The 144,179-nt window shown below is 46.5% G+C and overlaps 1 protein-coding gene across 1 annotated transcript; it reads right to left on the bottom strand.

Moving 5' to 3' along the window:
• Positions 1-71,562: 71,562 nt before the first annotated feature.
• ATP6AP1 (ATPase H+ transporting accessory protein 1) lies at positions 71,563-139,731 on the bottom strand. The gene is made up of 10 exons (XM_086940290.1): positions 139,521-139,731; positions 129,532-129,658; positions 116,698-116,772; positions 112,162-112,355; positions 104,992-105,032; positions 100,602-100,687; positions 98,230-98,462; positions 98,048-98,095; positions 97,242-97,482; positions 71,563-74,225 (listed from the first exon to the last, which is right to left on the bottom strand). Exons 1-10 carry the CDS (start codon positions 139,619-139,621, stop codon positions 74,016-74,018), a joined length of 1,356 nt encoding a protein of 451 aa, XP_086796416.1. The 5' UTR covers positions 139,622-139,731; the 3' UTR covers positions 71,563-74,015.
• Positions 139,732-144,179: the final 4,448 nt, after the last annotated feature.

The raw sequence follows: 144,179 nt of genomic DNA, 5'->3' as shown, positions 1-144,179 counted from the left end.
GGTCGGCGCCGCACCCCAGGGTGCAGCTGTGTGGAGGGACTTGCACTGCAGGGAAGGGTTGTGACCAGGGGTATGTATTGCAAGGATGGGTCGGCGCCGCACCCCAGAGTGCAGCTGTGTGGAACGATATGCACTGCAGAGAGGCGTGATGAGGGGTATTGTAGGAGGCTGGACCTCACTTATGTAAGTGGAGCACCGTGCACTAATCCAGCCTCCTACATTGGTGTGCAGCGGTTGGGATTCAAGCTTGCATTGTTTTACCAGCCAATATAGCTGTGGAATAATTGAAAAACCATCACCAGCATTAGGCACATATAATATTTAAATAGACTAAGTAAGTTCTACTGAACCTTCAGATTGGTTGTTAAGGGTCTTTAACAACCCTTTCTCCAATCGTAGGAAGTTTAGTTTACACTGGGGTGGGTAGGTGCAACACACACTACGCCTAGTGACCTTGTCTTTAGTTAGGGATGCTAGTGTACCCCAGTCTACTAAGTACAGTGGTCTAAAGTTCCAGAAACTAAGGGCCCTGTGCAGCCGTAGAAGGATAAAGGCTGGTAACAACTCCACTGCTGAGCTGCTCTTGGAGCTACTTCATCAGGATGACAAGAATCCTGGAGGGCAGAAGAACAGGACACTGTGGGTGGGGATGCTCCTGAAGAGAGGGCACCAGGGGATCCCCCTAGTGACCACAATTCAGAGTATGGCCAAGAGGAGTCTGGTGACTCCACACTGGCAAATTCTGATCCCCCAGGGAGTAGTGCAGATGGCACAGAGGGTGTCCCCTTTATTGCTCCTGGGAGGGTTCAGAGCAGGCAGAGGAGGTCTAGGCCCCCTCTGTCGAATCCACTGCTTCTGATAATTCCATAGGGACCTCCATATCTTGCACGAAGGAGGACTCCTTGGAGAGGGAATACAACCTGATCAAACTTGAGAGAGTAAGACTCAGCCAAGATCAGTTGGCCCTTGACAAAGAGACCCTGGAGACCTAGGAAGAAACTGGGACTAGAGTCCCATGGTGGCAGCAATAGTGTCCCTAGAATCGGGGAAACATGCTTTGACACTAGGAACCACAGCAGGATTGTCCCTCTTTACCAGGAGGGGACTGATATCCATACACTGCTTTGTAGAGGGCCTGTAAAGTTCAGAAAGTCCCCCAAGGGCAGTGGGCAGCTATACAGTGGCTCTTCTTTGCTAACAAAGGTAGAGATGAGCTCCTCACTGTTAGAGAAGAGGATGCTGACAATTATTCAGTTCTGAAGAGTGACCTCATAGATGGGTTTGGCTTAACCACTGAGCAATACAGGATTAACTTCAGATACACCCAGAAGGCCACACCCAGGAGTGGGTAGATTTCATTGACAGAGCTATTACGGCTCTGGAATGCTGGCTTCATGGAAGCAAGGTACAGGACTATGAAGGATTGTACAATTTGATAACGAGGTATCACATCCTTAATAACTGTCAGAATCAACTACTGCACCAGTACCTGGTGGACTCTGATCTGACCTCTCCCCAAGAATTGGGAATGAAGGCAGACAAATGGGTCTGATCCAGTGTTAAGCAGAAAAACCATGGTGGTGGAGGTGACCAGAAGAAGCAAGATTCTTCTAAACCCCAGGAGAAGGGAGGGGAGAAGTGCAAAGATAAAAAGGAGTCTTCTCAAGGTCCTCAAAAACCTGCATCTCAAAAGCTCAGACAGCAAGCAGCTGTGGAGGAAGCAGCTGCTGAGGTCCCGTGGGATCTATTGGGGAGATGAGCTCCTGTATTCTGAAGGTAGAGACACCAAGACTGGTTCTACCAGTACGTTGGTAATACCCCAGAAGGTCAGAGGTTTTCTTCTCTCCCTGGCACATGACATTCCCCTTGTAGGACACCTTGGGCAAAGTAGGATTTGGGACAGGATTGTTCCTCACTTTCACTGGCCTCATGTGTCAGAAGACACCAAGGAGTTTTGCCGCACCTGTGTCACTTGCCAAGCAATGGCAAGTCAGGTGGCACTGCAAAGGCCCCCTTAATTCACTCCCAGTTGTTGGGGTTCCCTTTGAGAGAGTAGGGATTGACATTGTTGGCCTCTTGAACCTTCCAACTGCATCTGGATACAGTTACATCCTAGTGGTGGTGGACCATGCCACTAGGTATCCAGGGGCAATTCCCCTTAGACTCACTACAGCTCCTGTAGTGGCCAGGGCCCTCCTGGGATTCTTTTCCAGAGTGGACTTCCCTAAGGACGTCTTAACAGAGAGAGATACCAACTTCATGTCTAGTTATATCACTACAATGTGGAAAGAGTGTGGAGTAAACTATAAGTTTACAACACCCTACCATCCACAGTGCAATGGGCTTGTTGAACGGTTCAATAAGATCCTAAAGGGTATGATCATGGGACTCCCAGAAAAGCTCAGGCGAAAATTGGATGTCTTACTATCATGCCATCTCTTTTCCTACAGAGAGGTTCCTCAGAAGGGGGTTGGTTACAGCCCATTTTAAACTCTGTTTGGACATCCAGTTAGGGGTCCCTTGTGTCTAGTTAAAGAAGGCTGGGATCAACCTCTCAAACTTCCTAATAGGATATTGTGACCTATGTACTAGGCCTGGGTTCAAGTATAGCTGAGTGTATGAAGAAGGCAAGTAAAAACCTTGAGGCCAGCCAGGAGCTTCAGAAAGCCTGGCATGACCAAAAGGCTATCCCGACTGTTAACCACCCAGGCCATAAAGTATAGATATTGGAGCCTGTGGCCCCAGCACCTCTCCAAGACAAGTGGAGTGACCCTCACACAATCCTTGAAAAGAAAGGTGAGGTCATCTACTTGGTGGACCTAGGCACTCCAAGAAGTCCCCACAGGGTACTTCGTGTGAACCGCCTAAAACCTTTTGTAGACAGGATTGACATGAGCTTGCTCAAAGCCACTGATGAGGGACAGGAGGAAGAGTGTGACCCTCTCCCTGATCTCCTCTCTCAGAACCATATCAGTTGAAGGAGTAGCCTTGGCAGGCAGCCTCACTGACCAGCTGCAAGCTGATTGCAGGAAGGTCCTCAATCAGTAAAAAGACATGTTTTCTCTGACACCTAGTCAAACCACCTGGTGTTCCATGAAGTGGACACAGGTGACAGTCTGCCAGTAAAGAACAACATTTACAGACAGCCTGACCTTGTCAGACCCTGCATCTGGACAGAGGTCCAAATAATGCTGACATTAGGGGTATATGAGCCTTCGGATAGCCCTTGGGTTAGTCCAATAGTCCTTGTGCTAAAACTTCACACCAAGGGTGGAAAAAAGATGAGATTTTGTGTGGACTACAGAGGCCTCAATGCAGTCACTAGGCCTGATGCCCATCCTATTCCCAGGGCAGATGAGCTCATAGATACATTGGCCTCAGCCAAATATCTAAGTACATTTGACCTAACTGCTGGCTACTGGCAAATCAGACTAGCTGAGGATGCCAAGCCTAAGACATAAATATCAAACCCTAATGGGCATTATCAATTTATCATGATGCCCTTCGGTTTGAAAAATGCAATTGCTACATTTCAGAGGTTGGTGAATAATGTTCTAACAGGTCGGGAAGTCTATAATGCGGCATATCCAGTTGATATTGCTGTCTTTAGCTCCACCTGGGAGGATCAACTGGCCCACCTCAAGAACGTTCTGGAGGCACTGCAAAAGGCAGGCCTCAATATCAAGGCGACCAAGTGCCAGATAGGGCAGAGCAAGCTTATATACTTGGGGGTCACCTGGTAGGTGGAGGCCAAGTTCAGCCATGGGAGAGCAAAATCCAGACCATCATAGACTGGGTTTCTCCCACTACCCAGGCCCAGGTCAGAGCTTTCTTGGGGCTGACTGGGTACTACAGGAGGTTTGTTAAAGACGATGGGTCCAATGTGACTCCCCTTAATGATTTCACCTAGAGAATGACTAAGAAAGTTCAGTGTACAGTTAACTGTCAAAAGGCATTTGATGACCTGAAGCAGGTTATGTGCACTGCTCCCATTCTGCAAAGTCCTGAATATTCCAAAACCTTAATTGTCCAGACTGATGCATCTGAGATAGGAGTAGGAGCTGTTTTGTCATGCCTGAATGCAGAGGACCAGGACCAACAGTAGTTTTTATAAGCAGATGGTTGACCCCCAGGGAGAAATGTTGGTCAGCTATAGAGAGGGAGGCCTTTGGTGTGGTCTGGGCCCTGTGCATCGTGTTGACTTGCCATTGCCAAGGCTTGTTGGCTTTCCCCTCCAGAGATCTTCGGGCTCCAAGAATCTTCAATGTCAAGCATCTCCTGCAGCCAAGATCTTCGCCTGCACCGTGGGCCTTCATCCTTTGGTGAGCTGCTCGAGGTCCTCTTTCGACTCCTGTGCCTCCGGCCTGTGGGTCATCTTGAGGGTCTTCTTTGGATCCAGTGGGCTCCCCTGCTTGCTCGGGCCTGCTCTGACTTACCTGCTCGTGGTGAGTCATTTGGACCTTTCTGGTCCCGACGCTGCGCCTTTTCAATGACTACGTTGGTTGCCGTTGCCAAGGCTTGTTGGTGTCCCTGCCAGACACTGGCCCCCTGGTTCTTGACATCTGATGTAGGACAGCCCGTGAATGGCTCTTGGTCTTCAAAATCGGGCTTGGTCAGCACAGCTGCAACTTCAAGGGTACCGCCAACTTCCCTGCATCTCAAACATCAGTGGGCATTCGTCTTCTGTGCCTCCTGGTCACTCCTGAGTGGCATAGACTCTGTCCCCTCTGCTTGCAGGTACCGCTCATCCTGAATCCATCCTTGGGTTCCACCAGACTCTTTCACCTTCCTCGCCAGTGGCATTTTTTTTAAGTCCTCCGTTGTGGTTTACGGCGGTTTCCGACGTCACTTCGCACCTATGCACCCGGCTCTTCCCTGGTGCAGGTATCCACGGGTGGGGTGACTGTCCAACCTTCCATCTTCCACAGGGTTTCATCAGGGTCCGCTAGAAAGGGTCCTTCTTCTTTTAAACTGCAACAGCGACTTACCCATTTACTTGCATTGAGTATTTGGCCGTTTTTCTCCCACTACACACGTCCTCCGTTGGGTTCCTAGATACTCACCTTTGGTGGTTCCTTGGTTCCCCGACTCTTCTCCATCTTCTGGGACCAGTCTTGATTTAAGTTGTGGTACACATTCCACTATTTTAGTATATGGTTTGGTCTCACCTTAAGACCACTGCATATTTGTGCTACTTACGTGTTCTAATGCCAAAGTATTTGTGTGTATTGTGTTTATATCTCCAGGGAGGAGATATTACAATGAGATAGTGAGTGTTTATAATAAATACATATTTTTATAACTACCCTGTGTGGTGTTTTTTCACTTAACCTGCACCGTAAGATTACGTTCTGGTAAAACAAGCTGCTTCTCACTCCTTCTGGACTAAGCCTGAAGGCTGCTCTCCACAGCTACCACTGTGAGAGCTTTTTATGGTTGTCTAAGACCACTAAAGTCATCATAAGAGTCATCTGCATTAGTGCAGGGTGCTACACTTACATCCGTAAGCACCATATACTAAGCCAGCCTCCTACAGGTATGTATTGCAAGGACGGGTCAGAGCCCGGGTCAGGCGGCGGCGGGTCAGGACGGGTCAGAGCCGCGCCCCAGAGTTGAGCTGTGCAGTGGGGCACACACTGCAGGGAGGAGTTGTGGTGAAGGGTGTGCCTTGACGGGAAGAGTTTGGACAGATGTGTTGCAAAGGTTGTTGTGCAAGGCAGGGGCACGTTGATTGGGTAAGGGTCAGGAAGTGCAGTCTACACTGCCACGTGTTCACCGTGACCACACTGGCCCTGCTCCTGTCTGCAGTGTGCAGCAAGGCACTGAATTACTGCATTGTATGGAGGGGGAGTGGCCAGATGCCGGCCTCTGCCCCGCCCTTTCAGCTGGGGGAGGGCCCAGACCCCAGTGATGAGGCCCGCAGGGATCCTTGCGCGGGGGCATCGCCTTTTCTGTGCCAGACGCCCAGCAGCAGAGGCTGCGACCCCAGGTGCAGGGGGCAGACACCGGCCAAGAAAAGCCCCAGGGGAGGGTCGTCACCGTCAAGGGAGGCATTCAGGAAAGGGAGGGGCGTTACCGTCCAGGAAATGCAGGAGGAGGGAGGTGGGACTCGAGTCATTCATTCAGCAAAGAGAACTGGCCGATCTAGTGCACTCCTATAGCGCATGCACGCCCACAAAGCGCCTTTAGGCGCTAGAGTGTGTAGTGCTTCAAGAGGGTGAAAAGTGTGGGAGAGGGGTCCTATAAACGGCTGTGTGGCCACATAAACATATCTACGAATAATTAACTAGAGGCAAAGGATAGTCTACAACGTCAACTACAGCCCTGTGCTTTGCACTGATTTTTATTTAAATATCAGATGAACGAGTAAAAAAATACCATGTTCCATCCACGTCCCTTTCCTGGAATCTGTGCGTTAGGCCCTGATGCCATTTTCTCCACACCACTCTCTTCCTGGAGTGCCTTCACCTGCAGGCATCAGGCATCTTTCTCTCCGTGGCTGTCTTTTCACACTTTCCCGCATGTACTACCTTCGTCTCCGCCACGTCATCATCTCCTTTCACCAACACACACTGCATTCATTTATTTTCCCTTGGCCACTGTCAATATTTCACAGCTGTGCACCTCCTTCCCGTACTTAAAAATAGTAATTACAACTTTCAGATTAATCAGCACTGACGTGTGTGCAGAGAGGCCAATCACTGAATGAGCATGTAGCCTGAATACCTTTATGAGCAACAGAAAGGCACTTGAGAAACTCACACAGCCTCCAGTGTCTACTCCAGAGCTCTCAAAGTTACCCCAACATTATGATCCAGGCACAACCTGAAATCACCAAGGCGCCTAGAGGCAGTTCAGTTTGCTTTATGTGCTATACAAGATTCAAATTCAGAATGAATAACAAAACTACAGAAAAAATACGGGAAAAGGACTTCTGTTAGGAAATAAAGATGCATGTAACATGCATTTAAATAATGAAACGTAACAGGGGCAGCCTCGCTGCCTTAGTTTACTTTCGTGGCGTTTGCACAATTATAAAAGATTGGTATTTTTTAATGAAGTTAAAAACATAAACATAGGGCCCAGGAGGGATGTGTTTCCATGTTTTTTCTACAAGATCTTTATTCGGTTTAAAAAAAACATTAAAAACACCATACAATTCATTGTAACAATTTCATTAAGATCGCAATAAAAATTTCCAAACGTTAAAATCTCCATGACAAGTCATCTTAAATAACAATCCTATGTAGAAACAACTTACCATTAAGCCATGTGCAAATATCCCCTTAAAAAAACAGCGGCAGCTGCCGTTATCCTATGGTTGTAGAAAGATATCTCCATAATAGATGTACAGAATTTACAAGAGCAGCTAACACAATCCGAAAAAACAGTCTCATTTCGTAACATAATGTATATTCTGTGCATAATGCAACTCCCAATATGTACTGCCTTTAATATGTTTGTTTTTAATTTCTGCTGGCCATGAGCTCTGGCAGGACCCGCCCCACTTAAGGCCATGAGGGGGGAGGGGGGGGGGGTACTTCATTCTTCAGGGTATGCTCTGAGGCATACAGGAGCCCTCATCTTCTGAAGATGGGAGACAGGGCAGTGATGGGGGGGTCTTCAAGCTCTGGGGGGCATGAGTGCGGGAGGGGTGGCCATCTGCAGCTTCACAGTGCGGCGGCGTCTTCCTCATCCACATGTAATAAGTACATTATATGACATGTCTGAGGAAGCTTGACTATGGGGGGCGGTGGCAATTGATGGATCCTACCGCTGGTAGAGGGGACTTTTGGTCAATTCAGTCTTCAGGTCGGATAAGGGGCCTCAGGTTTCTCCTGGGTGGTAACAGGTTGTCCTCAGAATGCCACAAATTTTGCAACCAGACCTCAAAAGGGCTTGTTCCTGGTTCTCTTTTCTTTTACTTTGGACATTTCTAGGCTCCACCATGACTTACTTGTGGTACTTGTCTTCGCTCCAGGGAATTCTGACCTCTCGGGCGAGCCCGTGGAGATCTTTCTTGACGCGGGCGATATATTCTGATTTCTTCACAGGTTGGACAAAAATACAACGATTTAAGGACTGGCCCTGAGAGGAGCGTGCACTGATTTAGGGAGGCCTGAAGGCATTGTTTGGCCACCATCACGGTGTGTGAGGACCAAGGCCTGCTCAGTGGTACTAAAGTCTTCAGATCTGTTGGAAAGTTTATGTTTTCTGAGAAGCTGGACCTGGAAAGAGGGGATTTTCAATCACTGGAGGTATTAAGGTCAGTAGTGAATCTGAGTCCCTATGTAGTGTCATCCTGCGAGCATTGGTCCGAGCGGTTCCCTGTAAAGGGGGACCAGAAGAGGGGAGACGGTAGATCCCTGTGGTACACCGCAGCAGAGAGGATAGGGATGTGATGTAAAGAAATCCATTTTTCAAAACTTGAGAACTAGATGTGATGGGAGAGGAAAATCATTTTGGAACTAGGCCATCTGCTGTGAGGGGAATGTCTCCTGCATGGTTCTCAGAACTCCACTCCTGAGGCGGAAAGCCGGGAGTTAGCATTTTAACTCTGTTATATTGTGATTTTAACCGCTAATTTCCCTGTTTGTACCTCCATCGAGCAGCACACCGCCAAGCCGATTCAGGGCTGACGCGGCACACTGCTGCCAGGGCAACGCCGCCTTCCCAACCGGCGGACACGCCCACACGCGCTGACCACGCCCCCTTCCACTACTTAGAGCGAGCGTTCTCAGAACTCCACTCCTGAGGCTTATAGCCGGGAGTTAGCATTTGAACTCTGTTATATTGTGATTTTAACCGCTAATTTCCCTGTTTGTACCTCCATCGAGCAGCACACCGCCAAGCCGATTCAGGGCTGACGCGGCACACTGCTGCCAGGGCAACGCCGCCTTCCCAACCGGCGGACACGCCCACACGCGCTGACCACACCCCCTCCCTATGCAATTAGCAGCCCAATAAATCATGTGCTGCTACCGGAAGCGCAGCGGACGAGCGCAGCAGGCGCGACGATTGCGCGCCGAAGGCGCGCATAAGGCAAGCTCGTCTGCGCTCGTCCGCACCGAGGACGGGCCAACGGCCACCCCCCCTGTGACACCAGCATCACGACCACCCATTGAAACGGTGAGACGGACCTATTCCACTGCCGAACTACTACAGCTCAGGCACTTTGCCGTCCAACCCCATGCACCCCCTCATCTAGGCTATTCTAATCACATCCTAGGCCCATTCTCATGTCCTACTTGTAACAAATTTACTGCCAAACCTTCTACAAATGACCCTCCATTGATCCAAGCAGCGTTAATAAACGCCAGATCTCTTCCCAAACATAAAATAGAAATCGCAGATTTAATCGACGCACACAAACTGGATCTCTTGTTCATTACCGAGACTTGGGGCGATGATGCCTCAGGACCTGACTTTACAGAAGCCACTCCCATCAACTACAATGTTTGTAGATTAGATAGGCCAATAAAAAGAGGTGGCGGCATTGCCATAATTTACAAAAACCTCTTCAAACTCACGACGAAATCTTTCACCTGCCCAGAATACGAGTCTCTTATCTTTACTCTAGGCCTCTCAGCCAAATCATCTTTCAAGGGCATGCTGATTTATCGCCCTCCAGGGTCGAGAGCAAAGTTTCTAGCTAACATAGGCAGTATAATTGAAGTAGCTGCAGACGCCCCTCACTTCACGCTACTAGGTGACTTTAATTTTCACCTAGAGACTCTGAACAACCACGATACTATCCAGCTTCTTACGGACCTTTCAGCGGCAGGCCTAATGCAACTAATAAACTCCCACACGCACCAGGCAGGCCACACATTAGATGGTATCTTTACCAATAGTCCTCTTGTAAATGTCACCCAAATAATTCCACTCATTTGGACAGACCATTCAGCCATCTGCTTCACAGTGCAAACAAACCCCAACAAACCGAGCTTCAATGTACCAGCTCGTTCAACCTACAGAGACTGGAAAAATATCAATCTAACTCAACTAGCAGAGATGATGCAGGATAATCATATCCCTAATGAGCATGACCCTACTAAAGCATCCTCTAACTACCTGACAAACTTATACATGGCCTGTAATAAGCTAGCTCCAATCAAATCCGCACATCGGAACAGGAAAATACCTTCAGCCCCATGGTTCACTGAAGCCCTACGCATGCAAAAACAATACTGCAGGAACCTTGAAAGACAGTGGCGTCGCAACTATAATCCTGCAGACAAAATGAACTATAAAAATGCCCTTTCCATCTATAAAAGATTGATAACCACGGAGAAAAGCGACTACTTCACCACTCAAATCAATCAGGCTAAAAACTCGGCAGTAGAACTATTCCGGGTAGTTACTAATCTATCCAACCCCCCCATGCGGCCCCTAGAAGGCTCTCAGTCACTGGCAGATGCCTTGGCCAGTTTCTTCGAGGAAAAAGTCAGCTCCATTTTCCATACTTTCTCTCACTCTGCCCCCCTTCCCTCTCCGATGGCACTCCGTACGGGCACTCAGCCCACCTTACTATCTTTCAACCCTGTTGATCAGGATCACATTCAACGCCTGGTAGCCAGCATTAAATCCGGATCCCCCCTTGATCCATGCCCCCCTTCTATTCTGAACCTCATCCCTGAAGCAATCTCCCCCTCGTTGTCTACCATCTGCAACGCTATGTTCTCAACAGGTATATACCCCTCAGTCTGGAAAAAGGCTATCATTAAGCCACTACTGAAAAAACCAACGCTAGACCCTCTCCTCCCTGCAAGCTACAGACCCATCGCCTGTCTCCCATTCCCAGCAAAGATTTTCGAAAAGTCCATGAACATTCAACTTTCGAAATTCATTAACGACAACAATTTGCTTGATGACACCCAGTTTGGTTTTAGACAAGGACATGGGACAGAAACAGCACTCCTGAAAGCTGCAGACGAAATCAGAACAACCATGGACAAGGGAGGGGCGGCTGTTCTGATACTCCTAGATCTCTCCGCTGCATTTGACACGGTCAATCATGTCACTCTGATCGACCGTGTCTCAGCTCTGGGAATAGGAGGCACAGCTAAAGATCTGATTGCCTCATTCCTCGCCAATCGTCCCCAGACTGTCAAAATGGGCAATTTCACCTCCCAGACCTTCTCACTCCCCTGCGGTGTTCCTCAGGGCTCCTCGCTAAGTCCGACGCTATTTAATATCTATGTATCGGACTTAGCGAGGGTGATAAAATCCTATGGAATTGCCCTTACCACGTACGCCGATGACACGCAATTAGTACTATCGGTGTACAATAACGGAGCAAGCGTTGCAGCCAATTTCCAGGAGGGAATGAAGGCGATAAGCTCCTGGATGTCATCAAATTGCCTCAAACTTAACTCCGACAAAACGGAGGTGATGACGTTTGGGAGCTTACGGCCAGCATGGTCCCCACAATGGTGGCCACCTGAGTTGGGCTCTCCCCCCCAACCAGTGGTAAAGGTCCGCAACCTAGGAGTCACCTTTGATAATAAGCTGACTTTCCACCATCACGCCAATGCCATCGTATCATCCGCCTTTTACACCCTCAAAAAAATCAAGAAACTCCTTCCTTACCTACCACAGTCAGCCGGCAAAACACTCATCAGCACCTTAGTCTTTTCAAGAACGGACTACTGCAACTCACTTCTTCTGAATGCTCAGGAAGGGGTTCTAAACAAACTACAGACCGTACAAAACGTGGCGGCCAGAACCTTACTTTCCATTCCTAAATTCACATCCACCTCCCAGTACAACAAAAATCTCCATTGGCTCCCTATCAGGAGTCGAATCAAATTTAAGGCTCTGTGTATAGCCTATAAGACCCCGAATAGCTCAGGACCAAAGTTCCTAAAAGAAGCTCTTCGACCAGTGGAGCAACGCAGGACTCTACGATCCTCCGCAGCCCTCTTGCTGAACGTCCCTCGGACAAAAAAGGCCACCTGGGGAGATAGGTGCTTCACTACAGCCACAGCTAAATTGTGGAACACCCTCCCACTCCATATCAAATCCGCTCCCACGCTTCTTAAATTCAGAAAAAGCCTCAAAACATGGCTCTTCTCTTCTTCCTAACTCCCCCCGCCATACTTTAGTGAGCTCTGAGATCACCAGCGCCGAGACACCCGTACGGGTATTTGTGCGCTTTAAAAATTGCAAAAATAAAATAAATAAATAATAAATAAATAAATGGTAGGTTCCCCTGTTCTGAAAGCCAGATTGCCTGTATATCTGGTATCCTGCCTTTTATTTGGGTCCTGGTAGCGTGCCAATCTAAGTGAATGCACAGCCATCTAGGTCTGTCCCAGGCTGTGTTAAGTGCTGGACCTGACCTGTGGACTGAAGGGGAAACAACAAGCGTGCCCTCATAGTGGAGAGATGATGGCCCAGGATTTCCAGCCGAAACATGTCGACCCTATCACTAGGTGTTGTGAACCAGTTACTTATCCACTGAACACCGCCCCTTTATTTTACCCATATCCCTATCCTGATTCTTTCTAACAAAAACATTTGTCTGCATAGAATAGGAAATCATTTTACCTTCTAACTACTGTCAACATCCAGACAGTCTCCCACCTGGTGAAGGACAGCGGGTCACTTGGAGAACGGAACACTCAAGTGACAGGCCCAATGATGACACTATCCACCAAACCATACATGTGGAGAAGATATACACAGCAAACTAGGAATGTGCGGTTGAGTTGTGGTCCGGGACAACTTTCCTTGAAACTCTGGAATATTGACCATGTGGTTCATTCCCCCCACCTCCTTTTCTGATTAACAAACTATTGTCTTCCGGAAGCTGAATGACCGTCTGCTTCTTTCTCTCCGAATCTCATCTGAATTATCCAGGAAACAGTTCATAAAGCTTTAGTGGCAGCGTACCATGTTTTGGGGGTTGACATTGTGACCAGAGTGTTTTACCCGCATCACACTGTGTCGTCTACAGACCCCTCTAATATATGGTTAAGCGGGGATCCGGAAGGCTGGAGACAGGGCTTCCTTCAGAAGTTCCATGAGAACTTTAGTTACTAAGGGGAAGCTGATTAGTTCACCTTGAGCGCTGCCGTTTGGAGGATGGTAGGTGGCAAGGGTGGGATGCAATTTCGGTTGTGCAAGGTGAAGAAGTTTCTATGCCAGGCCTTCTGTTTTGTCTATACCTAATTTCTACTTCAAAGTGGCCAATGGCAGCCCAGTGCAGAAACCTCACACTTCACTGTGCTTGTGTTCTGGGTGCTTCATGTTGTTGGCAAACTCAGTGCTACCAGCTGTGAGATGACTGTGTCTGGAGAGCAGCATGAGAAAGACATTAGAGAAGAGAACCACCCCAGAAGCCTGCCTGCTGGAAGACGTCTGTCTGGATGGGCAGGAGGAGAATCCGAGGACGTCCCCAGGACTGAGGAACATTCAGAGGAAGCCGACTATCAGAGAGAGAGGTAGGAGCAACCTGTGGTGCACAGGGCTGTCCTGGTCTCTCAAAACTGATTTCTGGCAGAATCCCCTTCGCGCATTGTACCTCTATAAGGCCATTCGGACCTGCAACCGACTGTACTGACCTAGTCGAGGCTGGACCTTCCAATGTTAGTTCAATTGAAGCCGCATCTACCATAGAGACTGGTATGGGCCCTTTCGTGTCCCGGAGCTGCTTCCACTAGTTGGCCCAATTGGGGACGACCCCATCCCATGGCCACACAGAGGCCGCAGCAGCCAGGCCCACACCTGCGCTCTCAAGCCAAGGCCGCTGACAACAAAGGTAAGCTGGCCTTGCCTGGCCTACTCAACAGCCCATGAGACTGCGTTTGCTTACCATGAGCCCCCTCTTGTGGGATGAACTAGGAGGCCTCCAGATCCAAGGGAGGGGGGAGTATCAAGGACTATTAAATTACCCACTATACACCAGGGGTAAAAACATAAGAAAACATGAACTTTGTGCCCATTTGTCCGATGGGGATGTTTGAGGCTGCACTGAATCCAGATTCATGTTTCTGCCCTAACTACTGGGGTGGACCAGCCATCAAGGGTGGGGGTCACCTGGGGTGGGATTAATAAGAGGGACCAATGCGGGTGTACCGCCACAAGGGATAATCTAAGCATGGGCGGAAAATCCGTTACGCTCGCGGATTTTGCGGATTTTCGGGAAATCCGCAATCCGCGAGATTTGCGGATTTCCCGCAAAATCCGCAAATTCGCACGCAGCGGATTTTTTTGGCGGCGCGCGGCGTTGGTGATACAATTTTTGCGGCGCGCGGCGTTTATCATCGTTTGCCGAGTTGTTTTTTTCGATAGTTTGCGAGTGCTGCGCCATTTTGGATCTTGCTGTGTGATCCCGCGGGAATTGGCGAGCGCGATAACGTCATCGCGGCTTGCCAGCGATAGTTTGTCAACGCGAGTACGGCGAGATCACGTCTCGCGGTACTTCGCAATTGCGAGATTTGAGATGCGGCGAGCGAAAATATAAATTTGCAATTCTGCACAAGAAATCCACCAGCAAGCAGCATAAACCTTCTAGAAATGATGATTTTTATGTGAATAACTCCTTAGTTTGACATTTGCCTGCACTTTTTTAGCGAGGAGTCCATTTTGGGGAGGGGGGCAGGGGGGTGGGAGGAAGGAAGTGCCCCATAGTCTTCAACTTCCTGTTCCTGTTCAGCAGGCTCCTCCCAGTGCTTTGTCCATCTCCTGGTCACTTTTCATTTGGATGTGGACCTGGAAGGATTACTTTTTGTGGATGCTGCTGGATCTTTGGATTTGAGGCCTTTTTGACTTTCTTTGGATCACTGTTGGATTAGAAATTTTACAAGTAAGTTTGTTTGGGGCATTACAGTTGCTGCAACTAAAATTTTGGAATTTTCGATTTTTGGGCTGTTTTGGGGCCTTTTGCCCAGGGGTACTCAGTGGTGGGTGGACTGATTCTTTCTGTGGGTTGTCTTGAACTTAAACATCATGGAGGCCATAGATGAATTGGGATTGTGCTGATTTTTCTGTGTTTTTCGATTTTTTTTTTGTTGTAAAATTTTGTGTTTTTCGATTTTTGACCTGTTGTTGGGGCCTTGACCAGGGGTAGTGAGTGGTGCATGGGCCTAGTCTTTCTGTGGGCTGTCTTGAATTTAAACATCATGGAGGGCATGGATGGAATGGGATTGTGCAGATTTTTCAGTGATTTTCGTTTTTTGGGCCTGTACTTGTGGCCTTTTCACCAGGGGTATTTGAGTCTAGCATGGGCCTAGTCTTTCTGTGGGCTGTCTTGAATTTAAACATCATGGAGGGCATGGATGGAATGGGATTGTGCTGATTTTGCAGTGTTTTTCGATTTTTGGGGGTGTTCATGGGGAGGGACATGCCATGTGGCTGGTGGCCATTTTGAGTGCAGCTACAGGCACTGGCCATGTGCTGGCAGGCAAGTGGCCATTTTGAATGCAGGCTTTGTTGTTAGGCCTCCAACCATTTTGCCTACTTTTCAACCTTTATTTATGCCCAGGGGTAGTGAGTCTTGCATGGGCCTAGTCTTTCTGTGGGTTGTCTTGAATTTAAACATCATGGAGGCCATGGATGGAATGGGATTGTGCAGATTTTTCAGTGATTTTCGTTTTTTGGGCCTGTACTTGTGGCCTTTTCACCAGGGGTATTTGAGTCTAGCATGGGCCTAGTCTTTCTGTGGGCTGTCTTGAATTTAAACATCATGGAGGCCATGGATGGAATGGGATTGTGCTGATTTTGCAGTGTTTTTCGATTTTTGGGGGTGTTCATGGGGAGGGACATGCCATGTGGCTGGTGGCCATTTTGAGTGCAGCTACAGGCACTGGCCATGTGCTGGCAGGCAAGTGGCCATTTTGAATGCAGGCTTTGTTGTTAGGCCTCCAACCATTTTGCCTACTTTTCAACCTTTATTTATGCCCAGGGGTAGTGAGTCTTGCATGGGCCTAGTCTTTCTGTGGGTTGTCTTGAATTTAAACATCATGGAGGCCATGGATTGAATGGGATTGTGCTGATTTTGCAGTGTTTTTCGATTTTTGGGGGTGTTCATGGGGAGGGACATGCCATGTGGCTGGTGGCCATTTTGAGTGCAGCTACAGGCACTGGCCATGTGCTGGCTGGCAAGTGGCCATTTTGAATGCAGGCTTTGTTGTTAGGCCTCCAACCATTTTGCCTACTTTTCAACCTTTATTTATGCCCAGGGGTAGTGAGTCTTGCATGGGCCTAGTCTTTCTGTGGGTTGTCTTGAATTTATACATCATGGAGGCCATGGATTGAATGGGATTGTGCTGATTTTGCAGTGTTTTTCGATTTTTGGGCCTGTACTTGTGGCCTTTTCACCAGGGGTATTTGAGTCTAGCATGGGCCTAGTCTTTCTGTGGGCTGTCTTGAATTTAAACATCATGGAGGCCATGGATGGAATGGGATTGTGCTGATTTTGCAGTGTTTTTCGATTTTTGGGGGTGTTCATGGGGAGGGACATGCCATGTGGCTGGTGGCCATTTTGAGTGCAGCTACAGGCACTGGCCATGTGCTGGCAGGCAAGTGGCCATTTTGAATGCAGGCTTTGTTGTTAGGCCTCCAACCATTTTGCCTACTTTTCAACCTTTATTTATGCCCAGGGGTAGTGAGTCTTGCATGGGCCTAGTCTTTCTGTGGGTTGTCTTGAATTTAAACATCATGGAGGCCATGGATGGAATGGGATTGTGCAGATTTTTCAGTGATTTTCGATTTTTGGGGGTGTTCATGGGGAGGGACATGCCATGTGGCTGGTGGCCATTTTGAGTGCAGCTACAGGCACTGGCCATGTGCTGGCAGGCAAGTGGCCATTTTAAATGCAGGCTTTGTTGTTAGGCCTCCAACCATTTTGCCTACTTTTCAACCTTTATTTATGCCCAGGGGTAGTGAGTCTTGCATGGGCCTAGTCTTTCTGTGGGTTGTCTTGAATTTAAACATCATGGAGGCCATGGATGGAATGGGATTGTGCAGATTTTTCAGTGATTTTCGTTTTTTGGGCCTGTACTTGTGGCCTTTTCACCAGGGGTATTTGAGTCTAGCATGGGCCTAGTCTTTCTGTGGGCTGTCTTGAATTTAAACATCATGGAGGCCATGGATGGAATGGGATTGTGCTGATTTTGCAGTGTTTTTCGATTTTTGGGGGTGTTCATGGGGAGGGACATGCCATGTGGCTGGTGGCCATTTTGAGTGCAGCTACAGGCACTGGCCATGTGCTGGCAGGCAAGTGGCCATTTTGAATGCAGGCTTTGTTGTTAGGCCTCCAACCATTTTGCCTACTTTTCAACCTTTATTTATGCCCAGGGGTAGTGAGTCTTGCATGGGCCTAGTATTTCTGTGGGTTGTCTTGAATTTAAACATCATGGAGGCCATGGATTGAATGGGATTGTGCTGATTTTGCAGTGTTTTTCGATTTTTGGGGGTGTTCATGGGGAGGGACATGCCATGTGGCTGGTGGCCATTTTGAGTGCAGCTACAGGCACTGGCCATGTGCTGGCAGGCAAGTGGCCATTTTAAATGCAGGCTTTGTTGTTAGGCCTCCAACCATTTTGCCTACTTTTCAACCTTTAGTTATGCCCAGGGGTAGTGAGTCTTGCATGGGCCTAGTCTTTCTGTGGGTTGTCTTGAATTTAAACATTATGGAGGGCATGGATGGATTGGGATTGTGCTTATTTTGCAGTGTTTTTCGATTTTTTGGTGCTCTATAACTGAACTGATGTTCCTCTGTCTTCCATTTTTTTTAGGTGCACAAGACTCAAGAGAACCACCAGTGCCTGGAAGAAGTCCTGCAGCGGTGTGTGTGTGCAGCATAACGTCACGCGACGTCACGTCTGGCCTCAGACAACTCTACAATTCGTGCAACTGCGGCCTGCTGTCTGACCTGCTCTGAAGAAGATGGCCCCGCCCCCAAAGAAAGTTCTCCGTAGCTCCTCTAGCAAGAAAGTTGCTAGTAAGGAGCAGAAGAAGCAAGTTACCAAGGAGGCTGGTGTGCCACCCGCCACTTTTTTTGGGAGCAAAAAAAAAAGTACGCCTGCAGCAGCAGGATCTGCTGGGGACCAAGCTGGGAGCAGCACCCCTGCTCCATTGGGTTCAGTGCCTCCACCACCACGCCAACTTAAGTCAAAGCCCTTGAGTGCTTCAGAGGCAGTCAGTGTACTTCTCCAATCACCATCGACCAGTGATGTTGGCTCATCGCAAGAAAGTAGCAGCAATGTCCCTGAATCAACACAGGTTGTTGTAACTCATCTGACAAGTGTTGAACAACCACAGCCGCAACAACAACACCATGTGCAAGTACACACCCAAGTACATGTGGAAGGAGAGGCAGCAAAAGGAGATGCGCAAGCAAAGGTGCATGGAGGTTCACAAGTGCCCACAATAGTTGTTCCTCCCGAAGTAGGGGCACATCAGGAAATCGACAATGAAGCCGAGGTATCATTGGAAGCCACTCCTCCTGATGATCATTCATTGTCTTCCACATCCCTAGCAAGGAAAAGATCAAGGGGGGTGTCTACATCTTCTTCAAGCCCACCTCGTTCTGATGCAAGTGATCTGTCTTGGGAACCACAACTGCGGTCTGACAGTGAGGCACACCATGATCTGACACCGGTACCTAAGCGTAAAAGGAAGGTCGTCCAAAAACTCAAACCTATGGAGTGTGATGAGGCTCAACAAGAAGTGACAGATACTGCTGGTGATGAAGCCTCTCACGATGACGACGAGCCAGTCATCACAAAGGTCACTGCAGCCCCACCGGGCATGCAGCAAAGAGACATTTTGACCCTATCCCGAGAAGCTGCTGAGCGTGATGATGATGTCGGCGAGGAGGCAATGGAAATGGAATCATTAGATTTGGAGTTAAGTAGTACATCAAAACCTACCGCTTCCATATTTCTTCGCAAGAAGGTACCCACCTCGTCCTCGACCTCAATTCGTGGTGGTGAAAGTGCAAAACGTACTGAAGTTCGGCAATCCACATCCTCCACTTCATCTGGCATTAGCAGCAGGACCACCACCACCAGTATCGCCGCCTCCTCCGGCCCCCGAAGACATTTCAAGTCTCCAGTTTGGGACTTCTTTAGTGTTTGCCCAAAAAAGGAAAACGTAGCCATTTGTAGCCTTTGTAAGCTTCGATTTAGTCGTGGTAAGCTTGGTTCTAACTATGGTACCGGAGGCCAGAGAGGTCATCTTGAGAGAGCGCACCCTGTCCAATGGTTTCCGCACCTAGAGGCGGTCAAGAAAGCCGGAATTGCACGTAATGAAAACGTTGATTTTTCATCTGCTGATGACGAGGAGGTAGAAGACGATTCAAACACTTCACTTACACCCAGTTCCCATGTCAGCAGCACACCCCATGGGAGCCACACTAAGAGTGTGGGAGAGAGTGAGACATCAATGCGGAAAAGTTCATCAGCGAGCGTAACTGGGTCGAAGAGATCATCATCATCCCGTAAATCCTTGGTCCAGGGCAACATTAAAAAGATGTTGTTTACAGAAGCGCAATATGAACGCAACCACCCAATGACCCATCTGTATAACACTAAGCTGGCTAAAATGCTAGCTCTGGACCTTCTCCCTTTTTCTTTTGTAGAAGGGGTTGGTTTTCTAGAATTAGTGACAGCGCTCTGCCCTAAATGGAAGGTTCCTAGCCGGTTCTATTTTGCCCGAGTTGCGGTTCCAGCACTACATGAAGATGTTCTGAAGGTGATTGGGGCAGCTTTGCAGAAGAGTGCTGTTCACACTATACATCTGACAACAGACATGTGGACCAGTGGCGCAGGCGCTGATTACATGTGCATCACTGCACACTGGGTCTCTTTTTCAGGGGCTAAAGCAAAGCTAAACTCAGGTGTTGACACTAACATTGTTTTTAAAGGTGCTCGGAAACATGCAACACTAGCCATGTTTGGTTTGGAGAAACGTCACACAGCAGAAAACATTTTGGATGTCTTTAACACAAAGGTCCTTAACTGTCTGTCCCCACTAAAACGCAAGGTTGGTTATGTTTCCACGGACAATGGCGCCAATATAGTTAAGGCCATGAGGGACGGTTACTATTTCAGAGTGCCGTGTTTGGCGCACTGTATAAACCTGGTTGTCCAAAAATTCTTGGGTAATAAACGCAGTGCAGCGTACAGTGTATTGGAGACCTGCCGAAAAATTTGCAAGCATTTCAGTCATTCTTTTAAGGCCCGGAAGCAGCTGAGGAGCCTGCTATATCAATGTCAAATGCCAGTGAAAGCACTCATCCAGGAGGTGGTAACACGTTGGAACTCAACCTTCTACATGCTTGAGCGTCTGTATGAGCAGTATACGGAACTCGATCAATATTTCTTGAAAGAGGGTATAGAGGAGCTGAGGATGGGTGGGCCGCAATGGAACATAGTTGAAAGCCTGACACGCATGCTTCGTCCTTTTGAGGTCTTCACGCGTGCAGTCAGCAAGGAGGACTCTAATTTGGGAAAAGCTATCCCATTGTTGTACATGCTGGAGGACCAACTGAAGGAGGTGTGTTCTGTGTTTGGAAAAGATGACAAAAAGCAAGACTCTTTGCTTCTGGCTGAGCAATTATTAGAGCTCCTACAAGGTGATGAACGTCTTAAAAAGATCCACTCAGAACAGCATTACATTTGTGCTACTATTCTGGATCCACGCTACAAAAAGGCGCTGGCAGGCCAAGCATTCTTTCCTTTTGATGATGAACATGTTCCAAAGTACAAACGTTGGCTAGCCTTGTCAGCCAAGAAGTTTGAAACAGAACGGCTGGAAATTGAAGGAAATGGCAGTACATCAGCAGGCCATCCCCAGTCAAAACAATCCACTTCTGCACCTGTGGCTGTGGCACAAGTGACCTCTCAGCCGTTAAAGACACCGGCAACCGGATCATCTGCACGAAAGACAACAGAAACATTGGAGGCTGAAGAGGATTGGCTAGCTCTGCGTGGGTTTGGTTCTCAAAAGGTCAGAGGCACAGCAAGAGCTAAGCAAAGTGGAGGTACCTTGGATGAGGACCTTGAGTCGATGGTGAAGGACTATCTGAATGACTCAACAGAGGTCTATGTTAATTCTGACCCATTGGCGTATTGGCATGGGAAAAAAGAATTGTGGCCACAGCTCACCAACCTGGCTTTAAACTACTTGTCTTGCCCACTCGCAAGTGTGTCTTCTGAACGGGTTTTCAGTGCGGCTGGTGGGATTGTAACTCCCAAACGGAGCCGCCTCTCGCCCAAAAATGTGGAGAGGTTAACAATGATCAAGATGAATCAGCACCTCATACCACCAGATTTCAGAGTACGAGAGAGCGTGCCGGATGAAGAGGAGGTGGCCAGCAACATAGATGAGGGAATTTCTACTCTGTCAGGTGACACTGACCTCACCCTGCCTGAATTCGCAGAGTATGATGACGAAGCCTTATTCTTATTCCTGGACCGTGATAGCGACTTCGAGCCCTGAAAATGAGACAACGAATCAATAACTTTCTTTTTCATCCTTATTCACTTTTATTCCTGTGTGTCTGTCTTTCTTTGTTGTGCACAGTTAATATAATTCAAACTTTAATCAGACAATCACAAAAACAAGCCCATCAGCAGAACTGTCTTCACTTGTTTGCTAATTTATTTGAAGGTGCCGCAGTCTGCATTCCTCAGGTTCACAAGTTCAGAAGAACATGCTCCTCTATCCTCCTCCTCCAGACTCCTATTTCCATCAAAGCAGAGGGCTGGTTTACGCCCAATGAAGAAAGACTCAGCACTTGTGGGGGTGTTGTTCTACCTCTTTGCAGGTGAGTTGACGGGTCTGGGGCCATTGCTGGGAAGCACTAAAAGTGGTTTGGACCAAATCCGAGGCGGAATTTATTTTGTATTTTTGATGACTTGCTTGCCTTTGAGGTGCTCTTAGGGGGGGTTCCGTCTGTTTGTGGGTGAGTTTCGTGGTCTGGGAGCATTGCTGGGACACTCTAATCTTGATTGCATTTGCTTTTCTGGAAATCCGTCGTGCCAACCCCGACTTATGGCCTAGCTACGCAGCGCGTTTGGACCGAAGGCCCAGAAATATTGCAAGTATGAGATTTTGCTTTTGGCCTGTTTGGGGGTGTTATGCTTCTTGGCGGGTGGGTTGCCGGGTCTTGGGGCATTCCTGGGAAGGTCTAATACCGGGTAGAAGTGGTTGGGACAAAATCCAGGCCGATTTTTTTTTTGGCTATTTCTGACATTTTGCTCTATGTAGCGTTTTCGGGGGCCTGTTTGGGGGGCTTCCTGGTGTTTGTGGGTGAGTTTCGTGGTCTGGGAGCACTGCTGGGACACTCTAATCTTGATTGCATTTGCTTTTCAGGAAATCCGTCGTGCCAACCCCGACTTATGGCCTAGCTACGCAGCGCGTTTGGACCGAAGGCCCAGAAATATTGCAAGTATGAGATTTTGCTTTTGGCCTGTTTGGGGGTGTTATGCTTCTTGGCGGGTGGGTTGCCGGGTCTTGGGGCATTCCTGGGAAGGTCTAATACCGGGTAGAAGTGGTTGGGACAAAATCCAGGCCGACTTTTTTTTTTGGCTATTTCTGACATTTTGCTCTATGTAGCGTTTTCGGGGGCCTGTTTGGGGGGCTTCCTGGTGTTTGTGGGTGAGTTTCGTGGTCTGGGAGCACTGCTGGGACACTCTAATCTTGATTGCATTTGCTTTTCAGGAAATCCGTCGTGCCAACCCCGACTTATGGCCTAGCTACGCAGCGCGTTTGGACCGAAGGCCCAGAAATATTGCAAGTATGAGATTTTGCTTTTGGCCTGTTTGGGGGTGTTATGCTTCTTGGCGGGTGGGTTGCCGGGTCTTGGGGCATTCCTGGGAAGGTCTAATACCGGGTAGAAGTGGTTGGGACAAAATCCAGGCAGATTTTTTTTTTGGCTATTTCTGACATTTTGCTCTATGTAGCGTTTTCGGGGGCCTGTTTGGGGGGCTTCCTGGTGTTTGTGGGTGAATTTCGTGGTCTGGGAGCACTGCTGGCTATATATACTTTACTTTGCAAGAGGTTTGAAGCAAATCCATGGTGGCAGAGGGGACTTAGGGCCTAGCTGCAGAGCGCGCGCGGAGTGATTTGGGAAATTTGTGAAAAATTGACTAAGTCCCCATTTTTGTACTTTTGCTCTTTGGCTGTTTGGGGGTCTTCTACTCGTTTTCTCCTGGGTTGACGGCTCTGGGGCCATTGCTGGGAAGCTCTAATACCGGATAAAAGTGTTTTGGACCAAATCCCAGGCGGAATTTTTTTTGTGTTTTTGATGACTTGCTTGCCTTTGAGGTGCTCTTAGGGGGGGTTCCGTCTGTTTGTGGGTGAGTTTCGTGGTCTGGGAGCATTGCTGGGACACTCTAATCTTGATTGCATTTGCTTTTCAGGAAATCCGTCGTGCCAACCCCGACTTATGGCCTAGCTACGCAGCGCGTTTGGACCGAAGGCCCAGAAATATTGCAAGTATGAGATTTTGCTTTTGGCCTGTTTGGGGGTGTTATGCTTCTTGGCGGGTGGGTTGCCGGGTCTTGGGGCATTCCTGGGAAGGTCTAATACCGGGTAGAAGTGGTTGGGACAAAATCCAGGCCGATTTTTTTTTTGGCTATTTCTGACATTTTGCTCTATGTAGTGTTTTCGGGGGCCTGTTTGGGGGGCTTCCTGGTGTTTGTGGGTGAGTTTCGTGGTCTGGGAGCATTGCTGGGACACTCTAATCTTGATTGCATTTGCTTTTCAGGAAATCCGTCGTGCCAACCCCGACTTATGGCCTAGCTACGCAGCGCGTTTGGACCGAAGGCCCAGAAATATTGCAAGTATGAGATTTTGCTTTTGGCCTGTTTGGGGGTGTTATGCTTCTTGGCGGGTGGGTTGCCGGGTCTTGGGGCATTCCTGGGAAGGTCTAATACCGGGTAGAAGTGGTTGGGACAAAATCCGCGCGGAAAAGCCTTTAGTTTTGGCACTTTTTGTAACTTAGGGTTCGTTAGGGTTAGCCCTAGCAGCAGGATTGCATGTGTTTCGGGGTGTTCTAGATTTTTCCAACTGAGTTCTGGGGTCTTAGAGCACTCGTGAGAATGTGTAATTTTGGTTGCAAGTCATTTGAAGAAAATCCATGGTGGGAAAGGGGGGATTTGGCATAGTTAAAGAAAGCCTTTGCCACTATTCTTAACTTAGGGTTTGTTAGGGTTAGCAGTATTTCTATTGCATGTGTTTGAGTGGGGGGGATTTCGAGTCTTGGAGCGATGCTGGCTATGGCTACTTTTGCTTGGTTGCTTGCAAGTGGTTTGAATGCAATCCACGGTGGGTAATGGGTAATTAGGAAGGGGGTACTTCGGCCTACTTTTACTTTCAAAGTAAGTTTTGTCACCAGTTTTCTGCTAGGCCTCGTTTTTTGAGATTTGATTGGGGGTCTTCTACATTTTTGCGACTGGCTTTAGTAAGGATCTGGGTGGGAGCACTGCTAGGAAGATCTAATTTTGTTCTAAAACACAGTTTACAGTACACCTAGCTTGAGGGGCAAGATCCGCTACATTAATTTGCCCATACTTATTTATCCTTCAAAAGGTGACTCAGAGTACGCACTTTCAAAAATATTGTACTGTCTACTAGGAAAATCAAATTGTGACTTTTTGCACTCCACAGCCTACATACCTTATATTTATTTATCAGTGGTGTTGTAATATTATATCACTTCCTGTTTTTCGTTGAATAATTACAGGCCGGGTTTCAGTCTCTGCAATGGGGAAAAAAGGATGGAGTCAGGCTTCACAGTAGCGAGCCACAATTCAGCATCAGGCAGGCAGTGGACAGGGTGTCTTCTGGTGACCAACATCGATGGACGAGGCGTCGGCTGCAATGGAGGAGTGCCGCTAATAGGAGGATTTTTTTTCTGCAGGCAACTTACTTACCACTTCCAACAGGACCACTACAACCACATAGATACAGTATCCCTTGCCTTTTTCTCTGACTGTGACTGCATTTCTTGGCTCTCTCTCGGCTTCTACATTGATCCCTTAACACATCACTTAGTCCACTCCACTATCACATCTGCACCACACATAGTCATTTGTAAGTGCTCCTACGTAATTCGCAAATCGCAGCACGCCCCAGGCCGTAGAGGACTGGGATGGCCCCAATGATGAAGCATGTCACCAAGGGGCAACCCTGGTGAGTGAGGGGACACCTAGAAAAAAAGCAATTTCTCCTTTTCTATCTACTATACCTTCCAGACCAACCCCACTGAGTGTTGTTGTGAATGGATTTATAGTGACCAGCAAGGCTCTCGGGTATCTGGCTACAGAGACCTTATGTTGAATATCGTTATCAATAATTTACACATAGGCCCTTTACTGCTGCATTCTTTCTTCCACAGTTGTCGAATGTACTACTTACTTTTCACTGACATGCATGCAGTAGTGCATGCACTTTCAAAGATTGATGGATAGGTTTGTACCAAAGAATTGTTTATGTTCAATTGTTTGTCTATGCTGTGCTTTTTTTTACAGGGTGTCTTCTGGTGACCAACATCGATGGACGAAGCGTCGGCTGCAATGGAGGAGTGCCGCTAATAGGAGGATTTTTTTTCTGCAGGCAACTTACTTACCACTTCCAACAGGACCACTACAACCACATAGATACAGTATCCCTTGCCTTTTTCTCTGACTGTGACTGCATTTCTTGGCTCTCTCTAGGCTTCTAAATTGATCCCTTAACACATCACTTAGTCCACTCCACTATCACATCTGCACCACACATAGTCATTTGTAAGTGCTCCTACGTAATTCGCAAGTCGCAGCACGCCCCAGGCCGTAGAGGACTGGGATGGCCCCAATGATGAAGCATGTCACCAAGGGGCAACCCTGGTGAGTGAGGGGACACCTAGAAAAAGAGCAATTTCTCCTTTTCTATCTACTATACCTTCTGTCAGGTTACGCAGCCCCTAAGCGCCTACCGTACTATGAAACTACATTTCCCATGAGTAGGCGGGAGACTTGCAGGAAGTTTATCTGGGGAACAGACGCGCTTCCTGTTGCGCGTTATTCTGGTTTCTGTTCTGCACCGGCATGAGAGCGGACGCTCTGCATGCTTTTCTATCGTGTCTCCTGTGGACTATCACCTTCCCCCCCCCCTGAGGCTCAGTGGGGAGCGCTTCCGTGTTCTGTCCTTGGCGGTAGACGGACTTCACGCGTCTTCAGGTAAAGCCGCTCTAAACTCTTCGGCCGCCCGTGCGGTCAGCTGATTACTGCCTGAACGGATTGTTAAGGGAGGTTCTGTGACTGTTTTCTAACTGAATTCTAGCTTTGATGAATTCCTGTTTGGTTGAATTGTGTGTGGCGGAGCACAGTGGCGGTCTATACCACGTGTTAGCGTTCACATCGGGGATCGTTTTTGTACTATTAAAACGGAGCGCGGTAGTAAGGACAACTACGCGTCTCCGTTGTATAACTGTGTATTTCAAAGGACCTCCATAACTGGGCATGTAGTGAGGTAACTACAGGCTACCCCAGTTCTCTTTGTGTAGTGCACCGTGGGGTGTGTTGTTGGCAGAATTCAGTGGTGGTCGCAACAGCAACTACGTTTTTCTGTTTGACCTTCACCAAAGATTCTCTACTGGGTCATTACTTAGAGAGCGCAGTGTTGTAGTTCTTGCTTCCTACACACTACCGTTTCCCTCTTCCTTTTTGTTGGACCATACATCTTTGCTTTGACTATTTGGAACCCCCTTTGTACATTGAGTCCTCTACCATGTTTGTGGTATGTTGTGAGTAGTGGGTTTGATGTCTTAGTATAACGCGAGTGTGTTTGGTGCGACAGGAGTGTGTTCGTTAACTATATGTTTATGTGTTTCTTAGGCCTTCCTCACAGATTGTGGCAGAAGGGCTATAGTATTTCCTATCCAAGGTCATGTTTTCTTGGTGCTCAGGTACTTGTCTACTTCCTTGGTTATTTAGTGAGACTATATGAGAGTACCCTTGTATGTTAGGACAGCACTTCACTGATGCCTGTCTTGTCTTCTGTTACAGGTATCCTTTCCCTGCTGACCCTACCTTTACCCATCCCACATTTTTTATTTTAGTTTGTTATTTTTCTCCCCCGCCTAATGGCTCGAACACCCTGTGTTTACACTTCTGGGTATTGGTGACATTTGGAGGTGGAACCATATTTGCATCGACTGGATCACGGGGAGTAAACCTGACACCTTCCAGACCAACCCCATTGAGTGTTGTTGTGAATGGATTTATAGTGACCAGCAAGGCTCTCGGGTATCTGGCTACAGAGACCTTATGTTGAATATCGTTATCAATAATTCCACACAGGCCCTGTACTGTCGCATTCTTTCTTTCCACAGTTGTCGAATGTACTACTTACTTTTCACTGACATGCATGCAGTAGTGCATGCACTTTCAAAGATTGATGGATAGGTTTGTACCCAAAGATTTGTTTATGTTCACAATAGTTTGTCTATGCTGTGCTATTTTTTCTTGTCTCCCAAAACCTTTCCCAAAAACCCCCGTACCCATCCATTTTTCAAACCCTAACCCTCTTCCCCCGGGCTGTGTGGTTTTGATTGATGTGTGACTAAATTATTATTACAGCAATAAATCCACACACTTGCTGGGTGGCGAGGATAAGGTGATAGCAACAGGCTGGTGAAGAAATCCGAGGATATATTCTTACTCTGCTTGACAAAGAACCATTGCTAATGTGAAAGAACTTCAACAGAATTAGTAGTTATACTTTACCATTTGTTAGGCTACAATGTGGCACTGCTCTACTGTACTTCTGTCACCTGCTATATTCTCAGTTGTACCGTTGAATTGCTCAGGAGGACAAACCAGATTTCATTATCTTTTTTTTCATAGGCATGCAACTGCCACTGTGTCACACCACTAGTACCACCGCTATGAGGAAATTTTATCCAACCAAGATTGCCAACGTTATTCGGTGTTTCCCGTGGAGCCAGCCCTGGGTCTAGCCCTACTTTCAAACACAAATTACAGGTAAGATAAGCGTTTGGTGGTTTGGGGGTATAATGGAGTATTAGTACGAGAGACGAGAGACTGAAGGTAGTACTACTAAAGTCCTAGGACTCTTGGATTCACTTCACTTAGTCTGTGAGAGGCACTTAGTGTTGAAAACATTTGGGCATTTACACTTAAAGGAAGAAAATGGAACTAAACTTTCAGGAAAACAGTCAACGTTAAACCCCCACCCACCAGGCAAGCAGTAAAAAACAGGTATGCTCAGATAAAGTTTGAAAAAGTATATTTATATCCCTAACAAAATAATCTCCCGCAAGACCCTCCCTAACCCCAACGATTGTCCTTCAAAAGTCCCCAAAAACCCAACTCCCAATTCCCACCCCCCAAAAGTCTCTAAAAAAGGGGCAAGGGACACTATGGGTGGATGCTGTTAACTTTTTGGGCCAGGGCATCATGCTCCTCGCGGAGCAAGGCGAGCTCCTGCTGAAGGCGGGACACCATCAGGGTAGTGCGGCGCAGGCGTGCCTTTACTGCCTTGCAGGTGCAATGCCTGTGAGAGGCAGCTGTTGGCCTTGCTGCTCGGCGGTGGCGTTTGCCTTTGGCAGCCCGGCTCAGTCTGGGTGGACCACTGTGCTGGGTGGCAGCCCGTGGGGCCACGGAGGCCGATGCAGACGACGTTGTTGTAGTTGTCGACTGCACACTTTCCACGTCCTCCAGGGCCACCAGCCGCCGATATTCCGCAACAGTGGCCTCGATCCTCCGTTGCCGGGCCGCTCTAGCCAGCTCCTTCCTCCTTGTTCGTTTGGAAGGAGAACCTATATGAAGAAAGAAAGACATAGTCTGTAACCAATGCTCTTTAAGATTAACTCAATCATTCAGCAGAAATTTGTGTTGCAGTACAACTAGCAACTTGCAAGCGCATTACATAACTATTGAGGCCAGTATCTATCTAACCTCACACTTCTTCATCCTTGCTCTAACATTAGTGGGAGTTTAAGGAACAAATTCTACGAGCACTGTGGACTTCCATTGGAGTCGACTATGAAAGTACACCAGTCTTATTCTTCTTCTTATCTCTTGTTGTGGAAAATTGGTACGTTATTTTCTGCAAGCCGGCATAATGCCAGCGCAGTAAACTTGCACCCGAGAAAAAGAGACGCACGCCATGAGGAGTGACCTAGACTTGCGTTGCCGTTGCGTTACTGTACCCGTCCAGTACATGCAGGTGGTAAAGCTCTTACTTTTCTATTACGGGTGGCACTGAGAATACTCTGTTACAACTCAAGGGCTACTGCTTAATTAATTTAACTTTCACCCTACAGTGGAAATGAGTACTAGAAATGGAAAATTGAAGAAGATAAATAATCTGATTATCTATCACTTCACATGGGATGTTTTTGCTTATATATGGGATGACTTTAGGTGCTTTGCTTTTTATTGAGTGAGTACTACTAAACTTATTAAGAGAGGTAGGGAGTGGCCACCATAATAACCGGATCTATGCAGTGCTTGCAATACAAACTACTGCTACTATTTATGGTAGTATTTGGACAAAATTAAAAGTTCTTTTCCTTGCCTTTCCTACACTGGAACGGACGTGCGGGTGCAGTGTTACATGCTCTTCAAAGTTACACTTAGTTCATCCACTGACCGTCTACTCGCTCTAGATCATGGGTACTCACAAACTTTCTCTCAGGGGCTACATTTACAGTGTAGTTTGGGGCCGAGGGCCGCACTGGTGGGGGCGGAGTCAGAGGGGGCGGGGCTAAAGCAAAACGATAACTTGTGACCATGAGGTTGCACACAGGTCCCTGCAGCAGATGCCCTCATCCACTGAGCCACCAGACCCAGCATTTACATACATCTCTCTCCCTCCTGCTCTCCCTCCTGCCCTCCCTCTATCTCTCTCTCCCTCCTGCCCTCCCTCTCCCTCCCCCTCTGTCATCTCACTGTGTGTGTGTCTATCTGTGTCAGCCTTCAGCCCGGGTTGAGACCGCTTCCTCAACGCGCACACACAGACAACAACACCAAAGTACTTAACAGGTCTTTAAAAGACCATTAACATATTATTGAGGCTTTGTTTGTTTTAGCGCCCCTGCTTCTCCACCCTGACAATGACTGCTTGCCCGGCCCCACAGAGCAGAGGCTTTGTTCTATTTCACCTCTTTGTGGCCTTGCATCTCCACTCTGCTCTGTGGGGGCCGGGGGAGCAGTGATTGTCAGAGTGGAGATGCAGGGGCGCTAACAGGTGAAATACAAAAAAGCCTCTGCTCTGTGGGGGCCGGGGGAGCAGTGATTGTCTGCAAGGTCTGCGCACCGCCAAGGAAGGCTTGCCGGGCCACCACCGGCCCGCGGGCCGTACTAGGAGTACCCCTGCTCTAGATACACATATGCTATCTAAGAGTCAGATAGTAGCATGATCCAGGTATATGGACACATACAGTTTCTGTGTCACCCACCCAGGCTGTTGTCCTTCCACCCATCATTGCTTCATCATTCACCCAGCCATGCATCTCATATTCTTGCCTTCCCAGCTAGTCTTCAATCTCAATAAGTAAGGAATATATAAGAGCTTACCTCTGGCCGCCACCACCACCGTCTCAACTCTCACAGCCGCCGCCGCCGCCTCCTCCCCTGAAGAATCGCCCTCCGCCTCCGTGTCGAGCACCACCACCTCCACACTGGCCCCGCCACCAGATGTTCCACCTACAAAGTACATTTAAGAATGTTAGAATAAAGCACTCACTAGTCACTAGTATTTGGTCTAGGAATGAAGACATGTGAAAACAATGTAATTTGTGACTGTCTACGTTAAAGTAAAAAAAAATGTCCCTTTTTCCAGGGAAGGTTGTCTTGCTGCACTTTTTGGCACAACTGATGAAGGCTGTTTTTTTAACACGCACCATTTTTCTCCACACAGACAGAAGATGGACTTCTAACAACAAGATCAAGTTGAAACCAGGTGAGAGCTCGGCTCGACCACAAGAAATGTCTTCAATTAATCGTCAGCACTAACCACTTTTCCATTATCAGTTAAACGTTTAGTTTTATTATGACTTGATTTTAATAAATGTGTTTACTTTAATAAAGCTTTTAAACTTAAATACAATCTGTGTTTTTTGGTCCAGACTAGAGTGACTGAGCGAAAGGTTTTGCAATTTTTGCAAGCATGAGTCCAGATAGAACACTTCAAAAGACATTATGGACAATCCCAGAGGACTGCACTAAGTTGATAGAGCTATTGCTGACTAGAATCATGGGAGTTTCGCCAACCGTGCAATCTTAGTTAGCTACACAGACAGACTAATAAGAATAATCTAGTAATACCACAGGGAGTCATAGTAGAGGCAGGATAAGAATTTAGATACAGTCTACAAGAAGAGCAAAGACAATTTTGAAAAAAGTCAAATGAGGAACGCTAGGAAAAATAGGTACTAGTCTAAAATGAAAACTTACTGGGGCCAGCAGAGGAGCCCTCGCCTGCCCGATCCTGGCCCTGTTGAACAGCATCCGCCGCCTGCTGCTCCTGTGTCCTCCTCTCGCCCCTGGGGGGAGCTGACGTACAACATGAAAGAAAGAACAGAAAACATGGATGATTGTTGCTTGTCAATGTCAACCAAATCAAACATTTCAAAAGAACAATAACAAAATATTTCCGCGAAATTATATTGATTATGGTTACTTTTCATTTATTTGCGGACCTGTGACTTCGAAAGTCACGTAACTCACTAAACAAAGTACTGAAACGTTCACCTAGGACTGGCAGGCAGCAGTCCGCAGGCAAGACGCAAAGTGACAGGCAAACTCCATTGTGATTTCAGTCAGATCAGTGACAACACTAACAGTTGCCTGCTACATTACCAGTCATTTAAATAGTCAAACTATCAATCCACCGCCACTATTTTTCTTATTGTCAGGGTTACAAAGGAAGGGGCAGATTTAAGCCCTTGCGGCTCTTTTGCGCCGTTCTTGCGTGACTTTTGTGACGCAGCAGCTAAACAAAAAAGGGCGCCATGGTGCGGCGTATAATATTATAACAACGTGACGCATTTGGGAGATGCATCCCGTTATAAAGCCCTGCGCCATCAGGGGGCGTTCCGGCGCAAGGGAGGGCATTACTGCGCTGGAACACATCCTAATAGTGGCTGAGGGAAATCTACAAAATATCAATCAGTCACCTTTAGGACAATGATGCGTCACACAAACCCTGCACCTGCTTGAAGCAGACGTACGGCTTGACCCAGCATTGGGGAGATAGGGTACCCCAGAGCATTGATGGAGCTGCGCCATCGTTGCGACGCAACTCCAGCAGTAAAGCTTCGGTGACGTTTTGGGCCCATGGTGCGCCGCATTGCAAATACGGCGCACCATGTTTGGTGGTGGTAGCGGGCCGCACAATTAATGGCGCATCCCTGCTACTTTGCAGGGATGCGACGGTAATTGCAATTCTGCCCCTTAGGGGCATACTTACTTACGCGTTCTGGCGCATCTCCAGAGATGCGCCAGATCAAATGCGTCAAGCAAAACTACCCATGCGACACGGCAGATGTGCCTCATTTACAATGCGGCGCGCCCTGGCGCAAGGGTAGGCACTTGCGTGACGCATCTCGTCACGTAAGAGCGGCGCATCGCTGGAGTCACGTCGCCAACGCAATGCAACTCCAGTAATGCTCAGGGCCACCCAATACTTAACATGCTGTGTCAGTCCTTTCGCCTGCTTCGAGCAGACATAAGGAATTGAATTGACGTAGCAGCGTCGCAGAAGTGCCTGCGTTAAATCTTGTACATTTCACGCAGGCAATTTTGCGAGGCGCACAGCCGCTGGTCCGCCCACCCTGCGTACTAGGAACGCACCCATTGTGGTGCAGGCCCATGGCTTTATAACGTGACGCATCTCCCTAGATGCGTCATGCTGTAAATGACTCGCAGGGATGCGGCACGTTTACGCCGCTGTTGCGTCACGCAAGGCAACGTAAACGTGGCGCAAGGGGCTTGTAAATGTAATCTGCCCCCTAGTGTCTAGCATTACGCAGTTCTGTAAAGTACACTCATACATAATAGTTACTCAGGCCAATGAGACCACGAAATAGAAAACAAATAAGCATAGTAGCAACGCCACTGAGAAGGAGAGCAGTGCACCTGAAATGCACAGAAGATTTTGAAATATAATTTAACTACAATGTAATCGTCATCAGCGGCATTATTGGCTTGCTCCATGTAAAAAACAAATATTTGCAATACAACAACACAGAGCAGGAGAAAACATCATAGTAGTGAGTGATTAAATGGCTACTACTACTCACCAAGCCCGGGGATCTCCAAGCCGAGCTGGTCCAGCAGGTCGCGCTCGCGGTCCAGGAGGTCCGTCCAGCGATGGGTGACCTGGCTGTAGGTGCGCTGGACCCCGTAGAGGTGGGATATGGCCCAGCACACCTTCTCCCACCGCTTCCGGCGCTCCCGCATGTTGTAGCCGCCGGCCGCGATCCTGCCGCCTCCCGCGATGGTCCTGGGCAGGCGGCGCTGGACGAAGTAGACCAGCGCGCCCACTTCCTCCGGGCTGAATATCTCCCGTCGCGTCACCTGCTCCCCCCTCAATCTCCCGCATGCTGTCCTGCCACTGGGTCCAGCACTACTCCCCGCCGCCACTGCGGCCCTCAAGTGCCTGGGCAGCTTCACGGCGCCTGGCTTGACCATGGTCTGGGCAGGTAAGGTAGGAAGAAGTAGAAAATTAAGAAAGAATAGGATAGGGAAGAAGAAAAGAAAAGAGTTTAAAAAAGTAGTTTAAAAGTAAAGAAAAATAGCAGAAAAGACAAAAATATACAGCTAGGAAAAGAGAGGGATAGATAAGAAGCAAAATCGTAAAAAAAAAACTGAAAACAAGCAAAGGATGGCAAAGATACCAAGAGGATTAAACACCATGCCCAGACACAGGAAATGAATGAAAAACAAGATGGCCGGCGCCCGTTCACGAGCGCGAAAGAAAGTTCGCGCGAGATTTTCCTCGCGATCTCGTGCGAACCTGTAGATTTCCCGCGCGATCTCGTGCGAACCTCTACTCGCAATGCGCTTACTGCGCGAGATTATACATAGCGGGCGGAAACGGAAATACGTCACGGAAACAAAATGGCCGCGCCCGTACTCGACCTTGGGGTAAATTCGCGTGTTGCGCTGCAAGCGGCTCGCGAATACTGCAAAAAAACTCGCGAAACAACAAGCCGCAAAAAAATAAAATGCTCATTCGCACGAATTGGCGGCTTCCGCGGTCGGTTTCGCACGACGCCGCGCCCCACGAATAGCGCGAAAAAAAACGAAAAACGATTTCAGCAAAAGCAAAAGCAATGAGCAGGTGCAAAAGGTCAACCTCATGATTTGTAACGATTCTTTGTAGTGCTTCCTGAGGGGGCCCTCCAGAATTCGGTTGCCTGCTTGCAACTATTTTGTGTGACCCTGCTCTGACCTTAACTGTATGCCACAAAGGTCCTGATTTACAGCTAAAGGAGCAGACAAGCAGGTGCCAGGCTGGAACTTTAAATTCTTTCAGTGACACATTAATTAGCCCCTAATTCATTATTGTCAGTTGGGGCAGGGCAGGTGTTGTAACTAATTTTGCAACAATGAAAGCACTTAGCAAGTGCAAAAGATCACTAATCAGGGCGCACTAAGGAAGCAGGTGCCAGCTAAAAAAATATTCTGTGACACATTAATCAGCCCCAAATTAATTCAGGTCACTTGAGGCAGGGAAGGTGTGCTTTGCTTTGCCGAAAATAATGTACACTGGACAACCAGAGGGTGTGGTGATGAAACAGAGGGTGGCATGGGTGGGCCAGAGGGTGGCATGAGTAGTCAGAGAGTGGCAGTGGTGACAGAGAGTGGCAGTGATGAAGAAGAGTGTCCCAAACAGGCTGGACACGTAGAAACAACAAGTTCGCGAAACTTGCGACCCGACAGGTAAGTTCGCAATTTGCGAAAGTGTACAAAACCCTCGCGAACTGGCAGAAACACGGGCGAACACAAAAAAAAAAAAAAATCCGCAAATTCGCGGGAATTCGCGGATTTTGCGGATTGCGAATCCGCAAATCCGCAAAATTCGCGAACGCGAGATCCGCAATCGCTCATGCTTAGGATAATCACAACTAGCATTATTGGCTCGCTTACTGAGTTGGACGGTGTAATATTCAGTACTGCTGAGCAATTAAAATCAGCCTATTTATCAGAAAGGACAAGCACCGGGCAGGGCATTTAAGTTATTGTGGCTGTTGGTTGTCGAATTCTGAGCTCTTGCGTCCCGCACCAGCCAGAGAGGCCTGGAACGCTCGTCCTTGCTACCCTGAGAGCTATGTGCAGAAGAACAAGCTATTTACCTTTGAGAACGCTCTTTCTGGTGAGTACTCTAACTGCAGATTCCTCTCCTTAGAATGCTCCCAAGGCACCAGACTGGATCCGGAAACGTTTTACAGCAATATTCCCAGGCCTGTCCTGGGAGTGATAAAAGTGCCAGCTCTACGTGCTGACATAAGTTTCTTGCTTGTCCCGTCCCCACCGTCGGATGCAAAGCATGAACTATTGTCAGTACCAGTGTTCAGATTCTAAAGTTGGGACTTTTTTAGATATTGAAAAGAGGCACTTCCACAGAACGGAGCGGTGGGAGGACAGTGAGCGATCTGGGGTTAGATAGAATATCCACCAGAAAGAGTGTTACCAAAGGGAAGTAACTTGTTCTTCTGATGGATGCTTCAAACTACAGATTCCTCACCTTTGAAATAGACACGTAAGCAGCAGCTCTGCTGAGTGGTCCCAGACAAAAAAAGTCTTACAATACCGTGCAGGCAAATGTCTTTCCTGCAGGACCAGGCTATCAAAGCAGCAGTACTTTGTGAACATATGCACTGAAGCCCACGTCACAGCCTGGTAGATGCCAAGGACAGGCACTCATCATGCCAAAGCAGTTGTAGCAGCCTTAGCTCTGGTGGAATGCACTCTCAGACCTTCTGGCAGCTGCTTCTTGGCCAGTGCATCACATATTTTGATGCAGAGGACTTTGCACCTTGACAGGGACCTCTTTTGTTCAGCCTTCCTATTCTCTACCCTGGAGAACCCCACAAAAAGCTGATAGTCCACATGGAGTTACTTGTTATGATCAATATAACCGTTCTTCTGGGGTCCAGCTAACGCAGCCTTCCCATTTCTTGTGAGGGAGGAGGAGGGGCAAAGAGCGCAAGCAGGGGGATGGGTTGGCCAACTTTAGGAGTCACAACTTTAGACAAGAAGGCCAACTGTGTTCTCAACAACAGTTTGTCTGGGGGGGGGGGAAGATGGTGCATGGCTGTTGCTCCAGCACAGCCTGAAGCTCACTCATGTGATAAGCTGAAGTAATCACAACTCAAGAGATACAACGGGCCGCTATGCATCGGCTCAGAGGTAGTGCACATGAGAAATGTTAAGGTCAAATTATGGTCCCACAGTAGCATCACAGACGGTTTGGTGGGTAATTGTGTCAATCTTTTTCCAAACCTCGATACAACATGAGATTTAACCAAGGACGGTTGGTTTAGTAAATGTAAAACGGCCAAAAGGGCCAACAAATAACCTTTAACAGCGCCCACTGCAAGACCTTGGTTGGACAAAGACAAAAACAAACAAAAGACCCTCGGACAGCTTGGCTTGTAAAGAGTAACTCTTGTGGCTACAATACCAGGCATATCAACCTATGCGGCTTAAATGGACTTCACAGAAGAGCATCTAGAGGCGAGTAGGACATCCACGACTTCAGGCCACAGAACAGATGTGGCCAAATGTCACCGCTCAGTCTCCCATGCAGGGAGATGTAGATTGCTTAGATATGGGTGGAGGGCCCTGCCCTGTTGCTGAAGCAGGAGCACCTTGCGTAGCAGCAGTGTCATCAGAAGTCAGAGGCTCATGGTACCAGGAACCTCTGGCCATCTTCACCTGGCCCAATCTACAGCCACCAGGGTGACTTGGGCCACTCCGTCTCGATCCTTCGGATGAGTGACTCGACCTCTTTACAGCACAAAACTTCTGTTAAAATTACAATCAGGAGTTCCTGTCTATGTTGTCAATGTGATGTATATATTTTAAATGCCACTTTAACTTGCCACATCACGCTTGTCTTCACTTTCTTGTGAGCACTTGAACTAGATCTCTCATATAAATAAATCTTCTACAATGCGAAGGCCCATCTGTGTCCCTACGTATATTCAGAAAATTGCCTATTTTTGCTCCTCCTTGCATTAATTGACTGTATATGCCTGATGCTACAGGCATATTGATTAACACTTCCTTAACCCAACAGCTGTTGTTGCTCTAGGACTTGTTCAGCCGTGCAAGAACTATTGTTTTCCTATTAGACCGTAGACTACCCTAGGTTGAAATTTTGGGGTCCCCTTGTTTTTCAATGCATGGTGAGTACAATGTCTCACACACTACAGACAGGCCACACAAGTGCTGTTCCCTGTGTTTTAAGCCTTTGTTGTACATAAAGGAGATGGTCCCACCCATGCTAGCTATTAACACACGCTTAGGGTGTATGCACACTGGTGGAGTAAGTGTGCTTGTGAAGAAAAGAAATACTGAATCTAGGACAGCTTTAAACATCGGTTATCGATGTTGTACATATGCATTATAAAGGCATTTCTCAAGCTGCCCGTTTCACGTGGTTTTTGGACTCATATATATAATTAATTGCAGCCCGGGGACCCATCACGCTTGTATCCATCTCTAAAACGGAGTACCAGTGCTGCGAGTGCCTCGTCTGCAGTGTCGGACGAGCAGCACACGGCTCAGCCAGTGGCATAGCAAGGTCAGGTGGTACCCTCTGCTGAAAAACACTGGTCACCCCCGGCTTCACAAAATGTCATGAGAAAACACATTTTTGCCATTTTGTCACCCCCTTCAGGGATGACACCCGGGGCGGCCCGCACCCACTTCCCGCCCCCCTCTTACGCCACTGCTGTCAGCACGGACTTCTTAAGGTCATGTGTCCGCGCTCACTACTGAAAGAAAGGCAACCCCAGCAAAAGATAGTAAAAAAAATTGTTAAAATGGCCAATCATTGTGCACTTTAAAATAAAGCTGCACTATAATTGGCCATGTTGTATGCTGTTCCCACCCCTGCGCTGTGTGACTCGCTGTGCCCGAGCCTGGAGGTTGCTTTGTGCCAAAGAGCCAATGCCGTTGTAGCTTTTAGGATATTTATTATATTTAATAGCATCAAAGCTGTGCCGGGATTGGATGGGTAGGCAACTCAGCGTCCCTGTGATGACACAGAGGCCTGCGTTAGTTGGCCAGCCACTTCCCTCAAGACAGAGGAGATATGTAGTAAGAAGCCTTACGTACGCAGGTCAGGCTGGCCGAGTACAGAGAGCGGCCGCTCTGACATGCGCAGTTTAATTACACAGCTCCTCTGCTCTACATGCAACAGCCACGCCCTTCCAACCCTGCTGGAATGTGAAATCAAAGTAAACCTCCCCAAAAATAAATTTAAATAGGTAACAAAAAATAAAATAAAGAATTCAAACAGCTTTATTTTACTGGGGTATTGGCAGCTCAAATTAGTGGGGCAATGCTCCTCTGCCCTTATGAAGTAGCCGCCACTGTGACCAACTTAACGTTTGTGGACACCGAGGGGTGCTGGTGAGGCCGAAGGGGATCACTGCCAACTGAAAAGGCTCCTGGCTGACCTTGAACCGAAGGCGTAGTCAGTGGGTCGGCAGAGTTTCCATCCTTCATTACATTTTTTTCTTCACTTCCATCCCTGGGCACCAGTCCATATCTGGTTTAACAGAAGAGAACCACGCAGACCCTGAAGAGCGATACTCTGAAGACTCAGGGTGGCAGCAGATGGCTGTGGGGGCGGGGCGTACACACGTGTCGTCATTACATATGCAGGGGGCGTGGCCATTGATTTCTGAATCCTCTTGCAGGCCTGCAGTGCTGCTGACCTCCCTTGGAAGACGAGCATCTCATTTATTGTCTTAAAGTCCTGAAATCTGATGCACAGCAGCTCGGCAACAAGGTCACAGGTCATCAGCGACGTCAGCATAACTCACACTAATGGGAGACTCCAACCCTTGTAATACAGCTCAGTGGGTCGAGAGCCTGCTGCTTGAACCAGTGTGTAACCTGCAGGTTAGAAGCTGTCATCCTTCTGAAGTCGATGGAGGGCACACCGAGTTGAGTGAATTAATGCATGTTATTCAAGAGTCAAGAGGCGGTTCAGTTGCAGAATGTGCTTTGTAAACAATTCAGGGTTTATCTATTGATGGCTGGTACAGGGGGGGGCTTCCTTTATGATCAGACAACACAAGCTTGTGACTATTTTCTAATTACTTGATTAACACTACCCGAGCACCTTAATACATATTTCTTTGCAAACTATTTGACACTTACACCCATATTTAAAAATACTAACTTTTTCTTTACCTGGTCACAAACATGAACAGTCAGTGGACGACACACGGTTAAAAATTAGAAGTAATTCGCTTGTCATTTCTTTCTCTTCTTTTCATACTCTCTTAATTTCTGGTATTGACTTTCACTTCTATGTTGTTACCTTCAACGCTTTTAACTTCTCATTCAATATGGCCACTATGATTTCAACTTCTCCCTAGACCAACGACTCGGTTCCATTCTTCTGTCTTTGTTCATGAAAGCTGATGCCCCATTGGCATTCGACAGAGACCCATGCCCCAATACTGGGACTTCACAGGTTTGATCTCGACCGCTCCAACACTGTATATGGGACCGTGAGTTGCTTTACATTGTGTTTTTATTTTTCTAACAGTTGGCTCGCGGATAACTCCTAGCTGGTCATATTTCGTTTCAGGCATCATTGGCTTATCATAGCCTTTTGCTACATTTGCCTCTAAAAACTCACTATGTAGTCAACTTCCCATTAACCTTTAATTCTTGCCTTTCCGGATGGAACAATTGAACTATTAGGTAGTACCCTTATTATTATTTTTTATTTTATACACTTATAAGGCGTACAGCTACCCAAAAAGGGTTTCCCGGCGCCGAGACACAGTACAAGATAGATTTAGTGAAACGGAGCAAGCAGAATTTATTTCTCAAACAACCAGGTCTTGATGCTTCTCCTGAACCTGGCGTAGTTTTCCTCCTTGCGTATGTGGGGAGGGAGTGCATTCCAGAGGGTGGGTCCTAGGTGTGAAAAGGACCTCCCTCCCATTCTTGCTAACCTAAACCTAGGTACACAGAATTTAGCTGCTGTTTGTGAACACAGGTTTCGTTCGGGAAGGTAAGGGCGGGCTAATGCTAGGAGATATTTAGGTGCTGTGCCGTCTTTAATCCTGAACATGTAGCTCAGGGCTTTGAACCTAATCCGTTTCTCAACCCTGAGCCAATGCAGGTCCCTCAGGTATTTTGATACGCTGGTTGTTTTAGGGATGTTGCATAGTAGTCTGGCGGCTGAGTTTTGTACTAGTTGCAGGCGCCTAACCACGGCCTGATTTGAACCAAGGTACAGGATGTTGCCGTGGTCAAGCCGAGAGGTTATGAGGGCATTGACTACGGTCTTTTGGGTAGCGGAGGGCAGCATCCACAGGATTTTTCTGAGCCACTTCATGATGGTAAAACAGAGGCCGACAACCTTGTTGGCCTGTTGTCTCATGGAGAGAGCATTATCGGCAAGTACCCCCAGATTGCATACATGAGTAGCTGGTTGGGGGAGTTTTCCCAGGTCAGAAGGCCAATGTGTGGAGTTAGTCTTGGTTTTTCCCCAGAAGGAGGACCTCCGTTTTTTCTCCATTTAATTTCAACTGGTTTTTCGACATCCAGTTGAAGATATCGTGGAGACCTTGCTTAAGAGTAGAAGGGACTGAGGGATTGGATTCGGACAGTGAAAAGATGATCTGAGAGTCATCGGCGTAGGTAATGAGGGTAAGTCCTGATTGGTCTGCAACGTCTGCCAAAGGACGAAGGTAAAGGTCAAAAAATAGAGGGCTCAATATGGAGCCCTGGGGTACTCCATGGGGGGCATTGAACGTTTCAGAGCAAGCAAGGGAGGAGGTTATTTGGAACGTTCGATTAGTCAGGAAAGACCTGATCCACTCGAGTGCAGTTCCACAGATGCCATTCCTACTTAGCGTAGTAAGTAGCTTTTCATGCGAGATGGTGTCAAAGGCCGCACTCAAATCAAGAAGAATGAGTGCGACTGTTTGACCCTCGTCCATGAGTTTTTGGATGTTCTCGGTTACTCCTAGCAGAGCAGTCTCAGTAGAGAAACCTGCCCTGAAACCTGACTGTGACGGATGAAGGAGGGAATTCTCTTCAGTGAAGTGGGTTAAAGAGGCGTGAATATGTCTTTCTAGAAGTTTCGAGAAAGCTGGTAAGAGTGATATGGGTCGGTAGTTGGCAAATATCTCGGGATCAGCTGTGGGTTTCTTCAAGAGTGGACTGACCATGGCGTGCTTCCAGAGTGTAGGTATGGTAGAGAGTCTGAGAGAGGAATTTAAAGTGTCTGCGATAATATTCAAGGAGGGAACCTCAAATTTTTTCAAGACACTAATGGGATTAGGGTCACGGGGGGAGCCAGACTTTATGGTTTTGAGGGTGGACATCAGCGTCTCAGTAGTAATCAGGGGCCAGTGGTCTAGGAAGTTTGTGGCACAGGATCTGGACTCTGTGTCATCTTGTAGGGCTGTTAAACAGGTATTCTGATTCATGTCGCTGATTATTTTATCATTTTTTCTGTGAAAAAAAGGCGAGATCTTGGCATTGTACTTTGTTTAGCGGGCGTGCTGTAGCAGTAGTTTGTGCACCCGCTAATTCCTTCACCGTATTGAAGAGCGTTCTTGACTTGTTAGTTGCTGTGACCTTGGAGGTCTAACACTATATTACATATGTTTTACATATCTCCATTTTTAGCCTCTCATTATTCTACCATTGCCCATAGAATTATTAATTTCTTCGCCCAGTCAGAATCCTTTAATGGACTCTAGAAAAGGATACGATTATATATTGTGGGACTACTCCACGTCTTACCTTGTAAGTAAGTTGCATTGTGTTTGCGCATCAATTCTGCTCAGACTGGGCAGTCATTATTTAAAATGAGTCTTCTTATTTTGCTTTGCATCCTCAAACACCTTACTTTTTGGTATTTTCTGAATTCTTCCATATAAGGCATGCCCATCTATCTTAATGTTGGCCACTTCAGGTAGCCCACCTTAGAAGCAGAACTAGCCCGAGGGTGGACATGCCTCTCTGACTTTTCCTGCCTGTCCTGGTGCCAAATGGGCCCTGGTCAGGGGTATTGGCATCCCCTCACCTCTGAGGGAAGCCAGATTCATATAAAAGTGTGGGCTCTTTGAAGCTCTCTGCCTTGGAATGCTAATTTACCAGCCTTCCTGGAGGAGGTGTAAACACCCCCCTCCAGAGCCGGCATTGATCCCGACCTCCTGAGAAAGTGGGCTCTCATCCTTGGGGGTCAGAAACTCGCCTGTGGTGACAGACTGGACCAATCAGCCAGCACACTAGAGGGGCTGGTAGGTTCAGGGGGTACCTTAAGGTACCCTCTGGGTGCATGTATCAATAAATCCATCACTGGAATCAGTGTTGTATCATTAATACGAGGTGATTGATACCAAACACAATAAGTTTCAGTGAAGCCATTATGTTGCTGTGGAACTCGCTTTGACCAGTGCCCAGTACATACCTTAAGGTGACTTCCCTGCTCACTTGCAATGTCCAGTAATAGAACTAGACACCACAGGGGCATCGCTGCTCATGCAGATATGTTGGCACATAACATATCCTGCACCCTGTTTTAGGGTTGAAAGGCCTGGCGGGAAGCGAGTTCCCTCAGTCCAGCACGCCCCAGAAGCACAGTCGCACCCTGTCTTACATCCGGCAAGTGTCTCCTCAGTTCAAGTTCGATGCCAAGAAAGTCAAGTGAGTTGATGTGACCTCTCCTAGCCATGTTTATTGGCATCGTGTCATTGGGCGCATTCTGTGTCTGTGTCTGTCTCTGAAATCTGGCTTGAGTACATTCTGTCTTCTCTTTGTCTTTACCTTAGTGAGCTGCCCACAGTGCTCTCTGCTTGAGGTAATGCAGTATGTTGGACATACTCTGTCTATCTCTACCTTTGTTCATCTATTCTTTAATTCACAATGAACTCTCCTCCTCTGCCCATAGAAATGGAGAGATGGTTTTCCTGTTTCTGGTACCTATTAACATTTCCAATACAGCACAATCTTCACAAGTAAATAATGTTTCTACATTCCTGCATCCTCAACCTGCATGCGGTCTCAAATATATTCACTACAATCCTTAAATCCGGCATTAAAAAACTGTCCTTTAATCAAAACTGTGGTTTGCCACCTCTCCTTTTTTCCCTGTCTATCAAATGTCCCTCTCCTTCCCTTGCCTCCTCTGAATGCCTCCTCTGTCTCAGCACAACCTTCTCTGACACAGGCACCTGTGACTGGCCTCTATTTCAGAAAACTTCCCGCAACTCATTTACAAAATCACAATCTCTCCTCCCTCTGCTGAAAGTCATACCTAAGGAACCTAACAATACCCAATCTCCTCTAACTCCTGTATTAGACCCACCAACCACGTGTTTGAGCTCACCCCCCCCCCACCCCCACACTGATTGCAACCAACCACTATTACTTTAGTCCCCCATACAAAACACAAATGGCGGCTTGGAATGGTTTGCTTTGAGCACAAAAAACGAATCCCAATTAATAACAAACAGGAACCAATAACACTGAACTAACCATCAGCGTACTGCCCGGCGTAAAGCACTTCGAGGCCTCGTCAAGGGTAGTAAGCGCTATATAAATGCAATTCAGAATTACAGTAACCCTCGTTTGCCTTTTTAAATTGAAAATCTTGGATTTTTAACAATACAAACCACACCTTCGGAGTGAGAGTCTGGAGTGGAGACTAAATATCAAGGGTTGTCCCAACTCGGGAAGGGAAGGGTCAGGGTGTAACCTCGGACCTCATTGCGAGGGCCAGCTTTAACCTAAACAAAATATAGGGGTATGAAAGAGGCCCCGATTCGCATTTCACATCCGCGGGCTCTGGATAAGTGAACTTTTCAAACTTTAACATGTGTTATTCATATAACACCAACATGGCCATTTGGGAGGCTTGGAAACTACCTAATACAAGCCAACATTTTAGAACAGGCAAGAAGGATAATTTTTAGGTTTCGCCTGGGGCACGGAGCTCCTAGCTCCGCCCCCAGGAGAAATCTTTAGTTTTGCAGTATGGGGGACTTGAATCCGCCCTTTGTTCCATTGGCTAGCTCCATAAATGGAGGCTAGCCATTGGAACAGAGATCTATCCGTCATGGCCGGACCAGATTCGTGGGCGTTCCTGCATTTTTTTCCCTCTCCACCCTTTTTGCATCGTCATTGGGCGGTGGGCGGAGTTTCGTTTTTTTTTTGGGGTGTTTGTTTTCCTCATTTCATGCCGACCACGGCCGCCGGAAGAAGTCCAGGTGAGTGCGTTCCTTCCCCCCCCCCCCCACTGTCCATGTCTTTCCTGCCCCCCCCCGCTGTCCGTGTCTTTCCCGCCCCCCCCCCCTCCCGCTTCCGTCGGCCATCTTCGCTTGGGAGTTAATGCCTCCTTACGTATTACGGAATGTGATGTTGTAATTTACATTTCAACAGTCAAGTTGTCTACGGTGTTGTTTACTCCACTTTTCTCTACGTGTAGCATAGAGTGCAAAGCTGACGCGGTCCTATCTGACTCGATTGAGGCCACCTCACCACGAAAAAACATCTCGCGTTATTACCATCCGCCGCACATTTCTGCAAACCAGCCAGTCAGAAGTTCTCCCCATTAACCCCGCCCCTCGCTGATTCTGATTGTATCAAACGGGGAGGGAATGATAAACCGAGCACAACATTAACGGGACACCAATCATAGAGCTGAAAGGCGTGGCTAAGGGCCACTAAGGCGGGGCTGTTGAAAAGAGCGACTGTGACATCAGAGACGCATGTTTCTTAAAGTGCCCAGTAGCTCTATATATTTGGGTGTCTATTCGGTTTATTAGTGGCTATGTGAATGAGACCGTGGGGTAGATCTCACAATAGGTACAGCCGCAGTTTCAGCAGGACCCGGGTGGCGATTCATGGAGTGATAGGCTAGCACTGCTCAACGCACCTATACTGCACTGCTCATTTCACGTCACTTCACTGATACAGCCGGACAGTAGTGCTGTGCTGCACAGCACAGTTCCTCAGATACCTTACAATTACAACACACCACACTTCAGGACGCTTAACATTCGAGTGTACCCGACACCACTGGCATAACTGCACTTTATTTCTCAGAAGTGGACTGTATACTTTTGCACTACTCTGCTGCACTGTACGGCGTCTGACGGAGCACAATACCACTGCACCTTATTGAACTTTGAATAGCAAACAATACTTCGTACCTTTTTACCGTACAAGCAGGTCTGACGTGCACTGTATTTTAAGGTATTCAACGCCAGTGTTTTATTTTTAGTACTTAACTTATTTTTTTTTATTGAAAAAGAATTCATATTTGGAAGCTAGGTCACTGGCAGAAGCAGTCTTTTTTGTGGTAGACCTGCTGCCTCTGGGCTCCTGAGCTGTCTTCTGTGAAGTCACCTCAGGACTATAATCATGGCTGAGGGTGAGTCATTAAAACCTTTAATATGGTACTAACGTGTATAATATTTTCCCATGAGGTATACTTCATCCATAAAGATGTTGCGTTTTACGATGCTAGAAATTCAGAGTGAAACGTTTCAAATGAACTTCAACCGTTTATAGTATATTGAAAAGAAAATATTTTGAAAGTGCTTAATAATAGGCAAAATGTGACATTATTATTAGAATAATAACTGTAATTAAAAGATGATTGTGTTTTGGATGTGTTGTTGAGAGGGGATAAGGTCTTGCTGTTCCTCTTTACACGCAATGACTCACAAAGAAAGGCACAGATGACCCACTGAAGCTGGATTTAAATTGGTTTCGACTCTGAGATTATGCGACATTGAGATTATGCGACTACTGAAATTATGCGACATTGAAGGATCAAATTATACAGAAGGGTTTAGTAAATTAGGCGACAAGAGGAGGCAATTTATGTAGCATAGTCATAGTGCAACACATTTTGGAGTAGTATTATTGTTGTATTTTGTCATTTTGATGCACATTAAAACTGTCTGGGGGTTTCACTGTTAGGACCAATTTGCCTCTTAAAATCAGTAATCAACTACACCTGGGTGAATTTAATCACACCAGCGTAATAGATTACTTTTTAGGTTTCGCCTGGGGCACGGAGCTCCTAGCTCCGCCCCCAGGAGAAATCTTTAGTTTTGCAGTATGGGGGACTTGAATCCGCCCTCTGTTCCATTGGCTAGCTCCATAAATGGAGGCTAGCCATTGGAACAGAGATCTGTCCGTCATGGCCGGACCAGATTCGTGGGCGTTCCTGCATTTTTTTCCCTCTCCACCCTTTTTGAATCGTCATTGGGCGGTGGGCGGAGTTTCGTTTTTTTTTTTGGGGTGTTTGTTTTCCTCATTTCATGCCGACCACGGCCGCCAGAAGAAGTCCAGGTGAGTGCGTTCCTCCCCCCCCCCTCCCGCTGTCCGTGTCTTTCCCGCCCCCCCTCCCGCTTCCGTGTCTTTCCCGCCCCCCCCTCCCGCTGTCCGTGCCTTTCCTTGTTCTGCCAGAGGTTGTGGCGCCAGGAAGACCGCGTTTTTTAATTGCTCGTTGAGGGGTGCCGCTGGTGTTTATTCTCCTCCCTGGATGTTCCTCCACCGGGCTCCCTGAATTCCTGTCCCCCGCACGCGACCCTCCCTCCCCCCCCTCCTAGGACTGATGGATATCCTGTACCTGCTGGGCATACTGGTCTCGTGCACGGTGGGCGGCACCCGGGTGCTGGCCAGGTACCCCATCTGGTGGTGAGTGGCCTCGCGCTGGGTCTTGGGTGCGGGTTTTGGGTGGCAGGGGAAGAGGTTCTTCTTTGTCCCCTTTCCCGGAGTTGAATGGTTGAGTGTGTAGACATGCATAGACCTGCAAACTGTAGCGCCTCGAGGCGGATTGTCATGAAGGGTGTATACGCACAGAGTTCACAGGAGTTATTTTTGAAGGGCTCTCCCAGTTTGGGTGTTTTTTATTTACGGCTGGTATTCATAGGCAGCAAAGGTGCTGCCCTGTTCAGCGCACACAAGGGCTTGCAGAGAAAGCAGCGGCAGAACAGACTCAGGGTTTATTTTGTGGCGCTATCTATCATTGCCGAAGTGAGTCGAAAGTGTAAAGTTTGTGAGTAGAACCCCGCGAGGTAGCTTGTGCCAGTGTCTGTCAGCCCTAGAGTGTGAGTGTACGATCATGTCCGCATTTGAGTGAGTGCCCTGCTGTGAACGAGTGAGTGTCTGGATGCATGAGTGAGTGCGAGTGCGTGACTGTGGATGTGAGTGAGAGCGCATGGGTGCACGAGTGTTTACATCAATGAAAGTATGTTGGCGTGCATGGGTGGGTAAGTGGAAGAGTGCATGCGCGTGAGAATGCGTAGATGATGAACACGAGTGTGTGTAAGGCAGAGATTGCCTGGGTTCATGATCACTCTGTTGTGACAGGCAGCTCTCTTCCAAGTGCTTCGATAGATGTATGGAGCGGTAATGCCCATGGCCTAATCTTGGTTTGTGACTGGATGCAGAAACAAACCGCAATAAACTGTCTAGATAACGAGGTCTGCAGTGAAAGGGTTGTTAATCAATATCCTATGATGCTGCAGCTATTTTATTAAAAAAAAAGTCAGTTCCCGTAACTCGAAAGCACACTGCCAGGAGCTACAACACTAAGGAAAATCCGATCGATGTGAATAATAAATCCTGTTTGCATAGCAGACAGATAACAAGCATTCTAGAAGACTCCACTTATTAAAACACCAGAAGGACTCAATCCAAACAAATATTAAAGGATGATCATGTTTACCCATTTAATATTCACGCAGATTAGTGGCGTTCGAAAGCTGTGCCAACCTGACAGGCAGGAAAAGCATCAGAGAAAGCTTCCACGCACAGACCAACAATTTGCGATCTCGTTATACTGCAAGCCACAATTTATTCACACATCTTTGATAGTCTTGGGCATATCCATTTCTTTAATAACTCCAAGCCCTCCCTTTTCAGTAGTACAATGTGTTTGCGTCACTCTGTGTACTGGCGCTGAGGGGTGAGAGGGGGCGGCTCCCAGGCTAAAGCTGCCGGACACCCTGCTGCTCTAAGCGCAATGCGATTTCAACTTTCACTTTTAGAAATCTAACCTCTCAACTCTCAACACAGGTTGGTAAATGGCAGTACAGAACTCTAGATTCATGGCAGCCTCAGTACTTCTGCCATTGGACGGGTGTGCCTGCACCTGTAGTGTCAGCCGTTGGCAATGTAAATAACAATGCCATTTATTTATAAGTAAAAAAAAAAATGTCATGAGCAATGTCAATAGCTCGAACTTTTCCAAAGGCGAAACCATTGCATTGTAAATGCTTGTTTTTTTTATGTGGGTACATTTATTTTTCCCTTGAAGCCGAGGCAATTTCAGGGTGGAGACAGTTAAAATAAAGTCATTTTTGCATGAACATCAATTTACCACAATGCCAGGTATAGCGGATGCGACATCCCACACCATTTAACATTTACTTTTACTCACACACGCATGCTTACACATACCCACTTGTTCTCACATAAACACTCACACACAAGCAAGTACACAACACACATTTAAAAGCAGGTTTCATTTACCTCAGCTGCAGGCTAGGGTCATATTTCCGCTAACTGTAATCCATTTTTTATTACACTAATAGTGAATAACTATTAGTGTAATACAAAATGGACAGAAAACAAGGAAAGGGGAGCTCCAACAATCAACGTCCATAGGGGGGAGCTGCCCTTGTGTCTGGCATTGATTTTGCCAACTCTGAGGCCAGGGTTTTCTAAGGCAGAGCCAGGGATGGCAAGGGGCGAGCCAGGGATGGCAAGGGGCGAGCCAGGGGTTGCAAAGGCAGAGCCATGGGTTGCAAAGGCAGAGCCAGGGGTTGCAAAGGCAGAGCCAGGGGTTGCAAAGGCAGAGCCAGGGGTTGCAAAGGCAGAGCCAGGGGTTGCAAAGGCAGAGCCAGGGTTTGCAAAGGCAGAGCCAGGGGTTGCAAAGGCAGAGCCAGGGGTTGCAAAGGCAGAGCCAGGGGTTGCAAAGGCAGAGCCAGGGGTTGCAAAGGCAGAGCCAGGGGTTGCAAAGGCAGGGCCAGGAGTAGCAAGGGGCAGAACACAAGTCACAGCAGAGTCACCTGGCCACTCCCTAAATTACGTCAATGGCACCCATGCATTTTTGGCAAAAAAAACAAAATTACAATTGAGTGTCCCTCCCGGGTCGGGTCAACTGGCACGTATGCTATCCTGATACAGCAGAGCACTGAGCACTCTTGGGGCAGATTCAGCGCAGAGGACGTTTTCACCACCATGGCGGTGTGCAAACCAGGCACGATGCCAACACATCATCTGGCTAAAGTGTGGTTAGATCTCCAGCTCAGCCCCCACCCCCCAGGGAAAGGCTGGAAGGAGAAAAGAGCAGCTGGGTCCAAGATATGATCGACTTTACCAAGAGCAGGAGATGGCCAGCATGGGGTCAATAGACTTCTGGGGGATTCTTAGAATATATATATATATATATATATATATATATATATATATATACATATATATATATATATATACGGTGTGTTACTCTTACATCGCAACTATTACAACGCAGCTATTACAACGGAAATACCATTACAATGCATGCCATTACAACGCATGGCATTACATAGCAGATGCTATTACAACGCATACCATTACATCGTAAGTATTGGTAAGTATTTTTTTTTTTTTAAATTTTATTTAATATTTTATAATTGATTTAATTATTATTAATTTAAAAAAAAAATATTTATTTCGTTTTTAAATATTATAAATTAAATATATTAATTTAAGTAATTTTTAAAATAAGTATGAGTATAGGAGTATATGTTTTGGGGTACTGATGTATATGTTTTGGGGTGTTTGGGTATTTTTAGGTTTTAGGGCAGGGTTTGGGTTTTGGGGTACAGGGGTGTTTTTAGGTTTTAGGGCAGGGTTTGGGTTTTGGGGTACAGGGGTGTTTTTAGGTTTTAGGGCAGGGTTTGGGTTTTGGGGTACAGGGGTGTTTTTAGGTTTTAGGGCAGGGTTTGGGTTTTGGGGTACAGGGGTGTTTTTAGGTTTTAGGGCAAGGTTTGGGTTTTGGGGTACAGGGGTGTTTTTAGGTTTTAGGGCAGGGTTTGGGTTTTGGGGTACAGGGGTGTTTTTAGGTTTTAGGGCAAGGTTTGGGTTTTGGGGTACAGGGGTGTTTTTAGGTTTTAGGGCAAGGTTTGGGTTTTGGGTTACAGGGGTGTTTTTAGGTTTTAGGGCAGGGTTTGGGTTTTGGGGTACAGGGGTGTTTTTAGGTTTTAGGGCAGGGTTTGGGTTTTGGGGTACAGGGGTGTTTTTAGGTTTTAGGGCAGGGTTTGGGTTTTGGGGTACAGGGGTGTTTTTAGGTTTTAGGGCAGGGTTTGGGTTTTGGGGTACAGGGGTGTTTTTAGGTTTTAGGGCAAGGTTTGGGTTTTGGGGTACAGGGGTGTTTTTAGGTTTTAGGGCAGGGTTTGGGTTTTGGGGTACAGGGGTGTTTTTAGGTTTTAGGGCAAGGTTTGGGTTTTGGGGTACAGGGGTGTTTTTAGGTTTTAGGGCAAGGTTTGGGTTTTGGGTTACAGGGGTGTTTTTAGGTTTTAGGGCAGGGTTTGGGTTTTGGGGTACAGGGGTGTTTTTAGGTTTTAGGGCAGGGTTTGGGTTTTGGGGTACAGGGGTGTTTTTAGGTTTTAGGGCAGGGTTTGGGTTTTGGGGTACAGGGGTGTTTTTAGGTTTTAGGGCAGGGTTTGGGTTTTGGGGTACAGGGGTGTTTTTAGGTTTTAGGGCAGGGTTTCGGTTTTGGGGTACAGGGGTGTTTTTAGGTTTTAGGGCAGGGTTTGGGTTTTGGGGTACAGGGGTGTTTTTAGGTTTTAGGGCAGGGTTTGGGTTTTGGGGTACAGGGGTGTTTTTAGGGCAGGGTTTGGGTTTTGGGGTACAGGGGTGTTTTTAGGTTTTAGGGCAGGGTTTGGGTTTAGGGATAAGTAAATTATATTTACCATTTTAAAATTAATTAAAATATATTTAATAAATAAAATTAATTATTTTACATTAATTACATTTTTTAATTAAATTAATTAAATAAATTAATATTATTAATTTAATTTAATTTCATTATTAAAAATATGTACATTAAACTAATTACTTTTTTTTAATTAAATTAAATTAATTACAATTTTTAATAAAATTACATTTATTTAATAGATATTATTTTATTAAATTAAATTAATGACAATTTTTAAATGTCTTTTAATTAAATTATTTCAAAATAATTAATTACAATAAACTAAATAACATTTTTAAAAAAAGGTATACTTACCTATACTTACGATGTAATGCCATGCGTTGTAATAGCATGTGCGATGTAATGCCATGCATTGTAATGACTTCCGTTGTAATGCATCCCGCGTTGTAAAATCTGCGTTGTAACGGAATGCGTTGTAACACAACGCATTGTACTGACACCAATCCATTAAATACATCTGGCTTTAGCAATCTGATGTGATGGTTATGAGATTCTGTCTGAAACAGAGCATGTTATGCATGCTCTCGCTTGTTGGGTCTCCCATACGACCACGCATGTGCTTTCACCTGCAAGGGGCATTGTTTATCCGCATCGCTGCGGCGGCATTTCCCACTGTGTGCTGCATTTTTAAAATTACCGCGTTACATGACGAGCTCAGCTCGTCATCAGCACACGGCAGGTAAGCCTGATGACGAGCTGAGCTCGTCATCAGCATCAAACTGGTTATAATAAAGGGCTTGGAGCCCGACCATTGCTTACCATTCGTTAGTTTCGTTGTCACTCTCCTTTCCTGCCTCCTAATCGTTCAGGGAATGACACGAGTCACTTCCTTTTCTTTTTGTGGCGCATGAACCAAGAACAGATTGCTTCTGCTTGATTAGTGTCCGTCCACTGATCACGCGGTCACGGAGGTCGCGTTTCCGGACACATCCTCCGTTCCTAGTTCTTATGCTACTTCCTCCATTTGTTCTGCATTTCTGAACATTGTTTAGATACGTCTGCATCTTTTGGCTAACCCGTACAACTAAAATAAAATGATATTTTATGTGGCTTGGATTAAGCCATTATAATTAGGGCTCCCTGTTTTATGGTATTTATTTTTTGGCCACTTCCGTCTGTATTTATCCATATTTATTTTTGGGCCATTTTATCTGTCTTTATCCATATTTATTTTGTGTTTTGCGTATAAATGAAGTTGTAAAACTGTACATTTCCATATCTTTTTAAGTGATAGAAGTGCACTCATACTTTGACGTCTGTCGCGTTTTATTGCTATTAAAGCTGCCAAATATTACATCCAAATACATCCACTGGTAAATACTAGCATTATACCATACATGTATGTTGACATATGCTGTTATTTAAAGAAATGTCATCCTGTTTTTTAATTTCTCATGCTGTCCATCTGCCCAACTGGCCTATAAATCACGAAAGACAGCATGGTGAGTCACTTAAAAGAAGCACAACTTTACGTATTTATCCACTTTTAAAAATAAATGCAGACAGAAACCACATTGTTTTCTGTCGGTATTTATCGATAGAAATCTGTAAAAACTGAAAACAGGGAGTCTTAATTATAATGTACAAATGCCATTTAAACCTTCATGCTGCTTGCTACTGCATGCCTTTTACATTGCCTTCCAGCCATTCATCAACTTTATGCCTCATACCTTTGTGTTGATTTTAGGTTCGGTTTCTTGTTTGTTACTTACACCCACAACTGTTCCGTTCCGCTCCTCTCCACTCCAATTTAGCCACGCTGCTGTGCACAACGGTTAAAAGGCATTGACAAAGTCAATAGCTCAAAAAAAAAAGGTAAGACCTATTGGCTTTGCAAATGCTTTTATTTCTTTTTTAATATCAAGTACATGCCACAAAAAGAGGAAGAACAATTAAAATAACAAAGACCAATAGCAAAAATATTTTTTGATCTAAAAAAAAAAGGTACACAGGAACAACACTCTTTCTGGTTGATACTCTAGATTACCGCAAATCCCTAATTTTGTGAATGTTCCCCAGGCATCGTGCTGGATACAGAATCTTTTAAGCTTTACTACAGCACACCAGTAGATGGTGTCATGTGGCTCCGCACTGGTGTCGTTCTGCTCCAAAAGTGACAAGTATCCTCCAGAAAGAGCGTTACTGAAGACAAACAAGGAGTAGTTTCTGTCCTGTAACTCCAGTTCTGTAGTAGGGGTATCTCTGTTATAGTCATAATCTAGTGAATAGTCCCGCCCATGTGCGTGGACCCCGGCAATCAAAAATAATCTCTTAAGTTGTCAAAAGAATGCAGGAACTGCAAAGACACTTAAGAGAGAATTAAAGACAAATAATGCAGCCTATATCCACAGGCTACACTGTCCAGTACTTCAACTAGAAATTCCACCAAAATTCACCACACACAGCCCAGCCTGCTAGTTTCTACCATAGAGAAACCTGCCTCCCCAGTCAAAGACCCAGGAATGATAGAGAGGAAGGTAGGGACAGACAAGCCCCATAGGCTGCCATTATGTGGCTTAAACAGGATACTGTGCCTTTAAGAGAACCTTCTAGACTTCTCCCAGTATCCCAGAATGCATAGCAGGTCCAACTTACTTTCAGTTCTTTTTGAAGGCGTATACAACGCCAGACCTGCAGCATTGTGTACATGAAGAATTCTCCACCGGGGAGGAGGGAGGGCGCTTATGACTATAACAGAGATACCCCTACTACAGAACTGGAGTTACAGGACAGAAACTACTCCTTCTGTAGTAGGGGATCTCTGTGTATAGTCATAATCTAGTGAATAGAATGGCAAGCCCATCCCCCAACTAAGCGGCGGTGGAGAGTAAATACATAATGCCACTATTGTGCGAACAAATTCCGCAGTGAAGCCTGTCCAACCTGAGCGTCTGCCCTGGCGTCAGTGTCCAGGCAGTAATGCTTAGCAAAGGTATGAACCGACTTCCAAGTGGCTGCCTTGCAGATTTCAGCAATCGGCACGTTACGGAGCAGAGCCGTCGTGGCAGCTTTGCCCCTGGTGGAATGAGCCTTAGGCTTACCTCCTAAGGTCTTATTAGCCTTCTGATAACACAATTGTATGCAGGACACAATCCACCTAGAGATGGACTGCTTAGAGGTCGCAAGACCTGTCCTGACCGATCCATAATTGATAAACAACTGGTCAGACCTACGAATATCTTTGGTTTTATCCAGATAAAATTTCAACACCCTCCTAACATCCAGAGAATGGAGAGACCTCTCCGCTGGGGACGAAGGGTTCTGAAAGAACGTAGGTAAAGTTATAGTCTGGTTGACATGAAAGTCAGAAATAACCTTGGGAAGAAATTTAGGGTGAGTACGCATAACAACCTTAGCAGCATGAAATACAGTATAAGGTTCATTACAACACAACGCCTGAATTTCACTCACCCTGCGGGCCGATGTAATGGCCACGAGGAACGCCGCCTTCCAGGACAGGTGCTGCAACGAAGCCTTATGAATAGGTTCAAAAGGTTCCTTCATCAACCTGGACAGCACCACATTCAATTCCCATGAAGGCGAGGGAAGCCTGACAGGAGGGAATACTTTCTTCAATCCTTCCAGAAAATCTTTGATCACGGGGATCTGGAAAAAGGAAGTCTGTGAAGGGCATTTCCTGTAGGCAGTCAATGCAGCCAGATGAACCTTAATGGAATGCACATTAAGGCCAGACTGCGCCAAATGTAAAAGGTAAGGAAGGATGACATCTTCCTTACAGGTCGTAGGATCATGGTTCTTAGACTGGCACCAGATACAAAACCTCTTCCACTTGTAAGCATATGAAGTCCTAGTGGAAGGCCTCTTGGACTCCTTCAGAATGTCCATGCAATCATTGGGCAGATTAAGATGGCCATACTGCACTATCTCAGGAGCCATGCCGCCAAACTCAAAGACGATAGGTTGGGGTGTAACATCCGTCCCCCGAACTTCGTGAGAAGGTCCGGCCTGCACGGCAACCGAATGTGAGGAAGGAGAGACCGGTGAAGCAGGTCCGTGAACCACCACTGCCTGGGCCACTCCGGGGCGATGAGTATCATCCGAGCCCTGGACCGGGCCAGCTTGATGAGCACCGCCGGAATCAGGGGAATGGGAGGAAAGGCGTACAGAAAGCTGTTCGTCCAGTCGATCCATAGCGCATTCCCCAGCGTCCCTTGCTGGAAGTACCTGGAGGCGAAGTCTCTGCACTTGCTGTTTTCGGCGGTGGCGAACAAATCTACGTCTGGAGTTCCCCACCTTGCGAAGACTTCTCCTAGTACTTCGTCGTTTATGACCCATTCGTGGTTTTCCTGAAGCAGTCTGCTCAGTGCGTCTGCCTGAACATTCTGCACACCTGGTAGATGGGTGGCCGTTATCGTCAGTCCTCTGGCCAGGAGCCAGTGCCAGATCGTCTGCGCCTCTTGTGACAGGGTGCGCGATCTCGACCCCCCCTGCTTGTTGAGGTAATACATCGTGGTGGTATTGTCCGTCTGTACAAGCAGAGAGTTGGTCCGGAAGGACGGAAGAAAGGCCTTCAGCGCCAAGTGAACAGCTCTGAGTTCCAGGAAATTGATGTGATACGTGGCCTCCATCGGTGACCACGTGCCTTGAATCTGCAGAGTCCCGGAGTGCGCTCCCCATCCCAGAAGAGACGCATCCGTCACGACCGTCTGCGTGGGAATGTCCTTGTGAAAGGGAACCCCTCTGAGGAGATTCTCCGCCGAACACCACCACTTCAGGGACTGAAGAGCATGCAGCGATAGGCGAATCTCGTCGTCCCAAGATCCTTTCCTCTGATCCCACTGGTCCTCCAAGCACTCCTGCAACGGTCTCATGTGCAGCCGTGCGTGTGGCGTCAGGAAGATACAAGAGGCCATCGATCCCAGTAGAGAAGACACCGTCCTCACTGTTGTAGATGGAGTCGTCATAAGAGCCTGAGCCTTCCGAAGGAGTGATAATCGTCGCTCTTCCGAAGGAGACACGCTTGCCGACAGCGTATTGATGGAGGCTCCCAAGTACTGTATGCATTGGACCGGAGTCGGAACAGACTTGGCCATGTTGATGTGCAACCCCAGCTTGTTCAAGAGAACGCACGTCTTCTGGAAGTGTGCTCGCGCTTCCGAGAAGGAGGATGCCTTGATCAGCCAATCGTCCAAGTAAGGGTAGACAAACACCTTGTTCTTCCTCAGGTGTGCCGCTACCACCGCCATGCACTTCGAGAATGTCCTTGGCGCAGACTTCAGCCCGAATGGGAGTACTGTGTATTGATAGTGATTGGTGCCGACTTGGAACCGCAGGAACTTCCTGTGTTTGTGAGCAATGGGCACATGGAAGTAAGCATCCTGTAGGTCTATCGCGCACAGCCAGTCTCCCTGTTGCAACTGAGGGTAGATCTGGTGCAACGACAGCATGCGGAACTTTTCTCTGCGAATCCACTTGTTTGCCTGTCGCAAATCCAGAATGGGCCTGAACTCGTTCTTGTCCTTCTTGCGAACCAGAAAGAACCGGGAGTACAGACCTCTTCCTCTCTGAGACAGAGGTACGTCTTCTATCGCCCTTTTCCTTAACAGGATATCCGCTTCCGCCTGAAGCTCGCGCAGCTGAAACTGCGAGCTGACCGGGGGAATCGCTGGAGGAGGGCTGGTGAACCGAAGACTGTATCCATTGCAAACAATATTCAGCACCCACTTGTCCTGAGTAATTTTTCTCCACTCTGCCAGAAAAAGTTGGATGCTTCCCCCTACCGGAGTGGGTAACGGATCCGGGGGAAGTAAGTTCCTAGGGCCTAGACCCCGCCTGGCCCTTGGGCGCCGGAGCCGACTGCTGGCCTCCTCTGCCCCTCTGCCGCTTCTGGAACGGCTTACGGAACTGCTGCTGCTGCTGTTGTGAGTGTCCCGAAGCCTGTCCCCGTCCTCGGCCTTGACCTCCGAACCGCCGTTGGAAAGGGCGGTACTGCTTCTTGGTCTCCTTGGGTTTTTCCAAGCCCACAGCCGTCAGCGTTTCGGCCTCCGCCTTCATGCGGGCCATTTCATCATCAGCGTGCTTCCCGAAGAGGGTCTCCCCGGAAAACGGCAGATTGGCCACCCGCTGCTGCGCGTCCGGTTTCAGGGACGTCAGCCGGAGCCATGCGTGGCGCCGTTGGTTGATCCCGTGGCAGAACCCGTGAGCAGCCAACAGGGAGGAGTCCGCAGCCGCACTGATTATCTGGTTGGCCACCAGCATACCCTCACTCAGGACCTCCATGAAGTCTTCACGCTGCTCCCGAGGCAAATGCTCCGCAAAGCGCTCGAGGGAGTCCCAGAGGGCGCGGTCGTAACGCCCCAACAGAGCCGTTGCACTCGCCGCTTTCATGGATGTCGCGGAAGTCCCACAGATCTTTCGTCCCGCCGAGTCCATCCACCTAGATTCCTTGTCCGGGGGGACCGTGGAGGTCGGAGTGGTGGCGTGCTGCTTGCGGGCCGCCGTGACGATGACGGAGTCAGGCGGAGGCTCCGCTCTCAAGAAGGCCGGATCCGATTCGGGAGCCCGGTATTTCTTTAGTAGCCTGGAAGGGGCCGCTCTCGTCACAGCCGGGGTGAGAAACAGCGCCATAGCCGGTTCTTCCAAGCCCGGTACCAGGGGCAGAAGGGGACGAGACATGTGCCTCTGATGCAGAGTCTCGAAAATGACGGACGTCTTCGGAGTAGGCACCGTCAGTGTAATGCCTAGCTTCGCCGCGCCCCGCAACAGGACGTCTTGAAAGGCAACCAGGTCGTCTATCGGGGACACTCTGGTGTCCGGCGACCCCGACAGCGTAGGTGAATAGTCCCTGGTCCCAGAAGATCTCGTGCGAGAGCGAGATTCGCGCCTCCTATGGCGGTGTCTCGACCTCGTGGGAGACCTGCGCCTAGAGCGAGAACGAGACCTGCCAGCTCTAGGGCGCTCCTTCGGTCTGCGAGGAGGGGTCTTCCGTGGCTTCTCACGGGGACTCTTCGGAGCCTCCCGGGGCTTCGGTTTCGGGGTCCCCTTGGGAGGAACAGGCAGCGACGGCAGCGAAGTGGACCTCGGCGGAGGGACCACCGGCTGCGGGGCGGGCCCATGAGGTGGGACCGGAGGTGGATCAGAATCCCCCTTAGGAAGTGGTGGTATGGGCGGAGGGTCCTCCTTCGGTACGGGTGGAGGAGGAGGAGTCCCGGGTCGAGATGGAGTGTACACTTCCGAGTACACCGAGCCCGGTGACCCTTTAGGGGACGGTCGCGGGGAGCCATCCCCATCCGCAGGCGACCTCTTCCTCTTGCGACCACCGGAAGTGGCGTGACTCCTGGGGCTAGAGCCCCCTCTGCGCCGTTTGGGAGAAGGAGATCTACTCCTCGGCGCTGACCGCTGTCTGCTGGACGCAGAATGACGCTTCTCCGGCGTCGAACGGCGCTTCCTGGACTCCGGCGTCGAACGTCGTCCCCTCGACGCCGACCCTCTCATCCTCGGCGTCGAACGTCGACTCCTCGGCGTCGATCTCCTCTTGCGCGATCTCTCACGCCGTCCTCTCGACGTCGGGCGGTCCGCCCTCGGCGTCGATCGTCGACGTCGCCTTGTTGTCCCCGACGTCGAGGAGCCCCTCGACGTCGAACGGCGGTGTCGCCTCGACGACGACCGACGGTGTCGCCTCGACGGCGAGCGTCGGTGCCGCTTCGACGGCGAGCGCCGAAACACGTCCCTGCGCCTTCGGCGTCGGTATGAAGACGTCGACGTCGACGAAGACGATGACGTCGACGGCGGCCTCGACGTCGGCTTCTCCTTCGCCGTCGATCCGCCACGCCGTCTCGACCCGGAGCCCCGGGGAGATGGGGAGCACGCCGTCGTCATCCCTCTCGACGCCGTCGTCGAAGCCTTCGACGTCGACGGAGAATGGGACCGTTGGCTGGACTTCCTGCCCCCGGGGAGCCCCCCAGGGGCCTCAGCAGAGGCAGAGGGATCCTTCCCAGGCTGCCCAGACCCACCTGCAGCACGTTGACGCCTATCCTCCAGGCCAGCCAGCCTGATCTTCAATCTGTCCCTGAGGGTCCTAGCAGAAAGCTGCTGGCAGATAGCACACTCCTCAGGGCCATGATTCTCCGGAAGGCACACGATGCAGACATCATGGGGGTCGCTTTTGGCCTTCTTCCTCTCACATGCTGGGCACTTCACAAAAAGGCCAGGCATTTTGGAGCCCCAAAACACCTAAAAACCAGCACAAAAGGGAGAGGAGAGCACCAAGAAATAAACTGTAACACTTTTAAAAGACAAAAGTGCAAAAACGAATTCAATAAACCCTTGAAAAAGGGAGAGCTCAATGCCAGGGTCCTGTAAGCAGGAGCCGGAAAAAAGAACTGAAAGTAAGTTGGACCTGCTATGCATTCTGGGATACTGGGAGAAGTCTAGAAGGTTCTCTTAAAGGCACAGTATCCTGTTTAAGCCACATAATGGCAGCCTATGGGGCTTGTCTGTCCCTACCTTCCTCTCTATCATTCCTGGGTCTTTGACTGGGGAGGCAGGTTTCTCTATGGTAGAAACTAGCAGGCTGGGCTGTGTGTGGTGAATTTTGGTGGAATTTCTAGTTGAAGTACTGGACAGTGTAGCCTGTGGATATAGGCTGCATTATTTGTCTTTAATTCTCTCTTAAGTGTCTTTGCAGTTCCTGCATTCTTTTGACAACTTAAGAGATTATTTTTGATTGCCGGGGTCCACGCACATGGGCGGGACTATTCACTAGATTATGACTATACACAGAGATCCCCTACTACAGAACTTGTTCTTCTGATGGATACTTCTAACCACAGATTCTTCACCATGTGAATAAAAACCAAAGCAGGACCTCCCACGGTTGTGGGTCTGTGAGCCAGCACAGACCAAACATCCGTCACGATTAAGTGTGTAAATTTCTACTCTCAACAGATCAGACTGTTGAGGAAGTAGTGGGTGGGAATGTATGAACCGATGCCCGCATAGTTGCCTGGCATATTTCTGAGGTGAAAACGTGATGGATGTTAAGCTATGTTTATTTGTAAAGTGCACTTTCTCCGGTGAGGGTATCCTGGCACTGAACAGGTGTGTGTGACCACTCCTGCCTGTGGTAATTTGGGTAATTTTAAAGCCAGGTCTTCGGCTTCTTGGGGAAGGAGGAAGGTCTGATGTGGAGTGGGCGGCCGTTTCAGGCTTTAGGAGCAATGCAATAGAACGCCCGTCCCCCATGTCTGGATCTGTGTATGTGTTGGATGTGTGCGAGATGGAGTCCTGCAGAGCAGAGGTTTCTGGGTGGTCAGCGGAAGGGGATGCAACTGTTCAGATAGAAGGGGCTTGAACTGTGTAGTGCCTTGAATGTGCGTGTGAGGAGTTTGAAATGAGTGCATTTGTTTATCGGAAGCCAGTGGGGATCTCGGAGGTGTGATGTGAGTTTCATGTGGGAGGAGTCTGGCTACCAAGTGCTGGATGGTTTGTAGTCTCCAGTGAGCCCAACATAGAGGGTTTTCCTGAAGTCCAAATAGCTGGTAAGTAGAGTACGGGCGACCGTTTTTCTAGTGTTGCTTGGCAGTCATTTTAACATCTTCCTCAGTATCTTCAGGGTGTGGGAGCAGGATGCAGTGACGCGTTGTCTTGTGTGGTCATGTCCAGTTTGCAGTCGATGATTATTTGGAGGTTCCTGGGGGTGGAATGGTTTGAATGCTTGAATTAATCTCAGCCACTGGTAATTACTCGGGCCGCATCCCAGTCCATTGTTATTTTGCAAAAAATGCCACCTCAGTTTGGAGCCAGCCATATGCAAATTAGTCTTGACCTTGCTCTGATAAGAGCAGCCCAGCCCAAACTACCGGGCCAAATCCCAGTGACAGTTCCTCCGTTAGAGTAGAAGAGTGTCTTCCCCACTGCCGAGAACCAGTGGAGGCAAACAGGAAAAACATTTTTTTTATTATTTTATGTTTCATCATGGAGCCACGCCTTGGGGGCGGGGCCATCCTGACAGAAGCAAGCATGGAGGAAGAGTGGTGGGCACTGCAAGTGCGCATGTCGGTTTGGCCAGCTGCCATAGGATGGCCACATCAACATGCGCACTTAGATTTCTCCAGCCCGAGCTGTGCTGCACAGCTGGGTGGAGAACAGCAGGCACAGGCTCCCAGTCTCTGTGGGAGCACAAAACCAGCCAGCTCAGACCAATCCCAACGCTTCTCTCATGCTGCGTAATAGTATTATTACCATCATGAGAGCAGCGCATGGATTGGCGTAAGGGAATCTGGGAGCCTGTGCACCAGCAGAGAGGAGCAGGAAAGCACGGAGGCAGCAGGTAAGTTATCTTTTAGCTTTTTGTGTTATTGTCCCCCACCACTGCCTCACCACTTTTCACTGACAGCAGCCACCACTGCCAAACCCTCCCCGAACCAACTCCTTCGCATGTTCGATGTTCAGAGGTTCATCGTCATTTGGAAGTGGGTGGCTACTGTCCGAGGCAAGTCCACCTTCAATAGCCATTCATCGAGGTAGAGGAAGACTGGGATCCCCAACCTCCAAAGGTGTGCTGCAACCGCCATCAGTTTCTGTGAACATCTGAGGGGCATGGCTAAGGCCAAAAGGGGGTACGGCAAACTGGAAATGCTTAGGATCCACTGTGAACCACAGATAGCGCCTGGAGGACGGGGATGTGGAAATAAACAAACTATTGCTTTTCCCAAAATCCTGTGTTGCTTCCGCCTTCATGTCCCCTTCAAGCCTCTCCCCAGCTGCTTTTGCATCTGCTCCGTCCCTCCTTCCAGTTGCTTTTGTATCTCCTCCAGCCCTCCCCACTGTTGCTTTTGAATCCTCACGATTGTTGCTTCCACCTCCCCACTGCCTCCTGTGTTGCTTCCAAGTTTGTTCTCTTTTCAGTAACCAATCAAACTCTGATCGGTGACTTAATTTAAAAAATGTGCCATTTCTATAGGCACACATGCCTTGTGGCTACATCAAAACAGGGTTGCCATCCAGCATGGCAAAAAAAAACTATTGGCAAAGCCAATAGGGTGCAAAGGTGAGACCTATAGGCTATGCAGATGCAGTTTGTTTTTTTTGGCAGAGTTTTATATAGCACGAACTTGACCTGAATCGGGTATCAGAGCGCTTTACATAGCACCAGTTACGTTACATGAGGACACATTCATTTTAGTTAGGCACAGGGAGATTAAGTGATTTGCCCAGAATCACAGGATGTTCAGCGTCATATGGAACTGACTTCAGGAACAAAACCCTCCCTTCCGCTTAGACTGGTCATGGTGTGTGTTTCGATATTTGGGAATTTAACGTTTTGCTTTGCAGCCCTGCATGACCTTTGGATTCCTTTGGTTGCAGCAGTCGCATGTCTTAGAGTTGTGTTCTGATCACAGGCACCATAGGCACACTTTGTGGGGATCTGTTACAGACTTTTGCAAAAGTCCTTAGAAGGCTTAAACCCTATTGTATTGTATTGTAATTGTATTGTAATTGCATTTATATAGCGCTTACTACCCCGACGAGGCGTCAAAGCGCTTTTTCGGCGGGTAGCACGCTACTCCTGGACCCACAGAGGATTAGTGTTGAATTAGTATAGAGAAACATGCAAGTACATTTTAAGTGGTGGATGGGTTAGTCAGTTATTTGGACTTGGAATGATAGCAGAAGGATAGAGTAGGACAAAGGTTAGTATTTATTTATCGCTCGCTTGTTGACGCACGCTATTCAGGGAGCCTATAAAGGATTAGTGGTGAATTAATATGGTGAAATATGAGGTAATTTCAGTGGTGGATATTAGTCTGTTAGTTGGAGTGAGAAGAAGGATAGCGGAGGGATAAAAGGGGAAGAAAGATTTGCATTCATACAGCCCTCGTTACCCCTGATGGGTGTTGAAGCGTTTTTTTGATGTCAGTGCGGGACCGCACAACACCACCTACAGGCATGCAGGAGTACTGCTTAAATGTTTCTAGATCCAGCTTGACACCTGGGGAATATTTACAAGGTGAAGGATCTGCAGTTAGAAGCATCCATCAGAAGGCCATTGTATTTTTGGGCACTGAGGGGAACGATGTTGTGTGTGAATACGCTCTTTGTGGAAGAGTGGAATGATGTCACACACAGTGATGTTAACCAATGGCTGAAGTGGGCGGACTGATTTCCTTCCCTATGCTGTAAATGGAAGAAATATTAGAATGGCCCAACGGCACACCAATGGATGAAGAGGGCTAGCAGAAAGTCTCTATAAGTGTACTATATATTCAATTTTAGCAATATCAAAAGATGTTGGCAAACACCAATCCTAAAAAGGAGTATGTGCTCTCCCTGCATTTGACGGGCGACAAAGACCCAGGCTCATTCACCAACTTGCTCTACATTGCCCAGGTGCTCAGCCAGCTAAGGATACTCTAGGCAAGAGGCTTTTATCAAGAGGGCAGGGGGTTATTCGAAAAGCAAGACATTACTCAGATACTACTTGGTGGGGAATAGGACATCAACACATGTAGAGACCAGTCGAATTATAGGTGTAGGTGTGTGTGTGTGTGTAGAGGTGTGTGTGTGTAGAGGTGTGTGTGTGTAGAGGTGTGTGTGTGTGTAGAGGGGTGTGTGTGTGTGTAGAGGTGTGTGTGTGTGTGTAGAGGTGTGTGTGTGTGTAGAGGTGTGTGTGTGTAGAGGTGTGTGTGTGTGTGTGTGTAGAGGTGTGTGTGTGTAGAGGTGTGTGTGTGTAGAGGTGTGTGTGTGTAGAGGTGTGTGTGTGTAGAGGTGTGTGTGTGTAGAGGTGTGTGTGTGTGTGTGTGTAGAGGTGTGTGTGTGTGTGTGTGTAGAGGTGTGTGTGTGTAGAGGTGTGTAGAGGTGTGTGTGTGTAGAGGTGTGTGTGTAGAGGTGTGTGTGTGTGTAGAGGTGTGTGTGTGTAGAGGTGTGTGTGTGTAGAGGTGTGTGTGTGTTGAGGTGTGTGTGTGTAGAGGTGTGTGTGTGTAGAGGTGTGTGTGTGTAGAGGTGTGTGTGTAGAGGTGTGTGTGTGTAGAGGTGTGTGTGTAGAGGTGTGTGTGTAGAGGTGTGTGTGTGTAGAGGTGTGTGTGTGTAGAGGTGTGTGTGTGTGTGTAGAGGTGTGTGTGTGTGTGTAGAGGTGTGTGTGTGTAGAGGTGTGTGTGTGTAGAGGTGTGTGTAGAGGTGTGTGTAGAGGTGTGTGTGTAGAGGCGTGTGTGTGTAGAGGTGTGTGTGTGTAGAGGTGTGTGTGTGTAGAGGTGTGTGTGTGTAGAGGTGTGTGTGTGTAGAGGTGTGTGTGTGTAGAGGTGTGTGTGTGTAGAGGTGTGTGTAGAGGTGTGTGTGTAGAGGTGTGTGTGTGTAGAGGTGTGTGTGTGTAGAGGTGTGTGTGTGTGTGTGTAGAGGTGTGTGTGTGTGTGTGTAGAGGTGTGTGTGTGTGTGTGTGTAGAGGTGTGTGTGTGTAGAGGTGTGTGTGTGTAGAGGTGTGTGTGTGTAGAGGTGTGTATGTGTGTGTGTGTAGAGGTGTGTGTGTAGAGGTGTGTGTGTGTGTAGAGGTGTGTGTGTGTGTAGAGGTGTGTGTGTAGAGGTGTGTGTGTAGAGGTGTGTGTGTAGAGGTAGGTGTGTGTGTGTAGAGGTGTGTGTGTGTGTAGAGGTGTGTGTGTGTGTAGAGGTGTGTGTGTAGAGGTGTGTGTGTGTAGAGGTGTGTGTGTGTAGAGGTGTGTGTGTGTAGAGGTGTGTGTGTGTAGAGGTGTGTGTGTGTAGAGGTGTGTGTGTGTAGAGGTGTGTGTGTGTAGAGGTGTGTGTGTGTAGAGGTGTGTGTGTGTAGAGGTGTGTGTGTGTAGAGGTGTGTGTAGAGGTGTGTGTGTGTAGAGGTGTGTGTGTGTGTAGAGGTGTGTGTGTGTGTAGAGGTGTGTGTGTGTGTATAGGTGTGTGTGTGTGTAGAGGTGTGTGTGTGTAGAGGTGTGTGTGTAGAGGTGTGTGTGTAGAGGTGTGTGTGTAGAGGTGTGTGTGTGTAGAGGTGTGTGTGTAGAGGTGTGTGTGTGTAGAGGTGTGTGTGTGTAGAGGTGTGTGTGTGTGTGTAGAGGTGTGTGTGTGTGTGTAGAGGTGTGTGTAGAGGTGTGTAGAGGTGTGTGTAGAGGTGTGTGTGTGTAGAGGTGTGTGTGTAGAGGTGTGTGTGTAGAGGTGTGTGTGTGTAGAGGTGTGTGTGTGTAGAGGTGTGTGTGTGTAGAGGTGTGTGTGTGTAGAGGTGTGTGTGTGTAGAGGTGTGTGTGTGTGTAGAGGTGTGTGTGTAGAGGTGTGTGTGTGTAGAGGTGTGTGTGTAGAGGTGTGTGTGTGTAGAGGTGTGTGTGTGTAGAGGTGTGTGTGTGTAGAGGTGTGTGTGTGTAGAGGTGTGTGTGTGTGTAGAGGTGTGTGTGTGTAGAGGTGTGTGTGTGTAGAGGTGTGTGTGTAGAGGTGTGTGTGTGTAGAGGTGTGTGTGTGTAGAGGTGTGTGTGTGTAGAGGTGTGTGTGTGTAGAGGTGTGTGTGTGTAGAGGTGTGTGTGTGTAGAGGTGTGTGTGTGTGTGTAGAGGTGTGTGTGTGTGTAGAGGTGTGTGTGTGTGTAGAGGTGTGTGTGTGTAGAGGTGTGTGTGTGTGTGTGTGTAGGTGTGTGTAGAGGTGTGTGTGTGTGTCTTGATAATGTATGTGGGAAACAGCCATTCTTTGAGAGTCCTCGGGCCACCAATGGGAAGAAAGTGTCAGCTGTTCTGGAGACGACACACACCTCCAATCTGACCTAGTACAATCAGACCAACGTTTGGATAATAGGAGTAGGGAGAGTTTGAAAAATAGACGGTGAATGCATTTTCCACATTAACTTGCAGTGAAATGGGGGGGGGGAGCAATTTCAGGTAGGAGAAAGTTGAAATAAAGGCCATTTTCTCTGGAAAAAACAAATCTCTGCAGGCTGAATCCTGTGTTCCAGCATGTATGATACTACTCAATTCAAATAATCTTTATTTCGATCGTTTCAGATCATAAAAGATAAACACATAAACATACCATAAAACATTAAAATGATTTCTCTATTACAAGTTTTTAAAAGGCCATTATTGGAGTCTAAAAAGATGTATGATTTAAGCTTAAAAGTTAATAGAAGATGCCATATTGGAGTCTTTTATAATTCCTGCGCGTGCTCTCCACATTGCCGTCAAAAATTTCGCCATGGCAAAGACAGTTGTAGGTGATAAGTCTGTTTTTAGCACTCTATACGCTGGGGCATAAGTTCGGAAACCCAAGTTCTTTAGGTATGGGACCAGCCAGTAGCTCCTGATTTTACTGTACGCTCTACAAAAGAATACCACATGTAGCTCACTTTCCAGCTTGTAATTGCATGCTGGGCATGTAGCCAACTCCAGGTTGCCATTCCAGGATTTGGTGAAGGCCCTCAGTGGTAGCGAGCCATATCTCCATTGCAGGAAAATCTTTCTTACATGGCATCCAAAACATACTCAGGTCTGTAGGAGTCTTTTGCTTTGGTAAAAATGTCACTTAGAGATCCTTCCCTGATTGAACCCAGAGCGCTCTCGAGCATAAAATTGTAAAACAGTCTGGAGAGTTCTTTCCTTGGAAGGTTTGTGGCAGTTACTTCAGGGTTACACCACAGCTCAGGGATTCCAAGTGTTGTGCACATGTCCCGGATATACTTTAACCAAGGGATTTTGGACACATGTATTAGCCTGAGCAGCTCCTGTAATTCGCTTCTGTAGTGACCCAGATCCTGACTGCTCCACAGACGTCTCCAGTAAGTCAGAGGTTTTAGGCCCAGTTCTTCAGTGATTGGGCGCAGTGCCAAGTCCATTCTCAGGGGGAGGAGGGGGCTACTCGATGGGAGAGCCGCTAGCTGTCTTATAAAATTATTTTCTGCGACCTGAATATTTTGTAGCGATGTGTGTCCCCATAACTACTACTGATACTACTAAAGACCTGCCCAGAAGGGAGGCAGGTCAAGGCGAATGATGCGATTGAACCGGTTAGTACACTTGATGCCAAGGTTTATAAAGAACCAACAAAGCCACCAACAGTGGGATGCTTGGGGCAAAGAGTAGCCTGCCTTTTAGGCAATGGAAGCAGTGGTACCTCCAAGCATGGCATATGCTGTCAATAGGGACGGGAAATTAGGGATGCAGCAGGCACAAGGCCATCTGTTCGGGGATGGCTTCACCCATGAACATCTGAAGATGCTGGCCCACCTGCGGTCTTAAGCCAAGGGGGTCTTCTCAGCCACCTCCGAGGTCTTCCAAGGCCCAGCAGCAGGAGGGGCCACGTGTGCACCACGCAAAGACTAACAGAGTCGAGTAAAGATTCACACCCTCACTGTACCGGGCAGAACTGGTCAGTCGGCTTCCTTCGGGGCTTGGATATAGGCTAGCCAAGACCAAGTGGCAGGTCACAGGTTGCTGCTGCCTTGGGTAGGCATTTCTCATTCACCCACCCTAAAATTACCATGGGCCTATCATTTTGGGGCAAAAGGGAAGAGAGCACTGCATTCCCGGGCACAGTTTGAACTATTCATGGGCACCGATTAGAGATGCTGGCGATTCCAGATCAGCCCTAACTGTCCAAGTCTTTAGTTTTCAAAAGTACAGGTGGAGAAAGAGTGGAGGCCCTTGGAGAGGAAGCCTCTATCTGGACTGCATCTCATCCCACGCACAAGTTCCAAGTCACCTCCTTCAGGTGACAATCAGAGGGATGCAGAAGGTCATAAACCACTGAAAGTTCAATTCCAGGGTGCACGGCAGGCACTTCACCGCTAAAGGAGGTTGGATACTCTGCACTTCAAGGATGACCCAAGCAAAGCTCTAAGGATAAGCCAATCCCTGATCTTCTTTGTTTGCAAGCTGGCGCTTAGGGGAAGGAGTATTGCTTTTCAGTCAATGTACGCATGCGATCTTCAACAGCCCAAGCTGCAAATGGAAAATGTTAGTTACCCGTAACAATCGGTTAGTATGGCTGTACACTTAGATGGGCCCTACCCACCTCCCCAGATGTAAGGATATGCCAGAATGCCTGGCCCTATATTTTCCCCATAGTTTCATATATACTGGAGTTTAGAGACCTACTAATGCTTCGTTTCTCCACACCAATAACCCACAAGGAAAAGGAGAATCTGAGGGGCAGTCTGTGTCCTGGTGCACTGTAGTTCTACAAACCAGTTGCAACACTAGTGGGCAGGAGTGCACACAGCATGTGATCTACAGCAGCGCGTGCTGCAAACCTGGCATATTACAATCACAATATGGGCTGCTGCATATATAACTTTCACCAAACCAGTTCATAGACGAAGGGTGCGCTTTCACACAGCTGGTGCTCGCGGCGGGGGTCGAACTTTACCCGAGCAAAATCCTCCACCAAGAACATATACGCTGCACTCTCCCAGATTGTTAGCATTCAATAAAGAGTTATTTAAGCCATTGCCTCCTCCATCATCTACGCGTTTCGACCAGCAGGTTTTGATCACGGTGTTTAGCCTTGATTACGGCTAAACGCCGTGATCAAGACCTGCCGGTCGAAACACGTGAGTGATCAAGACCTGCCGGTCGAAACACGTAGGTGATGGCGGAGGCAATGGCTTAAATAAATCTTTATTGAATGCTAACAATCTGGGAGAGTGCAGCGTATATAACTCTGGAGACAATATCGAACCAGTAGAGTCACAGGTCACCTTGAACATAGCATCCTGGAATACAGCCTGTGAGCTCTCCGAAGGAAGTACCTGATTTGGAGATCATCCGTCAACCCAAACCAAGCTTTTTCGGCTTCGAGAAATCCCTGAAAGTTTGCTTGCTTGTGTCCTCACGGTCTTTGTCAGGGTCCAGGTCCCCATGGGGAAGTAGGAGGCAGAAACAGCAGAGGGCAGCAGGCGTGGGAGAGGGTCCCAGGGCATCAGCCATTGGGACAGGAGTTATGGGCGGTCTCTGACCCTGCACCGGATGGCAAGCCCAATCTTATATCTGGAAGGACAGTAATGGTTGATTCAAAGCCATAAATAGTTATAGATTTTGATGTCAAACTGGGCAGTACACCCTATCAACTTTGCTTTGTGAGGATCAGGCTGGTCTAAGGCAAGGAGGAAGGATTGTGGTGAACAAAGGGGGCTGTGAACTTGAGAACTCCAGGGCCAAAAGGATGAACTGGTAAAACCGGTATCAGAACCATGAGCTGAAGAGGGTCTACGGGCAATGTAAAGCACAGTGAGGAAGTGCTCCAGAGGGGGAGACGGAAGTGCGATTGCAAGCAGGGAGTGCACATCCAGATCTAGCTGGGAACAGGAGTTAAGGAATCTGTCACAAGGAGACTTGTTTGTGCTTTTATCCAGGAAGCCAGCATAGGATCCAGGAAACCAAAGAGGCCAAACAGCGAAGAAGACTTCTTCTCTACCAGGGGATCCTGGGTCATGTGTCTTGCGAGGTGCAGTAGATGGGCACTGGCCTAAAAATGCTTGCACCAGGGCTCTGCTGCGCCTCCTCAGCAGCTGAGAACGGTGTCCAGGAGCATCGTCTACTGTGTTTTTCTTTTTGCTCCAACTCCTAAGTCAGCAGCTTTTCACTATAACCACAGTAACCACAGGCTGGTAGCCCTAAGGATGAAGGATCAAAGGGGCTGGTACCGAATGCACAACCCTTCTTCAGAGTATCTCTGCTTATATTTATACATATGCTAGTGCCAAGTGTGACTAAGGTGGAAGTAGAGAGGATCCCCGCCGAGACTGGGTGCACTGTACAAAGACCTAAAGATTCCCAGGACAGACGTGTCTATCTTATTTCAGGATAAACACGCCCCTGGTAGTACTGGCCAAAGGACCAATTCCATTTATTTGGTGCCAATGAATACTAGTACATCAGAAGAAACAGATTGCTGCATCCTCACAATGCTGCCTGAGTGTATTTGCTACATCCTCACAATGCTGCCTGAGTGTATTTGCTGCATCCTCACAATGCTGCCCGAATGTATTTGCTGCACCCACACAATGCTGCATGAGTGTATTTGCTGCATCCTCACAATGCTGCCAGAGTGTATTTGCTGCATCCTCACAATGCTGCCCGAGTGTATTTGCTGCATCCTCACAATGCTGCCCGAGTGTATTTGCTGCATCCTCACAATGCTGCCAGAGTGTATTTGCTGCATCCTCACAATGCTGCCTGAGTGTATTTGCTGCATCCTCACAATGCTGCCATGCTGCCCGAGTGTATTTGCTGCATCCTCACAATGCTGCCCGAGTGTATTTGCTGCATCCTCACAATGCTGCCAGAGTGTATTTGCTGCATCCTCACAATGCTGCCTGAGTGTATTTGCTGCATCCTCACAATGCTGCCCGAGTGTATTTGCTGCATCCTCACAATGCTGCCAGAGTGTATTTGCTGCATCCTCGCAATGCTGCCCGAGTGTATTTGCTGCATCCTCACAATGCTGCCAGAGTGTATTTGCTGCATCCTCACAATGCTGCCAGGGTGTATTTGCTGCATCCTCACAATGCTGCCCGAGTGTATTTGCTGCATCCTCACAATGCTGCCCGAGTGTATTTGCTGCATCCTCACAATGCTGCCAGGGTGTATTTGCTGCATCCTCACAATGCTGCCAGAGTGTATTTGCTGCATCCTCACAATGCTGCCCGAGTGTATTTGCTGCATCCTCACAATGCTGCCAGAGTGTATTTGCTGCATCCTCACAATGCTGCCTGAGTGTATTTGCTGCATCCTCACAATGCTGCCCGAGTGTATTTGCTGCATCCTCACAATGCTGCCCGAGTGTATGCCAGAGTGTATTTGCTGCATCCTCACAATGCTGCCCGAGTGTATTTGCTGCATCCTCACAATGCTGCCTGAGTGTATTTGCTGCATCCTCACAATGCTGCCTGAGTGTATTTGCTGCATCCTCACAATGCTGCCCGAGTGTATGCCAGAGTGTATTTGCTGCATCCTCACAATGCTGCCCGAGTGTATTTGCTGCAGCCTCACAATGCTGCCTGAGTGTATTTGCTGCAGCTGCCTTTGTTTGTTATGTTGGGCCCAGACATGAGAGGTGTGCTCTCAGCTAGATTTTAGACTGGCAGTGTGTCCCCGCACTTGGAAGACAGCAAGACACTGTGGCCGGAGGTGAAAGGAGGGTGGGGGAGTCTGTTGCCACCTATCTGTCTCTTCATCCTAAAATTCTGTGCTACCAACTTTTAAGAAGCAGGCTAAAAAGGGGCCCCTTCCTGGAACCCCAGTACCGTATCCCAGTCTCCATCCATATGAGGCAGTGTTCAGCCTTCCTTAACATCACGAAAGATCACTGTGGTGGGACAAAGTGACTGCCAGAGTAGTAAAGGAGGAACAATAATCAGCCGACCAAAGAGGAACAAATAAACCCCTGTGCTGGAGGTCAGAATAAAAGACGGTCACAAATCAGGTCATTCTGGAGGTTTATTTCCATTTTGTACATTTACATTATACAGTGACGCGTTACAGAAAGAAGTAAACAGCAATTTAAACCTGTTAACACCTCCAGGTTCAGGTGGCCCACTCCCCGACCAAGCCTCTGAGAACTGTGCCTCCACCCAGCGAGTGAGATACGGACTTGCTTTTGGAACCCAGGAAAAATATATATCCATCCCTCACCATTCAGTAGGTTTGACCTACATGCAATACAAGCCCCACAGGACTTGGAGCCAAACACACCCTTTTGGACTGAAGCCTCCTGGGCTCCTGTTTCATAAGTGCTGGGACACTACACAAAGAAATTACAAAGGATGAAAAATCTCCTTGCACAGGAATGGGACCCGCACCCTGTACACCACTCTTGCAGGACATCCTCACGCTGAACCTAGAGGTGTTCGGGCCCCAAACCACAGCACCGTGCCCCAGGTCGAGAATTGGGGCCCTTTGAACACCGAGATCTTTATAAATTGACTAACAGCTGAAAATACGTAAACTGGCAACAACCACAGGAGACACTTCACAAATAAATACACAAGCTCACACATCACGTTTCTAAAATGAGTGCTCTTTTGAGCTCTGCTATAATACAAGGAAAGCCAATGCCTCGCAGACAGGGAAGAAATTTGTACATCTTTCGAGCAACGGCCTAGTGGGTCCCATAACTGAATGTGAATAAAAGGGTGTTGGTCTGGGAAATCCAAACAAGGCTGTGGGAGAGGAATAAATATAATTAGAGAAAAGGGAAAATGTGTGGGGCTTTAAATAAGCACATAGGTCGTGGTTTCACATCTGATGTAGTCAGAAATAAAGATTCTGAATTCAGGGGCCAATTGCTTCGCCAGAGGTAAAATCTACTTGGGTATGAACTCCTGCCCAACTGGCTGTAGGACAAAGCACAGGGGCAATGAGGGCATGATTATGATCTTGGCGGGTATGATACTGTTACAAACGTGCCGGATATTCCGTCCGCAGTGTTTAAAGATCCATAGGATACAATGGAATTGTAATTTGGCGGATGGGATGTCAGTCACGCCTGTCACAGGGCAACGCGGTCTGCTAAGATTGGAATCAGGCCCAACCTCTTTCCTCTCAACGCCTCTGGCACGCGCGTCAAAGGACAAGGCTATTTGCGTTTTTAAAAATAATTTTTGTATTTAGGTAGGGGTGAATAAAATTCCTAAATCCAGTGTATGACATAGAAAGACTTTCTTGCGATCACCAACAAGTCGTGCAAAATTGTAACCTAACTGTGGGATAAGCAGATTACTAAATTAAAACAAAACCCTGTTCTGAGGCGCTCCGTGGCATCCCAGCCGTTCTAGGCTCCCTGGCTACAAAGAGCTGCATAAGAACAAACATGCCGTAGACTGGTGTCAACAGCACATACGTCCATAGGATGGTGGTTATTATGTAGCTCTGTCTCTTATCAGTCGCATTAAACATGTTTGGTTTTCCTCTGCGACTAGATCACACAGCAGGCGCAGTCCAGCAGGCCTCTGAGCAGGCAGATCCTAGCAAGGGCTCATCAGGACCACAGTAGACGAGCAGTCAGGCTGTCCCCGGTAGTCAACGACAAACCCAGGTGCATGGGTTATTTCATAAGGATTACTGTAAGACACCAATAACAACGACAAGAAGACGTCCATAAGGGCCTTCTGTAAGGGATAAACCTGTACAAGCCAAAGCGAAGTAGCTGAGACTTCACAGCAGCCTCTTCTCGTTGTGATAGCTGGAGCCAAAAATAGTCCCACACACGCCCTCGCTAATCAGGCTAGATGACCCGTCCCAGGAAGTCACTGTTGCACTGCGCAGTACGGAGCATCCACTGGCCTTCCAACTCCTCCAGTCTTGAGCCACAGTAGAGGCTAGAAGCACCGACTGCCCCATAAACGTAAAGAAGAAACCACACTGTCCGAGGGTACGGAGTCGACCAGCTAGCGCTTTCAGGGGCATATTCCTACGACTCACTGAAGAACAGGCCAGGCAAATGCCAGGACCCAAGACAAATGCTTCGAAAATGTGAGGGTGCTACAGGATCCCGGGGTGGGGCAGAGCAGGTGCTAGCAACCACTCCTTGCTAGATTTCCAATATGAAGCTGGGAGTCATGCAAGCTGGCTCCCATCAAAAAGAAGCAGTCAACAGGAAGCGCAGCCAGTGCCATGTTGGAACTCTGAGCAGCACAGCCGGTTTAGAAATGTATGTATGATTCACAAAAATACAGCAACAAGCGGTTTATCACAAAATATCCCTTCAATCTTATTACCCCATCCTTCCCTCCCCATTTATCCTTGCTTTAGTAGGACATGACCTCTTATATCCCACCCCCATACTTTTATAGGTTTTGAGCTACAAATCAGTAGCTACTGGCTAGAAAGATACATCTCCTAATCCTCGCCCTGTGAATCCTCTCTGAACACCTCTACTCAGTCTGGGGGACAGAGATGGATGGACCTTTAGGGTCATCAAAGCGATCCATGGTCTTCAGACTCATCACCATGTGCAGTCCGTAGGTAAGAATAAAGACAAAGAGGAGCATGGTGATGAGGCCCATCCAGATCCCTGGGGAAAAGAAGGCTGCGCAGTCGCTGGCATAGGAGAAGCTCAGCCCGGTCACATTAAAACCTTGAATCTGTAAAAGAAAGGGCAGAAGAGTTAGAAAAATTAGGCAAGAAACAATAGGATGGCGTTGACACGGTCTTGCCAGATAAGAGACTATGCACGTTTATTAAATTAATCAGCTTTGACAAAAGTTTCCTCTGCTCACAAAGAGAAGACAACGTTTCTAAACTCTAACAAATGTACAACTACAGATACAGAGTTCAACACAGTTTACGTAACATAAGTTCTTATCCATAGGGATATTACAGAGGGTATTCGAATCACCAATGCTCGGAAAAGAAGATAAATACCCAATCCATACTATGCATTCTACTCAAGAAGAGCTCACGATTCAAAGAATAGGTTATTTACCTGTAACACTGGTAGTTTAGGGTGGCATCTCTCACATCCACAAGCTTGCATATTATCCTACTGGGCAGTGAAGCATTAATTTCACAACTGACAGCAATACCACATGACAAATGCAACATTTAATGCCAGCAATACCACATGACAAATACAACAGAATGCAACATTTAATGCCGTCAGTATCCCAGTCCTTAGTGTAGTATACAGGAACTCCTGTTTTAGGTCTTAATGACCAAGTTACTTACCTTCGGTAATGCTTTTTCTGGTGGATACAGTTTCTGGCTGTTGATTCCTCACCGTCTGAATTACCCCAATGCACAGCATTCCACAAACACTTTTCTCCAAAGCTCTCCCACAGCGACTAGGACATCAGAAAGGAATGGCTCCGCATGTGACTCCGTGTGATGTCATCAGAGCCATAAGAAGAATTTGTTGGCGTACTGTCAGTTCTACCCATTTTTTCAGTGCGTTCAAGGCGAACGAATGAACCGCCAACATTTTCACAAGTATACACAGTATACAAACAAGCCTGGATATTCTTCATCATAGACAATTCAAAGTGCAAAGTATCACATGATTCCACCAATAAATCACATAAGATATACATTTATTCTTTTTCGGTTTATGCAGACAGGCAAATGGGAGGCGGGTGGGTCAGTGAGGAATCCACAGGCAGATACTGTATCCACCAGAAATAGCGTTAGCGAAGGTAAGCAACTTGTTCTTCTGATGGATACATCTGCCTGTGGATTCCTCACCTTTTGAATTGAATCCACAAGCAGTCCTGCTCCCTGGGGAGCCAACCTGCCTGCCTATACCAAAACGTACTGCATGAAAGACCAAGCAAAATGGCCATTCCTTCTCACCTCTGAATCTAAGCAATGGTACTTCGCAAAAGTGTGGAGGGAGTCCCAAGTTGCCGCCTTGCAGAGGTCTACCACAGGAACACCTCTAGCCAAAGCTGAAGTAGAGGACTTAGTTCTGGTAGAATGATCGCAAATACCTTCAAGGGGCTCCTTCTTGGCCAAGGCGTAGCAGATTTTTATACACATGATGATCCACCTGGACAGCGTTCTATTGTGGACAGCCTTGCCCTTCATTTTGCCCACATAACCAATGAAGAGTTGATCGTCCAACATGAGCTCCTTGATTCGGTCCAAGTAGAAGCTGACCACCCTCTTGGTGTCCAGTCTCTCCTTCTCCTTATAAGGGTGAGGGGGGGAGTATAGAAGGTGGGGGAGGATAGAAGGTGGGTAAGGTGATGGACTGCCACAAGTGGAAAGGAGGGACCACATTACACAGGAAAGCGACTCTGGTTCTAAGAACCATCGTATGCGTCTGGAAAGACGTAAAGGGAGGCTTGAAATAAAGCCTACAATTAACTCACCCTCCTAGCGGAAGTAATTGCCACTAAAATATAGTTTTAAACGCTAGAAACCTTAAGGGATAACTATACAATGGTTCAAATGGTGAACCCATCAAAAATGTGAGAACCAAATTCAAATCCCACTGAGGCATGATAAAAAAAAAAAAGAGTGGGAGGAAACCTATTACTGAGACCCTTAATGAATCTCATAACTTTAGGAGATTTAAACATCAAGGGTTGATCTAGTAAGCAGAGAAAAGCTAACAAGGCATACAAGTAGCCCTGAACAGTAGCTACTGCACAACCCTGATGCGCTAGAAAAAAAGAGAAACTTGGAATATCAGACAAATGAGCCTGTAAAGGATCAATCGATCTCTCACCACACATGGCCACATACCAGAATAGACCAATTTGGTGGAGTGTCTTCTGGCTGATAATAGAACGTCCACCACATCCGGTGGAAGAGGGAAAGAACTCAGGCTGCCATGTTCAATCTCCAGGCGTGAAGGTGCAGGCTCTGGTGGTGGGGGTATAGAATCTGCCCCTGCAATTGAGAGGAGGTCTGCCCTGAGAGGGGGGACTGAGCAGTGTGCAATGAGAGGTAAAGGAGGTCTGTGTACCACAACCTTCGCAGCCAATCTGGAGCGATCAATATAACTTGGGCCTGGTCTTGGCGAATCTTCCTCTAAACTCAAGGAATCAAGAGTATTGGGTGGGGGAGGGGGGGGGGGGGGAGGACGCGTAAAGATGCTGTGAGCCTCAATCTAACGTAAAGTCACCCAATGCTCCCGGCATCAGATATTGGAGGCTGCAGAATGAAGGCCTGTGCGTGTTTTGAGTGGCAAATAGGTACAAATGAGGAAAACCCCACATCCTGAAAATGTGAAAGACCACCTCCAATGGAGACGCCACTCGTGATCGGCCAATACTGCTGACAGACTCAGCACGCACATTCAGTTCTCCGGCCAGATTTGTGTTTATGCAAATCTGACGGTCCAAAACCCAGGACCACAGTCGCAGAGCCTCTCTGCAGAGAAGATTTGAACCTACTCCTCCCGGTTTGTTGATGTTCCACATTGAGGTCGTGTTGTCCGTTAGGACCTGAACTGACTGACCGCAATGGGAAGGAAGGACGGAAGGTCTTGAGAGCCAAATGTATCACCCGCAATTCCAAAAGTCTGATGTGAAACAATCCTCTGGAGACCAAAGACCTTTGACCTCCAGATGTGCTCCCCAAGTAGAATGGTGGCATCCATTATCACTGGGGCCACCGGAGAAGGAGGTTGAAACTGCTTCCCTTGAGACAGGTTGCCTGAAACACTGCACCATAGCAGAGCCGCTGCAGTGTCGATGGAGATCCTGACCACCTCTTCGAGATCGCTGTTGTGTTGAAACCACTGCCTGCGGAGGAAGCAATGGAGAGCCCTCATACGCCAGCGTACATGGTTGACCAACAGTATGCAAGAAGCAAACAGACCGAGCAGGCGTAAGACCGTCAAGACTGGAACAGCTGTTCCATTCTGGAAAAGTGGAATCGTAACCTGGATGGCATGGACCCTCTGTAGAGGCGGGAAAGCACGAATTACTGCACTGCCCTTTTGAACAGGTCTGTACACTTTCTGATCACAGCATATGTGGCCACCTCCTGCGTCGGCAGGCCCTTTGGTGATTAAAGCTCCCTCTCAGGAGAGGTGTTCAGGTCACTAGCCTTCTGCAAACCCAAACAAATTCAGGTCAGAATCTACAATCTCTCCTTCCTCAGCCACTCTATGTTCCCCTTGATACTCTTCTTCCTCCAACAGCCTTTGATCCGCTCTCAGATCTCATCATCAGAACTGGCATCCGTGGCGCCAGATCCAATGCCGGTGACTTCAGGATCGGCGTCGAAATGGAGGTCCACAGGAACAGGAGTCAAAGCTGGTCCAGTCAGCACCGTGGATGAACCATCTAGAGGAGCTCGTCCCTTCTAGGACTGCAGCAGCGTCAAAAATCTTGGCATCGGAAGAGGCCAACTCCCTGGAGCCACAGGCATGAAAGGCGTCTGGAGTGTCTGGGTGAAAGTGCGGTAGCAAACCTCCCAGGGAATATGCAAACGGACCCATGGGACTAACAGGCGCACCAGTAGGGTTCGCAGCTCAGGCGAACAAGCCAAACATCACATTTTAAAAATGTGACGGATCCGATCCCAGAACCAGGAAAGCAGGATATGCCGGATCTGATACCACAGGCTCTGGAGCCATTCGAGGAGGGACCAAATTTGGCTCCGGAGACCACGGAGCCAGCAGTGGAGTGGTTGACTTTGGCAACGGTGGAGGAGTTGCATCTTTCGTAGCCCGTGGAGTCACTGCTCTAGGAGCAAGACAGGGTCACAGATACCCTCGGTGAAGGAGTCAAGAGATCTCATCCCTGCAATGACGTTGGGGACAGACTTCAGAGTCGCATCTTTTGAAGAGCGACGCAGAGAACCATGGCACCGCTTTTTCTTGTGTTTCTTAGAAGACCTCAAAGTGTGTGCAGTCACCGATTTCAAGCGAGTCTGTGACCTCATGAGACCTCTCTTCTGTTTTTTGGCCTCCCTCTCCTTCAGCGCCTTTGGATTAAAGTGCTTGCACGTAGTGCATTGCCCAACGTCATGGTCCAACAGGAGACACCTTAAACAATCTTCATGGGGGTCAGTGATCGACATCTGGCCCCCCACATTCTCTGGATGGCTTGAAACCACACCTCCTCGGAGTACAAAGTCATGACAAGAACAACAAAAACTCCCAGAAATGGAGTGGGGAAAAAATGTATGCGTCGACGGCACGGAAAAAAGGGAACTGATGTCAGCACACTGACTAGGTCTTTTATTGCTTCAATGACATAATGCGGAATCGCTTGCGGAGCTGTTCCACTGTGACATCCTCGTCAGTGTAAGAGCTGAGGAGTAAAGTGTCTGCAGAATGCTGCATATTGGGGTAATGTAAAAGGTGAAAAATCCCCAGGCAGATGTATCCATCAGAAACAGACCACCTTTAGCCTCTTATTGACCATACCAAAACATATAGTAGGCTTACAGCCAGCCCAATGCTTACCATTGGTCGGATTTCTGTCCCTCATTAGCTAGCGTATTTGGTGGCTTCTTTTCAAGTGTTTGCCTCTCCCCATAGAGAGATTGGCTCTCCCCTCTAGAGCATATTTGTCCCTCCCCTACAGCATTGCATTTGTACCATGATTTTGATTGGATAACTTGTATCCTTCCACTGCTTGCATAGAGGGACCTAATTTTTTATGTTAAAACTCTATAAGAGTGAATGTTTCTTCTAGCTCTCGCCCTAATGCGAATCACCCCCACTCAAATTCCTCTTCCTGGTCCCCATTTGTTTATTAGCAGTTCATGAGAATATACTTTCAAGATTATCTGTACGGTTTTTACCAACAAATTTGGTACTTTAAACTTGCGGGCTCAGGCCATTTCCCAAAATGTAATTCTTGTGTGATCTGAAATAGTTTTTAAAGTCTAATAAATTCTGACGTGAATTTTGTGCTTTAAACAACAGTTCTGAAGTAGACGCGTGTGACCTTTCGATGCACTCTAAACTTAAATTCAGCTACTCTTGAATGTTGCTTCTACATGTCTACAAATCTCATTTAAATGCTGTTACTTTGGACCTCACTGCTTAATGCCAATTTGACCTGCTGTCCGAGGCTGCGTTTAACGCACAATCATTTCCTGGAAACAAACATCATTTTTGCTTCCCCACATCCTCCCTGTCTGTGTTCCCTCTGCTGCCTTATGTTTGCAACCCCCCACACACTTTTAATCAAGCATTTGCAATGAGATAGGTCTCTCATTTGCGAGCGTTTAAGCGATTAGCATCGTAAATGACAATGCCTTTTATTTATGTTTAAAAACGAAAACAAATAAAAGGCATTGCCATATACAACGCCAATAGCTCAAACTCGTGTAATTGCGAGACCTTTTGCATTGTAGGTGCAGTTTTTTCCACTTGTGCCTGCGACAGACAGGTTTTTCCTGTGGTTACGAACTGAAGAAGGAAAAAAAAAACAGATCATACTGCTCGCTCTGAATAGCGGAGGCGGTCTAATGTCCTCAATTTGACAGCTCTACTCAACCACTCTGAATAAGTGTTATGACAGCGGGGGCGACTGCTCTCTGAACACTGATGGCCTGTCCGACTCAGGATGGAGCAGGTAGCATCGGGTTTGGTGGACAAAGAACACCCTTATGTCTGTGACGGAATACCCTGCCTGCCAAACTCTATACTAGACCCAGTGTGTGTGAGGCTTTAACTGCCTTCATATGTTCATGTTGCTAAACTCACATAATTACCACTTTGGGGAAGCAGGAGGTATACTCTTGTTTTTTAAATTCAGGCTGTCCTTGTGGCTGCAGCTCCAGCCTCTGCAGGCTTGAGCGCGTACATGGCCGAAGACCCATAAATCATTGTTTACTGTGCAATGCAACATATGTATAAATTAAGTCATTGTTTTAAGGAGCCAAGTACCGTATCAAGGTATGAAGTGTTCTAAGTGTTGCTTTTAACCATACTTTAAGTATGTGTGAGATAAAAACACAGTTTGCCACTGTTTGAGTTTTAACAAGCTGACCTTTCAGTTCATTTATGAATGTACTTTAACAATTCACATGGTCCCTTTTTAGTTCTAATTGTGAGCTGTGAGGTTGCATTTAAATGGAGTTGGTCTGCTCAGTTTTCACCTAAAGCGTCATCACCTCCTTTGAAAAGTTTAATTGAAAGTCCAGTGACTATCGGCTGTGCTATCATGATCATAAAATGTCACACAGAAGAGTTGCTGCTAAATCGTAACCTTTGACTCTTCTAATACTCTTTATGTTAAGGGTTTGAAGCCTGCTGCTTCATGTAAATGTATGCAGCCTTTGAGGTTACTCATACATTAATATTTGACACCAGCCATGGGGTTTAACAAGAGTTTTCATGTAACCTGTGATGATCTTCTACTTTCCACTTTGAACTGAGCTGGTCTCCAAGAGAAGCATAAAAGCAAAGTAATGTTAAAGCCAAGCGGCTGGGATTAAAAGTCTGCACATGAATGGCTTCTTTTCGTACACATTTACCCTAAGTACGCTTAGGAGCGGTCTATTTATTATCACTTTATTCTCTTGTTCTTTTACACAGGCATACGTATACTTGCTATAATCAACTTTAAAGGAAAGGAAAACACGAATATGTATGGTTTAGAAAAAGATGGCTTTGTTTTATAAGAGCACATTTATTAAATAGGGTGACTAACTGCAATATGCACAGGAATAGTTGCTATTACTAGCACCACATCTTACAATGAATCTAACTACAAAGTACATAGCGCTGTACACACTAAAGACTAGAACTATTTGTTTCGCCAATGCTTGTTCTAGAATGCACGCTGATATAGAGTAAGAAGAAAGATGTGAGCATGTGATCCTCTTTTCCAATTGTTTGTGTTCACTCCCATCAATGGGTATATTTTTCTTTTTTGTTTTCGTGAAGATAACAGTACGAATTGGTTGGAGTGAAAGTGGTTATTTTTATTTTTCACTTTATTTAATCCATTTTCACTCATTTATCATTTTTTCATTGAGGATATTATTTAAGAAGAGCAAGAGAGAACAGCCAACACATGTTTCGCCCTGTGTCGCGAGTCAAGCAAGGGCTTTCTTGTATTTTTCCAAAACAGCAATGTATCCGGGTCAATTTCATATATTTTTATAAAAACTAAGTAAACATCGTCAGAGGGCGGCCATATTTGAGAAACGGTCACCGTAAAATATCTCGTCTCCGGGTAAATACGCTGAAATAGAGTACAGCTTTTCCTTCTATTAAACATCATGCTTCCATATCATGCACATCTACATAATGTGCCCCATCTCTTCCAGAGTTCCAAAAGTCCCTGAAGGCCTGGCTAATCGTTTAAGTTTAGATAACTTTATTTCGGTCAATAGACCATAAAAGTGTACATAAAGTCAGGACATATCACTGGTGGTTAAAACAACAAATTACATATACAGTAAAAACATGAAGATAAAATTAGATTAAATCAAATAGTTATCAAATGGTACAGTAAAATACGTGTATACAAGGTTATAGGAAACTTCTCCATCTACGCCACATACTCAACAAGAATTGTGATACAGCAAAGACAATAGGGGGGTGTGTATCATAACGAAGAACCCTGCAAGCATGAGCACACTGGGTGAAACCTAGGTTCCTACAAAGTGGAATCAGCCAGCATTTCCTTATTGCCCGGTAGACAGGGCAAAAAAACAGAACATGGAAAATATATTCTTGTTTATAGTTACAAGCTGGGCAAACAATGTTCTCAATATTGGCCCATTTACCAGTGAATACCCTAAGTGGGAGGCTGCCAATCCTAAGCTGTATGTAGAGTTTCCTTCCAAGAGCAGGATAAATTAAGTCCAAAAAATTCTCCATGCTCGGTACAACTTTCACTTGAAGGAACTTCACCGTCAATCTACCCAGAGTTGAGCACCTCTGGAGAGATCAGTTATAATTTCTGACATAGCTCAGCTTTTGTTGTCCTTGGGCAGCTATCTGCAGGATTCTCCCACAACTCTGGTAAACCAATTTGTCCACAAAGTGCCCTCACATACACAAGCCATGGAATATTCCTATTTTCTAAAACAGCCCATACCTCAGTGAACTCCTCGTTATAGGATATTAGTTCAGGCACGGACCAAAGCCTCTTCCAATACATCAATGGCCGAGCAGCTGCTACCTCCTCTATGGGTTCTAACCCAAAGTCCATACGCAGCGGAGTTAATGGTGTACTAGCTGGTAATCCCAGTAGGTTCCTCATAAAACCATGTTCAACCCTCGCAAGATTAGTTTATCGTTTATAGCCCCAAAGTTCTGCACCATAAGTAGAGGCCGCTCTGGCCTGAAGTTTGTAAATTTCTACGACCGGTGCAGCAGGCTTGAAGACCGAAGACTTATGAACTTTGCTGATTCCCCCAGCTACCTGGGACAGCCTGAGGGAAACCGTTGCTGTCTGAGGCCCCCAGTCAAAATTTTCCGTTAAGGTATTGCCCAAGTAATCAAAGGTCTTGACTCTTTCGAGGCATATACCGTTTAACAGAGGGTTTGGGCGAGTTTTCCTTATGGGGGTTAAAAATCATAAACTTGGTCTTATCTAAGTTAATATCCAACCCACACAGTTTACAAAAAACTGCGAAACCATCCAAGGTACGCTGGATCCCCGTTGATGTTTTAGATAACAGCAGAGTGTCATCTGCAAACATCGAAGCGGGGGACGCGCCCGGTCGCCAGCCCAGGGGCATCATTGTCTTTTACACGCAACAGATGGCCAACTAGCCCGTTCAGATAAAGACGGAATAAAGTTGGGGCCAGGACACACCCCTTGCGTACCCCTTTTTTCACAGGGAAGCGATCCAACAATTCCCCATATCGTCCTTATCTAACTTGAGCATAATTGTTCGTATGGAGTCTAATCAGGATATCCAACAGTTGGGCAGGAAGACCCATACCCTGCAATATAGCCCATCATTTTTCTCTCGGGACTAGCTCAAATGCAGCCCGCAGCCCCTGGCTTCCCTCACTAGTGACGAGTTGCGCTCAACAAATTCACAGATTGATAGACATAGAAGAAATTTCTCACCTGTCGTATCACTTATGTCACCAATAGAAAGCGGATGGAGATTCACTACACCATTGCTTTACATATCCCATCACCCCCTGAATCGAAAGACCTGAATACAGAAAGACTTTCCAGTACTTTAGAAGGGACAACACAAGTGTGAAAGGGAACACGGAACTTAGAGGGGTTTTCTTTTTAGACCGCACTACAAAAAGCTGTGCCAGGCATAATTTACCAGCTCAAAGCCACATCATCTAGATGAACATTTATATAAAGAAAACACCATAAAACAAAAGCCGCCGCCACCCCCTCCACAATCTTTATAGAAGGCAATTCACACCGTGCCTTTGAAGCATATGATGAGCAGCCGTGAAAATACGCATTCCCAAATAACCCTTCCTAATATACAAGAAGAAAGCCTTAGCAACCGTAGTCTGAAAAAATACCTCACTTAGCAATCTGTGCTCAATCATATACAAGGAAAGTAACAGAAAGTGTTATCAAACAGGTCTAAATCCAAACCCTAATTGAGAATCAGAAACCTTAAGTCTATCTTATTTCCATATGTAGGGCTAGCCCCCAGTCATACATGCCCTTCAGCTGTGTGCGGCAGGAGGTTGGCCTGAGGGCCTTACATGTGGTGCCAGCCCTGCAGCCGTTTCGCACTGAATTAAACCCTCACCAAATAAGGGGGGGGGGGGGGGGGGGGGTATTGGCAACGGGGATCCCATCACCCAGAGCCTTTTTTAGGTCTTGGGTGGCGTTGCAGTGCATAGCGCCGCTCGCCTCAGCTAGATTTATTGTGAACGAGGACTTTCGGAAAAGGGCTTTAAGCCCCGCCCCTCCCTTCCATTGGACGGCATCTCTGTTAATGCTAAACGGGTGCCTGTCATTGGAAATGAGCTTTCAGTGTTGCCTCCCTTTGGCTTTTTGGTCAGGCCCACCCTGACTGGCTCGCCTGCTTTCTTTCTGTGATGAAGCAGTTTCTTATCGCAAGGAGTCAGGTTGTAGAAACAAGCTCTTCGATCCAGTCCGGATGGGCTGTCTCAAGAGGAGACAGGGTGCCGCGTGTTTATTTTTGCATCGCGTTTCACTTTAAAGTGAAAACGCAATGCAAAAATAAACACGCGGCTGACGTCCCGCAATGGCGAGCGCTCGTTGTAGTGAGTCCTCCACTTTGTTTTAATAGGGCACGGGGTGTTAATTGTGCGCCTGCTCTTCCCTTTTCACATTATTTTACTTCATGGTAGCCAGGAAGGGTTTTAGTTTTGGACGTTTTACAGGCACTTTTCTTGGCTTTCGTTGCTGATCTACGCGTGTGATGAAGGCGTTGGAGGCACCTCAGCACTGGACTCTAGTCTGACTATTATACAGAGTTTACCCTTGCGAGGTCCATGGTCCACAAGGTAAGTGGATTGTGGTGGGTATTTTATAAAGCTCTTGAATCAGACGAAGAAGTCCCCTTTGTCCTGAAATAAAAGTACCCCTGAGTACCACAAGCTGATCTCCGTACACTCGTGCGCTATGCTCTGAGACTAGGTTTTCTTCATTAATGGGTTAGAATACATTGCTATGCACCTAGTTTGGGTTGTGGAGTTGTATGCGGCACAGGTGTGCACATTACAGGTAGACACATAGCACGAGGTTGTAAACCACAGGGTTGTGTACAGCACAGCATGGTAAGCCATAGGGTGTACACAACAATGGGTGGTAACCACAAGGTTGTGTGCAGCACTGGGTGGTAAACCACGAGGTTGTGTACAGCTTAGGGTGGTAAACCACAGAGCGTGCACAACACAACACATACCATAGGGTTATGGACAGAACGCTAATCTACAAGGTTGCGCACAACATAGGGTCATAAACCACAGAGTGTGTACAGCACAGAGTGGTATACCATAGGGTTATGCGCAGAACGGTAAACCACGAGGTTGTGTACAACTTAGGGTGGTAAACCACAGAGCGTGCACAACACAACACATACCATAGGGTTATGGACAGAACGCTAATCTACAAGGTTGCGCACAACATAGGGTCATAAACCACAGAGTGTGTACAGCACAGAGTGGTATACCATAGGGTTATGTGCAGAACGGTAAACCACGAGGTGGTGTACAGCATAGGGTGGTAAACCACAGGGTGTGTATGTGTACAACACAGGGTGATAAACCATAGGTTTGTGTGCAGAACGGTACACCAAGAGGTTGTGTACAGCATAGGGTGGGAAACCATTGAGCTGTGTATGGCACAGGGTTGTAACCCGTTGGATTGTGTAGAGCACAGTGTGGTAAACCACAGGGTTGTGCACAGCAGTGGGTTGCAAACTTTCGGATTGTGCACAGTACTGCATGTTAAACCACAGGGTTGTGCTCCGCACAGGGTGGTTATCCATCGAATAGTGCACAGCACAGGGTAGTAACGCATCAAATGTACACAGCTCAGGGTTGCATAGTAAACCATTGGATTGAACAGCACAGAGTAGCACCATCCTGCGCTCTACAATACAATCCGTTGGTTTACAACCCTTTACTGTGCACAATCGATGGGTTAACACCCCATGTTGTGCACAATCCAATGCATTACAAATGGTAACGCATCGGATTGTGCACAGCATGGGTTGGTAAAACATAGGGTTGTGCACAGGATGGTAAACCACATCGTTGTGTGCAGAAAAAGATAATAAAGCCAAGAATTTCGTAAAACACAGTGTGGTAAAAGCCAGAGATGTGTGCGGCACGGTTCATTTTGCACTGCACGGGGTTGTGACGGATTGCACCCTCATGATTTAGGGAAAGAGGCTGCGTACGACATAACTGTGTACGCGGCGTGATTACGCACAACACAAGGTTACGGGCGAATTAGGGTTTTGGATTAAGCCTTCTTTCTGATAGGAAGGGACAGTGCATGGCACATGGCGGTGCATACGCTGGTATGGTGTGGGGAAGGGCCCCTAATGCGTTCTGTGCAACACAGGGGTCTCCAAGGCATTCCATGCATTAAAGATAACCAGCAAACAGCCTTGCAGCACGTTTGCACACGTCCTTGTGCAGTCTTCACGCGCAGACAGTTCATTCTCACGGGAGACCGGAGCAGACCATGTAAAAGACGCTTTTTAGGTCTTGTGGCGTTAACCGCGCGTAAGCGCGGTCTCGTCAGAGACCTATAGTCAGCGACACAGCTTTCCAGGAGACAGGAGCTGGCCGCGCGCATCTTGAAGAAGGCGCTGCTGTGGCCATCTCCTGTCTCCTGGGAAGCGCAAACACACACGCATGCTCAGACACACACACGAGCGCCCATATACGCACGCACACATACAGGGACTCCCCCCCCCCCCCCCGCCCGCACACACACACACACGAGCGCACCGAGACCGCCCCCCCCCCCCGCCGCCACCTAGAAATGTGCGCACCAACCAAAAAGGTCTCCCATGCTCTAGCAGTCTTGTGCCCTGATGGCTCTCTCGCTCTGGGCCCCCACCTCTCCTCACCTGCCTCACCAGTTCTCCAAATTGTGTTCTACTCTCTGTAGCAGAGAGAGGTCAAAATGTCACCGCCGGCCGCTCGATGTCTAGCCCGGCTCACAGGCCGCGAGTGGCTCATCGGTGCCCAACAGCTCCTGCATACAATTGTCGCAGTGGACAATGCTTCCGCGCTCAGCTGCGGCCCCGGCAGCAACCAGGAATACCACGGAGGCACGGACCTGGGGCACTCTCTTCGCTAAGCAGAGTTAGCGTCAGGTCAGGGCTGGGGTCCGGGCACCCGCACAACTCCAGGTCCATGCCACACTCTGGCACCAGCTCACAACGGCAGTCGCAGGTTGGGCCGCGCACAACACTCCCATGTCGGGTGGCTGGGGCTCCGCGGTCCACTGCAGCTCCGGAGGTCGCAGATTGAAGCCCAGCGTATTTGGTGACCGGGACGACAGGTAGGATATCGCGGATTTAGGATTTACAGCAGGATTGTGTAGGATTACTACGGGGCTACGTGACCCGGGCTAAGACACGCCCCCCATGCTGGTTGTCATTGCATGCGCACGTCTTGTTTTTCAAGCGATTGAGAAAGTGAAAGCGATCGCTTTGTCTTCCGTGCCTCCCAGGCTCGCTGCGAGACGGAGCTGCGAATAATAACTGCCGGCAGCCCCGTGCTGAGTTGCATTATCAGAGTTGTGTGAATAATAACTGCGTCAGCCCCGTGCTGAGGTGCATCATCAGAGCTGTGTGAATAATAACTGAGTCAGCCCCGTGCGTGAGGTGCATCATCAGAGCTGTGTGAATAATAACAGCTGTGAGCCTGTGCCTGAGGTGCATCATCAGAGCTGTGTGAATAATAACTGAGTCAGCCCCGTGCGTGAGGTGCATCATCAGAGCTGTGTGAATAATAACTGCGTCAGCCCCGTGCTGAGGTGCATCATTAGAGCTGTGTGAATAATAACAGCTGTGAGCCTGTGCCTGAGGTGCATCATCAGAGTTGTGTGAATAATAACTGTGTCAGCCACGTGCTGAGGTGCATCATCAGAGCTGTGTGAATAATAACTAAGTCAGCCCCGTGCCTGAGGTGCATCATCAGAGCTGTGTGAATAATGCAAATGCTACTTACCAGTATGCATCTGTTCTTGGCATGTAGGGCTGCTGACATTCATATCTGTGCATAGATCGCCACCTAGTGTTGGGTCCGGATGATTGCACATTGTTGTACTGGAAGAGTCTTCGAAGTATCACGAGATAGGTGGCTCCTCCCCTGGACTACAGTGCGCATGGGCATCGCCTCCATCCCCAGATTGTTTTTAGCCATTGGCAGAGATGGAGTGAAGAATGTGAGTGATGACCATGCTATGAGCATATGTATGTAAATGAATGAATTCTGCAGCTGCTACAGGCGCCGGGGAGGAGGGTGGGCGATATGAATGTCAGCAGCCCTACATGCCAAGAACAGATGCATACTGGTAAGTAGCATTTGCAGTTCGAGGCATGTGGGTTGCTGAATTCATATCTGTGCATAGAATACATAGCAGTCCCTCCATTAACGGCGGCCGCCCGTGCCAGCTGCAGCAGTCTGAAAAAGTGTTTTTAGAACAGCCTGACCAACAGCTGCCTGTTGTTTGGAATGCACGTCTACACAGTAGTGTTTAGTGAAAGTATGTGTGGTAGACCATGTGGCTGCTCTACAGATATCTTCTAAGGGAATGTTACCTAGGAAAGCCATAGAGGCCCCCAACTTCCTGGTGGAGTGGGCCCTCGGTGGGATAGTGAGAGTGCGCTTAGCTTTAGCATAACAGACTTGAATGCACTTCACTATCCACCTAGCAATCCCTGCTTTAGAGATAGCGTTTCCCTTGTGGTGAGTGGCAAAAGCAACAAAAAGCTGCTTGGTTTTGCGAAAATCTTTTGTCCTGTCTACATAATACATCAAGGCCCTCTTAACATCAAGGGTGTGGAGCATGTGCTCCGCCAGTGTTTCTGGGTTTTGGAAAAACACCGGCAATTCAATTGTCTGGTTTAAGTGGAATTGGGATACCACTTTGGGCAGGAATTTAGGGTTAGTGCGTAGCACCACCCTGTTAGCATGTACCTGGAAGAAAGGTTCTTGGATGGTGAGCGCCTGCAGCTCGCTAACCCTCTGTAGCGAAGTAATAGCTACTAAGAACGCAACCTTCCAAGTCAGAAACTGAAGCTCACAAGAGTGCAGTGGCTCAAAGGGAGGACCCATCAGCCTCGTAAGAACCACATTGAGGTTCCATTCTGGAGCTGGTGGGGTCCTTGGTGGAATGACCCTTTTGAGTCCTTCCAGAAAGGCCTTGATAGCAGCGACCCTGAAGAGTGACAGGTGTTGTCTATTCTGGAGGTATGCTGCAATAGCAGACAGGTGAATGCGGATGGAAGAGTACGCCAGATTGCATTGGTACAGGTGGAAGAGATAGCAAATGATGTTTTGAATGGAAGCATCTAGCGGGTCGATATTGTGGTTAGCACAGTAGATGACGAACCTCTTCCATTTAGCCGCATAACAAGCTCTGGTAGTGGGCTTCCTTGCCTCCCGAATGATGTTCATGCAATCGGGAGGAAGATTGAGGTAGCCAAACTCTAGGACTTCAGGAGCCAGATCGCCAGGTTGAGCTGTTGCGGATCTGGGTGCTGAATGTCGCCATGGCTCTGCGTCAGAAGGCTGGGAGTGAGATGAAGCCTTTGATGCGGTACCACGGACAGTTCCAGAAACGTGGTGTACCATGGTTGGCGAGCCCACGTTGGAGCAACTAGGATGAGAGTCATCGAGTGCTGCCTGAGCTTGCGTGCCACCAGCGGTATCAGAGGTGCTGGGGGAAAAGCGTACGCAAATCTGCCTGACCAGTTCATCCACATCGCATTGCCCTGTGATTGGGGGTGTGGGAATCTGGCGGCGAAGCTTTGGCATTTTGCGTTCTCCTTTGTGGCGAACAGTTCTATCTCTGGATGACCCCACCTTTGGAAGTACGGTTGGAGTACTGATGGATGTATCTCCCACTCGTGCATCTGATGGCTGTGCCTGCTGAGCAGATCCGCCATTTGAATGTCCTTGCCCGGGAGATGCTCTGCCATGAGGAAGATGTTCCTCTGAATGGCCCACTTCCACATGCTCTGAGCCAGATGAGACAGCTGTGGAGAGTGTGTGCCTCCCTGCTTCTGGATGTAGTACATGGCCGTCATGTTGTCCGTCCGGATCAACACGACTTTGTTGCACAGATGTACTTTGAACGCCTTCAAGGCCATGAAGATTGCCATCAGTTCCAACACATTGATGTGCATCTTCCTTTGCTGTAGGGTCCATAGTCCCTGCACAGTGTAATGGAGTACATGCGCTCCCCATCCCTGGAGAGAGGCGTCCGTCATCAGGATAATCTGTGGGACAGGCTCTTGGAATGGTCGGCCCTTGCAAAGGTTGTGTGGATTCCACCAATGCAGAGAGTTGTATGCCCGACCGCTCACCAACACTAGGTCTGTCAGTTGCCCATGAGCCTGAGTCCACTGACGTGCAAGGCACTCCTGAAGCGGACGCATATGTAGTCTCGCGTGCGGGACGATGGAGATGCAGGAGGCCATCATGCCTATCAACTGCATGAACACCCTCGCTGGAAGCGAGTGTTGGGGTCTGAATCTTTGGATCAGCGCCTGGATACTGGCGATTCTCACTGAATTTGGCTGCGCGGTGGCTGCCAGAGTGTTGATTGTCGCGCCCAGGTACTGTCGCACGTGGGCGGGCTGGAGATGGGACTTTGGGTAGTTCAGAGAGAATCCCAGATCGTGCAGGAGATGAATGGTGCGTGACACGTGGTCGACGCACTGCTGTTCTGTCCTTGCTTGAATGAGCCAATCGTCCAGGTAGGGAAAAACGTGGACGTGCTGGCGACGGAGATGCGCCGCCACAGTCGCTAGGCACTTGGTAAACACTCTCGGTGCCGTGGTGACCCCGAACGGCAGAACCTTGAACTGGTAATGCTGGTCTAAGATCGTGAATCTGAGGTACTTCCTGTGGGAAGGATGCAGGGGGATATGAAAATAGGCATCTTTCAGATCCAGCGTAGCCAGGAAGTCCCCCTGTTGAAGCAGGGGAAGCACCTGCTGCAACGTGAGCATATGGAAGTGCTCCGAGAGGATGTACCAGTTCAGGGGCCTGAGGTCCAGGATCGGCCTGAGGGATCCGTCCTTTTTGGGAATTAGAAAATACAGGGAGTAAACCCCTGTTCCCCGCTCTTGCAATGGAACGAGCTCTATTGCCCCTTTTTGCAGCATGACTAGAACTTCTTGCTGCAACAAGGTCAAGTGCTCGCCTGACATAGGACGGCTCCTTGGGGGTATGTCCGGTGGAATGGACGTAAGCTCTAGACAGTACCCGTACTGGATAATAGACCTCACCCACCTGTCCGTGGTGATGGACTTCCACGCCGGCAGGAACTGCTGGAGTCTCCCCCCGACCGGTGTTGCATGGCCGGGGGGCAGTGACAAGACGTCACTGTTTGTTGGTGGCGGTGGACCTGGAGCTATTGTTGCCACGTCCCCTGCCCTTGACATTATTGCCTCTGTAACCACCTCTATTTTTATTGTTATACGAGGCTTGGGTGTTATTCTTGTAATATTGTGTGGACTGGGATGCTTGTCCCCTTGAGGTGCCTCTGGAGTTTGAGCGGCGAAAGGAACCACTCCGAAACTGCTGACTTTGTAAAGCCCCCATGGACTTGGCAGTTTCCGTATCTTTTTTCATTTTTTCCAGTGTGGCATCCACCTCAGGGCCAAACAGATGGTCAGGATTCACTGTCTGATTCAGTATCGTTGTTTGGATGTCGGGTTTGAACCCCGAAATTCTAAGCCAGGCATGGCGTCTAAGCAGCACACTAGTATTGATAGCCCTGGAGGCTGTGTCTGCCACATCCAGCGCACATTTGATGGATGCATTCGTAATGAGTTTACCCTCCTGAATCAGCATCTCCCCCGCCTCTTTGTATTGGTCAGGCAAGTGTTGCAGTATGGCCTCTAATGTGTCATAATGGGCCCTATCATAACGTGCAAGCAAGGCTTGGGTGTTAGATATTCTCCAGATATTAGCTGCCTGTGCAGCAATCCGTTTGCCTGAGGCCTCAAAGATCTTGGACTCTTTGTCTGGGGGAGGAGCGTCACCAGTAGTTTGAGAGTTGGCCCTCTTCCGAGCGTTGGAAACGACCAGGGAGTCCAATGGCAAGTGTCCCTTGATATATGTAGGATCCGTGGGTGCTGCCTTATATTTCCTGTCGATGCGAGGGTTGACCACACGCGCTCGGGTGGGCTCCTTGAAAACCTCCGTTGCATGTTTAAGCACCCCCTTCAGCATCGGTAGCGTTTTGACTGACTTTTCGGCTACCGAGAAGGTGTCGAATAAGAAGTCCACATCCACGGGGTCCGAGTGCAGCTCGACGTCGTGGTTAGCAGCAGCTCTCTCTATCAGAGCATTGAAGGCCGTCGAATCCTCAGTCGGGGACGTCTTGGCCGCAAAAAGTTGAGCGTCCTGACCCGCCTGCGGGTCCTCCGGGTCGCCTCCGGCGGACCACGGAACGTGCTCCTCCTCCGGATCCGAGTACGCCGGATAGTCGTACTCGGCATCCTCCTCGTCAGCACCGGCTGCGGCGGAATGCGTCGGCGAGTACCCCAGGGTTTGTGGGGACACAGGTTCCACCAAAGCCGAAGAGCCCTCGGAGTCCCTTTTGTTTTTGAGAGGGATCTTAAAATGTTCCAACGCCGGCTCCGTCGTGATCTTCCTTTTGAGGAGCGACAGTTTCCCGGTGTTGGGGTCGATGGTTACCTCACGACGTTCCTCTTCAGCAAGCGGTTGGAGTCGAAGCTTCGACACCACCAAGGCCGCTTTAGGTGCCAATACCTCCTTCGAGGGTCCACTCTGCTTCGGCGCGAAGGCCTTCGGCGCCGACTTGGGAGGAAAGGTGAAACGGATAGGCGTGTGCTCCTTCGCAGGCTTAGGCGGGAGCTTTGGCGCCACAGTGTCTTTTCGAATCCGCTGCAAGGATTCCGCCACCTTTTTCGTCAAGGCCGGAGAGGGCTTGACCGGCTCGAGCGACTTTTCGGCATCGAGAGCCCGATCACCCGCATGCGCCTTCTTCGGGGCCGACGCCCCATGGCCATGCGCGTCGTCGCCCAGACGCTTCTTCGGAGCAGACTTCGGGTCCACAACCCCTTTAGGAGCCGACGCAGCCGCGTCGGACGATTTCGCCTTCGGCACCGACCCCGAGGACTTTGGGTCGGCCATCTTGGCGTGGCTCTTCGAGTCGGCCATTTTGGTTTTCTTGGAAGTTGACGCCTCCAGAACCTTCTTCACTAGCGCAACTTTCACTTTCGGTTTCGCATCCGAGGGTGCGTGACCAGTTGGCTTCACTTTCGTTTTCTTCGACGTAAGTGATGGGTCATAAATGTCCGTGACCGGGCCGGAGGCGGGGACGTAGGACTCATAGTTAGATCTTGGGTAAGGCCCGAAGGCGATCCCTCGACCTGGGCCGTAGGAGGGGTAATAACCCCAGAGTCTGGTTGGGGATGCTCCTCCTCCGAGCTATCACCCATAGTGGCAAAAGCCTGATCGTCGTCCCCTACCTCGTCGGTGACTTCGTCAAAGTTCTCCGCACCCTCGTCGTAGGTTTCCCCTTCGGATGCGGGATTAGAGTCCGAACCTTGAACGTCGTCTTCTCCCTCGACAGATTCCTGGAAAATGTCATCTGGTGGGGGCGCCGAAGCCGATAACTTAGCCTGGAGCCTATTGGCCCGACGAATCTTTAAAGTCTTCTTGCTCCGGAACTTCGAACACGCCATGCAGGTGTCTTCGCGGTGATCCGGCGACAAGCAGGTATTGCACACAGGGTGCACGTCGAGGTGTGAATATTTAGAGTTACACACCGGGCACTTCTTAAACGGAGTTCGCTCCATAGCAAGAGTGTAGTGTAGGCCCGTCCGCGCCGAAAGCACGTGGAAGGGCAGCAAGAGATCGGAGCTGAGAGTCAGAAAGAAAACCCGTACGCAACTATACCGACGCCCAGCCTAAAGACCTTTTGGTCTCGAGTCGAAGTTGAACAACTATCGGTTCCGACAGAGGGAACCGAAACACATCCGAACCCAATGGCGGAAAAAAACAATCTGGGGATGGAGGCGATGCCCATGCGCACTGTAGTCCAGGGGAGGAGCCACCTATCTCGTGATACTTCGAAGACTCTTCCAGGACAACAATGTGCAATCATCCGGACCCAACACTAGGTGGCGATCTATGCACAGATATGAATTCAGCAGCCCACATGCCTCGAACTAACTGCTTCAGCCCCGTGTGTGAGGTGCATTATCAGAGCTGTGTGAATAACAGATGTGAGCAACAGCATACTCTTGCACAAGACACGCCCCCCATGCTGGTTGTCATTGCATGCGCACGTCTTGTTTTTCAAGCGATTGAGAAAGTGAAAGCGATCGCTTTGTCTTCCGTGCCTCCCGGGCTCGCTGCGAGACGGAGCTGCGAATAATAACTGCCGGCAGCCCCGTGCTGAGTTGCATTATCAGAGTTGTGTGAATAATAACTGCGTCAGCCCCGTGCTGAGGTGCATCATCAGAGCTGTGTGAATAATAACTGAGTCAGCCCCGTGCGTGAGGTGCATCATCAGAGCTGTGTGAATAATAACTGCGTCAGCCCCGTGCTGAGGTGCATCATTAGAGCTGTGTGAATAATAACAGCTGTGAGCCTGTGCCTGAGGTGCATCATCAGAGCTGTGTGAATAATAACTGAGTCAGCCCCGTGCGTGAGGTGCATCATCAGAGCTGTGTGAATAATAACTGCGTCAGCCCCGTGCTGAGGTGCATCATCAGAGCTGTGTGAATAATAACTGCTTCAGCCCCGTGTGTGAGGTGCATTATCAGAGCTGTGTGAATAACAGATGTGAGCAACAGCATACTCTTGCACACACTCACTGCTCACCAATTCAAAGTTTTCTAAAAAATGTATGCAACGCATTGTCATACACAATGCCAATAACTCAAACTTTAATGCTGCGAGACCTATTGCATTGTAAATGCTTGTTTAAAGTGTCAGAAGAAGATGGAATTGTTTTTTTGAAAACACAGGCTAACAGTCACATTCTATAAAAGCATTGCCTGCGCACCTACACAGCTCTACTTTATTTTCTAGAACTATTTGATTCCTTGCCTAGCCTCTCACTGGTGGGTGGGATGCTGCAGGGACTATAGGCAGTAAGACACAGATGCGAGTGCTGCAGGGCCGTTTTAGATTTGCATCCTTCTGGTGCGGAGACCTAGCGTTCAGCTGAGTTGGCCAATGACATTATCTGGTAATAGACTTCCAATTCTCTAGTCAGCTTGTGGAGAGCGTTTCATAAAGGTAAATTGTATAAAAATGTATTTCACAAACGCCAAGTTCTCGCAGATATGTTAGCACATGGGTCAAATTCTTTTTAACCACGCCCAGTTTTTTGCAGAACCAGGTAGCGCGAGATTCCAACGATCACAACAGTGGGTAAAAGGGGAAGCCCTGAGTAGAACTCTGGTTTATATGTACCGTGGTTGATTACTTAACTAACTACAGTACATCTCCGTCCCCGCAAGTAAATTACTTTCTGTTTTGCGTTATGTTATTTGATTGGGCTGGTATTAATGTTAATCAACCTGTTTTACAATTATTCCAACTGATTTCTGAATTCTCCCAGAGTCATCTGTCATCTATAAACATGTTTGGGGATTGTAGTAGACGCATGGCTACTGAGTTTGCAGTGGGCTTGATGCAAGGCCTCATCAAATGATAGGAAGCCCTTGTGGTAGTAGGGCAAGAGAGCGGAATTCTGTTCCATGTGAGGGTTGCATCTCCAGGTGATTACGGTACCCCACTACACACACCACTTGTGACACACCACTTGTGACAAAGCCACTGCCGAGGACATCGCCACTGCCGAGGACATCGCCACTGCCGAGGACATCGCCACTGCCGACGACAACGCCACTGCCGACGACAACGCCACTGCCGACGACAACGCCACTGCCGACGACAACGCCACTGCCGACGACAACGCCACTGCCGACGACAACGCCACTGCCCTGGTTCTCCTCTGGAAGCCGTTGTATTTCATTATTCCCAAAGCTATAGAATAGCAGACAGTGTAAAGTGAATATGTAAAACCCCACCCTGAGTTAATGCTGTCTGGACGAATACTTCGGAATCATTGGACAAGACTACATTTAAAGGAAGAAATTTACTTTCTTAGCCCTGCATCTGAAGTAGAGAGGAATGGAGCAGCACTCAGTAGAACAAGCATTAAAAATGCAATGGGTCTCGCCTTTCATTTAGTTAAAGACTTTTGCTTCGCTATACAACACCATTAGGAAAGCAAATGGCTTTAACTTAATCAAAGGCGATATTTCATTTTCAATGCTTGTTTAAATAAGGGGTGGCGGCGTATGTCCTTGTCAATATCAGCCCTGAGTGACCCGATCATATCCCTCTGGGTCGGCGAAAAAAATATTGTTTGGGAGGGGTACTCATTTTGCAGTTTCATTGATTAATCTCTTGTATCCAAGACTCAAGAAGCATGAAGGATCTTTTGTTCAATTGTGGAAGGCACATTTATGCATATATACCCTCATGTGCTTCATTCCTCCTAGAGGACCATAGCTGGAGGTCTAAGCTGTCACTGTGCAGAACAGAGTTTATTAATAATGGGTGCACCTCAAATAAATGGCACTTTATAGGACACACAATTAGACCATAAAAAGCCAAAGATATTCAGTTGGCTGAGTTTATGAGTCTTTCAAAGAAATATGACAGATGGCCAGCCAGGTCTAGTAAGAATCAATCACCTCCATGGTGACTTTATGTATGACATTGCAATAGCAACTGCCTCATATAGATAGAAAATATCTTCCCACATGGAGCCAACAGTTTCATACGTCCATGTTTGACCAATCAAAAGATCAAGGATGAGGCTTGGCACTTTCTACATCCAATAAGAGTTCTCCAGAAAACTGTCTAAGTGAAGACCTATTACACTTGGTGGAGTTCTAGATAATAATGCATCTTCCTCTGCTCAGGGCTGTGGTTCACCTATTAGTTATTAAAAACAAACTGGGACTGAGTTATCCCACGATAAAGAAAACAAATACAAAGTCATAGTAAACAAGGCACGTACCTGAAAGCCTTCCAGTCGAATCTGCCATAACTCGGTGCTCTTATTCCGGCGATTGGTAGTAAGCATGGGACCGTAAAGGGGACTGCTGCTCAGAAACTTGCAGTGATAAGAATAGATGCTGGGCGCATTGACCTGTGAGACATTGAATGGAAGCTGCTCGCTACCATGTGTTAACTGGACATTGTACAAGGAGAACCACATTCTGGCTGAAACTTTGTAGAAGCGGTTATCAAGATCGAATCTGGAAGGAGAAGAAAAACTGGAATAAGCACAAGATCACCGATGTCAAATGCCTGTAGATCAGTAAATGGACAAGTACGGACTATATATTTAAAATATATTGGCGAGTAGATACATATTTTCATACAAATACATACATAAGACATGCCACATGAATGTTGTGGATTTCTAGCAAAGCGACACAGATGTGCATGCCTGCTGCATTCTGAATATACCAACGTTTCACAGATGAACCTTAAAAGCCCAATAGAACATTAAAAAAGCGTCCCTCCTGTATTCTGCGACTAAAGTTACAAGACAACAATATCACCAAGTAAAACACCATCATTGCATGTGTTAAGTTTAATTCACAACCTCATGCGCTCTGGGACATGTAGTCCTTGTTCACTTCAACTCGTCCAATTAATTTTACTTATTAGTTAACATTTGTTTGTAAAATGAAGGCTGAGACCTGAAAGATTGCATCTCTTGAAGGGCAGATTAATTCAGTATTCAAAACTATGATGGAAGACAGACAGATACAGCCACGAAGACGATAAACAATCATTCCAAACTCTTGTACTTACTTAAGGGTCAGCGGGGAGCCAGACACATTACGGTAAGTCAACACCAAGCTAAAGGGGAAAAAAAGTGGCGTTAGAAAAAGTGAACTTCTTCCAAGTGGGGAATGGAATGGAGTATATTTGTTGGATACGTACAGGCTGGAACATTACAGAAATCACGTCCAGGAGCTGTGACCTGCACTCACCTACTGTTTTCTAAAGTACAGAAAGACTTCTGCTGGTCAATGATGGAGGATCTGTCAAAGGTGTCATTAGTCAAATCATGCCAGCGGTCAGCAACAAACACTGAAATGTTCTTGGCCCAGAAGAGGATGCAAGGGACGCCTGAGGTATTGAAGGCTAGAGGAGGGTAAGTCACCTCTGTCTGCAGCAACTGTCGGCCTACGTGGTCCACCTCAAATGAAACATCTCTAGACACCTGCACGAGAAAAAGAAAGAAATGGGAAGTAGATCAAGCTCTCGTCTCTAAAAACATGTGGATTTGAGGAAGAACACAAACAAAAAGACATAGCCACCTTAACTTCCCTCTCTTTTTACTCTTGTTTTTTCTAGTGGGCTAACATGTACAGATGCCTCTAAAACTACTCTATCCTCAGAGCTGAAGACTCATAACGCTCATTTAGGAGGGTATATTACAAACCCAGTCACTTTGCAAGACAACTGCTTACTTTTCGTTGTACATTGTTCTTAGTGTCTCACATGGACCCCAAACATAAGCATTAGTGGCAAACATCAGTAGCACAAAGACCTGCCAGGGTGCTGTTGCAGGGCAGGTGAAGGGCAGTGGTGAACTGTACATATGTATACCATGGAGTCTTAATCTGTCATACAATTAAGCAGCTCCCTCCAGATTTGTTCCATGATTTTTCTGGCTTCAACATGGTCTTGGCTCCCACTCAGCTAGGGCAGGACATCTTCGGACTACCAATGACTTTAGCAGAAGAGAGGTACCACAGAGGAACACTGCTCATCAGTTTGTTTTGCATTGCAGTAATTTCACGTTTCTGAATTAAAATACATTTAAAGGGTGCTCTATGGAACGTCTAGAAATGACACACAGAGACGGTAGCTCCTACCTTTAAATTGTAAAAAATTGGCCAATCCCAGTTTTTATCCCTCCTGGAAGCTCAGAAAGGCAGTGAAGGAGGTTCAGGGAATGTCATTAACCTGAAAGGGACTGAGCTGAAGCTGGTCCACTCATAGTTTAGTGTAAGGAGAGACCAGAGATTTTAAGCCACAGCTCTTAAGGCCCAGGCCAATTAGACTCTGCACCAGTGGAGGGGGAGCTAGTCCTAGAACTATTGTGTGGTCGCTTAGGAGGAGGGGTTGTCCATTTCCCTAAACACATGCCCTGCACAAGTTCCCTCAAACCCCAGAAGGTCTGTGCCATCTTTGAGTTTCCTTAGAATTGTGCACTCTGGGATAGTTTGCAGTAAGGCAAACAGGATGTATTCTAAGGTGAGAAGGGCGACAGCTTGTAACTTTTCCTCCATTGGTTAGGGATCGTTCAGGACTCACCATTCACAAAGGCTACTGTACTGTACAAAAGTGGACCTCACAACCAGCTCATCAGAACACTTTCTGGACCTATGTTAGGACAGGGGAAGGACTGTACGTGCTGTTTGAGACCTGTGAGGGGACCTGAAGGGCCAGAACTGTTCCTGCTTGTACCAAGGACAAAGAGGTGGACTCCAAAGTTCAGTTGTCTGACCTCCTGTGTTTGGTACTGTGACACAGGCTGAAAGAGGCCTTATTCCTGAAGTGACCAGTTGCAACTGTAAAATGACTGGAACCTGCTGGTGACCTCTCCTGGAGTGAGTGAGTTATTACTTGCGGCGGACCATGTTTCACTCCAATGAATGATTCACATTCTTATGTGGGGCATGCAAGCAGTGACCTTCTCATGGACCCCCGAGTAACTTGCTCTCTTGAGGTGTCCTCCATGCAGTGCTTCAGTTACGTGGGCCTTGGACTGCTTTTCGCTTCTGTATGGGGGTGGCTCCTATCCTTTTCAAAGCGCAGGTGAAGTACAAAGGCTCCTTGGCCCAGAAGGCAAGAGTTCATTGCATTTTGTGATACTGGCTGCCAAACTGGACAGTGTTACTTCCGCTCCATTCAGAAAGTGTTCTGGGACCCCGCACAGATGTACATTCAAGTGCTTCTAAATAACAAGCTCTCGGCATTGCTGGGGAGCGGGAGGCATTCCTTTGAAGTCTGAGAAAAATGGTGGAATGGTGGTGTGCGAGCGGCTTCCTTTCAAGTCTGTTGGTGGGGGGGGGGGGGGTGGGGGGGGGGGGCAAATGGCGAGCGCGCCCACGGAGCACATGCACTGTCTATAATCCGCATTCAAAAGGCCTTTGGTAAGCTTTCCTGGAGCAGCACTCTATATCTCTCGCATAGCCATCGCTTACGCAATACGCTAGGCGAGACCTAAAAAGTTCCTCCGTAGGTCCTAAAAGTACTTTTAGGCGTTTGTTGCAACTAACTTAACCACAAACACAAATGAGGCCTTTTTTAGCCTCATCTGCTATTTTTGAGATGACAGAAGCAGACTTACCCGAGAAGGCCGCATAGCTGTGAGCAACGCAATGTAAGAGATGTCCTCTGACTTCATGGTGTTCAGAACCTGTCCAATTACCTCATCTAGAAGGAGAGAAAGATGCTGATATCAGTGAGAAAAGGACATGCCCCTTTCATTCAATGCCCCCCCCCAGCCCCCTCCCCCCAGCCCCCCCCCCCCCCAATAGAGGCCTCATATGTGGTTAAATCCGATGCAGTAAGAGGTTAGATTATTGCATGCACTTGTGAGGGGGCTGAGTGGGTGCAATGACATCTGTTCATTACTCTTCAAGTAAAATCATTCAAACACACTGTCAGACACCATATGGGAGCGCAAGTCAACATTGCTGACGGGGCTACTGGGTTACAAACGTGGTGGTTGGGGGTCATATGCATCTGATGCCATGGGTGTCCGTCATACTACGGCTCTAAAGTCTAGATCTAAAAATATCCATTCCACACTTGACTCACAGGGTATGCGGCAAAGCAGTCAAATACTTCTCAGAGAGGTAGTCTGGGAAGTCAGAACTCAACAATCTATGGACTCAATAGAATGCCATCCAGCCCAGAGGTTTCTTGTAAAATAAAAGTACTTTAATAATGTGACAAATCATAATACTGTACACGGTAATGGGGTATTCGTTACAAGGCTCTTCTGATACTGTACATTTAAACCAATCGCAAAGTTGCACACCCACCTGGGGATCTAAATAAGGGGCACTAACTCTTGCCCTACTACAGCGATCCAGTACTATGTCTCTAGCTCCCACCCGCCTAAGGGGATGTGCTACTGTTGAGAATCTTTGGCAAGAACTTGGTTATGCAGGGTACCCGTAGATCAGTTTAAATTGCTTCTTGCTAAAGAGTTCGTAGTGGCACTCATCCCGGATATCAGTTTGCAGGTCTATGGCAAGGCAGGGTCTTTTTCCTTTCTCAACCGGCCTCATTTTACCTGTTCCCACGGAGCGATGTTCGGTGTAGATGCAGTCGGGTTGCAGCAAATGGTAGGGTCCCCCGACAGTAGGAGTGGAGACACAGTAGTGGCCTCATCTATCAGGTCAAGTGAGAGCTGCGGCATGACAGACAGGGAGTTAGCAGTTATTTTCACCTTGACAGTTTCGGGGTGCGAGGACATCCACATGCACTGTTTAGTGGTGGCGGCAGGCAAAGCCCCTCAGTTCGCAAAGATGCTGGACAAAACGCTGGTACTAGAAGTTGGTGTTCCTTCAAGCAGTTTTCCAAATGACCCATGTAGGGAGGCCTGGTGTTTCCTCAAAGCTTGATTCAGCACTAGGCTCACTTAAGAATGAAAATCTGCTTCTTCTTGGTATTCCATGAACCAAGGACACAGCTTCTCTTCTTCTAGATAGTCCTCCGCTTTCAAGGTCAGCCGCTCTCTTAACCTCTCTAGACAGACCGGTAAGTTTCTGGGATCAAGTCGGACTCACAATTTCTCCAGCAAGTTGCGTAGATTTCTGGTGCTACACCCTCATCTCTGGGAGACTGGCTGTGCTGCAGACACCATCCCAACTCAAAGAATCTCTTGGAGTTCTCTGCAGAGCATTCGCTTCCTTGTTCAAGAAGAACTTGAAGAAACAAAGTGAGGTGGTGCTGGTCCCCCTTTTATACTCCTTTTAGGACAGGGGATATGGATCCACTGTCTAAGGTCATAAAAACTGTCTAAGTTGGTTCACTTTCAATTGTAAGTTTCTGGCTGCAGTGCAGACGTATCATGTTTACAAGGTGATGGCTCTCACAGCAGGTAGTGATGATGTTGGCTCCAAGTACGAGGACCTAAAACAAGGACACTAGTTGCGAAGACACTGCACTTGGCTGTCATCAGCATTCCTACCAATCTGAGACAAAAAGCAGGCCCTGGCTAGAACCTTCTTGACATTTAACAGATTCTGCAGATTCACCACTATTCAAACCTTCCACGAAATAGCAGTGATTGGGAAGAGGAAGGACTAATCAATCAGCAATCTCTTGCTAAAAGCACCTCATAGATAGGTAGCCCTGCCTCCATCCTCTCTCTTCAGTTTCTGTCTCTTCACCACCCAGCTAGATAAATGCCGGCAAAACACTTTCACTGTCTGGGTAAACGACATCCACCCTCCATCTTGCAACCATGCTAAACCAGTGGCAATTCAACATGATCACACAGCCCGGGCAATCATGTTCTCACAACACACGGAGTCTTGCAACCTTACATGGGCCACACCTCAACCTGGCGATGCACACAAGATTCTATCAGACACCAAGCCTCCATCCCATGATGGACACGAGGGTCCATTCCAGGATACAAGAATCCACCCTGGCGACACACACAAGATTCTATCAAACAACAAGCCTCCATCCCATGATGGACACGAGGGTCCATTCCAGGATACAAGAATCCACCCTGGCGACGCACACAAGATTCTATCAGACACCAAGCCTCCATCCCATGATGGACACGAGGGTCCATTCCAGGATACAAGAATCCACCCTGGCGACGCACACAAGATTCTATCAGACAACAAGCCTCCATCCCATGATGGACACGAGGGTCCATTCCAGGATACAAGAATCCACCCTGGCGACGCACACAAGATTCTATCAGACAACAAGCCTCCATCCCATGATGGACACAAGGGCCCATTCCAGGACACAAGAATCCACCCTGGTGACGCACACAAGATTCTATCAGACACCAAGCCTCCATCCCATGATGGACACAAGGGCCCATTCCAGGATACAAGAATCCACCCTGGCGGCGCACACAAGATTCTATCAGACAACAAGCCTCCATCCCATGATGGACACGAGGGCCCATTCCAGGATACAAGAATCCACCCTGGCGACGCACACAAGATTCTATCAGACAACAAGCCTCCACCCTCAATGTACGTGAAATTCCATCTCCGGCTAAAAGACTACCCTCAAGGTATACATGAGAATTCACCTGAGGGTACTGCCCCTTCATGATCTACTAAGGCGCCAGATGAAAGTATTTGCCCATCATGAGATACTGAGGCTACAGCTGGGGGACGGCACCTTCCATGACGTGCAGTCTGAGTGTAACGACCTTTCATGATCAGCACAAGACAATATTAAACTAAAAACACCCCAACATTATGCTTGGTTAGCTGCACATAAATGGAATGCACAAAGTGCACCTACTTAGATGTGCCCCATGATACTTAGTGTATTTGTCCACTCTAACTCTCCATACATGACTACTGCTACCTCCAATGACACACTTTATGTACATTCAAGAAACCGGTGTGCATGTTGCTGTTACACTGCACACTGATATCTGAGAACTGTTACAACCCATTTTTCAACAAAGAACGTGGCAGCCTTCCAAGGTTTGCTATTTTGTACGTTAACACACAGTATATTTTTACCCTGAGTTGAATGATTAAAAGGGCAAATACTGTCCTGCATTTGCAGCCACTCACAGATTTAAATTTCCAGTCACCAAGTTACAAAGCAAGCTTCTGTGCCCATATGCAGACACTGCAGGAAGGAGAGAATAGTGTTAAAAAGCCATGTTCTGACAATTAATAAGACAAGGGGCTGTCTGTAACTATTACCCCTCTGACGCTTTCCTTTGAGCACACAAGGTCCAATGTCAATAAAAAAAAAAAAAAATCACAGGAAGTGAACTGTACAGCCAGAAAGCATACCAGATACAACTTCCTGTAAGCTTTGCAGCTGTTAAGCACACTCTTCCGCAGATGGAGCAGACTGGAGCCATCAGACAGGGACGTAGACCACAGGAAACAACGCATCAGTCTTACTACTAGTGTAGGAAATATGCACTTTGAGTGCGTCATGTTAGTCACTGCTGCTACTGAGCACTGCCTATACCTAGCTAAGGCAACCAGATCATGTGCCACAGATCACACGGCGGGAACTTGGTTTTGCACTAGAATCCAGGTCGCTGCACTAAAAGCCACATTGGTACCGATCACACGAAGGTTGTGTTTTTTCCTCTCCATACATATCCCATAGCTTTTCCAGAGTGCTTCTATATGAAAATCTTAAACAAAAATAAATTGTATGTGCAATCCAGTCACACGCAATAATTGCAGTGGAGTTCCCACGCGGCCTAACATTGTGAAACAATACAAATACCAACGAAGTGAGCAGCAGCTGCATTTAGAGTTGAGCACGTCACATTTTTAGCTAGGATACAATGGATACTTAATACAGAGAACAGAAGGAAATAGATTATTTTTCTATACAAAAAGACAACTCAGTGCCCCTGAAGAGACATCCAACTGAAGTGACAAGTATATTCCCATCTAGTTTCATTTACAGGTGGGAACGAAGGATGGGGTAACCATTTCCCGAAGGGATTCTGCCACTGTGGGTGGACTGCTGGTAGAAGTCACACTCACCATTTCCTCTCAGGACTTCCTTGGTTGCCAACAGGACAGAGCTGGGGGGTAAAAAGTAATGGTGTTATAATATTTCAACCTTCGTCTTGCAAATAAACAAAAACAACGCATATAAGCTCAGTGTAAATGGACCTTCACAGCTACAGAAAACCACACTGGGATATAAATGAAAAGAAAAACAAAATTAGGGATTTCTTTAAGTGTTAACGAACTCCACAACAGTTAATATAGTAATTTCAGAGATCGCAATTGGTCTGCTGTGAAACCGGAGACTTCCTGAAAGACTATAGCCTCTAGCAGGTGTGAGAAAGAATCACTTATGTCAATCTAGGGTTAATGAAACTCAAATTACGTCCTTACTGAGGCCTAGAGTGTGATTCTAGCTGGGAGGCAACAAAGTGGCCTATTCATTATTCTATTCAAGAATGATCTTGGTTGGAGCTGGATGTACACCATGCATGGCTTTCAGTCTGGAATATGCCACTTTATTCTGCATGCTTTTTCCCCGCATGCAATTACAACGCAGTAGTTACAACAACCGCATTGTAACAACGCATACAATTACCCAGCAAGTCATAACAACGACTTGCTCTAGGGAGGGGGCTGGATGTTTGAATAGTATAATTTACTATTCCAACTCCAGTCTGTGCAACAGTAGGGAAGGTGTTGGATTTTAAATCCAACACATTCTGCCCCCTGCGCAAGACGTTGTTCCAACTTGCGGAGTAATGGTATGTTGTTACAACGCAGTCGTAACCACTGCGTTGTAATTGCCTGCGGGAAAAAGGATTTGTGGTAAACAATGTTTACCTGCAGTCTGATGTGGTTGAGGGTCCAAATTGTAGAAATACTATCTTTCCTACTCAGCGTGCACCAAGGCAGAAACCTTGGGTGCAAGTCCTCACAGTACCTTGGAAAGGGAAGACTCAATCAATACTCATCAATGGCAGGAGTAGGATGCAATGCCCTTGGGAAGACCGTTGCTGCCAGTGCCTAATTTGTAAAAAAGGAGCCAGGGCCCTGACCAGGAGGCACCACCCACTGCCCCCGTCAGACCTGCCAATGATGGTGCCAAACCGCTATTAACAAGCTCTCTCGCCTGCAAGTGCGACAGTTCAGATTATTCCAGGTCCCCAAAACGAAAAGAATGGATCTGGAGGCAGGTAGTAGTAATTTTGCAATGTTTATTGTACTCAAACAACCTTTGTTCTTCTCATCTCTAAATTAGATGAGCTGCGCCACCATGTGGCTGACTGTCACAAGTAAGGTGTTGACGGTTTAGGGCAGGTGCCGAGCACCGGAAACCACTGCCTCAAATTAAGCACTGGTTGCTGCCCAGCTCCACAAAAGACCTTTGAGCGATTCATAAGCACACAGTCTTTTCTAATTCTAAAGGACCAGTTTAATCGCCAGCTTTATTACAGAACAAGAACAAGTAATGCCAACAGGGAGCATGGTAGATAGGCTGCATTTGTAGAACACTCGACAGAGAATCAGATTGTTCAATTAGGCAGCATGCTCTTGAATTGCAAGGTTCTGCCCATTCTTTTCAGTTTCACTATGTCAAACTCTTGGGAAACAACGTATGTGGTCTTGGCATCCTCGGTGCACATCCCACCCACAACAAAGATCTGGCCTTTTCAGAATGACACCGGTTACAAAGAAGGCACCAAGTGCGGTCCCTTCCTGTAGTGCGTATGATACTGATGTGGGCATCCCAAGCAGGAATGGTGGCGGTGATTCTTTAATCGGGTTCTGCAGAAGTGAACCCATCTGCAGAAACAATTATTTATTTATCATACTCTAGATGCACATCGACTGTTCTCCAATGAAGGAGTCAGTTTGGTCTCTGGAAAAGTAGTAAACAATCAAGTGGTGAAACATCCTTGCATCGTTGTCTGAGCTGCCAGCTACTGTGATCGACGAGCAAGACCGGTATTTACAATTGATCTGGACATCAGCACATCTAATGTCAAGCCTGGAGAAAGCTAGGAAGGTGAACTTGAACTCTGATGCAGGTGGGTCATATGGGGCCGGTCTTTGAGAGGCCTTCTTGATGGGATTGCACATACTGCACCAATAAAGGGATTGCTCAACTTTCTTCACTAGCATCACCAGATTAGCCCTTTCTATCCAGGACCCCCATGGCACCCGGACAAGCGGGAACATTTGTTTCTTAACTTGAGTCACAAGGACCGAGGCGACCATGGACACAGTGGATAACAGGAGCTTGTGAGCCAGTTTGATGTTCTTTCCAGTTCATGCTCTGAGGATACTAGTTTCTTGACCCTTCCACTTCTGTTGTTTTACCACAAGAGGTAACAAAGGCAGGCTGTTAGTATTAGGGAATGGCCGATTTAAATGAAGAGGTCATCTTCCTCAGGCTCCAATGATTAAACCTAGTCTTATGCTCTGGTGTTTTTGAAGACATATTCATAAGCTGTTCTGTAGACCTACCAATGATTGTAAGCCTCCGCCTCTGTGAGATAATGTTCTGGATATCCTTGACCCTTTGAGCCCTTTCTCTTCTTAACATAAGGAAAAGCCTCTGGACCAGCACTTGGCCACTGTCCTTTCACCCAGTCTTTGCATTGAGCCCGAGTAACTTTAGGGTCCATAGCTTCCAAGGCCAATTACAATGCCTCAAACATCACCTGCTTTGGGTATTAAAGTATTTTTACACTGAAATCTCTCAACAGCTCCAAAATAGTTTTGCGTCAGATTGTTCATCACGGTCGACATCCCGGGTCTTCTGATATTTCAAAGACGTTGAGATAGTGACAGATTTTAAGGCGAAAACGAGCTTCGTTTGCCTGCAATTTTGGCTGAATAATGTGCATGTCAGCCTGTTCTGTGGTTTGTTTCTTGAATCTTCCTTAGACTGCTCCCTCTCTTTGCAGTTCCAGAAAGTACTTTTAAAAGTGGTGATATTGAACACAAGTGACCGTTCAGTACAATGTATCTGATCGAGATGTAGGAGAAATGAAACTTGGGTTCTTGAGACCTCTTCTTACGAGACTGGTTTAACCCTAGGGCCCAAAAGTCACCGTTTACTTATCTAACATAAAGGCCAATTAAACAAACTGAGCAGGGTTACCAAGCTTGTCCTAGTTATGCTAGGAGGTGTGCCCTGGAGCTGGGTAATAAAAACCCTCATCCTCTATTTATTATCAGAGTATTGTTTGGGCTCAGTTTCCCATCCGCTGACGTGCTACAGAGAACCAACGAAGGCCTTTGTTGTCTCTATTAACAAGTCACAGACTTGGTCTTTTCATAAACCCCACAAAGAGTGTTACTGAGGTTACAAAATTATTGCCAAGTAGAGTCAGATTCATTTTCATGCATAACCTATGCTCGGGTAACGAATAAGAAAAAAAATGGCACATTGTCTAAATGACCTGAACCACGAACGGCTGATGATCGAACATGTGATGTCAAGGTAAAATATAACCTGAGGATGACAGGTCTGTTTGCAAACTCACTTGGTCGACACCAACAGTAAAATATTTGTGAAAACAAATTTAACTATTTGGGGCTCAGCACTATAAGGCAGGATTTGAACAGCTATTAAAGCTAGAATACAGCAGTGTTTCAAAAGTAAATATTGCGCTAGAGTAATGGCGGAAACAAATGTGGGAGAATGATCTTAATTTAACCGTTTGGAGGATATTTTAAGAGCCCATGAAAACCTCCTAGCCTCAATTTTGTGGGAAGGTGTTCCCAGGAAGGTGCTGAAGTTTTGTTTCGTTAGTATGTAAAGCGCACCCGTGAGGGTATACAGGCGCTTCAGCAGAAGACTAGGCGTGTGGTCCTCGTAGAGCTATTCGAAGAGCCAGGTCTTCAGCTTCTTCCAAACCCCAGAAGTGAGGAGACAACTCTAATGTGTAGTGGGAGGTCATCCCATGCTTTGGGTGCGATGTGGGAGAATGAGCTACCTCTTGCTCTGCTTCTGTACCTGCAGAGGGTATGTGCGAGTGAGGTTGATCGTAGATATCAGGTCGGCTGGTGAAAGAGTTTGCAGCTGTTCAGGTGTGCTGGCCCACAAATGTGCAAGACTTTGTATGTGTGTGAAGAGTTTGAATTGGCTCGTTTGTAAATGGAGAGCTCTCAGAGGGCAGGAGAGATGTGAGTGTGGTGTGGGAGGTTGAGTGAGTATTCTGGGTGGTCTGAAGTCTGTGTAGGAGCGGATTTGATATTCCGGCGTGGAATGGGTTGCTATAATTGGGCCAGCTTGTGCGGAGTGCTTGTGTGACAGTGCTTCAGGTGTTCTGTGGCAGCCACTTCAAGATCTTTCATATCATTTGAGGGCTGTGATAGGCAGCCCTCATTGCTTTGACTTGCACCGTCATTTTGACCTTGTTGTCCACAATGATCCTCTAATTTCTGGTGTGTTCATGGATTTTGGTCCTATCTATAGCAGCCACCAGTGTCCCACAGGGAGGTCCTGTTTCTGAAAAACAGTACTTCCGTCTTGTCAAGCAAAGGTTTCTCATTGATTCTCCTACCATGGTCATGCAATTGGTGAAGTTGGCTCTGGTGGTGGTTCTCTTGCCCGTCAGGGAGAAGAGGAGTTGGGTGTCGTCAGCGTAGGAGATGATGAGATGCCTCGGGATCAGATGATGTTGGTAATCGGAGTCATGTAATCACTGACCAGGGTGGGACTAAGGGACGATCCCTGGAGGACTACAGAGATCACGCTCTCTGTCTCATACATGAAGGGTTTCAGTCTGACATTTTGAGTTCTTCCCACAAGGATGGAGCAGATCCAGTGGAGTGCAGGTCCTTGGGTGCCGAGCTTGTGGAGTCTCATGAGGGGTATTTTGTGGGAGACGGTGTTAAATGCTGCGGACAGGTCGAGCAGGATGAGGGCCGTAATTTCTCCTCAGTCCAGGATGACCCAAAGGTAGTTGGTGGCTGCGCTGAGTGGTGTTTCAGTGCTGTGTTTTTTTATGAATCTTGTTTGCATTGTCCAGTAGATTGTGTTGTTCGAGGTGGGTTGATAGTTGCTTGTTGATGGCCTTCGCTTTCACTTTGTCTGGGTATGGGAGTAGGGAGATAGGATGGAAGTTGTTTAGTAGGATAAAAGTTGCTCACTAGGCTCAGGTTGGCTGATGGGTTTCTTGAGGAGGGCATGGACCGCTGCATGCTTCTTGCCATCTGGCAATATGACGTATGTGATTGAGGTGTTGATGTGGATAAAGGCGATGCTATGAAGTTTAAGACGTGGTGGGGGAATGGCTCTGTAGGGGCTCCTGTGTGAATGGTCTGCATGATTGTTGCTGTGTCTTCTGTGGTGAAAGTTTTCCATTCCGTCAGGTGGCCGTCTTAGTTGATGATGGGCAATTTTGTGATGAGATCGCTGGAGTATGGTTAGTTTACAAAGTTGCTGTATAGGGTTGCGGTTTTGCTGTTGGAAAAGTTTGATAGGTCGTTGCAGAGTTCTTAGAAATGGGGGATACTGTTCACTGAGGACAAGGGTATGGTTAAGTTCTTGATGATAGAGAAGATCTCTTTGCAGCGGTTGGAGCACCCTTTGATGCGTTTAGCTAGCACCCATTTCTTGGTGTCTCTCAGTTGCTGGTGGTAGTGTCTGAGTGCAGCCTTGTAGGTGGTTTTGTTGGTGGTTTCGAGTAACAGATGGCCTGCTTGTTTTTTCTTTGATTGTTGGATTTGATGGATGTGAGGGTACCTGCATAGTTCTTGATCCACTTGTTTAAGTTGGTTGAGTTGTGCTGAGGGCATCAAGCTAGTCTGCTTCAGAGATTTTGTCCCAGCTGCGGCTGGATAGGGTGACGCTGGTGGATGCATGGAGTTGCGCTGTGTTGATCTGGAAGTGGATGATGGACTGGTCAGTCCATGTGAGCGGTGAGGTGGAGTTGCACTTGATGCAGAAGTAGGAGAGTTCTGTTCAATAAAAGAAAGGGTCTAGAAGGAGCAGAGGTGGTGCTTTGAGAAAGGTAAAAGGATGCTCATTTTCAGCTGAACTTCAGGTTTCAGCCTCTGGATATTTTACTTGTTTCAAGTTTTGTTTTTCATGTGTTGTATCATGCTAGTTCTTGTTCCCATACATTTGAAGATAAATGGAGCAATTTTATTTTATGCAGAATTGCAAACCATAATTTTACTTTAGTGTAGACTCCATCACCCTTGGGAAGGGCCCTGTAAAACTATCCTCAAGCATACAATACTTTTTGTCTGAAAAGGATTTCTACATTCAGAAACCTCAAAGATCAGTTAAGCATAAACGTACACTACTTGGTGCTAATCACACAGTTTTGCAATACAGTTCAATTGTATTTTATTTTGTATTCAGGTCACTTGCCCCCTCTCCTACCCCCCACCCACCTTTCCCTAGATCTTAGTGTATATTAAGCTTCCTAATGGGATACAGCTCAATATGTAATTCGGTGTTTAGATTATCAAAAACAAATAGGTTAATGATAATATAAGCGTAAATAGCAGTCAGACTTACGCGTTTTTATGTTGTTCAGTGGTGAAATGAACTGGAAAAATCTCAAGGTAATGATGTACATGAACTCTTACAACTAAACACGCCATGGGTGTTCTGTACCCATACAGTGTGCACATGGGGTGTTTGTCAGGAGCAAAAAGCTGGTAATACTGGGTGGGTTGGCATAAGTGACTGCTCTCCAAGACCGACACATCCATGTGCTGTACAATATTTAAAGCACAGAAGCTCATAATTCACCAGCAGAAGCCATCACAGCGCCAGGTGTAGCCTAGCCTGGAGCCTGGAGGTTGTCAGCATGCAGGACAGGTTTCCTACAAAGAGACTTCAGCAGAGGCCAGAACTGTGGTATTCACACTAAGTGGTAACAGTCAAAGGCATTCTTGAGGGAGTGGGTCTCTGGGCGATACCGGGACCTCAGCTGGAGTGCTGATTTAGGTTAATGAGAGTGAAAGGGTCTTCTCTTAAGAAACAGTCAAATGGGACCTCCAACCATACACGCTAACCTAGCTTTCGGGATTTATCATACTTCTTTTTTCCCCACACATTGTGCTTTATGCACACTGAACATCAATAATGTTTAAGGAAGCTTGCACGCACAGCCTCACAGCACCACACATCATCAAAATTCAGTGTAAATCAAGAAAAAGAGTGCCACTACAAAGCTTGCTCGGTTTTGACAGATTCCGCACTAGACCCACCTGGAACTGTAGGGCAGGTTTACTACCAGAAGGGACGGGATGCTCTTGTTCAGTTTTAGCTCCTGTAGCGTGGAGGGGTCCACATGCAGGGGACTGGCTCCCAGCTTCTCCTTCAGATAAGTGGGTAGCGTGTTTGCTGCATACCAGTCCACGGAAGGCAATACCAGCGAGGATGGGGATGTCTCCAGGGCATTCTGCAACAAAGACATGCATAGATTTACAAACCCCTACACAAGTTTATACAGTCAAGGCAACCTAGCGCCCACTCTACCCAATGCAGCTTGCTCCTGAAGTAGACCTGGATGACATTTAAATTACGCTTGCATAATTAGCAAACTACCCAGAATGCTGTCAGGTTTTATCAGGTCAAGTTATTTTTAGCACCTACTCGTCCCTTCTGGCGAGTGAACTTAAGCTGGAAGAACAGGTGTTCCTTTCATTCAGAAAGTGAATGAGCAATAAAAAAAAGCCTTTAAATATTGTTTTTATCTCCACACATCTTCAGCCTGTTGAGAGGTCAAATGTCAGTTTGCCTTTTTACTAATTGTTGCTTATCTTAGCCTAGAAAGTGGCGTTTACTTTTCTCTTATTACAGTTAGAGGATTTTGTCAAGTGAGTGGTTTGACAATCATGAAACAAAAGGCTATAAGATGTTTGGTCTTTTCTCTAACACATTTAAACAGCTTGTACATGAATTGTACAAATATTTCAAAATATATCTGGAATTACGATAGAACTTTTTATGTAATTCAGAAGTGTGATACAAATAAAAATTTAAATAGGAGCAAAACAATCAGAACACTTTGCTTGGGGATGAGAAAGAGACCAATATTTGCAGAAACTAGATTTCCAAACATTATACACTATATCGTTTTATCAGTAAAATCACGTCAGTGGGAAATGTTGTGGCCATGTCAATGGAAAATCTGCTGATTTCAAGTAAGTGTGCTACCACATAATGCTTCAGGTATGCATTTATTAAAAGTGATAGTTGTTAAACATGATTTGAGAAACATTTCTGCCCCCGCCCTGATGACAGTGCGGTCAATGAACTAAGAGGCAAGTCAGGGGTCATGTGCATCCTATATGTGGCTAGATTTGTATTATATATAGAGCAAAAGTTTAGGCTATTAAATCAAACAAAAGTGTTTTATGTACGGCAGGCATGCTGAACTCGCTTATTTGAAGGGGTTCTCATATGGGATAAAGAAGAAAATGGGGGCTCCTAATTGAGATGAGTAGATTTTCTAAGTCAGTTGACCTGCAGGTCTAGTAACATTTTCTTGATTTTTTCGAGGCCTGACCACATCACGTAATTAAATACCATTCGTACACAAAAAAATAACAAATGGGTTCATTTGCAATACAATTTTTTAGTCCATGCACAGGAACAACAGAACACGAGAGGCTGTTTGCAGTCATTTTGTTTCAACGTGTCCTTGTGTCAAAAAGGGACACTAAAATATTTCTCAAAATGACAGATTTGCATTTCGAGTAATTTTGCTGAAATTTCACGTATTTACGCCTAATCATATTACGCGAATTTCACAAGTTCCTACTCCAGAGGACAAGAACTGATAAATGGATTGTGGGTACTCCTCTCCACAGGGAGGTGCCCTTAAAGGAACTGCGGAGACGCAGCTCCAAAGGGAGGTGTCCATAAATGGATTATGCTTATTCCGCTTCCAAGGAGGATGGGTACCCATGACTGGACTGTGGCTACTCTGCTTCAAAAGGGAGTGGGGTACTCAATGTGTTGTGGATACAATGCTCCACCGGTAGGGTACCCAGGAATGGATTGTGGGTGTGCGGACCCTAAGGATGGGGGTGGTCCGTGAATGGATTGCGGGTGTGCTGACCCACAGGGAGGGGGTCCATGAATGGACTGTGGGTGTGCGGACCCACAGGGAGGGTGTCCATGAATGGACTGTGGGCGTGCGGACCCACAGGGAGGGTGTCCATGGACTGTGGGCGTGCGGACCCACAGGGAGGGTGTCCATGAATGGACTGTGGGCGTGCTGACCCACAGGGAGAGTGCCCATGAATGGACTGTGGGCGTGCTGACCCACAGGGAGGGTGTCAATGAATGGACTGTGGGCGTGCTGACCCACAGGGGGGTGTCCATGAATGGACTGTGGGCGTGCTGACCCACAGGGAGGGTGTCCATGAATGGACTGTGGGCGTGCTGACCCACAGGGAGGGTGTCCATGAATGGACTGTGGGCGTGCTGACCCACAGGGAGGGTGTCCATGAATGGACTGTGGGCGTGCTGACCCACAGGAAGGGTGTCCATGAATGGATTGTGGGCGTGCGGACCCACAGGGAGGGTGTCCATTAATGGACTTTGGGCCTGCGGAACCACAGGGTAGGTGTCCATGTATGGATTGTGGGCGTGCGGACCCATAGGGAGGGTGTCCATGAATGGATTACGGGTAGACAGTTCCATAAGATGTGCGCATTAATGTATTATAAGTTCCACCTTCTAAGGCAGACGTCAGATCTTTAGACTCTACCCCTTCAAGAACACAGAAGCAAAGAAATTCGAAGCAAAATACAAGCAACCAAAGGTGGGATTTATAAAAAAAAATGTAACTCAGAAACGCATACTCTGAGCAGGTTCTTAAAATAAATTAGACTTTAGGATATGCGATTGTTGTTGTTCCTCTAGCAAGAAGCAGAAACCAGCAAGCATTAGCAAAGCCAATAGGTCTTGCCTATGCAAGAGATATGACTTTGCCAATGTGTTTTTGTCATGTTGGACATCAGCTTGGCTACTGTTTACATGGCTAAAGGAGAGTGGCGTGGAGTGGAACAGCGAAGAGTGAAGTAGAGTATCAAAGAGTGTTGTGTACTGGACTGGCATTCAGTGGAGTTGCGTAGAGTGGCGTACAGTGGAGTAGACTGGTATAGAGTGCATTGGCAGAGAATAGTGGATTAGAGTACAGCAGCTTAGAATTCAGTGGTGTAGAATGCACTGGCATAGCTTTGATTGTTGCACAGAAGCGCAGATGCAGTGGGGCAGTGTAGAGTATAGTGCCATAGAGTTCAGTTGCGTAGAGTGGATTGATGCAGTAGAGTGGCGTAGAGTGCACTAGCATAGAATGCAGTAGTGCAAAGTAGCACGTCGTAGAGTGCAGTGGCGCTGTGTTGTATAGAGGTATAGAGAGCAATGGCATGGGGTCCTGCAGCATAGAACTCAGCGGAGTACAATGCAGGGCCGTAGAATGAAGTGGCGTAGAGTGGGGTAGAGTGGAGTAGTGCAGGGTAGAATGCATTGGCATAGAAAGTATTTGCACAGAGTGCAGTTGCAGAATTGGCGCAGAGTGGAGTGGTGCAAAGTAGAGTGGAGGGGCCTAGACTGGAGAAGTGTAGAGTGCACTGGTGTAGAGTGGCGCGGAATGCATTGGCATAGGGTAGAGTGGCGTAGAGCAGTGAGCCGGAGTGTAGTGACTTTGTGTGGAGTGGTGCAGAGTAGAGAGCAGTGGTGTTAAGAGGGGCAGAGAAGAGTGCAGTGGTGTTAGGAGGGGCAGAGTAGAGTGCAGTGGCGTAGAGTGGAGTATGCATGGTGTGGTAGAACACTGCCATTACAGACAACACATTTTCAATTGGAATGACCATTACATTTGCACAGACACACACTTTGACTAATAAAACTATAAGGTGCACTAAAGATAATGTGTGGAAATGGCATCACGTAGTGTATTGATCATATTGAAGTATTTGTTTTAGAATTGAGAAAAAAAATGCTTCATTTGTGTGTTCCGCATTCTGATATATTTTGAAATGCCTGCAGTTTTTAAATGTTGCCTGCTAGAAAAAAAAACATTTTCTACCACCAGTATCCAGCAAGATGGTCACATAAATCCTCTAACTTTGAAGACAGAAAAGGAAAATTAAACACCAAGCTCCCTCAAAGACAGAGAATGAGATCTGTCCTCGTTCTTTGAATACAGCAAATGTGACAAGAACAAGAGTTACAGGCCTGTTTGCACTCTGTGCAAATACCTTCACATTACCTCCCCTGGTGGAAGAACACAAGGGGAGGTAATGTGAAAAGGCTTTACTCCTTGGGTGGCCGAACTCTCACTGCACAGCCTAAATCAAAGCCAGAAAATGTGAATTACAAACCACAAAGCCAATGGTAGGCAAAAGTGGAATGCATTCCAAGGGAAGCTTTCTGGATAGTCCCAAGATGTCTGTAGCAAACCAGACCGCTGTGCTATCTGGTACGCTTCGACCTAAACACAGGCAATTCCTTTAGCTGTGACTTCTTTAGGCAGGAAACATCCCCAAATCCACTGCATAAAGATTTATAGAGCATCAAACAGTGGGTCCACAGCAAAATACAGCAGATAAACACTACTGCAAGTTACACCCAAACAAGAAAGAGAATGCCCCTCTACTGGCTGTCAGGGGAGGGAGGAGGGAACCTAACCACCCATCTCAATTTGGCTCAAGCGAAGCAGAAAGTAGAAATTGAGGTAAGAAGGGCTCAGGGCCCCCAGATGGATTATAAATTGAAGATTGTGTCCTCACCTCCAAATTTGGAAAAGCGCTGTCCTGTTTGTTGCCAAATACACCGCCATAAGCTGTGAAATCTTCAATGCTGAGCTGCAAAGGGAAGCAAGCAACAGGTTATGTATTAGACTAGCAGCATATCAAAACCACAGAATTAATGCAAGCATGCAAACAAAGGCCTCTACACTGGATGCAAGCGGAGGTTGTCAAGTTGTAGGCGACGACTGCTTCATACAAGGGTGCTGTGGCACAAGCAGCCGCCGAGAGATTTAAGGCTGAAGTACGGGGTCAAGTAAATAGTTCCTGATCATTAACTAGGGTAATAACATCTGCTACCAGTGTCATTAAAAGTAATCATGTTTATAACAATAAAGCATTAAAACTACAGACATGTATTAGGTGTAATAGAGCGGAGTAGTGTGGCAGAGTGCAGGGGTGTAGAGTAGCGTGGAGTAGAGTGGCATAGAGTGCATTTGTGCCGAGTACATGCAGTGTAGAATTCAGTGGAAAAGCGTAGAGTGGCATAGAGTACCTTTCAGAGTAGAAGCAGTGGTGCAGAGTGTAGTGGTGAGTGGGTGTAGGGTGTATTTGCATAGAGTACAGTGGAATAGCGTAGAGAGGTGTACAAAATTAGGAAATTTTTGTAGAAAACTTCGAATAAAATGTCACAAAAATTAGACTTTCAGAACGAAATGTGAACTCTCAATATCTTGCGCGACTATAAGCAAGAACACCACTGGCATAAAAGTCATGGTTCTGTGCAAACAAGCCTCCAGCTACTAACTCACAAAACTGTGTACTGTGGAACTTAAAAAACTTCACTGGCATAAATAAAATGTCACTGAAGCCTGGAATGTAGCAGATGTTACATAGGGACAGAGCTGATTGAGGTGGGGGGTGGGGGGGTTGGTTCAGTCACTGGAAGGTGTGAAGCAGCGCAGCTGCTGTAACACAAATATTCCTTATGTGTCCTAGTCATGATAAAAATGATTCATAGTGTTCAGGATTAACAGAAGTGGATATTTCCGTTAACAGGGAAACAAAGAAAACTTGCCGGAAATGTGTGAGCAACGATCAGTCACAGTGAAAAGAGGAAGCTGGCATAGGCTGTTGTGAAATTGTGAACCCATGGTCAGAGGTTAGGGGCCGGGAGGAGGGGAAGAGAAGGCACAATAAGACAAGGGGTCTGGCCTGGTCGAGGCAAGCTGGGCATGTAGGGACCTAAACACTCTTTGAAAAGAGAAGGAGGCGTGCAATTTCTGCCATTCCAGAAAGTTTCTGCTAGCACGATATGGGTTTTTTGGAGGTTGAATCGTGGGACAGAAGGGTGCAAAACTAAATTCTACGCTCTCCTTTTAAAATACCCACTACATGACACCATTCACCACATACCATGAGACCTCTTTATGGATACACTTCACCTCTGTGAAGCTAGTCTACGCTTGTTGGATTAAGGGGATGAGTACAAGTCTAAGTGCCATCAAGATAGCAAAGAATCGAGGACTTGGACACAGGGATGTGGAATTCCCATAGCCTGACACCCAGGACATATTGTTTGGGGTCAAGGGCAACAAGTTTAATGTGTATTTTGTCCTTCGGACAAGTAGGCCCAATCCCCTACAGCACAAACCCTTTGGCTGCCAGTTTACAGTAATACATTATGGATCAAGGAAGGACATGGTCTACAGTTAAAGTAATGAGGTAATGCTGTTCAAATTTGTATTTATGGTTCATTAATGCAAAGCCTTTATTATAAGGATAAGCACTAAAAGTAAATGTTGGAAGCTCGGACTGCACTACCGACAGTGGTTCCAGTATAAACGTGTACACATGTTTTCAAAGTTTAGTTATATATATATATTTGTTCATAGAGCTAAACAACAGACTCTTGATTCATGAAAATAGAGGACGAGAATCCTATATTCAAATACAACTTCCATTGAAAACACTTTTCCCTCAGGGTAATAGTTTTTTTTTATATATAATAGACAACTATAGGATAATTCTCATTCAAATCACATTGTATGGTCTTAATACACATCAGCAATAAAGGGCAAGTGCCCAAATACTGTTTAGCATTAAAATGTATCAACCTTTTGAACATTCAAAATCACATAGGTCTGTTGATATAATAAAGTGCATAGTGTAAAATTCTGTGTCATAAGATTAAACAAAAGTGCATACTAACCCTGTAGTGCAAAAAGATGCATGTCAACTATTACAATCATAGGTAACTTACTAATTTATAAATAAAATTGGTGAATTAGATGCTTAGAATTCAAGTACCATCAATATAAAGTGCTAATGCAGAATCATGGCCGTGTGCCAGAAAGCATGATATCATATTGCAATGAGAAGAACGAACAGGTACACAATAAATCATATGTGCAAAATTTGAGCACAGAAAGTGCAAATCAATTATACATACATATGTGCAAAAGACGCTGTGTCAAAACCCAATAAGGTTTGATATCCCATAAGATACACAACGACAAAACTGAACCATGATATAAATATATATACTTTGTTATCTGAAAAGGAACAACAATTACCGGATCTCAATACCCACAGACCCCGAATAAACACCAGTAAAACCAGAAATCTAGTAAACCGCGATAAAATTAAGGCTAAAATCCTAATAAATAATTGGTCCCACATAAAAAAAGCATATATAGAAGAATTAGATTAGTTATTATCATCCCATTTTTTCCATTACAAATATAAGCAGCAAAAGGGTCTCTAGTTTGAAGTTTAAAGAATTGTACAGATCTTCCCCGGTGTTCAGGCCATTTGGCATTCTCGTGTCTAATCGTAAAATGTACTGACTCTCTAATTGACGCAATTTTTTCTCTCTGTTTCCACCCTTTATTGATCTTAGGACTGCGTCAATTACAATATAACGGAGGTCATTTAAGTTATTCTGATGCACTAATTTAAAGTGACGCGCAACCGGATAAGTAGAATCCGAATTTACAATAGCGTGTAAATACTGCAAAATACGGTTAAAAACCTGAAGCTTAGTGCTTCCTATGTATTGAAGATGACCCGTACATTCCACTACATTTATTGCATGGTCAGACTTACATGTGACAAGTCCTTTAATTTTTGCAAGGGGTAGTGGGAAAAAGCATCTAAAAATTCCTGTTTGTTTACCCCAAATTTGCATGCCCTGCTAGCACTGCACTTATAAACCCCTGTTCTGTTAGATAACTAATGTCCAGTTTCACATAATTCTGGACTTGTTCTTACTAGAGCATCCCTCATGGAGGGTGCCCTGCTGAAAGTAATGGCAGGCAGTACATCTAATTTCGGGGCAAGAGTGATATCAGATTTTAAAATAGACCAATTTTTGTTTATAATCTTTCTGACCTGCTTCTCTTGACAACTAAAATAGTTATAAGCCTAACCACTGATTTTTTGGTTTCCAGAGCAGTCTTTAAATCGCTCATTCTGTATCCCCGCGCCATATATCTCTGCACCGAGTCAGTTAAACAGTTGGCTAGGTCACTCTCATTGCTGCAAATCCTCTTAATTCTTAAAAACTCCCCATAAGGGATGCTTTTATTAAGGTGTCTGGGATGGGTACTTCTAGCATGTAATGTTGAGTTCCCAACCGTGGCCTTTCTGTGTAATTTGGTATGTAAGTTATTGTCTTCCACATATATATCCACATCCAGGAACTCAGCTCTTTCATTGCTAATGGTGGCCGTAAATTCCAGATTCAAATTGTTTTATTAATTTCTTCAACAAAGCTTTGTGCTGACTCTTTAGATCCCTGCCACACCTCACATACGTCATCAATAAAACGCCACCCCTTAATAAGATTGTTGGAAAATACGTCTCCGTATGTATGCTCAAGGACAAGCTTCTCCCACCAACCAACGTGTAAACACTCATAGCTGGGGGAGAAGCATGCCCCCATAGCCACACCCTACAATTGCTGGTGCACTTCCTTATTAAATAAAGTTGTTAGTCAAACACATTTTTATCATTTTCAACAACATTTTGTTGTGCTGATTGTAACTCACACTTCTGCTTGAGAGAAACTGACATATAGCATTTAAACCATCAAAGTGATTATTACTCATATATAATGAGCATATATCTATTACTACGAAATAGTAATCCTTGTTCCAGGTAACTTCTCTCAACTTGCTTAGAAAGTGGCCAGTATCTCCAATGTAAGAGGAAAGGCTTTCTACATATTCATGGAGAAAGAAATCCACATACTTAGACATGGATTCTAATAACCCACGTTGTGCTGAAATTATTGGTCGGCCAGGCACAGGGATTGTTTGTTTGTGCAGTTTTGGAATAAAGTACAAAGTCGGGGTAATAGGATGATCTGTTTTAAGAAAATTGTATTCGTTTTTACTGATTAAACCTTCTCTCTTCCATTGTGCTAACTCCTTGAACACATGATCCTTTACCACTTTTAGTTCATTAAACAAAGCTTTTCTATAGCACATGGGGTCATTCAAGTGTCTCATGGCTTCCTTTAGATAGGCATCACGGGGCCATAACACTATATCGCCCCCCCTTATCCGCTTTGTTTACTTTTATGTTCATATTGTCACTGATCTTTCGCATAAGTTGAGAGTATTGCTGTTCAGCATAACTTCTGTGTTTGTTCTTTTGAGCAATGGTTCTGTTAAGCACCTTCAGATCTTCAATGACATTCTCCAAAAATATCAATGGCATCCTTCGGAATCATAGGGATGAATGTTTATGGTGGGAGAAAAGGACTTTGTACTGCACTTGCACTGGCAATGCCCATTTGTTGGAGTTCATCCTGCGTGCTTAAGATGGATTCATCAGCATGCCCTGCCAGTGTTTACACAGTTTTAAAGGCTGGAACATCAGAGGCCTGAAATTGCATGCTCGGTTGATTCTCCGCAATGATTGAAGTAGCAGTCTCACTTACTTTGTTCAGTTTGTAGAATTTAATTAATTTCAACTCAATATCAAAAGATGGGGTAATAAGAACCCGCAACCCCCTTGGGACTTTATATATATATATAACGCTCCCAGAATGCTCTCTGATTGCAAATATTTGTAGAAGCTTAAAAGCAACAGTGAAGATTATTTGCTTTCAAAATAAAATGTTCACTAAAAAAAGCAAGTAGGAAATTTCTTTTTTGCCAAACTACTGTACGATTTTAGATGCCATATCTTTTCAGCATCATTTAGTAACATGTTGATGGATGCTTCTACTTCCCAAAAATATTCATAATGGAAAATCAGTGCAACCAGTTTAAATACGATTATGGGATACAAAAATAAACAAGCATTGGCAAAGCCAGTAGGCCTGTAATTGGTGGTCAGGCTTTTGGTTTTGTAAATGTGTGACTTGTTTTGGCATGGTTTTTGTAAAACCGTATCGTTGTGGGAGCTGCAGGGCCCTGACCATTTTATGCCCCAGAAATGGCGGTGCTCTTCATGGCCCTGTATGAGGAGCGCTTCATCTACCGGAACAATCCATTCCTTCAAAACATAACTAAATGGTATCGTTTCATTGATGATATCTGGTGCCAATGGAATGGGTCAGAAGAAACGCTCACCCAGTTCCATCAGTGGCTCAATACCAGACACCCAGACATAAAATTTACAATGACCTTCAGCAGAACATCGCTTACTTTCCTAGATGTTGTGGTTTTTCCTCATGAAAATGAATTGACTACGACCTTACATCGCAAAGACACTGATAAGAATACAATTTTACACTATGCCAGTTACCACCCCAAAAGTCTGAAATCCAACTTGCCGTATGGACAAATGCTGAGAATCAGACGGAACTGCTCTAGAAAAGAAGACTTTTTGATCCATTCACAAATATTGAGTGATCAATTACAGCGTAGGGGTTATCCCCACAAATTACTGAAACATTCAACTACCAGGGCATGGCACACTCCACGAGATGAGTTATTGAGAACCAACAAAGAAATCAAACCATTAGAGAGGCCGGTATGTGTTACCACTTTCGGGCCATACACAAACAAGTTAAAATCGATCATTCTAAAGAATTGGCATCTGATTAAAAATTCAGAAGTCCCGATGGAGCAATCTCTGTTTGCCTTAAAGAAAAACAGAAGTATAGCCCAGCGGATTGTAAGGGCCGATCTGGGAGTAAGCAAAGCCAAAACTGACTTACGCACACTGTGGAAACTACCACCTGTAACAGGCCACCACAAGTGTGGGTCGTGTGCTTCGTGCCCCAATACAATTGAAGGTGAAGAATTTTCATTCAAGGCAACAAAATGGATACACAAAGAATTCTCGAACTGCAAAACATCAAATGTAATATATGCAGTCATGTGCCCGTGTCCCAAATTGTATATAGGAAAAACCACTCAAAAAGCAAATCAACGAATATCCCAACATAGATCTAGGATCAAGAACAAAGTACTGTCCGCACCCATGGTGCAGCACTTTGTCGAACAGAAACATAATGAAAACGATTTCAAATGGACAATACTACAAGCCATGAAGGTTCCTCCGCGAGGGGGAAACATTGATACCATGCTATTAAAAAAAGAGGCTTATCTAATACTAAAATTTAATTGCGTGATGGATGGCTTGAACGAGATGTCGGAATTACAAAGAACGAACTACTGAGTCCAACGTGAACCCCACCACCACCACAGAATGATCCATTAAAAGGCACTGAGCCAATGCGCTGCGCTAAACTTAATACACAATCACATTGAAACCCCTTTTTCCGTAAAAACTACAACTCCCACAATCCCTAGCTGCATATTTAAACAGGAAACCGTGTTCCGTTTGGTGTTCAATCCAAATCAGACCAGCAGCACTCGGAGCGAGAAGTGGCCGCATAGAACCTCCAGCGCAGCGAGAGACCCAAAAACGGAGGTAAGGAAGCACCGCGAATGTCCTCCTAAAAGCGCAGCAATAGAATAGAATCAATGCCAAGTAAATTTCAATACCGGCTTGATTCCTTTCACAGAACCTGACTAAGAAACGCCAATGCTCATTCAACCTACGTGAAGAGCTTGGGTCGCCAGCCGCGCTACATGCAGGTAGGCAAAAATGATAAAGAAAAACAGAACTCTACCCAATGCTTCATTCCTAGTTTTACTTTTAAACCTGATTCCGAATCTTTAAACACACAGATCGGAGTCACCGCGGAACACGATATATATTTCATCAACAACTTCACCTTGAGAGAGTAACTGAACAGATAACAAGTAAGTGTTAGCGCAGCCCTCACAGAGATACCTTTTTGCAAAAAGAAATGTGAAAATGAATACATTCACTAAATTCACCCATCCTTAACCACATCTAGGTAATGGTGAAAAGTCAAGGCCTCCTGATAACCCGCGCTTGAAAGCAGCAGCCAATAAATCCGTAACACAAGGTAAAATTTTATAGGCTCAGCCTATATATGAAGCTAAGCAAACAACTTAGGAAAATAGGAGATATTAAATGTCCCCAATTTCACACCATAGGTACACAGCCCGGCCCTGAGGAAGAACCCATTAGAATAACAGAAGGGTTTGGAAACGCGTCGGCCATCTGGCTGTAGGCACACAACACTGCGACACAATAATGAATGTACCTGAACAAGTTTTGGTGTATAGGATTTAATGCCTGTTTTAAGAAAAAAATGATGAAAGTGTAATCGTTTATGAATTATTTTTCATTTATTCTTGTTTGACACATTGTTTTGAAATGTATTGAAATGTTCGAAACATTGCGTTTACTTGCATCCCCAGTAAAAGGGATATTTTCAGCCTCTGTATATTGTGAAATTTGAAAATTGTTGAAATGCATGATTTATGACAAATGCATACCTTCTTTAAATAAATAATAGAAGGCACACACCAGCTGAATAAACCAGTTCTGGTCTGTTAAAATCGAGTCCTGGCACTTTCTTCTTTATCAAATAAGATGGATTCATCAGCATGCCCTGCCAGTGTTTACACAGTTTTAAAGGCTGGAACATCAGAGGCCTGAAATTGCATGCTCGGTTGATTCTCCGCAATGATTGAAGTAGCAGTCTCACTTACTTTGTTCAGTTTGTAGAATTTAATTAATTTCAACTCAATATCAAAAGATGGGGTAATAAGAACCCGCAACCCCCTTGGGACTTTATATATATATATATATAACGCTCCCAGAATGCTCTCTGATTGCAAATATTTGTAGAAGCTTAAAAGCAACAGTGAAGATTATTTGCTTTCAAAAGGAAATTTCTTTTTTGCCAAACTACTGTACGATTTTAGGTGCCATATCTTTTCAGCATCATTTAGTAACATGTTGATGGATGCTTCTACTTCCCAAAAATATTCATAATGGAAAATCAGAGCAACCAGTTTAAATACGATTATGGGATACAAAAATAAACAAGCATTGGCAAAGCCAGTAGGCCTGTAATTGGTGGTCAGGCTTTTGGTTTTGTAAATGTGTGACTTGTTTTGGCATGGTTTTTGTAAAACCGTATCGTTGTGGGAGCTGCAGGGCCCTGACCATTTTAACAAGCTTTGGAAAAAGCAAAAATTGTTTTTGGCCTCAAAAAGCACACATTGCCACAGCAGTTTGTTAAAACGATGAAAGAGGCGTAGACCAGGTGAGTGCATTAAGTAAAAGGTACATTACAACACAGTTCCAGGCACTTAACAAAACTACTTTGTGAGCCATTATGCTCCTTGTAAAAGAACAGAATACTGTCACTCACAGTGAAGCTAACTGATAGACCGAGAGATAGAGAGACAGAATTTTATTAAACATAAAAGTGTCATGGTAAACGCAAGGCCTAATTAGAGGCCAAATTATAAAAAAAGTCTCAAAAGTGCATCCATGGTATATATCCTTTGGTTTTGTGCACTTTTTAATTTTGCAGAGCGCACGCGCACTTTGCTCATGTTACACTGTTAGCGCCCGTCCACCTCTCGCCCAGTTTGTTTCACCCTCTCTCTCTCCTGCCCTACTTTTATGTCCTCCCAGTCCCTGCAAACCGTAGTTCCTTCAGCAATACGTTGTTTAATGAAAATGCTGTTACTTCACATAACGAGTGGGGCTGAAATCCACGTGCACAGACACTAAACCTATTTGTATTACAAATAAATCGATCACAGTGAGTAGTGAATCAAGGCTTCCAAAAATATCAGCAACGCTTCTATACAGGAAGTGCTCAAGGCTCACAGAAGGTTCCCAGGGGCACTATACGACCAATGAGGTGCACTACCTGTCCCCGCACACAGTGTTGCTCAGTGCAGGCTGGTACATTGTTTTCGAGACACTAATACAACCGAGGGGTCTGCTCCCGCTCCTCGCTGCACCGCAACAAAGCTGAGCTGTGTGATGGCTGCTCAGCCACGGGGGGGGGGGTGCTTTCTCTCCTATTCGAGCATACAATTAGCATAGTCAGGTAGCTTGCCAGTTAGCATCAAGAGAGACGTATTGGAAGACTTTGCTTGCCAGCATCTTCCTGGGCTATCATTAACTCTTGCCGGGAACCACGGTTGTAAGCGTTTCTCTTTTCCTGACACAATGCTCACCATACAGTATCGGTATTTTGTTTTATACTGCGTGACATTTTAATCATCGGTGTGCTTCTTATTGAATTCTTTAGGTTTGCAGGGTGCAGTATCTTATGTGGCTAATAGAGGTCCCTTTAAAACTCCAGAGGGACACTTAGTAACAACCTGTGATACTGCATCCTTTCCCTGAATGTGTATTTTCTATTTTTGCTTATGCTAGTGGTGGGAGTCCGAGACTCCCTTGTGTCAGGCACAGTAGAACACCCCGTCCATATTACTTTAGTGCCAAGAGACTGCAACAGCAGAAGAAAAGGACTAATGCCTAAACGTGCAGCCCTAGAAAAGGGAGCATAAATGGAGAGCCTGTTTTATTTTTGCTTGGCAGGAAACACTGCGGTAAGCAATTCTTTTCCTGACACAATCCTCATCAAACTATCAGAATTCCGTTTTCATACTGCGTGGCCCTTGTGTGGCAGAAAGCAGATCAAAACGCTGAACTCCAGCCTCCAGTGAGCTAATGCACGGATAAGTTACATTATTTCACATTTGAGGAGGATCACAATTTTTTTTACACTCATCAGCGTGCTTTTGATTGGATTCTTCAGGATTGCAGGGAGCAGTACCTTTTGTGGCTAATACAGGTCTAGAGGAACACCTAGTAACAGCCTGTAGTACTGCACCCTTTCCCCGCTTTGTGGATTTTCTTTTATTGCTTTTGCTAAGGCTTGAAGTCTGCCACTCCCTTGTGTCCAGCAGAGTAGAACGGTTAGAAACCTATGCAACCACTCTTTTCAGAATTTTCCTATTTTTGCTATAGCATGCATTTTCTAAATGATCCCCCCACTGCAAAAGAAAAAAAATACATTGTCAATTATAATGTCAATGGCTCCAACGTTCACAAATGAGACCAATTGCCTTTTTCTCCTAGTCACATCAGTGTTAATCTAATGCTCAACTATCATAACAAAACCATCTCTGACCCTTAATAACCGTTCAGAAAATGGGCACACATACCCTATCACAAAGCATCCTCTAATCAACACACCAAGTAAGAAAGCCCTGTTGTGTCTCCCGATCACCCAATTCTCCAACCCAGCAACACGCTGACCAATACAATCGGACATCCAAAAATCAAACACAAACCCAGCAAAATCTACCTGCATTTCACGGTCTACTCTTCAAATCATTCGTCACCAGCAACTTGAAGCACTATGACCAGCCATGAGACACAAACACTGTGTTGCAATGCTACACCTCATTATAGATAACATTCCAAAAAGAAACTGATAACTTGCCCTATTTCCCAGCGTTGCCTTTAAAGCCAGACAACTGCATACTGCATAACATCCAATTAATATATCTATATCAGCTCCCGAGTACCAACGGTGTTATGTTATGTTAAATTTAATTTCTATAGCACACAGCTACTCCTACGGAGTGTCCCGGCGCTTTATATTGGCAGCTCATAAAAGGAAAACATAACAGAAGAAGACATTCAGAAACAGCAAGATAATATAACTAGAGGGTAAAAAGCCAAGTTTTTAACCTTTCCTAAAAGACAGCAGATTAGAGGTACTGCGTAAGGCCAGTGGCAGAGTGTTCCAAAGCTGGGGCTCCCTCAGACTAAAGGAGCACCCTCCAATTCGGGCCTTCCTAACTCGGGGGACCACCGCAAGAGACTAAGATTCAGAACGCAGAGCTCTGGTAGGGCGATAAACAAGCCTGCGTTGGTGATATTTTGCTCCCAAACCGAAGAGCGCTTTATGGGCCAGGGTCAGCGCCTTAAAAACTATCCGCTTCCGGATAGGCAGCAAATGGAGTGACTGTAAAAGGCCGGACACTCGGGCTCGCCTGCGGAGGCCAAAAATGGCACGCGCCGCAGAATTCTGCACGACCTGTAGTCGCTGCACAAGATAATCCGGGAGACCCAAATAGAGAACGTTGGCATAATCCAATCTGGAGCCAATCAGAGCTTGCGACGTGATCTTCCTATGCTCTTCAGTGAGCAGAGGGAGAAACTTCTGGAGCATCCTAAGAATACCAAAACATGTGCCCATGAGGCCGAGGATCTGAGATCTCATCGTCAGACTATTATCGATCTTAACTCCCAGGTGTTTTGCCACCTGGGATGCCTGAGCTGGAGGAAACATATCAGTCGGCCACCATGCCTGCCAATCAGGGTCTGAGGTACAGCCAAAGAACAGCACCTCCGACTTGTCAGAGTTACATTTAAGGCTGTTCTGCTGAAACCAGTTGAAAACCGCCCGAGACAATTCTGGATGCTCTCTCCATCGAAGTCCTCACCTTTCCTACACGTGAAGAGAAGCTGGGTGTCATCGGCGTAGGAAACGATCTGGCCCCCAAAAGACTCCGCCAGTGCCGCCAAAGGGGTCATAAAGATGTTAAAAAGAGTCGGGCTCAACACAGAACCCTGCGGAACTCCGACTCCCAGTGGCGGCATCTCAGCGGAGCTAGGGGGGACCCAGACCATTTGTCGACGGCCAGCTCAGAAAGATGTAAACCAGCTGACTCGCAGGCGGGTGCTTCTTACATGCGGGGGTGCTCCTGCATTGCAATTACGGCTTCAACTCTCCTCCAACTTTCATCAAGGAAGACAGCACTCAAGGGGCCGTTTCTGTTAATTTATTAAACAGCAAACTCGCACATCACAACAGACGAGTTTCGGTAACAACCTTTTTCTATGTTTTTGTATAAATCTAACATGCGGTTATCACTTGTAATATATCTAGAGCTAATCAAAAGTGTCTGAAGGACTCGCTGCTCACACATCTACACAAGTGAGGATATCCTTGAAAAATTCACAGCCGGAGATATTCCAGCTCGCTGCTGTAATACAACCCCACTGCGTCTACAGAATCTAAGATTTCAGTTGAACCCTTCCTCCTGGACCTGGAGTACAGACTTCAGAGCTTCCAGGTTTGTCAGAGGAACCCCCAAAATCAAATCTAGAGTGAACATATGAGCTGAGCACAGGGATTGGACCACACGAAAAAGGGCAAGCAGGAAACAGTAAACTAATTCTGGGCAGTGGAAAACGCAACCAAGTGTTGAGAAGAAAAAAGTGGAGGCATGAAGACAGTTCTATTACTCACAGTTGCTACATGAAAGAGTAGTGGCGTTACCCAAAGACACAAATACCATATTCAGTATTGTAAGCACCATCGCGAAGCCTACAGTGCGAGCCAACTACAGCGGCGAAGGGGAAAAGTCTGAGGATTCTGGCAATGCACTCGGAGGATCCTCTATGTCAGGCTACAAGACATATGAAGGGCATAACAAAACACAAGTAATCATTTTGGAAGGCAGACACCAAAGGTCGTTCAGCCATTACCTTCTCCTGGAGAAAGAGCAAGACGTTCTTGGGGCCGCTCGTCAGGGCTGGATCCAGGAAGGAATTCAACTGCGAGTCCGTTGTCACATGCCCTTCATGTGAATCACTGGCGGAGTTCCACAGGGACCTGCAATGAAGAACGAGATAGTACATCAAGAAACAAAAGCACGGCTCGGGGATTGCTGCTGTACACCACATCATGCAGCCACCCCTTTACAGTAGAATTAAGAACACTATGCTGAGGAGTGCGTCCCCAGACCCTGCAATACTTTAATAGAACAGGGCTGTCTGAGCCTCGGGTTCTGCACTCTGTTTCCTGGATGATACTGACCCAAAGTGATGAGAAGGACAGCTACCCAGCACCTTCATCCTGAAAAGGTATGAATACTCTTCTCTGAAAGCTGCTGAGAAGCACATAGGAGTTTGTCCAGTACTTTTTACTGAAGAGTGATTGCCTTTACAAATGCCTGATTATTTGAGGATTTAATAAGGACTGTAGAGCAGCTTGCTCCTCTGCTCTCCACCTACCACGGACCCCACCACACTCTGCTTTAAAGGTTTTATACTGAGAATATCAAGCAATACAAGTACTAGAGTGCACAGGGTGCCGGCAGCTGTGCCAAATAAAGGCATATTCCATTATGCGGCGGATTGTGCTGCCAGAACAAGCAATATTTGGCAGCTCGTGCATGAAATTCTGCACTACATAGGTTAGTGAAACTGCTCTTGCTTCGCTTTCATGTTTTCCACTTAAAGATTGTTGTGACACCTCTGTCCTCCAGGGCCCCTTTGTAGTCACAAGAAAAGCGTTGTGGCATTAGGAGTTTCCAGTCATAGACAAATCACTTTATTATCTGGAGAGGGGTTAGATTCTGGTTCGCAAAAAAAAAATGCAACTTCACTCCTTGCATGAAACACATTCTCTCATTAACAATGCAATAATAATAATGTGAGTTATATGATTTGGCGTTTAACAGCAGAGTAGGATGGCTGTAACAAAGGAACATGCACACTGTGTAATAGCATTAGACATCTTCTAAAGTTAAGCCAAGCCATGTACACAAAGCATCTGAAATATCTTGTTGCCACTGCTACGCGACTGCAAATGAGACCTCGACAGAAGGGAGGGGAAAGATGTTAAATACTATGTGCCAACCAAGCCACTCTAGCCTCCCGCAAACTTCACCCGAGTGCTTATCATATCCCTCATTGAATCTAGTCAGAAGGGTTTAACTCACAACAATTACAGAAAATGTAGGGTTGACATGCTTCCTCTATTGAACCTGGTTTACGATTCACAACCCTACCAAAGAAAATAAGGGTGGACATGCTTCCTCTATTGAATCTGGTTTACGATTCACAACCCTACCACAGAAAATGATGGCGAACATGCTTCCTCTATTGAATCTTGTTTACGATTCACAACCCTACCAAAGAAAATAAGGGTGGACATGCTTCCTCTATTGAATCTGGTTTACGATTCACAACCCTACCAAAGAAAATAAGGGTGGACATGCTTCCTCTATTGAATCTGGTTTACGATTCACAACCCTACCACAGAAAATAAGGGTGGACATGCCTCCTCTATTGAATCTGGTTTACGATTCACAACCCTACCACAGAAAATAAGGGTGGACATGCTTCCTCTATTGAATCTGGTTTACGATTCACAACCCTACCACAGAAAATAAGGGTGGACATGCTTCCTCTATTGAATCTTGTTTACGATTCACAACCCTACCACAGAAAATAAGGGTGGACATGCTTCCTCTATTGAATCTTGTTTACGATTCACAACCCTACCACTGAAAATAAGGGTGGACATGCTTCCTCTATTGAATCTTGTTTACGATTCACAACCCTACCACTGAAAATAAGGGTGGACATGCTTCCTCTATTGAATCTGGTTTACGATTCACAACCCTACCAAAGAAAATAAGGGTGGACATGCTTCCTCTATTGAATCTGGTTTACGATTCACAACCCTACCAAAGAAAATAAGGGTGGACATGCTTCCTCTATTGAATCTGGTTTACGATTCACAACCCTACCACAGAAAATAAGGGTGGACATGCCTCCTCTATTGAATCTGGTTTACGATTCACACCCTACCACAGAAAATAAGGGTGGACATGCTTCCTCTATTGAATCTGGTTTACGATTCACAACCCTACCACAGAAAATAAGGGTGGACATGCTTCCTCTATTGAATCTTGTTTACGATTCACAACCCTACCACAGAAAATAAGGGTGGACATGCTTCCTCTATTGAATCTTGTTTACGATTCACAACCCTACCACTGAAAATAAGGGTGGACATGCTTCCTCTATTGAATCTTGTTTACGATTCACAACCCTACCACTAAAAATAAGGGTGGACATGCTTCCTCTATTGAATCTTGTTTACGATTCACAACCCTACCACTGAAAATAAGGGTGGACATGCTTCCTCTATTGAATCTTGTTTACGATTCACAACCTTACCACAGAAAATAAGGGTGGACATGCTTCCTCTATTGAATCTTGTTTACGATTCACAACCCTACCACAGAAAATAAGGGCGGACATGCTTCCTCTATTGAATCTTGTTTACGATTCACAACCCTACCACTGAAAATAAGGGCGGACATGCTTCCTCTAGTGAATCTTGTTTACGATTCACAACCCTACCACAGAAAATAAGGGCGGACATGCTTCCTCTATTGAATCTGGTTTACGATTCACAACCCTACCACAGAAAATAAGGGCGGACATGCTTCCTCTATTGAATCTTGTTTACGATTCACAACCCTACCACAGAAAATAAGGGTGGACATGCTTCCTCTATTGAATCTTGTTTACGATTCACAACCCTACCACAGAAAATAAGGGTGGACATGCTTCCTCTATTGAATCTTGTTTACGATTCACAACCCTACCACTGAAAATAAGGGTGGACATGCTTCCTCTATTGAATCTGGTTTACGATTCACAACCCTACCACAGAAAATAAGGGTGGACATTCTTCCTCTATTGAATCTTGTTTACGATTCACAACCCTACAACTGAAAATAAGGGTGGACATGCTTCCTCTATTGAATCTTGTTTACGATTCACAACCCTACAACTGAAAATAAGGGTGGACATGCTTCCTCTATTGAATCTTGTTTACGATTCACAACCCTACCACAGACAATAAGGGTGGACAGGTGTCCGTGACTGAATCCTAGGAGATGTTTTTACTAGTCACAATTCTACCACGGAAAAAGTGGGGGGGACGGGGGGGACATGCTTTCTTCACTGAATCCTGTATTCAATACTCTACCACAGAAAATGTAGGGGTGGACAAGCTTCCGCCCCTGAATCCTAGGAGACGTTTTTACTATTCACAACTCTGCAACAGAAAACGTAGGGGTGAACATGCTTCTTCTATTGACTCTTGTTTAGTATTTACAATGATACCACAGAAAATGTAGGGGTGGACATGCTTCCGTCACTGAATCGCAGGAGAAGTGTTTTCTATTCACAACTCTACCACAGAAAACGTAGGGGTGAACATGCTTCCTCTATCGAATGTTGGTTTAGTATTTACAATGCTACCACTGAAAATGTAGAGGTGGACATGATTTTTTCACTGACTCCTGTTTAGTTTTCAATACTCTACCACAGAAAATGTAGGGGTGGACATGCTTCCGTCACTGAATCCTAGGAGACGTTTTTACTCTTCACAACTCTACCACAGAAAACGTAGGGGGGGGGGGGGGTGGCGGGGGACATGCTTCCTCTATTGAATCTTGTTTAGTATTCAAAACGCTACCGGAGAAAATGTAGGGGTGGACATGCTTCCTTCCCTGAATCCTGGGAGAAGTGTTTACTATTCACAAATGTGCCACAGAAAATGTAGGGGTGAACATGCTTCTGCCACTTAATCCTGAGAGAAGAGCGCTTACTATTCCCAACGCTACCATAGCAAATGTGGGGGGAAATTATTTCTGTTAGAAGATAGACCAGAGTATGAAAAAGGATGATAATTCTCTTTCCCACGCAGAGTTCTGCTTGGTTATAAGAATGTTAAAAAGCATTGGCTTGGGTCATTTGGGAGGTACTACAGTTGTTTTTCCATGAGACGACTGGCAGTTTTATCATTCTGGGGGATAGCTCAGGAATCCATTGCCCTCATTACTGTTCTCTAGCAGACATTATCTACACCACGGAATCCAACCACTGACCACACAGACAATAGGTTTTTGCAATTTGACGACATGAGATGCCATTGAGGGATAAAATCGGTCAAAATCCGACGATCTGTGCCGCTAGGGCAAACAAAATGCACCGAAACATGCAAAGGCAATGAAAGTCACGGGTTGACTGCTACAATAGTTCTGCTTTTTATTCCTGTATGCAGAAGGGGAAAAAAAAGTCGTAAAATCTCACTTCCACATTCATAGCACAGTAAAGTGCCATCAATAGGAAAATATGGTATGCAGACCAAAGGAATTTAAGCACTCACTTTCCACTCATGCAGGAAACTTAGGTTCGAGTTCCTCACAGTACATCCAGGATGAGAGACTAGTAGCATCACATGGGTACAAACACTGGTCTCAGGGCTCGATGAATCATTCCGCGCACAATGAAGCGGACTGTATTTATGCCTGCAATCAGCAGTAAGTACGTCAAAGAAGGGGCACATGTTCAGCTGTGCCCAGAAGCAGGACACAAAAGAGCATCTTTTTCTAAGAGGTAGAGGTTGGAAGCTAAGGGAGGACAGGACAAAGAAGTTTTTTTTCAATATTTAAAAAATGTAACAAATTTGGTACCTTAGAAGATACTACCACATAAGGTCATGTCACAGAAATCAAAGGTATCTGCTCAGGAATATATTTTTTTAACAGTTCCACCTACACAGGATCCACATGTGCATATGTAGTCAGGTGTTGTTGACTTTTCTTAAGTTCAAACTGAAGAACTGAAAATAAAATTCTTCTAATCATGAAACAGATCAATTGCAAACAAATCAATTTTGAAGAAAACCTTCTAGCATGTGGATAATGGATATTGCAGGGTCTTACATAGACTGAGCTAGTTCAACAATTTGTATGAATTTTACATTCATAAAATAAACAATGGGATTTTGTTTTGTTTTTTTTTTTAAAGAGAAGCACAAGCAACAAAGTATCTCAGATGGATATTTATCTTAGGCTGCGCAAGCCTGACAGTTGGAATTAGGTGTGGACATTTTTTCGCTGTTTCCTAACCATAGCCTTTGATTATTAACTTGACCAGTGAGGAGAGGATGGAGGCTACGGGCTGTGACAAACAACTGCTCTTTTCCGCCATTGGGCATTCATTCGGAGATGGCCATCAACTTTTCTTCATGAACTGCTGCACCACTGTGGGAGAGTTTAAGAACCGTCTAACTTCGGACTCTGAATGGGATATTAGCCCCATAATACAGAAGTAGCAAATGCTCCTCAAAATGAATAATGGACAAATAGAAGAGTAGAGCTCTATGAAATGCTTCCTGCATCTCAGCAGAAAATTATTAAGAAAATTGATATACTTCAGATGGAATTATTGCTTTATTTTTGTAAACATGGGACAGCGCCGAGTCGTGGAGTGTGATGAACTCGTGCACACAACACTGAGCCAGTCAATGTGAATATTTCACGCAATAATGAAAAAAGGATTGGACTCCTAGATATACTCCTGACAGACTAGGCCACATAGCCTGCATTATTTCCCACTTTCAAGGCTGATGTTTAATCTAAAGACAGGTTATCCAGACTAAGGGGCACATTATGATGGAGGATTTTCCGCATCCTCCGGGCCGGCGGAAGCCACCGCCGGCCCGGCAGATGCGGAAAATCCTCTGTGGACCCACCAAAGACCCACCGCCACATTAGGATGGCCGGTTGGTCCTGGTTTAGGTCCCCTGCTTTTCCGCCGCGTTGACTTACAACCGCGGCGGAAAAGGCCTAATATGGTGGCGGTGTCTCTCAGACACCGCCAGCCATATTAGGATGTCTGAATTTCAATGCCTTTACACGGCGGCATGTCCGCCGTGCAAAGGCATACGGATTCTTGTTTGGGGGCCCGTTGCGGGCACCCAGGGGTGCAGGGGGGGTGGGGGTGCACATGGGGGGTACCTATGGTACCCCACTGCATTTGTGTGCACAGAGCGGCAGGCACCGCGCGGTGCCTGCCGCTTTGTGCATGCAAATGCACAGCTTTCATTCTTAACATTGCGGCGGGTGCTGCTTGAAGCAGCACCCGCCGCAATGTAAAAAATAGAGAATTTGACCGCTAGGGTGGCGGTCACATCCTAATTGCACAGGAGGGAACTCCGCAGGCCATGCGGAGGTTCCCTCCTCCTCTATGGTCGCGGACGGACTCAAGTCCGTCCGCGATCATAATGACCCCCTAACTCTGGTGTTATATGAAATGTCCATGTGTATGTGTAGAACATGGCTGAAGAACTTCAACCCACCAAACACTGGTGTGTAGTGTGAGATATCCTTGTTGGTATTAAGAAGGTGGACAGCGGTGACTAGAGTATAGGAATCTGGTTAGGAGAACAGAGGCAGGTTTTCCTAAGTCACATCTAAACTGAGTGGTCTGAGAGGCCTACCAGAATCCTAACAGAAGAATTGCGGTGTCAGGCCCACCTTACCCTAGGCGGAGAAACAACGGCGAAGGACCACACTAGGCATGAGAAAGAAGGAGGTGTGACAACTCAAATAGGGTGGTGGGTAAAAACAACATTAAGGGAGGATTGGACATGCTCAGGTGATCAAACACAAAAATAAGGAAGGAAGGAGCTGCATGACGACCTCAATACTAGAAGAAAGCTCCTCCCGCTGAGTACACTTCTCATAAGTATTACAATGAATCAACTTTAATGCACCAAAAATCAGAAAATCAGGAAATGATGAACAAAGCACCCACGGTTTGGACTGATCAACAATGCAGGACAAGAGTTTGGCAAAATCCAAATACAAGGATTGCTCTTTGGACACAAAACACATTTTGGGACTAAATCAAGAAAAGTCAAAACTAACAAAATTAAATTACTTTAAAATATCTTTCACCGAAGTCAGCTATCAAAGTTAAGTCCCTGCCTCTAAATTCAGAGGAGAAAAAATGATATGAAGACTTACTTATATTTAAACAAGCATTGGCAAAGCCAATAGGTCTCGTATTTATAATGTGAGCGTCGAGCTATTGGCCTTTCCCAATGTTTGTCTCCAAAGCATGGCTTCAAAAAGTTTCAATTAAATATATCTCAGAGGAAAAGCGAGAACATCTTATGACCTCTCAAAGCTGTACATTTAATGTTTTGAATCTTTATACATGCATTGGATTATTTTTCAAATACTTTTTACTCAGGAAACAAAGGAATTTAGAAAGAATAAAGAAGTGCCTGAATGTAAAGGCAAACGCATGCCAAATACTAATTTACTTTTTAGTGGGATTCTGCCATTTAGTCTTCCGCAGTGGCCCAGGGAGCACAGTTATGGGCCTCCAAGAGAAGTTTCATGCGAAGCACACCTACTGCCTCGGATGCCAGTTGAGTGAGTAAAGCAGATGGCCCTTCCCCAGCACCATCAAATCTTCGTATGCTAAAGCTTGTGTTTTCATTCATATTACAGAAGAATAAACAAAACCAACCCTTAAAGTTTGCTCTTTAGGCATGCCCCAGCAAACATATCCCTGTTGCTGTGCTTTTATAAATAAGCTGGGAGGGGTATAGAGTAGAATATTTGAGGGGTGAAGCAGCACATGAGTGAGGGAACTAAAAAACACATGCACTCTCATTTATCTCTGTATACAGCTCGGAATATTCGAAAACCTTCCCCATAAATAGCTTAACTCAAGCCCATCTGAAATTATAAGGTGAGTGACTGTTTCCTTGATGGCACTGGCATTAAGGTGTTAAAAGGCCCATTCAGGTAGATTGCAGCCTGGATGAGAATCGAAATAAAGCAGCGCTGCTGGCCTGTTGAGTAAGAGATTTGTGTTAGTCTAACCTGAAACTGAAAGAAACCGCCCTCACTTCTATCACGCTATCAGGATATTGCACCAGGGCCAAGTCAGCAGATTTCATTAGTAAGAGGTCATCTGTAAGGACCAGGAGGGTTGGTGTGGCTGAATAATGTTTGTGCTGTTGGCTAGTCTGACCGAGAATGAAGCAGTGTTTTGTAGTGCTTGCTAGAATAACAATAGTTTAGTCCAGTGTGGGAACTGCGAATCAATTTGCTGCTTTCAGCTGCTCTTAGGAGATTAGATGCTTGAATTATTTTGAGCAAGAGGCTGTAAAACACTACAAATGCAAACAAGATTGTATCTATTGACGTCACGGTTTGCCACTCGCTTTCACCATCTCCATCACTTCAACCATGCCAGCAGCTGCCACTCCACCATGCCTGCAGATGTCACCACATCCTTTGCACCCTTTTCTTAACTCACTAATATTGCATTTGCAATTTCCATCAGTCCTGTGGCATTGTTGTGTTTAGTACTATGTATGTTGTTTCTTTTATGACCACGTACGTTCTGAAGATACCTGTAGACTGGACAGCGCTACTTTGCTTAATAGATTAAACAAATCTCTAATTCCCACCACAGCTCACTGCCACAATGCTACCACAAACAGCTATATCTCCCTAATCCAACACGCAACCCCAGCGGTGCAAATTCCCCATAATATCTCATCTCCTAGAGTTTTCTCTATGCCGGAACCCTTTTGTGCCCCTGCTCTCTTTCCCACCTCAAACTCATTTTCCCGCACTCAGCTGAAACTTCCCCTCCCTCAAGCTCATTCTCCCACCTCCCCAGCATTCTTACCTTCCCCAGCGCTCTCCCGTTTCCAGCTCTGCCATCTACCCATACTGACACTCCCGCCTTCAAGGTCATTCTCCAGCATCCCCAGCTAGCTCGTACCTACTGGGAGCTATCTATGCCACCTCCACTCCCTCAAGCTCACTCTCCCACCCCATAGCTCACTCCCACCTCCCTCTTGATCCCTCTCTCTCCCGTCTTCAGGTCTGCCATCTCTCCCTCATTCAAGATCACTCTCTAACCACCCCAGATAGCTTGGAGTAGCTCTGTCACCTGCCACAACCTGCCAATCCCCCCCCCCTCAAGCTCACTCTCCCAACCCTTAGCTCACTCCCACCTCCCTCTTGATCCCTCTCTCTCCCGTCTTCAGGTCTGCCATCTCTCCCTCATTCAAGATCACTCTCTAACCACCCCAGATAGCTTCGAGTAGCTCGGTCACCTGCCACAACCTGCCAATCCCCCTCCCTCAAGCTCCCTCTCCCACCCCTTAGCGCACTCCCACCTCCCTCTTGATCCCCGTCTCCAGGACAGCCATCTCTCCCTCGTTCAAGATCACTCTCTCACCATCCCACATAGCTTCGAGTAGGGAAGGACTAGCTCTGTCACCTTCCACAACCTGCCAATCCCCCTCCCTCAAGCTCCCTCTCCCACCCCTTAGCTCACTCCCACCTCCCTCTTGATCCCCGTCTCCCGTCTTCAGGTCTGCCATCTCTCCCTCATTCAAGATCACTCTCTAACCATCCCACATAGCTTCGAGTAGGGAAGGACTAGCTCTGTCACCTTCCACAACCTGACAATTCCCCTACCTCAAGCTCACTCTCCCACTCCTTAGCTCACCCCCACCTCCCTCTTGACCCCTCTCTCCAGCTCTGCCATCTCCACCATACCGACGCCCCCTCCTTCAAGATCACTCTCCAACCTCCCCAGCTAACCCTTACCTACTGGGAGCTATGTCTCTCACCTGCCCCAACCTGACCTTTCCTGCCCCAGCCCCCTCGCCTTCCTCCAGCTCTCTCTGCCGTCTCCCTATACCGTCATCCCTTGCTTCAAGCTCCCACTCCCACCTCCACCTCCATCTCCATCTCTCTCTTCCCCCAGCTCTCTCTCTTGACACCTCCCCTTGCCGACACCCAGCCCCCTCACTGTCAGTCCCTGTCATCCCCGGCTCTTACCCGTCGCTGGACCAGAGCAGCAGCGGGACGTGCTGCGAGGCCCTGCCGAGCCGTGCGCACCCCGCCATCAGCAGCATCAGCACCAGCCGCAGCCCCTCCATCTTGGACTGACACTCAGCAGGAAACAGGGTCTGCGTGCCGTCACCTGACCCGGGCGCGAGGCTTCGCGTCACGTGACATCCACTGCCGCTATTGGCTATCGCTGAAGTGTCAATCCAGGATCCGTCGGAAACGAGGGCTTCCGGAGGGAGGAGAACCCGGAAGAGAAGGCTGCCGCTGATTGGTAAAGGGAGTAACAGCCCGCCTTCCTAACACTTGTTCAAACCAATGCGGGACAATATGTGCACTCGAAAGGAAGACGTCACAACTTAAATCTAATGTGAAATACTCTGGTGCACAAACAATCCACACAAGTAATAACTTTAAAGTCTCATTCGTTTCGAGTGAGGCGCACGCACATGGGCTCAGGCTCCTTTTCTCCTTGTTTACACAAAGTATTTAATTAATAACACGGTCTTGTATTCTTTTGGTTCAATGTAAAAGTCTTTCATCTCCTTTGGGGTAGGTCAAGGTGTTCCCCAAGGCTCTACACTTGCACCCACATTGTTCAATCTCTATTTAGAACCATTGGGAAATTTCCTAAGCAAATCCGGGCTCCACTATCATCTCTATGCGGACGACACTCAAATCTACCTCAAGGTTGCCTCCACCCTCGATCTCTCCATTCTAAACTCTACTCTCGACTCCATTCAAAACTGGATGTTAACTCATCAACTGATTCTGAACTGGCTGCCTGCCAGTTTCACCGCTGCCCCCCCCCATGCAGGCTATCTTCCTGGATTTTGCCTCGCCTCATCATCGACTTCGGAGACCCCATTGAACTTTTCCCAGGTATGGGGGCGCAGGAGCCACCACCGGCTGATTGTCATCAACGTTAGCCTACACGCCTCCTCTCCTTTCCTGACATTGATTTTTAGGGTACACAGACAAAATATCGAGTTTTAAATATCGCTATACCAAAATATCGAAGTTTAAATATCGATATACAAAAATATCGAAGGTAAGTAATATCGACAGTCTAAATATCGATATTGGTATGATATCAGTAATATCGAAGTTGTAAATATCTATGTTAACAATATCGAAATTAATAACTTTGATGTTACTAATATCAATTTTTAAATACATTTAGTGTATATTATATTGTATTTATTATGTTTTATTATTTATTTTTAATGTAATTTAATTAAATATTGTCTTTTACTACTGTCGCGGGTTGTGGGTTTATAGGGGAATAGGGTGGGAAGTAATTTAATTATGTTAAATTAATTATTAATTAGTAGGAATTATTAATTAATTAATTGAGAATTAATTTTTAATTATTTTTAATTAATTGATTAATTGATAAATATGTTCTGTAGCGGGTTATGGGTTTATAGGGGAATAGGGTGGGAAGTAATTTAATAATAATTAATTAATTGATATATGTTTGTACATATTTTAATTAATAATTAATTGGTAATTAATTTCTATTAATTAGTTAATTATTATAATTTTTTACATATTTAAAATTATTAATTAGTTGGTAATTAATTATTATTAACTATTTTACTACATTAATTATAGTAATTTTTTATATATAATTTATTGTTATTCTTAATTAATTAATTGGGCAAAATAATATTAATTATTAAATTAAATTAATTACAGCAAATGTGCTAATATATTTACTTTATTGTTATTGTTAATTAATAATTAATTGGTAATTAAATAATATTAATTAATTTTGGGTACAGGGGTATTTTTAGGGTTCAGGGTCAGTTTTCAGTTCATGGGTACAGGGGTATTTTTAGGGTTCAGGGTCAGTTTTCAGTTCATGGGTAAAGGGGTATTTTTAGTGTTCAGGGTCAGTTTTCAGTTTTTGGGTAAAGGGGTATTTTTAGGGTTCAGGATCAGTTTTCAGTTCATGGGTAAAGGGGTATTTTTAGTGTTCAGGGTCCGTATTCAGTTTTTGGGTAAAGGGGTATTTTTAGGGTTCAGGGTCAGTTTTCAGTTCATGGGTAAAGGGGTATTTTTAGGGTTCAGGGTCAGTTTTCAGTTTTTGGGTAAAGGGGTATTTTTAGGGTTTAGGGTTAGTTTTCAGTTTTTGGGTAGAGGGGTATTTTTAGGGTTCAGGGTCAGTTTTCAGTTTTTGGGTAAAGGGGTATGTTTAGGGTCAGTTTTGGGTTTTTGGGGTACAGGGATATTTTTAGGGTTCAGGGTCAGTTTTGGGTTTTTGGGGTACAGGTGTACAGGGTAAAAACAAAAAAATATTACATTACATCAAATAAATTAGATGAAAAAAATTAAAATTACTTTAAATTTTTACGTGTTTTATTTATTTTAAATGTATATGTATTAGTTTTAATTTTGTTTTAATATTTTTATTTAATACTTGTAAAATTATATGTATTTAAATATTATTTTTACATTATTATTAATACATTTAAAAAAACGATATTTTTGATTCCGATATTTTTGTACTTCGATATTATTTTTTCGATTTTTTTGTACTTACCTTAATGAAGATAGCTTTCCGATATTTTTGCTGTCGATATTTTTGCTCCGATATTTTTGCATGTCGATATTCTGTCTGTCGATATTATGTCAGACATTCGATTTTTAGGTCTCGGCCTGCGTAGGCTGCGCTTGCGCAGTCTCGTTGGCGAGAAATTTTGTTTTTCAGTATGGGGGCTTGAACCCGTCCCTGTTCTCCATTCGCTGGCTTCCTAAACGTAGGCCAGCCATTGGAGGAGAGGGGCATCACTCCGTTTAAGCCCGCATTCAGGGGGTGGTTTTTTAGCTTCTTATGTTTTCTTTCTCTCCTCTTCCCATTGGCTGAAATTTCACATTACAGCCAATGGGAAGAGGAGAAAAGGAAAACACGCCCCCAAATCCAAAAATGACGCTGCTTTTCTCTGAGGCATTTCTGCCTCGCCACGGAGAAAGATGGTTGTAGTTAAAGGTTCAGTCCCGGATCCTCTAAGCTCTAGTTCAGACTTCAGTTTCGTGACTTGCAGGACTTCTGTTCTTAGATCGGCCTGGTGTCTAAGTTCCCAGTTAAGTCTTTGGTTTGGAAGATCCTCACGAGTAACTTTTAACACTACTGGCCGTACCACAAAGGGTTCACATCGTGGGTGACTCGCATAAAGGGTTCATCGTGGGTGACTTGCAGACAAAGTGCAGAGGAACCGCAAGCCTACCTTCAGGTGCTAATACTTCAGTTTAACACGCCTGGTGCATTTTATTCTCCGTGTATATATGTGTTGGTGTAAAGAGTGACGTCACGTCCGTGTGCTCTATTTCAGTGGCTACAGATCCCGACAGTCAGAAAGGCACGGCAGGGTGGGCAAGCCCTATCCTATATGGGCCTACCCTTTGGAATAAACTTCCCCCCGTCCGGAGACAGACTACCGACTATCTGAAATTTAGGAGAACACTTAAGACACATTTGTTCCTGACAGCATAGTTTCATATGCCTTCCTAGAGCTCTGTTTTGACGCACATCTGGTGAAATAAGCACGGAGATACCCCTCCGGGGGTCGAGTCCGGCGCTATATAAGCAACTAAACAAATAAATAAATTTGGTACCCATGAGCTCGGAGCTTGTTTCACCGTCGCTATCGGTGTGCTTTCACTGTAGTGCCTCATCTCGTGTTTGTCGTTTTATGTCGGCGAGAGAAGTCCGTGGGAACGTTGGCTGCAGCCAGTCGGACGGATCCCCAGGCCTACTTCAGTTTGATGCAGGAGGTCATATGATGAATTATCGAGCTCAGCTGTTCGCGCTCGTCGGACAATCACTGCCTGGGAGGGAGGCTGACAAGGCGGTGCAAGGCTTGAATTAAGTGTGACCCCTCCGACGTTGGATAATAAAGTGCTTGTTTATCATGGGAACTGATACATTTGCAGACCTGATCATTTTGTCTAATACGCTGGTTTCTCCTCTGATTTATTTCCTCTCTTTGATATTTGTGAACAGGAGTAGAACGAACATATAGATAGATATTTTATAGAGTGGGAATTCAGTGTTCTTTTTTACATATCAGCATTACCTTTTCTATGGGGAGGGGCAGTTTTTTATAACACAAACTCTTGTAACAATTTTAATTAACTGAAAAAAATTCATTAATTATAGCGCAAACTCGACCAGAAGGTATTGGCGCTTTACATGGGCAGCAGTTGCAATACAGGCAGGAATGTTAATTTTTCAGGCAGTTGGAGATTAATTGATTTGCCCAGAATCACAGGATGTTTGCGCCTCCAGCGAGACTCGAACCTGGTTCCCAAGATTCAAAGTCGGCTGCTCTAGCAATGAATGCACATTCTCTCACTACTTTTTTTTTTAGTATACAATAGGTGTTGGCAAAGGCGTTATCTAATTAGAATGTGCATTCTGAAATTCTATGCTGTACTTTACTTAGTCATTACATTAAATGTGCTTGCTCTACGTGTGTAAAAGAACTCTGCCTTGTATAAATCAAAAATGCCTGATGTGTGCGAGTACTCTAGCTTGCGTGCGAGGGGCGGGGGTGTTAGTCAGGAGGGGGGGTACTCCTGGTACTGTAAACTATGTTTTAAAGCGCACAAATATCTTGGCAGTTCTTCCGAGGCGTCGAACAG

The sequence above is a fragment of the Lissotriton vulgaris genome, chromosome 10 (genome assembly GCF_964263255.1).
Source record: "Lissotriton vulgaris chromosome 10, aLisVul1.2, whole genome shotgun sequence".
Lineage (NCBI taxonomy): Eukaryota > Metazoa > Chordata > Amphibia > Caudata > Salamandridae > Lissotriton > Lissotriton vulgaris.
This window is presented reverse-complemented; position numbering and strand designations above follow the sequence as displayed.

Bases quoted from the DNA above. Each gene is read 5' to 3' on its own strand.
- ATP6AP1 (XM_086940290.1), bottom strand. From the start codon at position 139,621: ATGGAGGGGCTGCGGCTGGTGCTGATGCTGCTGATGGCGGGGTGCGCA. The intron at 116,773-129,531 runs GTAATGGCTGAA...TTCCCTTTGCAG, and splicing joins TGCTCTTTCTCCAGGAGAAG to CTCAGCATTGAAGATTTCAC. The intron at 105,033-112,161 runs GTGGGTCTAGTG...TTTACCCCCCAG, and splicing joins AACCTGCCCTACAGTTCCAG to CTCTGTCCTGTTGGCAACCA.